The sequence below is a fragment of the Balaenoptera ricei genome, chromosome 5 (genome assembly GCF_028023285.1).
Source record: "Balaenoptera ricei isolate mBalRic1 chromosome 5, mBalRic1.hap2, whole genome shotgun sequence".
NCBI classification, from domain to species: domain Eukaryota; kingdom Metazoa; phylum Chordata; class Mammalia; order Artiodactyla; family Balaenopteridae; genus Balaenoptera; species Balaenoptera ricei.
In genome coordinates, this window is record NC_082643.1 from 129,729,212 (window position 1) to 129,851,107 (window position 121,896).

The 121,896-nt window shown below is 43.2% G+C and overlaps 1 protein-coding gene and 1 pseudogene across 10 annotated transcripts; one reads left to right on the top strand and one right to left on the bottom strand.

Moving 5' to 3' along the window:
* Positions 1-43,407: 43,407 nt before the first annotated feature.
* Positions 43,408-44,485, bottom strand: LOC132366660 (hsc70-interacting protein-like; annotated as a pseudogene).
* Positions 44,486-60,984: 16,499 nt separating this feature from the next.
* Positions 60,985-117,354, top strand: JADE1 (jade family PHD finger 1). Of its 10 annotated transcripts, none has more exons than XM_059923595.1 (11): positions 60,985-61,174; positions 78,506-78,583; positions 88,165-88,250; positions 91,317-91,474; positions 93,393-93,580; positions 96,139-96,350; positions 99,339-99,506; positions 100,718-100,834; positions 104,453-104,974; positions 110,417-110,534; positions 114,196-117,354. In XM_059923595.1, exons 2-11 carry the CDS (start codon positions 78,532-78,534, stop codon positions 115,104-115,106), a joined length of 2,532 nt encoding a protein of 843 aa, XP_059779578.1. In that variant the 5' UTR covers positions 60,985-61,174; positions 78,506-78,531; the 3' UTR covers positions 115,107-117,354. The 10 variants fall into 10 exon arrangements, with proteins under 10 accessions (XP_059779578.1, XP_059779582.1, XP_059779579.1 ...); XM_059923599.1 differs by lacking the exon at positions 60,985-61,174 and adding an exon at positions 61,399-61,418; XM_059923596.1 differs by lacking the exon at positions 60,985-61,174 and adding an exon at positions 61,406-61,491.
* Positions 117,355-121,896: the final 4,542 nt, after the last annotated feature.

The following is a 121,896-nucleotide window of genomic DNA, read 5'->3' on the forward strand; positions in this document are numbered from 1 at the left end:
CAGGATTTTAGATTCTGAAAGAGATCTGTTTTGGGCATAAGAAAGTCACACCCTGCCAACTACTGGCTAGCAGCTTTTGCTTATATGGGCAGAGGCCCTAGATGAAACCAAAATTTGTCATTGAACAAGGTTAAATTCTCATATGGTGTTGGGGAGAGCACCATAATTCATATTTTCCCAGGGCTAGGACCTTGAGTTGACAAGTTTTGTTCACTTTAACTAGTAAAGCTCAGAATTTCCACAGTGCCTTTTCACCTAAGTCCATGAGTGTGTTCTCAGAATGGAATGTACTTTCCTGGGCATTCTGGAGGTATAAGAACTCCTTCCATTTCATCCAAGTGGCCCAGCTTGGGGACTCACACAGTGTTTAATTTAATTTATAAATGGTATTTCATAAACCACAGAATTCAAGAGCTAGAAAATGTTGTGTTACAGAAACAGCGAGTAAGCAGGAAATAATCCTTCAAAAATAGTTGAATTATGACACAAAAACAATGCTGAAATAAGCCTAACCTAAATCATGGCTGCACCTGTCCTTTAAGTGCTACTACACTGTTTGCTTTAAAATAGGATGAAAAATTCTCAGCTGTAAATCCCAAGGAGCAGATAGACTGACAACAACATCATATGCCCCTGCAAGTGCCCCAGAGATCCATTAAAAATATGGTTAATTATGGAAATTTTCAAACATACACAAAAGTAGACAGAAGAGCATAGTGAACCCCCATGTATTAATTACACAGTTTCAACAAAAATTAACAGTTTATCAATCCTGTTTCATCTATCCCCTCCCGACAAACTTTTCTTCTTTCCCTCCTTTCTTTCTTTCCTTCTTTTTGTTGAAAAGTTTTAAATAAAGTCTCAGATATCATGTTATTTCCCTTGTAAATACTTTAATAAACATCTCTAACAAAACGTAAAAAAAAAAAAAAAACTACCATACCATTATCACACCTAACAAAATTATGAATGATTTCTTAATATCTAATGCTCAGGCCATCTTCAGATTTCCCCAGCTGTCTTAAAGATGTATTTTCCAGTTGGTTTGTTTGAATTAGGATCCCAAAATTGTCCCCACAATGCATTTGTTTGTTATGGTTCTTAAGTCTCTTTTATTCTACAAGGCCCTCCCCCCTTCCCATTTCCCTCACCTTTTTCTTCTTATGCATCAATTTTTTATAGAAGCTGGCTCATTTTTTTCTGTAGGATGTCCCCCATTCTGTTTTTGGCTGTTTCCTTGCGGTTGTTTAACTTGTTCTTCTACCCCCTATAATTGGTAGTTAAGCCTAGAGGTTAACCTGATTAGATTCAGGTTCAATTTTTTTCCTTTTTCTCTTTGGCAAGATACCCATTTTAAATCCTAATCTGCTCAATCTGCTATACTTTATTTAATATACTCTTGGACTCTGTATAATTTCCTTCTACATTTTTTTTTTAAATTAATTAATTTATTTATTTTGGACTGTGTTGGGTCTTCGTTTCTGTGCAAGGGCTTTCTCTAGTTGCGGCGAGCGGGGGCCACTCTTCATCGCGGTGCGCGGGCCTCTCACTATCACGGCCTCTCTTGTTGCGGAGCACAGGCTCCAGACGCGCAGGCTCAGTAGTTGTGGCTCACGGGCCCAGTTGCTCCGCGGCATGTGGTATCTTCCCAGACCAGGGCTCGAACCCGTGTCCCCTGCGTTAGCAGGCAGTCTCTCAACCACTGCGCCAGCAGGGAAGCCCCTTTTTTTTGTTTTTAACTCAGATTTTATATGGTACTTTATTCTGTTAGTGGTCACTCAGCCACCTATCGGCAGAGCTGAGGATAGAACCTAAATCTTGGCAGTCTTCATCCTGGGCCCTTTCCATCACAGAATGCCCCTGGAAAGAGAAGAGCTCCCTCTCCCCATTTCTCACATCTGCCATCATCTTTCGAAACTAGAACCCTGCAGCAGTCCTGGAAGAAGTACAGTGCCACTCTTCCCAGTCAGGGTCTCACAGAACCCACAGTAAAAACAATGCTTATGTTATTGTTTCGGCTGAAAATTTTCTTTACCATTCAGCAATTTCTTTTACAGTATTAAATAAAACTGAATGCTGGGCCAGAGGAAAGCAAATTTCTAGTAATTAACTACCATTCTTTTCTTTTTCCTCCTGTAAAATTTTCCAGATCAGCTTGTCTTTTCATTGTGACTGTCTTAATTATTGTAGCTCTCTCCCTAGTATTAAATTTCTTTTTTTTTCAAAGCTGGCAAAATGTTGATAATTGCTGAAGTCAGAAAATAAGTAATGGGGTTCACTATAACAATCTCTCTTTTAAAATAAAATAAAATAAGACTGGAAGGCTTCCCTGGTGGTGTGGTGGTTAAGAATCCGCCTGCCAATGCAGGGGACATGAGTTCGATCCCTGGTCCGGGAAGATCCCACATGCCACGGAGCAACTAAGCCTGTGCACCACAACTGCTGAGCCTGCACTCTAGAGCCCACGAACCACAACTACTGAGCCCATGTGCCACAACTACTGAAGCCCATGTGCCTAGAGCCTGTGCTCTGCAACAAGAGAAGCCACCACAATGAGAAGCCCGCATGCAGCCACGAAGACCCAATGCAGCCAAAAGTAAATAAATACAAAAAAAAAGGAGACTGAAAAATTATTATTTTTTTCTCTTCTCATCATGCCTAAATCAGGTGTCCAGTAGAGAGCAAAACATTAAGCCAGGTTATTTGTCATATTGACTCAAATGTTTTGGAAGTTGTCTTTTGATTTGATCACTAAAACAAGCTTGGGATTTTTCTGGTATAGAAAGGCCACTGCATTTGATGCTATTTATTTCAACTGAAGTCAGTTATTGTGATTTTAGCCTTGCCTCTGTGGAAGCCTATCTGTTATCAAAAGCTGCACTTTATGTTCAAAGACACCCAGTAATGGATATGAAGTCAGTGTTGTTCTAGATCAGGGGATTACTGCGTTGCTGCAGGGCCAATGGAAGGAGATTACAAGACACCTGTCTGGGCCCTGCATGGTTCTCCTGAAGTGAAGCCATAAAACTCATCAGGTGCAGTTTTTCAAGTGAAAAGAAGGATGGCATTTTGCATGCAATTATGAACCTTTAAAGGCAAATAAATGAGCATTAGAGAAACGTTATAACTTCTTTACTGAAACTAAAGATCCTTAAGACCGCTGTAAGAAACTCTCCAACACCAGAGGTTTGGAAGAGGAAAAAAAGCAAGGAAATTTGTATATATTTCAATAAACAACAGATATTTTAAGAATTAACTAAATTTTTCACAATATTTACAATTTCTGCAATATATGTTTTATTATTTCATTTGTTGCATTAAAAAAAAACACTTTAAATGAAAGGACTCTGCAGGAGAGGAATCAAGAGAAATGGAAATATTTATTGTGTCCTGTCCTGCCTCAAAGGAGGAACTATAAGAGGAAAGAAAAGTGGTTACAGCTGCAGAAAGAGGTCCTCTAGCCAAATCCCAAGGTGCTTTGGGAAGAGCAAAAGATATTAGCCTGGGATGAAAAAAGCAATGGAGAAGTGGGTAGGAAGCTTTAACCAGCCTGAGATCTGTTTCCTCAATAGGTGATGGATTTAGGTGGTGGTCCTCAATTCTGGCTACACATTAGAACCACCTGGGGACTTTTTTCCAACATACCCGTGCTATGCGGGTATAACTAGGTTGAACTGGGGCCTGGCATTTTAAATGCTCCCAGGTGTTTCTTGTGTGCTATCAGGGTTTAGAACCACTGAGTTAAGGTCTTTCTCACTTAGTATGTTTATTTTTGCAAGTTCAGCATCTGAAGATGTTTCTTTCTAGTTTATCATGTGCAATTACTATATCCTGCTGTTACATGAGTAATGATCCCTTAGTTCTGTGGGTCATGGTCTAGCTAGGCTTCAAGTATAAGAAACTAAGAAAAAATATTAGCACACTCAAATGTTTAAAAGAAAAGATAAAGTGTACTTTTGAAAAATAGGTAAATACAATTAGAACTACTATAGCCCATTTTTTTTTTTTTTTACTATAGCCCATTTTAAGATAATATCTAAAATAAGCTTTAAAGAAATAAATACCCAGAACTAAACTAATCCCTAATTGTAACCAATTGATGTTTATCCTCAGCTTGGTTATTTATAATCAGGCTTTAAAATGTTTCCTCCATTATCTGAATCCTTATCTTAGAGATAGACCACCTTACATTGAACACTAGTGTAGTCTTGAATGACTGCTTTCATCCAAAGAAGTTTCTACTTTTTGCAAAGAAAACTGAAATACTTGTCCTTTTCCCCATACGTTTTTATTTATTTATTTTTGAATTTATTTATTTATTTAATTTTTGACTGTGTTGGGTCTTTGTTGTTGCACACGGGCTTTCTAGTTGCGGTGAGCAGGGGCTACTCTTCTTCGCGGTGCACGACTTCTCATTGTCGTGGCTTCTCTTGTTGCGGAGCATGGGCTCTAGGCGCACAGCCTTCAGTAGTTGTGGCACACGGGCTCAGTAGTTGTGGCTCGCGGGCTCTAGAGCACAGGCTCAGTAGTTGTGGCGCACGGGCTTAGTTGCTCCGCAGCATGTGGGATCTTCCCAGACCAGGGCTCGAACCCGTGTCCCCTGCACTGGCAGGCGGATTCTTAACCACTGCGCCACCAGGGAAGTCCTCGCATACCTTTCTAATTTCCTTTTTTATGTCTTCTGATAGTTAAAAACGTAATGCATTTTTTCCACCTTAACAGCCATAATACAAATTTATTTCTGATATATCTGCCATATAAAAGATTGCATTTATTTGCTATAAAACATAACATTATAAAACAACGTTTAGTAAAAGAAATGGTGGAGTTTAAAAATTACCATTTTGCAACCATTATAGAAATAATTGATTCGGTCCAGAATCATTAACAGATGCTAAAACCATTGAATTCAACTTTGGCAGGACATTTACTTAGTCTCAAAAGTACTTCCCCACAAATTACAATAACAAAGGGAAAAATGGTAATCTTGTAGTGAAGAAACATGGTGGATACTACCTTAACCAAGAGAATGCAGAAGAATGGACAAACTGATGCCACGTGTCGCCTAATGTGATGTACTGAGAAGGACACAACATCACCGTGTAGTATTCCTGCCAAAAATGTGTTGCCTGAAACTAATCATAAAGACGAATCAGACCAACTCCAATTGAGAGACATACTATAACTGGCCTATACTCTTCAAAATTGTTCATGTCATGAAGGGCTGAACTGTCCCAGATTAAAAGTGACTACAGAACACAATATTTGAACTAAATGCATATCCTAGATTAGATTCTGGATAGAAAAGATAATTATTCTTTTCTATAAATGACAATAAGGAGACAGCTGGAGAAAGTTTTATATGCATTCTATAGAACTGCATCAATGCTAAATTTTCTGAATATGATCATTGTACTGTAGCTATGAAATACAAAGTCATTGTTTTTATGAAATACATGCTAAAAATAGGGGTAGAGAATCATGATGTCTGGAGTATAGTCTCTAATCTTTAATAGCTCATCAAAAGTAACAATAAAATTATAATAATTATATATATATATTTTAAGGGGGAGGGGAGAAAGACAATGTGGCAAACTTAACAGTTGATGAACCCAGATGACAGATATACAGAAGCTCATTGAACCATATCTGTAAGTTTTTCATTTTTTTCAAAACAAAACATTTGGAAAACCCATATAAACAGAATACTCTATAGCCTTGTAAAGAGACAGACACAGGGCTTCCCTGGTGGCACAGTGATTGGGAGTCCACCTGCCAATGCAGGGGACATGGGTTCAAAGGGTTCAAGCCCTGGTCCGGGAAGATCCCACATGCCACGGAGCAGCTAAGCCCGTGCGCCCCAACTGCTGAGCCTGCGCTCTAGAGCCGGTGAGCCACAACTACTGAGCCCGCATGCCACAACTACTGAGGCCCGCGCACCTAGAGCCCATGCTCTGCAATGAGAGAAGCCACTGCAATGAGGGGCCTGCACACCGTGATGAAGAGTGACCCCCACTTGCCACAGCTAGAGTGAGCCCGCATGCAGCAGCAAAGACCCAACGCAGCCAAAAATAAATAAATTAAATTAAAAAAAAAAAAAGAGACCGACACAGTTTTGCAAACGTCTCTAGTATATTTTCTTTTTTTCTTCACCTTTTCCTTTTACCCACTTTTGACTGCTTTAACGAATGCTTAATGGTTTGTGAAAAGACAGTAAAGCTCTAGGTAAGAGTCTTCCTTAAAGGAAATCATTTGAAAATTGACAAATCCTTTTATAGTCCAATAACCATCTCCTAATTTATTGGTTTAATAAATTCAGGTTTTTTGGTAGTTAGGTTATTCTGTGTTTTTTATTGTAATAAAATAGACATAAAATTTATCATTTTACCCATTTTTAAGAATATTCACATTGTTGTACAACCATCATCATTATCCATCTCCAGAACTTTTTCATCATCCCATACTGATACACCCATTAAACAATAACTGCTATTCACACATTTACATACCTTTATATACCTTATATACCTTTATATATTCTGGATATTAATCCCTTATCAGATAGTGATTTGTAAATGTTTTTTTCCCATTCTGTGGGTTCCCCTTTTATGCTCTTTGATGCACAAAAGTTTTTAATTTTGATGAAGTCCAATTTGTCTATCTTCCCTTTTGTTACCTGTGTGTTTGGTATTATATCCAAGAAATCATTTCTATTCTGCTTCTTAGAGTGGTGAATAGCATAGATTTTTTCCTTTGCATTTTAGAACAGGAATGATCATCATAGTCGTTTTAATTTCTGGAATGTGAAACCCATACATTTTTGCCTCGGCAGTGTGTAACTTCAAAATGAAGTTACATTTCCTTTTTGTAACAAAATTATCACTGATCCGTTTGCTGAAATGTAGTCCTTTTAAGTCTTCCCACTGTTCTTTCTGGAAATTTCTCAGGGTATTCCCTCATCTACTCTAGAACAGTTGCTCCATTTTGTTTTGTTTGTTTCTGTTCAAGACACTTCCTTTTGCCTTTGTTGCTAGTGACCCTTGTGAGATGGCCATTCTTCTCGGCACAATTGTCCTCCAAGTGTATCCGCCACTGAGGTCTCCAACTAGCCCTCTGATCCAGAGAAACGAGGAACTTTTGCCTTCCCCTTTCCTTGATCCAGGTACCTTGAGCTTCTTGGCACAGATGCCTGTTTTGACTTCCTTGCCCCCAGGTGGGCACGGCATGTGGTCCTGCAGGTGGCAGAAAGGTAATGTGGTGGCCATGTGCTGAGTCTCAGGGTGGGAACCTGGAGTACCGTTACGGGAAAAATTATTCAGACACCTACGAAAACAATAAGGAAGAGTTTAATCAGGACTGTTGCAATGGGTGTCAAGACTATGGCGAAAGGGGAGAAATATCAGGCTCGACTCTGAATACAGCAAGGACAGATTTATAGCCAAGTAGCAGGATGAGAGGGGTCGATGGATGGAAAATCACTAAAAGATAGGAAAATTACCATCAAAGTTAGGGGGATTTTGTTGAACTGACTTAACAGCCCTCTTACTGAAGGCAGGGCGATCAGGTGTTAAGGGTGGAGGTGGAGGAATCTTATCAGATATCAAGAGTGGGAGATTCTCTCTAAACTGACGTAGCAGGATTTTCCCTACAAATGAGCTATGCAGGCCCAGGAAGGATGAGGGCCAAGGCCAAGGCGTAGTCAGAAACTGGGCTCAGAGGAGCCTATCTAAAGTTTGGTCAAAGAGAGTTTTTGTCAGTTCCTCTTCTCATTCAAGGACAGAAGACACATTCTTTCGTCCCTTAGACAATATAAGTCTATTGCTTATCAGTCACTTTTTGTTCATTAAGGACTCATCTGTGGAGACTTGGTAATAGGGCAGCCAGTTGAGAAGACCTCTAGATGTTGGGCTTGAAACCTCCTAAGATGGTGGAATGAGGACAGAAGTGGTAATGATGCATTTCCTGGTTTGTAGTTTGAATGTCTCTGATAGACGTCAGTGTCACAGTTGTGATTATTTCCTGAAGCAGAGCATGCAAGATGCAGGTTTTCCAGTGAAACTCCTGAGTGGCCCACACAGCAGCAGCTCCAGGCACAAAGGTTGCCCAATGTCCAACTTGAGCTTGCAGGGCTTCTTTAGGTACAAGACAACCTAGAATCCTGATAAGGATTAGGGCAGTCAGGTTCTAGTTCTTGGTGACTCTAAGGCAGGAGAGTGGGAGAAAAGTTGGAAACATTAATTTGGAGAGTTGTAGTCAGATATTTGAGGAAACTAGAAAATTTTGTAAGGACTGACAGAACGTGCTGCAATACAGCGGGACCCAATTTAACTTACAGATAGAGAGCAAAACCTCACACAGTGAATAGGATCAGAATCTGATAACCCACAAGAATCTGATAACCCACACGTGTATAGTTTTCCTACAGTTTATGAAGCATAACTATTTCCTATAGTTTATGAAACGTGAAATTTCTCTATAAAGTCACCCTCCTTTTTGATTCTTGTTTACAAAATAAATCTGGTCTCATTAGATTTAGCCTGGTTATCTACATAAGTTTAGCAACAATGTAATTGACCACATAGGCTTTTTTAAAGTCTATTTTGCTGGAACTTTTAATAAGGAATCTCAGAAGACTTTGAAAAAGCCTCTTGAAACTAGGAAGCCTAGCCAAAAACACACCGCCATATTTTACCTGCAATACCTATAGATTTGGGTGATTTCCTCTCTTCTCGAGGTCCCCAAAATATCCTAGGGTTCCTGGGCCTGCAGGAAGTGACCTTCTTTACTTACCTGTAAGACCAGGAATCCTGTAAATCAGATACCAGGCTGTTGTTTTCAAGAAGGCTTTGTAAGCGTTGGCTCCATAAAGTCAATCTTAGTTTTTTAAAACTATCTGGTTTTATCTGGTCATCTGATTCTAAGCATATCATTCTTAAATATGACATTCTAGTCAAAGCTTGGTTATAGAACCAGTTTTTCCAATTATTTTCTGTTACAAAAAGGACAGATTCTTATTGAATTTATGCAAATAATTATTTTGCCATGGAAATACTCAATAAGAATTTCTTAATTCTGGAGGAATCAGGCAGGGAGAAAAATATAAGTGTTCAATTTCTGTTTATAAACATATAATTATTAAATTGTTGTGGGTTATGCATAGCTTAAGAGAAAAGGGAAGGGGATACATTTTATCAGAGCATAGAACATTAAAGCAGAGTTCCAAAGAAAAAGCCATAATTATCCTTAATCAGATCATTCAATTCCCATGTAATTAATTTTTCTTCTGCTTGATCTTGGGTTAGCAGTTTTATGAACCTGTCAGCTTCTCAACTAGAGTTCTGGAAATTGTTACTCACTTCAGTGGTATGGTCTCAAAGTTATTTAAGCAATGCCACCAAAAGCCTATATCCTAGGGTACGCATCGTATTCTTTTCCATGAGTCTCTGAGTCCATATCTTTTTGTTGAAAATGAAGCACTCTGGCCCGAAGTTGATTGCAAACACTTTCAAGAAAGTGTCAGAGTAAAACAATAACTACTTGTGGATGACAAAAGACTTAAAATGACCATGGTTAAAGATCTGATGTGAGTTCATTTGACTGGGGGAATTTGGTTATTTCTGTGGCATACAAATTTAAAAATAATAACTGAAATTATGACATTATACTGGACATATCATGGACAGCAAGAGTACTGACAAATTTCTATAAACTTCACACAATTTCTAAAATATTTATATTAATGACATTTACCCATACAAATATAATCTAGGGAAGGTTAAGCATCCCTTCTTACTTGACAATGATTTTCATGCCATTCAACGTACAAATAAATCTAATTTTTTTTTTTTTTTTTTTTGGCCACACAGTACAGCATGCAGGATTTTCCCTGACCAGGGATCAAACCTGCGCCCCCTGCAGTGGAAGCGCGGAGTCTTAACCACTGGACCATCAGGGAAGACCTTAATTATTTTTAAAATATCTCTCTTTTTACAAGGTAAAAGAACAAAACCTTTGAGGTTTTCCAGAAGCTCTCTGGGAAATCTCAAAGTCAGTTCCATATCAAGATTTCATCTAGAATTTGATTAGGGGAAGGCAAAATTGTCAAAAATGTCAAAAGGTTTGAATACTTGATTAAATAAGATCATAAGTCACTGTGAAACAATACTGAGCTACCTATTTAACCAAAGTGACAAAAGAATTCAAAAGTAACTATAGGAAGTAACATGATTGTAAAAAAAACTTTACCTCTTTTAAAAAGTGAGAAGACTTGCCCCCTTAAATAACCAGGGATGTGATAAAGGTTAGCATAAAGCACAGGAAATTATTCTGATAAGACACAAAATCTTGTTTTCCTAAGCATATTAAGCAAAAGGTAAAGAAAAACATTTTACAGTCTCTTAGTAAGAGTAGATCAATAATCCAAGAAAATCTTATCATTTTTAACAGAGAGAAAACCAAATTCTAGTTTTGTATCAGTATCCTTTTGATATCAAAGTTCATTAAAAAAAAAACTTATGAATAAACACATCCAATCTGAGCCAGCTTTGACCATACGAGATAAGATTTCTTTTCCAAGTTTCCTTTTCTTTTCTTTTTTTTTTTTTTTTTTGCAGGCAGGAAAACCTTTTATTTTAAACCACAAATAGTCAGCAGGTGGCCACAACTATCTTTTTCTGCAACTTTCTACAGCATTTTATATTCATTCAGTTTTTGTCCTGTACTTTTCCTTTTCTCATATTGGAAAAACCAGTCATTTAATTTAGGACAAAATTACTCTTTTTCTCTTAACAAGACTACATCCTACATTTCTTGTGTTCTTTTCAGGTAAAGTTGTTTCTCTTCACCTTTATTATTTGTAGTAGTTTTATTTACATATACTTATTATAATTCTTAGCCATTAGTAACCTTTTTTTAACAGAGAAAATTAGGAAGTAGACAATTATGATTGTCTGTCACATACCACCATTCTGTAGACTAGCAAATTTTATGCATATGCAATCTGTATTAGGGCTCTCCAGAGAAATAGAACCAATAGGATATATATGGACATATATAAGAGATTTGTTATAGGAATTGGCTCACACAATTATGGAGGCCAAGAAGTCCCACAATCTGCTGTCTGCAAGCTGGAGAACCCAGGAAAGGTACTGGTGAAATTCAGGCCAAGTCTGGAGGCCTGAGAATCGAGGGCCTGATGTTGTAAGTCCCAGTCTGTGTCCCAAAGTACAAGAACCAGGAGCTCTGATGTCCGAGAGCAGGAGAAGATGGATGTTTCAGCTCAAGTAAAGAGAGAGAATTCATTTTTCCTCCACCTTTTCGTTCTCCTCAGGCCCCTGTTGGATTGGAAGATGCCCACCAGCATTAGTTAGGGTCATCTTCTTTGCTCAGTCTACTGATTCAATGGCTAGTCTCTTCCAGAGACACCCTCACAGACACACCAGGATATAATGTTTTACCAGCTATCTGGATAACACTTAGCCCAGTCAAGTTGACACATAAAATTAACCATCACTCCATCTCACAATTTTTATAAGTATGTGCTTCCGCATAGTACAACTTTTTGAGGTGGCAAAAAGAATTGTTTATTAACAAATCCAAATACATTTAGCTTCTCTGTACCATATAAAATAAGAAGCCAAAAGTATGTAAACTTAAACTTATGCTTAGTAATGAATGTTTCGGTAGTTTATCTGACTTAGAAATGACTTAGATATTTAACACACATCTGTTACTTAACTTAGCATAACTCAAAGGTTACAAGTTACCAAAAAGACTTTGGAAACTATTTTCAGGCAGACATATTATTAAACAAAGTTAATCATTATCTCAAGTTATTTCCCCGTTAACTATTTTTATACATATGCATGTTAGGCAAGTATCACAAAAGCAAAACCTGTAAAGGTTAAATACATGGATTTTTTGTTTTACTGCTGTGCTTGATATGTATGAAGTAATGGATAATGGATATCAAAAAAATTTATTTATACTAGATCTTTACTTGTCCATTTGTTCTTATAATTTTTATAGTCTTAAACATCTAGTAGGTATAATATTACCTTATTTGACTAGTAAACCCAAGTAAAATAAAAAATATACTTAATGCTGAAACGGTGAAGACATAGTCATTTTTATTGAACTAATGATACCAGACTAGTCAAAGATTTACTCAAGTCACATGAACTTCAAAAACATTTGGGTTAGTTTCTATATTTCTGAGAGTTTTAACAATATTTTGTTTATATAAGGTCTTATCTCTAAACCAATTTGAGACCTACTTTATGAGATTTTGTAAGTTAATTTGGTAATACATCTGGAGGTAGAAAAATATCACATATACATGACATATATACATACATAAACATACACAAATATACAGACACCTGTGGAGACCAAATAACTTCCATTCTAAAATTTTAACTATGAGTCTGATAAACACAATAATGTAAACTCACTGGTTTACATGAAATAGTTGCTCCACTTTATATTTTTATCTGAATTGTGTTTCTGGCAAATGGGACAAGTTGAGATTACTTACTCGATAGAGAGCTGAAGGATTTTACCAATATTTGTTGAGGAAACATTAAGATTTTCTTTTGCCATGATGTGTAATAGGAGGTAACATGATTGTAAAAAAAACTTAAGGAGGCTGTGGAATGAATTTTAGGTGAGAGACTGAGGGGATATTCAATCAGTTGTCTAAATGTTTCCAAAGCTCATCTGAGTGGATGAAATATCCGGTCTGTTTACAATAATAGGCTTTTTCTTTCCATTTCAGCCGCAGGTAGTTGCTTCCCAGGTTCCTGAGTTCCTTGAGAGCCCCCCATAGGGGCAAGGGGCTTAAAGTTCTAGTGACTGTAGGGAGATGAGGGCCTAGACGGGAAAGAGAAGGTCTAACAAGCATGGACAGAGGGATGGAGGAGGCAGGTACTTTTTTTTTTTTTTTTTGGATTTTTTTTTTTTAACATCTTTATTGGAGTATAATTGCTTTACAATGGTGTGTTACTTTCTGCTTTATAACAAAGTGAATTAGTTATACATATACATATGTTCCCATATCTCTTCCCTCTTGCATCTCCCTCCCTCCCACCCTCCCTATCCCACCCCTCTAGGTGGTCACAAAGCACCGAGCTGATCTCCCTGTGCTATGCAGTTGCTTCCCACTAGCTATCTATTTCACGTTAGGTAGTGTATATATGTCCATGCCACTCTCTCACTTTGTCACAGCTTACCCTTCCCCCTCCCCATATCCTCAAGTCCATTCTCTAGTAGGTCTGTATCTTTATTCCCGTCTTCCCCCAGGTTCTTCATGACCTTTTTTTTTTTTCTTAGATTCCATATATATGTGTTAGCATATGGTATTTGTTTTTCTCTTTCTGACTTATTTCGCTCTGTATGACAGACTCTAGGTCCATCCACCTCACTACAAATAACTCCATTTCGTTTCTTTTTATGGCTGAGTAATATTCCATTGTATATATGTGCCACATCTTCTTTATCCATTCATCTGTTGCTTCCATGTCCTGGCTATTGTAAATAGAGCTGCAATGAACATTTTGGTGCATGACTCTTTTTGAATTATGGTTTTCTCAGGGTATATGCCCAGTAGTGGGATTGTTGGGTCGTATGGTAGTTCTATTTTTAGTTTTTTAAGGAACCTCCATACTGTTCTCCATAGTGGCTGTATCAATTTACATTCCCACCGACAGTGCAAGAGGGTTCCCTTTTCTCCACACCCTCTCCAGCATTTATTGTTTGTAGATTTTTTGATGATGGCCATTCTGACCGGTGTGAGATGATATCTCATTGTAGTTTTGATTTGCATTTCTCTAATGATTAATGATGTTGAGCATTCTTTCATGTGTTTGTTGGCAATCTGTATATCTTCTTTGGAGAAATGTCTATTTAGGTCTTCTGCCCATTTTTGGATTGGGTTGTTTGTTTTTTTTTGATATTGAGCTGCATGAGCTGCTTGTAAATTTTGGAGATTAATCCTTTGTCAGTTGCTTCATGTGCAAATATTTTCTCCCATTCTGAGGGTTGTCTTTTGGTCTTGTTTATGGTTTCCTTTGCTGTGCAAAAGCTTTTAAGTTTCATTAGGTCCCATTTGTTTATTTTTGTTTTTATTTCCATTTCTCTAGGAGGTGGGTCAAAAAGGCTCTTGTGATTTATGTCATGTTCTGCCTATGTTTTCCTCTAAGAGTTTTATAGTGTCCGGTCTTACATTTAGGTCTTTAATCCATTTTGAGTTTATTTTTGTGTATGGTGTTAGGGAGTGTTCTAATTTCATACTTTTACATGTACCTGTCCAGTTTTCCCAACACCACTTATTGAAGAGGCTGTCTTTTCTCCACTGTATATTCTTGGAGGAGGCAGGTACTTGAACGTGGATGCATCAGAAGATTCAAGGAATGAAGGGAAGAGTGAAGATGGTAAAAGGAAGAGAAGTGATGGAAAGGCAGAGGTCTTAGATGAGCCAGTTCACAGAGATCCTTAGTTCCAAATTATCCTTTGTAAAATCATGCCAACAAGAAAAGAAGTGGACTTTTAGTGCAGTAATGGTGGAGCGTGTAGTTAGCAAGAGTTTGAGAAGGGGGTTTCAGTCGACTGAGAAGTTCTTATGGGAGAAGTAGGATCAAATAGAGAGAACAAAGACGCTTCACAAGGAGCCAGGAAAGAAATTTCCAGCCCAGTGGTCTGATGATGAATCTGATCCTATCTAAGTTGTAGCCCCACGATTATTAAAGAAAAAGTTATTCCAACGCTTGTTAAAACAGTAAGGAAGACTTTATTCAGGACTATTTTGATAGGTATCAAGACTATGGCAATAGGGGAGAGAGACTGGGCTCAACTCTAAATGCAGCAAGGATGAGTGGAGATTTGTAGCCAAGGAGCAGTGGGGCAGGGGTAGGGGTCCGTGGGTAGAAAATTACTGAGAGGAGACATCAAGAGTAGGGGGATTCTTGCTGAATTGACTTAACAGGATTCTTGCTGAAGGCAGGCCAAGGTGATCAGTTAGCAAAGGTGGGAGATTCTCTCTAACATGACTTAGCAGAATTCTTGCTACAATTGAGCTGTGCAGCAAGGCTGGGGGCCACAGTTGAGGCCAAGTCCAGAAGAGGTTCAGAGGAGTCTAAAGTTTGGTCAAGGAGAGAGTCTTTGTTAGTCCCTGTGAGAATCTGCTGTTGCCAGTGAGTATCCTGGTGCCAGAGAGAGTGTGACATTAAATAGCAAATAAAAAACACTGTGAGGGACTTCCCTGGTGGCGCAGTGGTTAAGAATTCGCCTGCCAATGCAGGGGACACGGGTTCAATCCCTGTTCCGGGAAGATCCCACATGCTGCGGAGCAACTAAGCCCATGCACCACAGCTACTGAGCCTGTATGCCACAACTACTGAAGCCCATGAGCCCAGAGCCCATACTCTGCAACAAGAGAAGCCACCGCAATGAGAAGCCTGTGCACCACAACAAAGAGTGGCCTCCCCTCGCCACAACTAGAGAAAGCCCGCGTGCAGTAATGAAGACCCAACGCAGCCAAAAAAAAATCAGAGGACTAGTGTGGTCTGTTTGCCTAAAGAATTTTTAAAAAACAAAAACAAAAACAAAAAAACACTGTGAGAGGTAGAGAAAGAGACAATGGAAGAAAGGGAAAAGCTTTATATGTTAGTACCTTTAATGGCATTTTTTTCTTGCTTTTTGAACAAGGGGCTCCACATTTTCATTTTGCACTGGGTGCACAGATTGTGTAGCGAGCCCCGTATACAGCCCAGGTCACATGAATATGTTCCCATCCATTTCCTTGGGATTCTATTTCCTCAGGCACAAACATTATGTCTGCCACAATCTGGTTTCCTGATCTCCTTATGAACAAATGCTTGGACAAGGCCAACCGCATATCTCCCAAGAAAGAACTTATTTTTAGGCATGAGGCAGTTGAAATTCAGATTATGGGGGAAAATACTTTCTATCTCTGAAGAGGCATTATCTATCTCTGATAATGAACTAATTTAAATGGTTAAGAAGAACATTATCGTCAGGTTTTACATTTGTGTAATTTACTGGTTCAGGGTTTCCCTTGAGGGGTGATGCTATGGTCTGAACGTGTTCCCCCCCAAATTCATATGTGAAAATCCTAACCCAGATGCGATGGTATTGGTAGGTGGGGTTTGGAGGAGGTGCTTAAATCATGAGAGTGGAGCCCTTATGAATGGGATTAGTGCCCTTATAAAAGAGGCTCCAGAGAGATCCTTAACCTCGTCCACCACTTGAGGACACCGCAAGAAGGCACCAGCTGCGAACAAGGACATGACCAGGACATGACAAATTGCAGATTTCCAACTTCAAACACTTGAAGATCCAGCCTCCACCAGTTCCCTGATAGCGAAAGCTTTTGCTGCTATAATTATTATATTAAGATTCTTTGATTTTATCTTCACCAGGCTTTATATATGCACCTTATGCCACACTTTTCTGCCTTCTGAACTTGCCCTTCAACAGTTTTCTTCACTTTCTCACTTGTAGAACGGGACAAACTTGACAGGAAAGGTGAGAATGGGGAAATTATTATTGAAAATAAAATTATTTATTGATCTCTTCATTCTGTCTACATTTTAAATATTTATAAAAATACATTATATCTTAGTCTCTGATTAGTAAAACTGGGTGAAAAATGGATTGAAATTCTAATATTTTCATTCTGAAAAACTACTGCTTTATGAAAACTTCATCTGCACCAGAAGACAGCAGAGGGAATGATTATTCATACTGCAGTCTAATCTTCCCCTTTTCGGGATATTTTACAGAGAACTTCTCCTTGCCACCAATTCATATCCCAACCTTTCCTTTCTTTCTTCTCTACCAAACACTTTCCCATTTTTGCAGGTCTTATAATCTCTTAATATAAACATTTGAGATTTAGAGTTTTTATGTTCGAGAATGACATTTTGTCTGACATTTCATTTAGTTTTTAAGACTTCAAAGCCTTAATCTCAGAATGGCAAACAATTTCTTCTAGAGGGCTAACACCAACAGGTGAGAGTGGCTCTCTGAGTGGCACACCTGAGTTTAGCAAAACAAAATCATGGTAGACTAGTGCCGTCTACCCTGAGCGTGAAATGGGGAGTGATGGCATGGGTGCCACATATTTTCTAACCTTCTTTAGCCCAAAGGGAGGGTCATATGACCTTTTTCAAACACCATGGTGGAAACATCCTGTGGTAGGAATCAATAAATGAAGACCATTTGGATTGAGAAGGCCTTTCAGTGCCTCTAAAATCTCACTCTGCCTACTCCTCAGATTCTAACTATGTACCCTCATGGTTTTGCCTCCTTCTGGTTGGTCACCTTTTGATGATTCTCCTGTTGTTATGTATAACCCATGATGGAATGGGTAATAGAACATGTTATATAAAATGTAATACAAATCTGTCAAATGTGACTTTTTTTTTAATTGGAGTATAGTTGCTTTACAATATTGTGTTAGTTTATACTGTACAGAAAAGTGAATCAGATATATATATATATATATATATATATATATATATATATATATCTCCCCTCTTTTTTGGATTTCCTTCTCATTTAGGTAAATGTGACATTTTAATTGAGTCAATTTGATACATTTAATTAACCCAAATGCCTCTTCAGGGTTATGTATTTCTCTAGAATTTTGTAGGGGAGGAGAAAGCATAAACAGAAATCAAGACTGGAGGGTCGACTTAACACATGCGTTTGAATATCCTAGACTACTGATCCTTCTAAAGCTGGTGGTGGGTGACATGGTTAAAGTGGAAGGAAGCAGGGCAAGTCAGAAGACCACGATATCCATAACTTTCATAAAGAAACTGATAGAGGATGGGCTTAACAGTTTGGGCAAATGAAGCTTGTATTTTGTCTTGCTATACCTATCTCTGATTACCAATAATGAGCTTCATTATATATAAAATGAAGTTACATATCAATTTTCTCAAATGTCTTGGCTTATCCTTTAGTTGTTAGTTTAATATGTCATGATAGTGATGTTTATTTGACATGAGTTTTCCTAAAATCTGGCATGAATTCTTTTGATTTGGAGACCACATGAGTGCTTACCAGTCTTTAGATGGCACAGCTGCAATACAGAGACTGAGTTCTTCAGCAGATTTCTGCTGAGTTTAAAGATTTAAGAAGAATGGAGGAAGAAGAGGTCTAGTTTTGCTTAAAGAGACCCCAGGAGTAAAAACCTAGGTTAGATTCTCTGTAAGCTGCTTTTGAATTAAAGTTCAGTTTCAAGAATTAAACTGGGTCAGATTAACTCTAGAGGACCTCAGGGTTTCTGGGATACCTCAGAATCCCAGAAAGCTACTCATCTTCAGAAGACTCAAATCAGGATAAGCCTGGAAGATGACCAACCAAATACTATGGAGAATCCTGACTGTAGAAATCAACCCTAAAATAGCTTTTCACTCTCGAGGCGACCTCAGTCTCCTCCAGGACTAGCACAGGAGCCAAGAAGTTATTAGATATCCAATTTTGTGTTTTGAGCAACAGATGAGAGCGTATGTTAAGTTAATGGGCATAGGAAATCCTTTTGGTCATATTGTGATGGCGCTTCGTTTTATATTCTTTGAGTAGGGAAGACTCCAGAAGGAAACTCCTCGTAACAAATCACAATGGCTTCCATAATGGCAGTGATTCTTGAGAAATGTCATGTTGCTTGACATGCAGGCTTTTTAAACTGTGCATCAGAGTATTTGTGTAAAACAGTGCTGTGAGAATCCTTCCTGCAAAGATGTCTATAAACATTTTCACTTTCTTGTACATAATTACTGTGGTAAAAAAAAAAAAAAAAAAAAAGACCAACTAGAAAGTACAAGTTCAATGTCCTAAGTTCCTGTGCCCCATCCAAATTTGCTTTACAAAGTCTCTTTGGAAATACCAGGGATATGAATTTAATGGCCTGGGTGGGTTCTTGCATTGTAAGTTTACAAAGCAGTATGTTGAGAAAGCTTAGTGCTTGGAATCACCCAATGTACTTTATACATTTATTTAGAGAAGAATAGTTTCGTTTTAATTATTTATGATAATGGCTCTCAGTATACTAGTAAATGTCCTTGGGTGCATATTTTGTAAAAGTAATGAAGTCTTTGTAATGTGAGCTTTCTCTGCAGCTCTAAGCTGCCCTGTCTTTGCTAAAGAACCAGGGCAAAAGAGTGGGTCTGTGTTTTTGTATAAAAGTGTGTATAAATTACCAGGCTTGAGATTTAGCAAGGTGCTATTGAACTTGATCAAGGATTTCTAAGAACTATTCCCGGGTATCCTCACTACCCTCACCCCCATCACCCTCCCTCACAATCATAACATTAGCAACTTAACCAGAAAACATCACCATGAGGGGGATGAGCAGCCCGTCAGAATATTGCTGTTATTGTGTTTCAGTGTTTTTCTTGTTGTTCTTCCTTTGTTGGTACTATCTTATGGTATTGCAATAAAACACATAGCAAGAAAGAATATAAATCTACTATATTTCCCTCTGGCCTAAGTTATATATGCTGTGGTTTATGGATAAGTCTTATTATGTCAAGGAACCTTCTTTCTTCTTTGGCTTCTTTCTTCTGCTCCTCTCACCCCACCTTCTCTGCCTGGGATTAGCTTTTTTTTTTCTTCACCTCTGGGGACTTCTACACACCAAAAGTGTGGGAGTGTCCACAGAGCAATCAGCATGCATATGTCATCCATTTAGCTAACAATTTGAAGGGCTGAGACCACCAAAATTACAGGTTCTGTTTTATACTTTTTTAGTAGCCCCCGTAGTGCCTAGTTAGGGGTTCAACAAACCTTGATGATGATAATGTTCCATGCTCACATTAGAGTCAATGCAGCAAACCCCTGGCACGCTTTGCTTTAACATTTACAGCTTTGCTATATGCAGGTGACCTAAAAGGTGCTGGTGTATTGTTGTCTGCAATCAGAAATCCTATCTCATAGGCGTTTTGTGAGAGTTAGATGAGATGATGCCTTTAAAGTACTTTGCAGGAAAGAATCAGCCAACCTCGAAAGCTGGTGGGTGAGATTCACTTAGCTAGTGAACAAACCTAGATGTGTCTTAATTACTGAATGGTGGAGATCTGGAGACGCAGGAAGTCTGTAGCTATAGCCCTTAAAATTTTACTGTAAAAATATTGTTCCATTTAGCCTCACCATCAGTCCATAGGCTCCCAGGCAGAGACTGATTGTTAAGAAAGCTGTGTGTAAGCGCCTCATACTCAAATGAGATCCCAAGCGAATCATCGTCATTCAGACAGGAAAACAGTTCTGGTAATATCAGAAGTATCCTACAAATTAGACATGGCTTCTGTGTGAGTCAAGGAGACTGATCAATTTTGCTTAAAGTTCTGTCTTCAGAAAAAGAGCCTGCTGGACATTGGATTTGTAATAAATGGGTCACCAGTGAATTAGAAGCAATGGCAGAAATCAGATAACCTGGCCATGGGCAAGGGGTTGACTCTCGAGAGGCAAATGTAGTACATGATCCGCGAGGCAATAAAGCCAAACCAGACATGAGGGGAACACGGACTGATCAGGCAACCTGCTACACATGGATGGGCGCAAAATGGGGAGCAATTTCTAAAACTAATGGCAAAGCCACCTGCCCATCAAGAATGGAATGCTAGCTCATGGATGCAGCAGAAAGGACAATGCAAAATGCTTTAATTAACACCTCTGGGCTTCCCTGGTGGCCCAGTGGTTAAGAATCCCCTTGCCAATGCAGGGGTCACAGGTTCGAGCCCTGGTCCGGGATGATCCCACATGCCGCGGAGCAACTAAGCCCGTGTGCCACAAGTACTGAGCCTGCACTCTAGAACCCACGAGCCACAGCTACTGAGCCCACGTGCTACAAGTACTGAAGCCCGTGTGCCTAGAGCCCGTGCTCCGCCACAAGAGAAGCCACCGCAACAAAGAGTAGCCTCCACTCGCCGCAACTAAAGAAAACCCTCACACAGCAACGAAGACCCAACACAGGCAAAACTAAATAAATTAAATTAATTAATTTTTAAAAAAAAGCCTCTATTCACAAAGTTTTCTCTCTCTCTTTTTTTGTTTTCACAAAGTTTTCTCTTTAAATGAAAGGGGACTGTTGCAGTTATGTACTGCCATGTAACAAACTACTCCAAAATTATTGGCTTAAACCACACCATTTTATTTATTTGCTTACAACTTATGTTTAAATCCATTAGTTCGTGATGAGATTCCCCCCGTTCTTGCCCCAAAATACAGACTCCCAATCTTATTGATCACCTTTGGAAGAAACTGGGAACCAATCAGCTAATTTAAAATCTGATTAATAGAGAGACAGAATTAAGAACTTATCTTGTCCTTCCCATATGATCTGCATTTCAGTATAACGAAATATTTGAAAGAGGAAATGTTTTTTCTACAAAAATTTTCCAGCTAATAAACAGAGAAGCAAAAAGGAAAATACATCATCATTTGTAGCCCCTACTTAACTACTGATTGTGCGCAATGACCATCAGTGTCTGATAATGTCGTAAGAAGAGACAATCGGACATCATGTGTCTCCTGATACATGTGTGCCACACCACCCATGAAGCCACCTTGCCAACAAAACCACACACATAAACAAACAAAGCCCTGAATCTGCTCAAGACTTTAGATCTAACTAAAATTTCACAGGAAACATAAGAGAGAGTGGAACATATTTTCTTAAAATACATTATGAGGATGCAATCAGCAAAATGTAGACTGTGGGAAACTTAGTAGGTAAAACAAGTTTCTTCATTTAAAAAACAAATTACAAGATAAAGCAGAGAGAGAAGCAAGGGAAACAGAGAGAGAGAGAGGGGGGAGAGAGACTTAAAATACTTATCAAAGAATTGCAATGTATGGACCTTATTTGGATACTGACCCAAACAAATAAATTGCAAAAAAAGAAAAAAAATTATAAGACAAGTGAAGACAATCAGGGAAGTGTGAACACCAACTGGATATTTGATAATATTAAGGGATTATTTTTAATGTTTTTAGGTGTGATAATAGTATTGTAATTATATATATATATATATATATATATATATATATATATATATATATATATATATATATATATATTTTAGAAAGAGTCCTTATCTTTTAGAGATACATAGTAACATATGTGCAGGTAAATTGATGTACTGTCTAGGATTTCTTCAAAATAATCAGAGGTGGAACAAAATTGGCAATTTATACCTTATGAAGCTAGGCAATAGATACATTGGGAAATTTATACTATTCACTCTATTTGTATGTGTTTGAGAAATCCCACTGTATTTTTTTAATCAATGGAAACCACTAAAAGAAATGAAACATCATCACCCAAACCAGTATAGGGTGAGGGGAGGACACAGAGGATCAGGGGGAAAAAAAAAAAATCCCACTGTATGTTTTTAATCAATGGAAACCACTAAAAGAAATGAAACATCATCACCCAAACCAGTATAGGGTGAGGAGAGGACACAGAGGATCAGGGGGAAAAAAACAAAAACAAAAACAGAAAATATTATGCATCTAATAGAGGTAGGAAAGAAGCAAGGAACAAAGCAGGTGCTCAAACAGTAGTCTCCCAGTAAATGAAGGCTCTTTACTAAGCCTTACACAGCCATGCTTAGACTCCACAAATCTTGCCTCTGTAGTGAAAGTACATTTTGAGCTAGGACACTGGGTTCTAATCCTGACCCTCCCTGCAGTAAGCCGGGAAGCTCTCCAGGCTAAATTGTGCATGAATGCTCAGGCTATAAGAACCCAGACATCATTTGGCCACTGGCAGCTTTGTGACGGCTGGGGCTAGAGATTCAGTTTGCGCCACAAAGAAAGCAAAGCCACTGGGTCGCCTGAGGAAGTAACCTGAGCCCTTAGCTCTAACCTGGTGAGCTAACTTTCAACCTACCCCCTGCTGCTGTGGCTATTCAGGCAGAGCCTAAAGCTGTGTGACCTAACAGCCAACCCCTCAGACACTATTCCAAGAGCTCATCTCTTACAGACTTTTGAAATATGATTTGGCAAGTTTCTAATAAGAGTGATTTGCAGCCTATTTGAAAGAGAATAAATGTCAAAAGAGGGGGAAATGGGGTTGGAGGCGTGAATACCGCAAAGACTGCTGCTGGTGAATACCACACAGATAGTCTATATATCTTAGAGACTGTATTTTCAGAAGGCATGGGAATCTTGAAAAGGAAGAAAACCTTTCTTCACTCTCTCAAATGTTGTGAATTTAAGCTCTTTTCTTCTTTCCAGGTTCATCCTTTCAGGTGCTTTCTATTTATTTCCCCACATCTTCTCTGATTTTTTTTTTTTTTTCCTCTTGATTTCACTTTAGAGTAGAATGGCGCTTATTGCCATCTCCTAATCACTGCATTTATTCCCAGATTTCTCCCTGGATGTGTGGCTTTCTTATGGCATTTCTCATCTCCATTCCTGTTCCCATTAGCTCTTTGTCAAAACTTGCTCTTAAAAAAAAAAAACCAAAAATTCTCCTTTTCTTTTTCCTCTGAATCTCTGAACCTTATTCTCTCTGAAACTCTATGGCTTATGCTGTTCTTGCTCTCGTCCCCTCTAGTGCGTAAGGCATCCATGAAAGGATTAAGTAGCAAAAAGCTCTCAGCGTAAGGTCAGGATGTGTTGTGATGTGGAAAAGCTTCTGTAGTGACTGTGCTTTATTGGTTGAGGTTGTTGTCCTTTTTATCCTCCTGGGGCACTCACTAGGTATAATGTCTGGATTCTTTGTTCATTTTGCTCATAAACTCTCGTAGGGCTCTAAAAGTCAGATTGCCTTTTCCTTCCTAACTCGCTTCTCAATTTGAATATCACCTTAAGTGGCATCTGGTTGCGGATGAGAAGAAAGGATTCAGAGAAAGAAATAGAATGAGAAGAAAAATGACCTATGTTACCTACCAAAACTGACCTTGAACTTTGATAAAGTCATAGCTAACTTTTTCCGTAGGAGATTAGGTATACCAGCACAGGTACTGAATAATATATTTTGATGATGATGGGGATCTACAGCTGTTCTAAAAAGGGAAAGCCGTATGAAAGAAAGTAAAGAAAAAGAAATTGTAAAAAAAAAAAAAAAAAAAGAAAAAGAAAAGAAAGTAGAACAGTCCCAGATAGTAGACCCACAAGTTACTTATTTGGGCAGAACTAATAAACTTACTACGTCAACACTGTTCTAAGTACTTTATGTATATTTGCTTATACTCTTCTTCACAAACTTATGGGGTAGGTACCATTACTAGCCCAACTCTGCATATGAGAAAACTGAGGCACAGAGAGGTTAAATGTCTTATCTATGGTTATACAACTAGTAAGTGGTAGCTCTGGAATTTGACCCCAAGCAGCCTGGCTGCGTTGTCCATATAAGAAACTGCAGTTGCATTTTGATTTTTTAAATAGAATTTGTACTTGCCTTCATTAATAAAGATTTAAATGAAGTTTATTTCTCCAATATTTCAGTAGAAAATGAGTCTCAAGATACGGGCAACTTGAAAATTTTGTGTGGACCTGATCAGATTCCAAATCTTTGTTCATATCCATGTGTCCAGTTAAGTTATAATAAGAGTGTTTAAAAATAAGGCACAAAATTTTCAACAATAGCATTACGGGACATAAGACAATTGTTAAATGATAGTTTTCAGAGAAAAATTATGTGAAAAATTCTAAGTAGAACCATAACAGAATATGTTAACATAACAGGAGAGAATCTGTTAAGGTTAAACTCTAAAAGATCAGAATGTATATACTGGATGAAAATAAGTGATTTTAAAAATCAATATGCAAAATTTAATTTAGGGGAATTTTAACACAGAAGTATACAGCTGTGACATGGACGTGCTATTTATATATATATCATAGGTAAGTTGTCAAGATGATGTAAATCTACCAATGCTAGTGGTAGCAAGGATAAAACTCAGATATATAAACCAAATTAGGAATTATCTATCACTCAGAGAAAGAATTACCTGCAAAATATAAGATTTTGACTATGAGCTAGAAAAAGCCTTTTGAGTCTTACTGTTAGCTCTTGCCCCTGTGAGGCTACAGAAATCTGTCTCTCTTGTGTTGTTTACAGTGAATTATCTGTAACCTTTTAATGGTTGGCAATGAACTTGCTGGCATAGCTGAGTGATTATCACTTCTTTTTTTCTTTTTAATTTATTTATTTTTGACTGCATTTGGGTCTTCGTTGCTGCGTGCAGGCTTTCTCTAGTTGCAGCGAGCAGGGGCTACTCTCCTTGCGGTGTGCAGGCTTCTCACTGAGGTGGCTTCTCTTGTTGTGGAGCACCGGCTCTAGGTCCATGGGCTAAGTAGTTGTGGCTCGTGGGCTCTAGAGTGCAGGCTCAGTAGTTGTGGCTCTCAGGCTTAGTTGCTCCGCGACATGTGGGATCTTCCTGGACCAGGGCTCGAACCTGTGTCCCCTGCATTGGCAGGCGGTTTCTTAACCACTGCGCCACCAGGGAAGTCCAATTATCAATTCTTATATTACACAGATCAATACTCCATCATTAAACTTAGGACATAAATTTCAGCTGTCTGGGCGGAGGAAGAAACTGACCAAGTTGCTTTCCCAACATCCTGGTGGCAGGTGGCATAGGAGAGTAAACTGAGATTGTAGCTCATAGTTAAATATCATTTAGACTCAAAATTCAGAAGATTGCCAGGACATTGAGGGTGACTTAGACCCACCTCTTCCGTACCTGGTTCCTGGTTCTGCTCTATTCACATCGGTGGGTGTTCTGTGTGGCTTACAGGCCTTGATAACAGACTTGGATCTTCTACTATGGTCTCTTCCTTTCTTTTCTTACTAATATAAGGTTGAATTAGTGGCACCGTGGGACAAAATTCTTTTGATGTATGTGTACAAGCGTGTATGTATGCATGCCTGCTGTTCCTATTCCATATTATAAATATTCAGAAAATTTTCTTTTCTGACCCAACAACTTTTTAAATTTAACTTTAAAAAATTTTAAATAGGTAATTTACATAATTCAATTTTAAATTATATAAAAGTGTATACAGTAAGAAATCTTTCTCCCCTCTCTGTTCTCATTCCAACCAACGCATTCCCATTCCTGCAAACAACCAATGCTATTAGATTTTTTGTACCCTTCCAGAGATAGTTTATGTATATATAAGAAAAATTGTATAGATACACTCTTTTTCTTTCCTTTTTCACACAAATGGCAGTCTATTTTATACACTTTTTAGCTTACTTTTTTCAGGCAACAATAAATCTTGATATCTTCTAACATTTTCTCTGGCCTGGCTATCTCTCCTTTCTTTTCCCACTCTCCCATTTGTCTCCCCTAATATGCATTTACTCTGCACTTTTGTATGCTAGAGACACATTGGTCCGTTCACTAATTAGTTGACTTCTTATTGTGCTAAATCTTGTACTTTTATGCACTTGATGTTGTCCATTTAAATGTAACCCCCCAAATGATATAATATGCACACTTATGTCCTTTTTTGGTACATAGCACCAAGAATAATTATGCGTTTAATGAATATCTTTTCCTGACTTTGACTTCTGATATTTTTGCCACCCACGTAGTGTTTTGAAACCAATTCTACTTTTACTGCTATTCAGTTAAATGCTAGCTTGTTAATAGACAGCATGGATTGGCCAGGTTTTGATAGAAGAGATATAGGACCATTCCTTCATTATGTCAGTATGACAGGAAAATTGATGTGAAATAATTATAAACCTGTCAATTCTTTCAAATTGTATCTATAAACTCAGTACAACCTTAATCAAACTATTAAAATTTTTAAAAGAACTTGATAACCATACCTAAAATTGATATGGAAATGGCATATGAATAGCTAACTTAACTTTTAAAAACAAGAGTTTTTAAGCAAGAGTTTTTTAACTTTTAAAAACAAGAGTTTAATTTAATATTAAATTAAACTAAAAAGCCTTAGTAATAAAAACAGGGTAGTACTGGCAAAAGAACAAATTAATGAATGGAACAGAATAGAATAGACAGAGATACACCAATGTGCATATGATAATTATTGCTAATTTTGAGTTACCATAAAACAGTGAAGAGAAGATAATTTAGTAGATGGTTTTGGGAAAATTTACTCATTATATAAGAAAAAAATATAACTGGATGCCTGCCTAAAGCCACACCTGGATTAAAGACCTAAACATGAAAGTTGAAATTATAAAATTAATAAAAGAAAATATAGAAAACTATTTGTGACTTAGGGGGAGGAAAGAACTTGGTTTTCATTTTTTCATTCTGAAAAATTTCATATATGTCAAAAGTAGAGAGAATAGAACAAAGAGCTTCCATATAGCCATCACCCAGATTTTAAAAGTAGTAAGATTTTGTCATGTTTGCTTCTTCTAGCCATTATTTCATTAATTTTTTTTTACTTTGTCAAAATATCTTAAAGCAAATCCAAGATTTCATATAATTTCATCCTACATAGTATACACAGTATACTCTTAAAAATATGGACACATTTTCTATATGTATCCACAATACCATTGTTGCACCTGTAAAAGATAACTCTATATATATATATATATTTTTTTTTTGGCCATGCCGCGAGGCTTGTCCGATCTTAGTTCCCTGACCAGGGATTGAACCCAGGCCCCGACAGTGAAAGTGCCAAGTTCTAACCGCTGGACCTCCAGGGAATTCCCAAGATAACAATAATTAAGTAAGGGCTTTTTAAACAATCAAAATTCTTCACATTAAGTACATTAGAATAGTTTCCTGGGGTGGGAGAGGAAAGGAAAAATGGGAATGGAGTATGGAGACAAAAGAGAATAAATAAGTAGAATAAGTGCAAAAAGTTGCCTATATTACTGATGATAATATATCATGGGCTGAGGATTATAGCTAACTCTCTTCTATGCCCAGGCAGGGGCAGGGGTGGGAGGTAAAGAGCTGAGACAGTTGATATCCTTGGATGAGCCTAAAATAACAGGCACTTTCATCACAGGATTTGAGAAACTAGACACAAATATCTGAACAGATATCTCTCCCACTGCCTGAATCTCAATATTAGAGACTGACTATAAAATGTTCTTTCTTAGACTGAAAAGGGGTCATGAAGTTCTCAAAAACCAAACCAAGCCAAAACACCATATTGAGGGGGAATGTCAAAGGGTCACAGGAGCCAACTAAAGAGCTCCCAGTAGCCAAAGTTGGAACAATTCAAGTAACTAAATAATAAGGTACAGTACCTTGGATTATAACCCGACATATAAATATCCATGAGTTCATACTAATATAAATAAATTATTGAATAAATTAATAAAAGGGGAAGAAGAGAAAAATGTCTCGTGCTCTCGTGCAGAAGAATTCCCAATAATTTATGTACATGTTCCACCCACAATAAGGGGGAACATAACGCTGCATTCCTTAAGTGTGGGCTTCACATAATGACTTCCTTCCAAAGAGGGCAGTATGGGAAAGGGAGAAAGGAGAAAAGAGTAACTTCACAGTGGAGGAACCTGATAGACGCTATCTCAGCCAGGTAATCAAGGGCAACATCAAGAGTCATAAATCATGTTGATAGAATGTACTCTGGGTATGATGTGATGAAAACATCACTATACCCCAATGAACTTCTCCCCAACACCCCGTAACCCCAGGCTAATCATGAGAAAAACATCACAACAATTCCAGTAGAAGAGCATCCTGCAATATACCTGACCAGTACTCCCTGAAACTGTTAAGATCACCACAAAGAAAGTCTGAGAAACTCTTACGGCCAAGAGGTGGCTAAGGAGACATGACAAATAATATAATGTGGTATCCTGGAACCAAAGAAAGGCCATTAGGTAAAAACTAAGGATATCTAAATAAAATGGGCTTCAGATATTAATAATGTATTAATATCGGTTCATTAATTGTAACATGTACCATACTAACGTAAGATGTCAATAACTGAGGAAACTTGGGGGTTGGGTGGAGTGGGGATGGAATATAGAAACCCTCTGTCTCCATTCTTCTGTAAATCTAAAACTGTTCTTTAAAAAAGGGTCATGAAGTCAGTGGTTAATGGAATACATGGTAAAATTTTCCTTTTCTCCATTCCAGCTGGGAAAGATTTGTCTGTTTGTTTTATTTTTTTTTTTTGTTCGTTTGTTTTTTGCTAAACACAGAAGAGATCTTTGCTCAGAGACACAGGAAGTGTTTTCCTTCTCCCACTTCTGGGGTTATGAGTGAGCTTGCCAAGTTGAAGGCAGATACCTTAGAACCCTTGAGTAGATAATATAACTATATAATTAGTTGGAACTTGGAGAGATTCCCAAGACAGCTGAGAAATGGCCAGTAGTGTACACTGATGGCCAGGAGCTTCTTAACGTTAGAATAAGGGGCTCATTCCCTTGCAATCCTCGAAGTTCAACCACATGCAGTTAGAATGATAGTTTCAACCAATCTGAAGTAACATAAGTGATTCTAGTCGTAGGATCTCTGAGCAAAGTGTTCAGACAGGATTACCTGTTGAGGCTTTCATCTCCTACTCCTAGCATGGTGCCTGGCACTCAGTAGGTACTTAGCAAATGTTCATGAAATAAATGGTAATGTGCTCCTAGAGTTCAGTGCAGTATTACAATATTTTACATTCGGTTCTAATAAAGTAAAGAGCTGTATAGCCTGGCTGGCAAAATGTTATAATTATCACCTGAAAAAACATTTATTAAATATCTTCTAATTCATGGAATTTATCTTTTATTAGTTCATCTACTATCAGTTTCAAATCTCTGAATAGCAGAACTGTGTCTTTTATTATGGGAAATATTGGACCATATGTCACTTGAAAGGTATTTTTCCCTAAATATTTATTAATGTGCTAGCTTGAACTCAGAACTGGCCTATCAGGAATGGTTAATGTTTGCCTCATGAGGAATCTTGACGCAGTTGAACGTTATAATTTTTGTGTGTATTTTTATTAGCTCAGAACCTTGCCAGTTCACTCATGCTAATCTGCAATTCCTGTAATTATCACACAAAAAAAAAGTTAATGGGGCAAATTAACCCCATTTCTCAATGCAGGCTTAATAGGAAAAAGTTATTTTGAAAGCTCAGTGGCTTATAAGCGCTGCTTTACAAAACACACTGTAACACGCTTCTACTTCGAGATACAGCCTTAAGTAGTTAAACAAGTTCACTGGTATTAAGTGGGTATATCTCCATCCTTTATTTTTCCCTATTGACTTCATTACTTAAGATATATCTGACTAGATGCTGGCAAAGGACCTTCTGGAAGCATGCAGCCATGGTGGAGGGGAGTGGAGGGAGCGCCCTATTTGGGGAGGAGAGTGGACATCATTGGAGATAAGTGCGATTGAACAACTAGCTCTCATGGAATATCGTTGAGAGAGTAATAATTGGTTTTAATCAGGGATTATGCAGTGAATCTGTGTATTGAAAGAGACTAATAACTGCTTAATATAATCTAAGACTCAGAAAGATCCACGATAAAATAACTACAAAGAAGTAGAATCAAAACACATTCCTGGATGTTTTAATCATTGAAGTTGGAACAAAAGGGATAACCATGAAACCTTATTTCTAAAATAAATCCTTCCAGGAGTCAGTGAGTGGAGACCAAAGCAGACTTTAGAAGAACTAACTTCAAAAGAGATTCTCTATATTATAAGGGTGCAATTGTTAAACTAAAATGATCAAGACCTCCCGGAGATTCTAGGTCATGACTAAACCATCACCATCGACTCGGACATTTCTAGAGACCTAGCACACTCACCCGTCCACCCTCGGCTCCACTCACGGCCAAGGCTGGGCACTGAAGTTCCCCATCATTCGATTGGACAGTGCTACAGGACAGACCTCCAAACACAGAGCTTCCTGGGCACTGAAGTACACTGGAAAAGCTCTAGTGAGAGCGGGTAAGTGCAGCCTGAGTGTCTGGTGAGATCAAACCTGAAGAGAGAGTGAGATAAGGAGAGAGTTGAGTCATTAGTCAATTCTTTTAACTAACTCTGAAGTTGGCTGGCTTCACACTAGACCTGGTGATTAATGGTAGAGAGATAGCTCTTACAATTCAACTTCTGTAAGTAGAAAGAAATTTAAAGCTTCCCCTGAGCATTTGCTTCCTCTTTAACTGCTTCAAAACAAATCTCAGGGGCTTCCCTGGTGGCGCAGTGGTTGAGAATCTGCCTGCCAATGCAGGGTACACGGGTTCGAGCCCTGGTCTGGGAAGATCCCACATGCCGCGGAGCAACTGGGCCCGTGTACACAACTACTGAGCCTGCGCGTCTGGAGCCTGTGCTCCGCAACAAGAGAGGCCACAATAGTGAGAGGCCCGTGCACCGCGATGAAGAATGGCCCCCGCTTGCCGCAACTAGAGAAAGCCCTAGGACAGAAACGAAGACCTAACATAGCAATCAATCAATGAATGAATCAATAAATAAATCTTTAAAAAAACAAAAAAAACAACAACAACAAAAAACAAATCTCAGTGTCTCTAGGCTGATGCCAGTTCTCATCTTGCACACAGCCCTTGATGGGAAAGAGGGAGCAGGCCAGCCGTCCCCTATCGGACAGTGACCCAGGGTTCTGTGCCTTTTCACAGCAATCTCCCAAAGGGAGAAACAGAGTCAAGACATCAAGGGACAAAATGGCAACCCTGAGAGGTCATTCCACGGTCAGAAAGCACACACAAGCTATTATTCTGAAGAGGGGAAAACTACTTGCAGTTTTCCAAGTGGATAGTCTGGAGTTTGCTATAGCAGTGCTTTTTAGTTCAATTATCCCTTGCAGAAAAGTATGTATATAAAAGTTAAGAAGATTCAATATGGAGAATAATTTTTTTCTGGCTTTGAAAATTTTTCAAATACGTAAGCACAATTCTTAGTTGCAGAGACTCAATTACTCAGTTATTGAAGATGATATGGATAAGGTGACCAGACCTACCATCTACCCGGCTGCACAGAAATCTAGGATTCATGCTGTTTCCTCTCTTCTCATACCAAATCTGTTAGTTTCATTAATTCTCCTTTCAAAATATTTTAATTCATCCAATTTTCTCCATTCTCATGACACCATTTTAGTTTAAATCACAGTCATGTCTCACCTGAACTATTACAATAACCTCTTTAATAGAACTCACTCTTGCTTCTCTATAATCTACCTCATGGCAGCCAGAGAGATCTTTTTTCAACATTTGTGAGATCACACCATTCATGAAATCATGTCATCTTCAATGGCTTCCTTCCAGGGCTATAGATGATCTAGCCCTTCCCTACTGTCCAACTTCATTTCCTATTACGTTCTGCCCTAATACCACTGGCCTGTTTGGGGTTCCTTGACTAAGCCAACCTCTTATCTGCCTCAGAGACTTTGCCTTCATTTCCTCTGGCTGTAATGCTGACCTCCTCATGACTGGTTCTTTCCTGTCTTCTAGGTCTTAGCATAAATGTCACCTCCACAGATAGGATCCCCCCAACCTGTCCCCTTCCCTTGTTATTCTCCCTTTATTAATATCCTTTGCTTATTTTGTTCACAGCACTTATAATCTGAAATTGTCCTATTTATTTATTAATGTATATACTTACTCTTTTTAACTTAAAAAAAATAAATTTATTTATTTATTTTTGGCTGCGTTGGGTCTTCGTTGCTGTGTGCGGGCTTTCTCTAGTTGCAGTGAGCGGGGGCTGCTCTTCATTGCGGTGCACGGGCTTCTCATTGCGGTGGCTTCTCTTGTTGCAGAGCACGGGCTCTAGGCATGAGGGCTTCAGTAGTTGTGGCACGCAGGCTCAGTAGTTGTGGCTCATGGGCTCTAGAGCGCAGGCTCAGTAGTTGTGGCGCATGGGCTTAGTTGCTCCGCGGCACGTGGGATATTCCCAGACCAGGGCGCAAACCCGTGTCCCCTGCATTGGCAGGCGGATTCTTAACCACTGCGCCACCAGGGAAGTCCATCTGTAACTTTTAATTCATGGAAAATTTCAAGCATTGTATATACTTACTCTTGATCTCTTCTCTCCCACAATAGAATCTAAGCTTTTCCAGGGTAGGAACCATGCTTGTCTTCGTGACATCATTGTATCTACAATACTTAGAACAGTGCCTAGAACATAGTAAATATTCAGTGGATATTTGTGAAATGAAAGAAGAAAGAAAGGTCATCTAGAGCAGGGGTTGGCAAAATTTTTCTGTAAAGGGCCAGAGAGTAAATATTTTAGCATTTGTCATTTACAGTCTCTGTTGCCTATTCTTCTTCATGTAAAGACCATTCTTCACTCTTACAAAAGCAGACCACAAGCTGGATGTGGCCCAAGGGCTATGGTTGCCAAACCCTGATCTAGATCAAAAGAGAAGTTCATCCATGACCTTAGTTACCTCTAATATCTAACTTTTGTTTACTTGTCTGAGTTCTAGGGTGTAGTAGATAAACTGGAGTAGTATGTCAGCTGTTACCTCCTTGTCCATGACCCCTTCTTAGTGAACCTGTTCCACCCACAGTTCCTGGAGAGGAATAGCTTTATATGCTACCTGATTTCCTCTATACCTCCTACTTCCTACTCATGGCTGATTGTACTAGAGCTGAACTCTACCCTAATCAGATGATGAGGTCTCTATGGAATTTGGAATTGGGCCACTAAAATTGAACCACTTAGATGCCAGTGGGCTCTTGACATAAAATAGTAGGGTAGATCCATGACAAACCAAAGCCAAATGTAAGCTCATATGTTCAGGGAATAGAGATACCGCAATAAAAAGGAGGTCAGACTACTAAAGACACTGAAGGAGATATACAGGTAGAAGCACAGACCTGAAACCCCAGGGTCCTGAGAAGAAAGGAGTAGCCTTGGGTCCTGAATATCCAGTTCCGTGTCCCATGTGGTCTAGGCGTGCTTTGCTTATGTCCTTGGATATCTGTGAAGTGGTCTGTTGTTATCTCTCCTTAACTGACCTAATTTAAGAGAGCTTCTATTCCTGACAATGGGGCTGGGTGTTTCAAGTTACTATCAAAGCTATCGATCAATACACACATATTTAACAGATGTCTGCTATGTTTAGGATATCTGATAGACATCATGAGAGCAAACACATATGTACAAGAAATTGTTATTGCCTTCAGGGAGGGTAAATCTAGTTGAGGGATGAGACAGAGACATATGAAATCATAATTAACAGCGTAAGGCCATGTGCAGTTAAACACCTCATGACAGGATTCTATCTACGTGTCTAAGACTTTTTAAAAATCAATTTTAATGGTATTTAAAGCAAAATGAAAATGGATGCTGAGGAAATAATACTGCTTCAAAAGAATTACACAACAGTGCATACTGACAAATAAAATTGCTTTTTATCAAGAACTGTACTTTTGTCTAAGTATCTAAGGCACATTTTAACAGAATTTTGAAACTGCTAACGCTGAGTCAAATCTATCCAGATTAACTGAGAATAAGCCACTCCTGTGCTCTTTCTGAAAGAGATAACGACTCTCCCCAGACTATCTAAAAAGTGTTTGGTCTTAACAACAAAGGTTAGATAAAGTCCTGGGTGTGTTCAAAGCGAACTCTTGGGTATTTTATCAATACAGGTATCAGGTTACCAATTGCTTTAAAAATGCACTCCCTGATATTGTCTCTATGCTGACAAAATATTCACTCAGAAAAACAAGCTCTAGAGACCTGTGTCTGATATAAGTGCATATAGGAATTATTTTTTCCTGAACCAAGATTTGTAGAAGTACCACCTTCTAGGGATGCTACCTACAAGATCTACTCAGTCTGAAGTGGAAATAAACTCTATAAAGGCAACAAGTTTATCAGGATTTTTTTTTAAACATCTTTATTGGAGTATAATTGCTTTACAATGGTGTGTTTCTGCTGTATAACAAAGTGAATCAGCTATACGTACACATATATCCTCATATCCCCTCCCTCTTGCGTCTCCCTCCCACCCTCCCTATCCCACCCCTCTACGTGGTCACAGAGCACCGAGCTGATCTCCCTGTGTTATGTGGCTGCTTCCCACCAGCTATCTATTTTACAGTTGGTAGTGTATATATGTCCATGCCACTCTCTCATTTTGTCCCAGCTTACCCTTCCCCCTCCCCGTGTCCACACGTCCATTCTCTAGTAGGTCTATCAGGATTTTTTTAAAGTAAGTTTTTATCAAAGCATTGTTTTAAAAGGAAATAAAGATGGGAAATGGGGAGTAATAAAATAAGTTTTCTGTCATATCAATGCATAGAAATTCAGCATAGGTACCATAATCTACTACTTAGACCCCAATGGTTTTTCTTCATCCATGGAGTATATACACTGGATACAAAACAGGGTATGAGTCAGTAATTGATTTGTGTTCGTGCGCCAGTGCTGATAGTACTATACCAGTAACTAACCAGTGGTTGTCCAACTCGAGTGTGGATCAGAATCACTTGGGGGCTTGTTGAAACAGATTTCCTGGGCCCCACTCTCAGAGTTTCTGATTTAGTCGGTGGGCCTGAGAATCTGCATTTCTAACAAGTTCCTAGGTGATACTGATGCTGCTGGTCTGGGGGACCACACTGAGAACCAATGAACTGACAGCATTCACATAGGCTTTGGCCCTATCACTAGCCTGGACTTCCCTGCTGGACACACCTACAGAGTCCACTAGGACTGTATGAAGAAACAGTCCGAGGTGGTTTCCATATGAATTCTATTGCCCAAAAGTCATACAGTGCTTTGGCGGATTCTGTCTGTAATTCTGATTAATTTTTTTTTTTTTTAATTTAGTGGGAGATTTTTGAATGAAATTGATATGGGCTAAAGTCTTTTTTTTTTTTAATTATTAGCACCTTTAATTATTATTTATTTATTTATTTTTGGGGGCTGTGTTGGGTCTTCGTTTCTGTGCGAGGGCTTCCTGTAGTTGCAGCAAGCGGGGGCCACTCTTCATCGCGGTGCGCGGGCCTCTCACTATCGTGGCCTCTCTTGTTGCGGAGCACAGGCTCCAGACGTGCAGGCTCAGTAGTTGTGGCTCATGGGCCCAGTTGCTCTGCGGCATGTTGGATCCTCCCAGACCAGGGCTCGAACCCATGTCCCCTGCATTAGCAGGCAGATTCTCAACCACTGCACCACCAGGGAAGCCCTCTGATTAACTTTTAATTCCCTCATTTTCATATAAGGCCCAATGCCAGCTGCTAGTGGTGGCTTAGGTAAAGAGGCACACGTAGCAGGCTCCAATGAGATTCACCAGCAAGGAACCACAGCAGAAAATCTTCTCACCAAAGAAGTTCACACTGATGGCTCCAGTGACAGTGCTGGGCCAGGCCAGTTTTGGTGTTTAGAAAGGACTGTCCAGAGAAATGGAGTACTGACACATGCTGCAACATGGATGAACCTTGAAAACATTATGCTAAGAGAAAGAGACCAGTCCTCAAAGACCACGAACTGTATCATTCTATTCACATGAAAGTTCAGAACAGGGAAGTCTACAGAGACAGAAAGTAGATTAGTAGTTTTAGGGCTGATGGGGAAAGGGACAAGTGTGGGTGTTGGGGAGGAGATTAGCTCAAGGGTACAAGGTGTCTTTTTGAGGTGATGCAAATGTTCTAAAATTGTGGTGATGGCTGTACACGTCTGTGCATATACTAAAAACCATTGAATTGTACACTTTAAATGGGTGAATTGTGTGGTATGTGATTATATCTCAATGAATCTGTTAAGGGAAAAAAAAGGACTGTCTGCTGGCAGTTTGTTCATCCTCATACCATGCTCACTGTCTTCCTACTATCCAAAAAGCTTTCCTTGGTACTTGTGCATGCACAGACTGTCTCAAAAAAATGGCAAGATGCTAATATTAGTGGCCATTTCTAAAAGGAAAGAAGGGATTCCCAAAATATAATTAAGTCTTTGTTACCTATTATTTTTATCCAAAGTGGAAGAAAAAAGGTTATGAAAAAGAACAAAAGGGGACTTGCCTGACGGTCCAGTGGTTAAGACACCACTCTTCCATTGCAGGGGGCACGGGTTCGATCCCTGGTCAGAGAACTAAGATCCCGCATGCCGGATGGCGCAGCCAAAAAAAAAAAGAAAAAAGAGAAAGTGCAAAATGTATAAGACTGACAGAACAGTTTTCTGGTTTCTTTGGAAGGTGGTTTGTAAAATTAAAATTAAGTGTTCCAAGTGTGAGAATTAGGAAGAAACCACTGAGGCCTCCAGTCCAGGAAACACAGTTTGAAGGGGACCGTGAGACTTGGGCTCCAGAAAGCATCTTTATACATCCCACAGTATAGAGACGGTATTAAGAAATGAAATAACATTTCCTCTCAAGGGCTATATGAAGAAGCTTGTGTGTGAAGGAAAATGCCCTGAATAGTCCAGGCTTTGGACACACACACACACACACACACACACACACACAAAGCAAATGGTTCAGAAAATGAAACTCATCCCAGAAGCAAATTACCTACAGTTAATTCATTAATATGTTTGCAAAACATTTTCTGAGCACATATAATAGCCCCCAACACTGTAGTCAGATATTGCCCTGCGCTCAAATGATACAAAGAAAAGAGAGGCTGCCCCAGTCCTCAAGGAGCTTATTGTCTAGGGGGAAACTCAACAAACCAGTGGTCCCAGTACTTTCTGGTGACCACTTTGATAAATGGTGCTTTGGAAGCACAGAGAGGGACAGGTAAATTACACTGTGGGCTTAGAGACAGCTTCCTGTAGAAAATGACCCTTGATCTGAGTTTTAAAGGAAAAGTAGAAGTTAGCTAGCTAGAGAATGAAGGGATAGATTGTGACAGTGTGGACTTAAGAGAAGATTAGGAAGCTCAGCTTTGGAAGGCACTGTTGGCAGTGGCTTGGCTCCTTCATGGTCCCAGAACATGCAGAACAGGTCTACCGTGGTTCTAGCTTTCCCTGCGTAACCTTGACCCTTGGGGGTCTGGTGACATCACTTCCTCCTTTTATTCCTCCACGCCCAGAACTTGCCATTGGTGGTGGCTTGCCCTTGTTGCGCACTTCTGCTTGCCTCACCATCCTGATTGACTTAGCTCTTCCATTACCCGTGTAACCAATTCACTGTAATAAATGTCTTCTGCTCCAAAGACCAAAAAAAAAAAAGGTGGGAGGGAATGGAAACAACAGACAGTATCATTTCTGATAGGAAACTGCAATTACCTGTGAATGGCTGGGGTGAACGGATGCGTGAGAGGAGAGGGACAAATAAAACAAGAGAAGTAGGGTGTTAGGTGCTAAACTGAAAGCAACAGGGAGCCATTGATGGATTAAGTAGGAGTCTGATTAGCATTTAGTAAGATCACCTTGGTAGCAATGCAGAGAATGGGTTTATTGGGGTTGGCCATGCTCAGCTTAGCGGTAGAAAAACTATTTAGGAAACCGTTTCAATAACCTAGTGAAAGATAATACTGGCACAGACTAGGCAGCAGTTCTCAAACATTTTGTTCTCAGGAGCCCTTTATACTCTTGAAAATTATTAAAGGCTCCACGATTGCTGACTTAGTTCTCCACAGCACATGCAGATACAACAAGGTGATAGAAAAGAGATTACCTGCTGATGAATATTTCTGTTTAAGAGCCAGGATAACTTCTCAAAAATCTCTCAGCTGACTCTCTTCCAGTACTTAAACTAGTCACTGAAAAGAGGGGGCAGGGGACGCATCATGCCTGGTTTAAACTAATCATGATTCTGTCTCTGGGGCCAGGGTTGGGGCTGGATCCAGCCTCCTCTGAAGCTTATAGAGGCACCTACTAGCAAGGAAGGCAGTGGAAAGGGTAAGTGCCATTAGGGTGGCAACTATTGGTGGCAGTCATAGGATTCACCAATGTAGAAGTTGTCAGTTAAAAGTCCCATGTCTAGTGATGATTAACCAGAGAGATAATGAAGTAAGATGAGCTGAGACCTGAGGACTGGACTCTAAGGAACACTGACACTTAAGGGACGAGCAAAGGAAAGGGAAGCTCTGAAAGAAACCCTGGGGCAGAAGGGACAGCGGTTCGAAGCGTGTGGCTCTAAGTCAGACTGCTGGAGTTGAGCGCTACGAACGCTATTAGCTGTCTGATCTTGAGAAAATCACTTAGATGTTCTAAACCTAAGTTTTCTCATCTATGAGATGATGGAAATAATTATGCTATTTCATTAGTGCTATTAAGAGGGAGGATTAAATACAGTAATTGTGTAGTTGGCACAGAACCTTAATAAATGAGGGCTATTGTCTTATTAGTATTAGTATTAATGAGGATCTGCTTCAGAAATGGAAAGATAATCAGGTGTAACAGAAGCCAGGAGAGAAGAGAATTTTTAAAATATCTCCAGTGGTAAATACTGAAAAGAAGTCGCTTAAGGTAAGGACTGTCAAGAGATACTTAGGGGGTGTCCTATTCACATTTTTAGCATCTACTATTGGCTTATATTAAACTAGCAGTCAACTAAATAAGATCTTTTTAGACAAACTCCAGGCAAACTAGGGCTCCTTCTTTCTGTACCTGTGTAGCTGACCGCAAGATTTAGTTTATCCACTACATTGTATCTAACCCTTGGTTTTAATCCAGTGTTCTAGCCTGACAAGACGAATTTGAATCTTTGATCTATTTGCTTACGTCAGATGGCATTTCCAATGTTAATGTCATCTGCATATTTGCTGTGTACATCTTGTATATTTTTATCTATTTTAACAGTTAAGTGGTAAGAATATTTAAAAGGGAAGTTACTTTTCTCTAAGCTTCATTCAGTTTCCTCATCAGTAAAATGAGTATAATTATATTTATTTCACATAGGGTTGCGATAAATAAGTAAATGCCTGAACGTGCCTAGTACTGTGTATAGCACAAAGAAGATGTTCCTACGTTCTTCCTGGTTCCCTCCTCTCTTCCTCCCTGTATCACTTTTTTCCTTTTTCTCTCCTTTCTTTTAAAATTTCTTTAAAACTTTGTTTTAACATACTGCCTTGCTTACAAAGAGAAACTACGTGTAGAATAGGACAGTGTTTTGAAATCCAATTGGCTAGAATAGATTAAACTGAATTTCATGCCTTGAATTGGTGACAGCTCCCTTAAGTAAATATAAAGGCATAAATATACTTCTGTCTCCTTTTCTCATGATCTCCTAATCCCTGCTTACACACTCTACCTCCCATCACCTCCTCCCACATCCCCTCTAGCCCCTCCAAGCAGACCATAGTCACTTCACTGCTAATAGAAATATATTCACTGAGTATCTACAACGTGAATAGCCTCAGGTTAGGACTGAAGTTAAGATACTAGAAGCCGAAAACAATCTTGCTGACTTTTAGGACCTAATGAACTCTGAGTATCTGGGTTTAATCCCCTTAGAGTCTCTCCATTCTCCTGTAAATCAACTACCTCATGGTAACACCTGGGGGAAAGAAAGAAAGAAGACCCGTTATGGACTTTTGCCCTCTCTCCCAGGTAATATGTACATTTTATAAGTGTATTCTTTCATGCTTCCAACAAATATTTTTGAAACTTCTATTATGTGCCAGGCATGATTATAAATACTAAGGATATGTGGAGAACAAGGCAGGCAATGTCCCTGTTCTAATGGGATTTACAGTCTAGAGGGGGGAGATAGACAATAAACACAAAGAAAAATGCTTGAACAGGACAGTATTGGACATAAATGTGATATAGAACATTTGAACAAGTGACATGCTCCAGAGTGGCTCGTTTAGGTTGGGTGGGCAGGAAAAGTCCCTCTGAGCAGGTGACATTTCAGCTGAGACCTGAATCACAAGAACCAGTTACACTAAGATCTAAAGAACATTCCAGACAGAAGAAACACTAGTACAAAGCCCCTGAGGTAGGGATAAAATCGCTGTGTTCACAGGGCTGAAAGGAGGCCAGTGTGGCTGGATTACAGCACCCGACGGGGAGAGTGGCATGAGATAAAGTGGGAGCGCCACAGGCGAGGTCACCGGGCAAGGCCTTGCAAACCTGGAGGTCTGTTAGAATGTCCTGGGGAGCTTTAAAAACTATGTGGACCCTCTTCCAGAGATTCTGATTCACTTGATCTGAAGTGGAGCCCAAGCAACAAAAGTTCCCAGGGGATTCCTCTGTGCAGCCAGGGTTGAGAATCAGTGATGTCTGTGCTTCACAAGCTGTGGTAGGGAGTTTGTATTTTCTCCTAAGGGGAATGGGAAGTCACTGAAGGGTATTCAGTGGAGGAGAGATGGGATTTGAGTAATTTATTTAAAAGATCCCTCTAGCTTCTATATGGAGAATGGATTTAGTGGATCAAGAGAGGAAGCAGGTGATTGTTGTCTCTTTGTGCACATATGCTTTCATTTCTCCCGGGTAAATACCTAGGAATGGAATTGCTGGAAATAACCCAAATGTCAATCAAAAGTTGAATGGATAAACAAACTGTGATATGTTCATACAAATAAAATACTGCTCAGCAATAAAAACAACTACGGATACATGCAATAACATAGGTGAATATCAAAACCATTATGTTGAGCAAAATCAGGCAGACACAAAAGCATATATACTGTACTAATCCTCTTACGAGGAATAACAGTCAGAAATGGTTGCCTCTAGGGGGTAGAGACTGACTGGAAGGGGGTTAGTAGGGAATTTATTAGGGTAATGGAAATGTGCTACATCTCGATTACATGAGTATACACGTTTATCAAAACTCATTTGAACTGTACACTTAGAATCTGTACATTTCATCGTATGTGGATTTTACCTCAATTCAAAAAATGAAAAAGGACTACTACACACCTACTAGAATGATTTGAAAAAAATTCCAAGTGCTGGAGAGGATGCGGAACAACTGGAACTCTTAGATGTTCCTGGCGGGAGTGCAAGATGGAAAATAGTTCGGCAGTTTCTGATAAAATTAAACAGGCACCAACCATATGATTCAACAATCTCACATCTAGTTATTTACCCAAGAGAAATAAAATATGTCACACAAAGACCTGTATGTGAATGTGTATATAGAAAAGCAACAGGGGTTACAGTTAGGAGGATCTTTGCAGTGTCCTGGTGAAAGATGATGGCATAGTCTAGGCTAAGGAGATGGAGATGAAAAGATTGGAGATGGTGTGGAGATAGGATATGGAGATGAAGAGAAGTCAACAAATTCAGGATATATTCTGGAGGTAGAAGCTGAGGGAACCCCAATGTTGATTGTATGAGAAGAAGAGAGGAATCAAGAATGACTTTTAGGGGCTTCCCTGGTGGCGCAGTGGTTGAGAATCTGCCTGCCAATGCAGGGCACACGGGTTCGAGCCCCGGTCTGGGAAGATCCCACATGCCGTGGAGCGACTAGGCCTGTGAGCCACAATTACTGAGCATGCGCGTCTGGAGCCTGTGCTCCGCAACAAGGGAGGCCGCGATAGTGAGAGGCCCGCGTACTGCAATGAAGAGTGGCCCCTACTGCAATGAAGAGTGGCCCCCACTTGCCGCCAACTAGAGAAAGCCGTCGCACAGAAACGAAGACCCAACAGAGCCATAAATAAATAAATAAATAAATAAATAAATAAATAAAAGAATGACTTTTAGGTTTTTCGTGTAAGCATCTGGATGGGTGATGCTGTCATTTACGGAGCTGTGGAAGACTGGGATGAGTAGGCTAGGGGAGAGGAAAATCAAGAGCTCTTTTTTACCATGTTAAGTCTGAGATGTTTATTAGACTTCTTGGGTATTTTAGCAGCGGATTTCTGGAAAAGGTGCTTCCATCTTTTATTGTTAAAATATAAACGTTCAATCTGGTCCAGTGGACGATGCTGTGATGATCGGTGGCAGTAGAATGTAGTTCCTTGAATTTGTGGTAGAGTCAGGAACAGGCTTATAAGAAGCAGAATTAGATATACTTTAATGCTTCTGTATGATTGTGAACCCAACAGATAGAGAGAATAAAAAAAAATGTTGAGAAGGAGATGAAACAATAAGTAGTTTAATCCAAGCAATGGTGCAGTCACCTGACTGGAGGTTTCTAAGAACTAATCAGGCTTGAAAATTAGATAATGATATGATTTGGATTTAGGGATGTTAGTTATCTGCTGCTACATAACAAATTACCCCCAAATTTATATTAATAACAATATAAATGTTTATTATCTTACACAGTTTCTGTGGATCGGGAATTTGGGAACAGCTTAGTGAGTTTTGTTTTTTAGCAGGAAGGGCTTAATTGTTGTTGTTGTTGTTTTAATATTTTTCAGGTTTAAAAAGTATTTATAAAGCTTTTAATTCCCAGTAGGAAAATGTTATCTGAATGATTGTTCTAATAGCAAACCACTGTAAATTGTTTCAACTGCATTTGGGACAGAGGGAGAGAGATTATTTTCAAAGCACCATAGCTTTCTTCATGAGAAGGTCAGAGGTACACTGCTTTGTATTATTGCGACATCCATTAGGTGATCTTTCCTTCAGCATGGGCTTCATTTGTCAGAAGGGCCTTAGGCTTGACCTCCCAATTTGGCTGAAGATTTACTGATGAGATTCACAACCTTTGGGTTGCTCTGATATTTCAACATATTTGCCAAGTTGTGGGGCACATCCTGGAAGGCCGTCATAACTTCTGGATCCTGCATGGCCGCAAGAACCTCTGGATCACTGTTATTGAGCCCAGGCATACCCCCTGCCATTCCAGGCATTCCTCCAGGAAAATTACCAGGTGTTGGCCCAGGAAAGCCACCAGAAAAATAGCCATATTGAGTTCCTGATCATCTTCTGACTTATTCCTCCCTCTGGGCTCTCTTTTGTTCTTCCCGAGCCTTCTTAACCCTTTCTATTTTTTCTTTGATCTCTCTCTCTTCATGTTTTCACTCATACTTTCTCTGATGTTCAGCAATTTTCTGGGCCCTTGGTTGAACTTCTTTCAGCTTTGCACTAGCCTCTTCGTCATAATCCAGTTTAAAGGCGAGGGCAAGATCATGGACTGCTTCTACACAATGGCCCAGAGGTATGTGCGCTTTCCCTGCCCACTTGTAAGGCTGAGCTGAATCAGGCTTTATTTCAATATCTCTGTCACAGTCTTGGATGACAGCATTTGGCTTCTGTAATTTGATGAAGACACTGGCTCTCTTGGCATATGGAATGGCCAAGCAAGGATTCAGCCTGATGGTATCTGTGAACAAGTCAATGGCTTTCTGTAGTTCACCATCATTCAGGGCCTCAATGGCAGCCACACTTTTATCCTTTGCCTCATCCGTCATCCCCTCAGTTATCTCACCATTTTCATCTCCCATTTCTTGAGGGGGCGTCCGTGTCTGGTTCAATCGCACCTTCAATTTCTAGATCACTTTCCTCACTTGACGTTTCATCTGTCTTTATGTTTTCCTCTGCTTTCTCACTTTCTGGTTTTTCTTCCTTGGTATGTGCTGATTTAGTTTTATGAGTAGCAGGTGGTATTTTACCTCCAGTGACCTCCACCCACTCCCTCAGGAAGTGCATTTCTTCAGTGTTCAGGACACTGGCATCCTGCTTACACATTTTCATGAAGGTTCAAAGCTCGTTCACTTTGGGAAGGTCCATGGTCCGGCAAGGCTGAGGCTGAGGTCGGATTCCAGCCCAGGGCGCTAGCTCAGCGTGACTACGTAGAAGGGTGAGGCCGCTTAGTCTTGAGTCCAGGTCCCTCTTAAAGTCACAGTCAGTATGTTGACCAGGGCTACAGTTTTTGAAGGCTTGACTGGGGCTAGAGAATCTGTTTCCCAGATGGGTGATTCATACACATGGCAAGTTAATGCTGGCTGTTGGTAGGAGGACTCAGTTCCTTACCACGTAGACGGCTCCCTGGGCTGCATGAGTAGCTGGCTTCCTCCACAACAAAAAAAATCCAAGAGTGTGCAAGGTAGAAGAAGCAATGTCTTTTATGTCCTAGCTTCAGAAGTCACTCTCCATCATTTCCACAACATCCTATTGATTACAGGTCAGCCTCATTCAGAGTAGAAGTGTCTACACAGGGAAGTGACTAACAGGAGGAGAGCATCGTTGGAGGCCATTTTGGAGGCTGGTGTCAGCCCCCTCTTTAAGTTTTGTAGTTTATGATATATTAGTAGTATAAAGGGACTCATCTTCGTAGTGTTGTATGAGAAAAATTCCCCTAGATACTCGTGGCTCCAGACCTCATATGCAATTCAACCAGCTTTAGAAGATACCATCAAAAGAATTTGAGAAGATAAACGTTTTTTAAAGCAATAAGCATTTTTTAAAACATTGAGAAGGCTTACAATTAAATACAGTAGTGTTCTAAAAATCAAACACATGGTATTAGTATTTTTGTGTAAAGGAATCTGTATATTTAGTGTGTCAAGTTTTTATAATGTTTAGGAGAATATGACCTATTGGAATGACACATTGTATGTGTAATGCTTATTTAAAATGTGTAACTAAGTAATTGATTTACATTTGTGATTTTAAGTGGAAATTTTTCAAATGTAAATACACTATTAGACATTTAAAAAACTTAAAATTAACATATTTATAAGATTAATTTATTAGATATATGTGAATTACTTAAGTCCTTGGGAAGTGTTTTTTGGTTTTGGTTTTGGTTTGTTTTTTGGTCAGACAACTGAAGAACTTAAAAAAAATAAATTGAATATATTAAATTTATAAATGTAGTTAAAATATTTAAAGTAGGTTAATTAACTGAGACCAAACATTCATCAAAAGTCCCCTTAGAGGGACTTCCCTGCTGGTCCAGTGCTTAAGACTCTGCGCTCTCAATGCAGGGGGCCCTGGTTCAATCCCTGGCCAGGGAACTAGATTCCGCATGCCACAACTAAAAGAGCACGCATGCTGCAACTAAAGATCCCGCACGTCTCAACGAAGATCCTGCATGCGGCAATTAAGACCCGGCGCAGCCAAGTCAAATACAAAAATAAATATATATATTTTTAAAAAGCCCCTTTAGAAGGGGTTGTTTAAATTTAGCTATATCTATAAAATTTTATAAATTTATAAGCTTACAGGAAAATCTCCTTGGGTTTTGATTTTGTAAAGTCGAGCATTAATTTTTCAAAACCAAAGTAACTTTTGAATACTTTTCCTTGAATGCACGAAAGTTAACCTTAAGTAAATAGATCCACTTGGATGGCAGTGGGGGAAGGGGGAGAAGAGAGATTTTGGCTGATGGGCCAAGTGTTGCCTGACTAAACTTGGGCCTGACTCTTACTCCTGCCTGATGGCTGAGCTGGTCCACCAATATGAGCTCTTCCCTGCTAGGGCCAGTGGGGGAGGGGAGGAGGGCAGGGAACCAGGACTCCACCTGGATTGTCTGTTCCCCCCTCCCACCTCCTTGATCTCACTGTGCTCTGTGCATGTGATAAGTGCTGCACTAGCCTTAATACCGATTCACAGCATGATTCTCGCTCTCTCCAAAGAAGCTGAGCACATGGTATAATGGTCTTTATTAACTTGCTCTCTGATTGTCCAAGGGACTTCTAATGGACCTGCAGGACGAATTGTGGCTGTATTAAGCAGAGAGTACAATAAAAAACATCAGAGGGTCCTGGCCGTAAAAGCTGCGAATTCACCACATTGTAGTGATATGACTTATTGATATAAAACAAAAAAATAGCCAAACATTGATTAGTATGGGGTAGCACAGTCTCACATTTAGCTTTGGGTTGTAATATTGAAGTTTTTAATTTACTATAACTGAACTATGCCTGAACACCCTACCCAGCTGGGTTGTGGGCAGGAATGCTCTTAAATTTCCTATTAACTGTATTTTTGTGTCTTCCATGAAAGTTCACCTCCCAGTTCATGCTTTTTGCCGGGGATGGCATCTAGGTGCCTGAGGAGAGCCTCAGCAGTCCTGAGCGCCAGAACAGGGGCTGCTTTTTGTCACAGGATGCCCTGTTCTTCAAAATGGCACCTGTCTAGTGCCTGACCCTGCTGCCCTTCCCATGGGTTTTAGCATAGTTTCCTATTGCTGCTGTAACAAGTTATCACAGACTTGGTGGCTTAACACAACGCTTTATTCTCTCATAGTTCTGGAAGGTGTAAGTCCACTATCAAGGTATCATAACCTCCTGCTGAAGTTCCCAGGAAATACTTCCTTGACTCTTCCTAGCTTCTGGTGGCTCCTGGCAGTCCTTGGCATTCCCTGGATTGTAGCTGCATCATTCTCATTTCTACCTCCATCTTCACATGGCCATCTTCCCTCTGTATGTCCCTCTGTGTCTTCCTGTGGCCTTCTCATTAGGATGAGAAGTCAGTCATTGGGTTTAGGGCCCACACTAATCCAGCAAGATCTCATCTAAACTAATGACATCTGCAAAGACCCCATTTCCTAATAAGAAAGGTCACATTCTGAGGGTCCAGGTGGACATGGATTTGGGGAGATACTATTCAACACAGTATACCATTCAACACACAAAGGTACTGGGGCTGCAAGTTCAGGCCATGTTTAGAGCCAGGTGCTTGAGGACATGGAGCGTTGTGATGTGGAGGATGCTGGGGTTTGCTCTCCACCCAAAGGGGAGGCATCAAGTGCTCTGTGCAGGGGAGTATCATGGTCAGAGGGGCATGAAGGATTGCTTTGGTCACAGTGTGTAAAATAAATTGGAGCAGGGAGGGCTAAGGAGGAAAGAAAACCAGTTTTACCATTGGATAATCAAGTGATAGGTAATACAGCCTTGAGTCAGGATAGATGGTATAGGAAGAAGAGGAAAGGGACAAGTGGGAGACGTATCGTAAATTCAGAGTTAACCAGACTTGGCAATTAACATGTGGTGGGTGGGAGGAAGCGAGTGAAGAAAGGGAAGCGTGTAGGGGGCTGAACAATATGGGTGGTCCCTGAACATCGTTGACTGGTTGCCAAATGAGAGATAGTATTACCCAGAGGGCTGGGATTAAAGAGAAAGGCAAGGCTTGAGGATCCCACAGTGGTGGACCCCAGAGACATTATGAGTGGTTAGGGAGTTGGAAGTAGGCTCTTTCAGTTGGATTACTTCCATGAAAGGTATTCTATGTTTGTATAAGAGGATTCCATGGCATAGTCCTTACCTGCTTTTGCTTTTGGTTTTTTTTTAAATTTTTTTTAAACAAACCCAATTTTTATTTTATTTATTTAGTTATTTACTTTTGGCTGCATTGGGTCTTTGTTGCTGTGCATGGGCTTTCTCTAGTTGTGGCGAGTGGGGGCTACTCTTCGTTGCGGTGTGCGGGCTTCTCATTGCGGTGGCTTGTCTTGTTGTGGAGCACAGGCTCTAGGCATGCGGGCTTCAGTAGTTGTGGCTCTAGAGCACAGGCTCAGTAGTTGTGGCGCACGAGCTTAGTTGCTCTGCGGCATGTGGGATCTTCCCAGACCAGGGCTCGAACCCGTGTCCCCTGCATTGGCAGGTGGATTCTTAACCACTGCACCACCAGGGAAGTCCTGCTTTTGTTTTTTTTAATACTCTTTACCTACATCAGGTTCTTTGTCTGGATAATGTATCTTTAATTTTAATAGATATTGCCAGGTTACTTTCCTAAAAGGCTGTAACAATTCACTTTTTTATTGGCATTGTATGAGAGTTCCCTTTCCTCCTTATTCCCACGATTAGTAGGTATTTCACTCTTTAATTTTTTCTATTTGAAAGTATGACTTCTTTAAATGGCTGCAAAACATTCCACCATATCCATATCAACATACCGTAAAATACTTAAACATTAAAATACTTAAACATTAAAATACTTAAACATTTTCCTATTTTTGGACATTAGATTGTTTCCCATTTTTTGCTGTAATAAAATTAATAACCCAGAAATGGGCATTTTTATACATAAATCTTTGTCCATCCAATGATACTTACAATGAAACTTATAATTTGAAAGAGGATGACATAGGTATAGTTTCCTCAGGCTCTTGCTTTGTTGTTTTTCTTCCTGTGTGCCTTTCTTTTCACTGATAATATTTTAGGTGGACTGAGAGAGTTAAAAGAAAGGGAAAGGGTTAAAACAAATAGATTTTTATTCCTTATTCACTACCAAAGTGATCTGGAATTGTATTAAGCTACTATCAATTCCCTAATTTTCCTATATGCATAAATGAAGTTTCTCATTTTATGGAGGGAAGAACAAATGCATCTTAGTATCCTAGCACTGTCTATAACCTACAAAAGCAGCTTAACTTTTTATTTTCTTAGACATCGAACTTCTGAAAAGCATCAAACTTTTGTTGCCATGATGATGAAAAAAAAAGATGAGATTTAAATCTTGATACCATGAATGGTATATATTATAATATATGACTGGAAAAATAAAACAGCCTTTCTATATTCTTCTCCCTTAAATTTTAGCTATTAGAGTCAGAAGGCTTCGATTGCAGAATTCTCACTTGAGCAAGGTTTTGATATAACATTATTCATATTCTTGGCCTTGGATGCCAATTAAGTCTCTCAAGTCTAAAATTGCTTGTTTGCTTTTTAAAGAAATCTGCCCACCTTACAGACCTACAAGTTAACTAACCAGCCTGCTTTCTTTTCCCCCCAGAGGACTTTGCTCTGTTGGTTTTCTGCCAGCTCTTCCTTTCAAACTGAAATAGTTCAGTTTCTCTGTTTCTAGAACATAGAATTCATTACTCCTGGATTTTTGCCAACAATGTCCCTCTCATGTTTTTAAAACTAAGATGAATGTTACAGAGTGACCTAGTGGGCTCGACCCATGATTAGAAGTCAGTCAGTGATATATTAGATGTCTCCATGGATGCTCTGTTCTGGGTAGTGGGGCTGCTAGGGGAATGGGCCTCTGGGAGGGCGGGGAGGGCGTCCAGGGCGAAGCCTCGGGACTGGAGGGGAGAAATATGTGTGAGAGATTAGGTAAGATTTGGCTGATGTGAGGCAAGACTCAGATTCTTCCCCTGCCCTCAGGGCCCTGGTGAGTCTCTACCATAGAAAGGGCATAGTCATTAATTCCTTCTGGCCATTTAGATGGAAAACAGAAAACCAGGTGACAGAGAATATTTATAAAGGGCTCTAGGAAGAACCACTCCATTTTTTTTTTTTTTTTTTTAATCTTTCAGTTCTCCTTTTCTCTTCCTACCTCTGCAACCCTCCTTAGCCTCTTGTTTCTACTAGTATTGAAAAGGTGGGCCTTCCTGCAACAGAGCGGAAGTCTTAGGAATGTATACATCTGCACCACCTTAGGCCAGGTGAATTTTTCATTCATGTGGCTCTGCTGAATAACATAGGGAGATTTCTTTACTTTTTAGGTTACTTTCTAAGAATATGTTAGTGTTTAAATTCTTTTCCAGTTGGCTATGTATTTTAAAATTAAGCTTTTCATGTTGGGATAATTGTAGATTCACATACAGTTATAAGAAATAATGCTGGGACATCCTGTGTGCCCTTTATCCAGTATCCCACAATAGTAACATTTTGTAAAACTATAGTTCAATATTATTGTAGGATACATTCATGTATAATATCATTGGCATTGATACAATCGAGATATATAAAATTTCCATCACCAAGGATCCCTCATGTTGCCCTTTTACAGTCACATACACTTCCATGCTTCCCTAACCCCCTCATTATCCCTTGGTAATCACTAATCTATTCTCCATTTCTATAATTTTGTCATTTTAAGAATGTTATGTAAATTGAATCATACAGTATACAACCTTTCAGTATCAGCTTTTTAAACTCAGCATAAATTCTTGGAGATTTGTATATGTATCAATGGTTTTTTTTAACTGCTGAGTAATATTTCAAGGTATGGATATAGTGCAGTTTGTTTACTATTCACTCATTGAAAGACATCTGGGTTGTTTCCAGTTCTTGGCTACTATGAGTAAAGCCGCTATGAACATTTGTGTACAGGCTTTCATGTGAACATAAGTTTTCATTTCTCTAGGCTAAATGCCCAAGAGTGCAATTGCTGGGCCTTGTGGTAGTTGCATGTTTAGTCTTATAAGAAACTGCCAAACAGTTTTCAAGAGTGGCTGGACCATTTTACATTCCCACAAGCAATGTATGAGCAATCCAGTTTCTCCACATCCTTGCCAGCATTTGGTGTTGCCACTGTTTTTTTTTTTTTTTTTTTTTTTTTTTTTTTTAGCTATTCTGATAGTAGTGTAGTGATATCTCATTGTGGTTTAAATCTGCATTATTTTCCTGATGGCTAATGATGTTGAACATTTTTTCATGTGCTTATTTGCCATCTGTATTTCCTCTTTGGGAAATGTGTTCACGGTTTTTGCCCATTTTCTAATTGAATTGTTTGATTTTTAAAAATTGTTGAGTTTTGAGTGTTCTCCATATAGTCTAGATACTAGTTCTTCGTTGAATATGTGGTTTGCAAATATTTTCTCACAGTCTGTAGATTGATTTTTCATCCTCTTAACAGAGTATTTTGGAGAAAAAAATTTTTATTTTGAGAGACCCAATCTACCAATTTTTCCTTTTATGGATTCTGCTGTTGGTGCCAAGTGTAAGAACTCTTTGTCTACACCTAGATCCTGAAGATTTCTCCTATATATTTTTCTCTAGGCTTTATAATTTTACATTTTACATTTAAGTCCATGCCACATATTTTAAAGTAAGTTTTTAGTTCTCTGCTGTCTGAAATAAGCCTGAGCATGTGGAATCCGTTTTGCCCTCATTTTCTTTCTCAAGCATCTACTGAGTGCCAACTGACTCAAGTCACTGATACAATTCCTGACTGGGTACATGATCCTGACTTTGTAATGAGTTAGCTGAGTGATATGCTTAAAAGCATGAACTATGCAGGTAGACTGTTTGGGTTCAAATCCTGGTGCCACCTCTCAAAAGCTTTATGATCTTTGGCAAGTTACTTAATCCCTCTGAACATCAGTTTTTCACGTCATTCAGATCTGGGTAAAAATAATAATACCTACTTCTCAGATTTGCTGCGAGAAGAAAATGAGATATTAGGTATAAAATGCTTAGTGCAGTGCCTGGCACGTGCACAGAAAACATTCAATAATTGTTAGCTGCTCTCCTTCCTGCTCCCTGTGCAGATTCTCTAGGCACCTTCCCCAACTCAGTCTTCCCCACAGTCTCCATTTCTTTCTTTCTACCTCTCCTGGTCTTAATCATTATACTTCTTTTATGAAACCTGTTTAACCTATTTTAGCATTTAGTAGAATTTCCTATCTCCAAATTATTGTGGTATTTATATATATGGTCAGGTTACCTTTATTGTTTCATGTATGTATTATGTATCTTTCCAAATATGTATCTCTTTGAGGGCATGTTCCCAGCCCTCCATAGAGTCTAGCTCTGTGCTGGGTAACTGTCAAACACTCAGCAAGTCCCCAGTACAATGGTAGCGGTGAATCTAAATCACAACATGTTTGGGACTTCCCTGGTGGTCCAGTGGTTAAGACTCCATGCTCCCAATGCAGGGGGCACGGGTTTGATCCCTGGTCTTGGGGACCAAGATCCCGCATGCCAGTGAAATGCGGCCAAAAAAATAAATAAATTACAACGTGTTTCATTGAAAGCAATTTGGCAAAATTAATCCAAAGCCTTAAAATCTTTGACCTAGTAATTTACCTTTTCAGAATCTATCCTAAGAATGGTCAAATAGTTAAACAAAAATTTATGCATAGGAATATTTCTTACAGCCTTATTTGTAAAAGTATGGGTTAGAGAAAAACATAAATGTGTAACAATAAAGAATCAGGAATCATGCAAATTCCATTTATATGGTAGATTATTACACTGTCAATAAAATTCCATTTTCCTAATCATGGATTATAGAACTATAAGGATATAAGGATATTCACTAAAGCAGTCTATATTAGTAAAAGCATAGAAATAACCTAAACCCCCAACTATATGGATAAGTTAAATAAAATATTGTCAGAAAACAGAAATACAGTATGATCCCTTTTGTCTAAAAAATGTATGTCTATTTAGAGACACATAAATATACAAAAGACAGGAAAAATATACTCCAAAATTTTAGTGGTAATTGTCTTTGAGTAATAGCCTTTTGGTGATTTTTTGGCTTCTCTAAAATATAGTATTTAATACTTTTAGCATAAGAAAATAAGAATGAAAGTTATCTGTTTTTTAAATGGTGTTTTGGAGACTATTTAATTACACAAATATATTGATCATTCATCCATTGCATTAAAAACATTTATTAACTGCCTACCAACAGTTAGACCTAGTACTAGAAACATAACAGAGAGAACAATTGACAAAGTCCTTGAGTCACAGTCTAGTGAGGGGTACAAAAAATTACAACAGTGAGGGAGTATAGTGATAATACTGAGTGTCATAGAAGCCTAGAAAAAGGTGGGGTTAGGGAGGTAGGATAAGCCTATTTGGTAGAACTTGAGTGAATTAGAGCCAAAAGCAGGGGTGTAGATAGGGAAGAATGATCCAAGTTTAGGGTTACGCATTTTCAAAGGTTCTGAATGGAAACCGCTGAAGAAATGTGAAAAGCCATGGAGCAGGGGGAGGGTTTGGAAGGGGAACTAGCACAAGTTAAGTAACTATGTTGATCACACATTCTATCCTTAAGAGTAAACACAGAAGAAAGGGCAATTAATGGTGTTAAATGAGAATGCTAAGATCATATTTTTGCTTTAAAAGATCACACTGACTATTGAGTAGGGAATGAATTAGAGGGGGACAGGAATGGAGGCAGGGAGACAAGTTAGATGGTGGTTTAAGTCACTGAGAAGATGGTAGTGGCTGTAGGGATGGAGAGATGAAGCCTGATGTAGCTGTGACCTGGTGATAGATTGGATTGGTGGTGGTGGTGATGATGGTGGAGGAGATGTCAAAGGAAAAGCAAGAGTCAAGGATGATGTTTACTCTTGGGTTTGCAAATTGTGGATGGTGGTACCACTAATTGAGATATGGAACAGATGCGGAAGCACCAATTGGGAGGGAAAATGAGTTCACTTTGGCTACACCGAGTTTGGACTGCCTGTGGGAAGTCCAATGGGGTGTTCAGAAAGTTATTGGAGATACAAGTATAAATGTATGTTTTGGGGGGCAGTCATGAGAGTAGATGAGAACACCAAGAGATACATGTAGAATGAGAAGAGAATAGGGCTTAGGACAGAACCCTAAGGAAAACCAACATTTAAGAGACTGAAAGTGAGAAAGCAAATTGACTCAAAGCTCGTCTGGGACAGAAATTTTTTGTGTGATGTAATTTACAACTCCTTCTGGGAAGCAATTAGCATTCCTGATAAAGTGCGTGAACAGTTTTCTGACAGACTTTAATAAGACTGAGAACTCCTTCTGGGAAGCTAGGGTTACCCATCCAGCTGATTGACTAGCCTAATAATCTTTAACCAGATGTTCTTTTTTTTTGTATCCATTTCTAAACATGGCTGGTGAACCATTCCTTTTTTCTTATAAAATGTCTCAACCAAAATTACTCCTACAGTTGAATTTTCTAAAAAGCTTCTCATTTACTCAAAAACAATTTGTCTGAGGCATTGCTGTAACAAAAGAGAAAGAGGAGCCTGCAAGAGAATCAGAAGAGGCCAGAGAGAGAGAGAAACTAGAAGGGTGTTGATGTTATGTGAAAGAAGACTTTCACCAGGTGAAAGTATTTCAAGAAACAGGGCATGAACAGACAACAGTGTTAAATGTGAGTGAAAGGTCAAGTAAAACAAGGATGAGAAATTGCCCCTGATTTTAGCAGTAAGAATGTCAATGGTGATCTTGGCAAGGGCAGTTTCTCTGGGGTGATTGGGGGGCATAAGTCAGATTTCAGTAGGCTTGAGTGAGTACAGACCATTCTTTCAAAAAGTGTGACTATAAAGGGGAAGGCAGGGGAAGGGAGATTTGAGGCTGTTTCATTTTAGAGGGAGGCAGAAGTATATGAAATATGTTTAGGAAGGAGTTAGTAGCCAGAGAAGTAGAAGGTACCTGAAAGAGAAGGGCTAATCTTGAGTCAGAGACCAGAAAAAGGTGAAGCCAGTCTCAGGAGACTGAGCCCAGGTGAAGGAAGGTCACATGCCTCCCATTGTGATAGAAAAGGGGGAAGGTGAGCCTGCAGGGAAGGCAAGTTTGGTGGTAGAAGGTCAGAGGCATTCCTCTCCAGTGGCTTCTGTTACATCTGTGATGTAGAAGGCTAGGAGCTCTGCTGAAAATGCCTAGGTAAGTGGCAGGATGGCAGACTGAGGACAGGGAGAAAGTTCTGAGTAAGATCCCAGTAAGAATGGGAGATTGAGCTGTCTGGGGAAATAGTGAGTGATTTCAGGACATGGTGGAGGTGAGGATAATGAATACTTCTTGGAAACAACTGGCACAGGTCTGTGATTTTTTTCCTATGGTGCTTTGAAGTCCTGATTTAGGCATGAGGACAAGTAAACTGGACTGTTCTCAATGAAACCTCTGAAACTTTGCAGCTCCCTCTGGCCATCCTTTGAATATGACTCCTTAGTTTGGAGCCTAGGCTCTGTTTTCTTCTTACTTTATAGACACTTCCAGTTGATCTCATCCACTCCCATGGCCTCAGTTAACCTCTCTATGCTGAAGAATCCTTAACCAATATTTGCAACCCAGCCTTCCTCTAGAGCAGCAGAATCTCAACCCCATCTGCCTTGCGGGCATCTTCAGTTGGTTGTCTCCTCAAGCTGAACTCATCATATTTCCACTCTCGCATTTCCTTTCCTCAGCAATTTCCTTCCTTTCCTTTGCTCCGGGAGCCAGGGGTTTGTCGTTTTCACCACGCAAGCCTCTCAGCGCTTAGTGAATGTCTGGTGGAATTTCAAATGAATCCACTCAGTTCTCTAAGCCAGAGGCCTGGGAGTCATCTTTTAATCCCACTTCTTCACCTCTGACATCCAATCCATCACACACAAGTCGTGTCCACTACTAAATGTGCCTCATGGCAGGAAAAAGAAAAAAGTGAATTATCAAACAATTTTAACAAAGAAACTTAAGTGTTGGCTTTAACTCCTTTTCTTTGCTTCCTTAAAATTGGAACTAAACCAGTGTGTGGGGGGTGCCTCCCTCCTTGCTTTCTCTCCCCCTCTGCACCCTGCAGCCCTAGAGAAAGTGGGAGCGAGTTTTTCATTTGCTAATGATTTGGGCTCAGGTTATAATGGACCATTAAGGTGTTTTGTGGAAGAAAAGAGGAAAATGGAGCTTTCCGGTGAGGGATAAAGAGACTGTGGAGGGGCACCCCGAGACTCGAGGGAGGAGGGGCCTGGGATCTGACCCAGACTTTTCCGAGAAGGGGGTCCGAGAAGGACCCTGCGAGGGGCCCGAGTTCTCCTGACCGTGGCCGGCTCTTTGTCCGCCCCGGCTTTGCGTGCAGGGACAGGGCTTGGGCAGCTCAACCCGTTCACTGCCCAACAGGACCTTCCTTTGGTTGCCTAGACGTTGCTCCCTCCCGGGACGCCACAGGGACCCCGTAAGCCCCAGAGACACCCCTTGGGCACCTAGATGGCTGGGGGAAGCTCTCACACCCCTGCCCGGAGCAGGCGCTGAACTGGGCGTGCTAGAGACCTCCGGAGGACCGGGACAGCCTTCAGCATGCCTCCATCACAGGCTGCTTTGCTTGCTTGTCTCCCCTCCGTGATCAGGGGCTGTCCTCCACGCCTCCGTCTCTCGTCGGGTAACTGCAGAAAGCCTCCTGCCTCGTGTCTCACCTTCACCATCTGTTCCTCACACAGAAGCCAGAGGTTTTGTTTAAAAACAAAACTCCAAACAACAACACCCCACTAGACCCCCATCCTCACCCCAACCTGGCTAACACCTGTAATCTTTCAGGTGTATGCTTCCCCCGCACCCTGTAGTTAACTGTCATCACCTGTTTATGTTTTTAACTACCCTAGGAATAGACCTATTTGCCTCTTTACTTGCAACCTTGTCTCCGGTGCTTCGAATGTGGTGGATGGAAGCAAGATCTACTCAGGTGGTTCTCAAACTTGAGCGTGAATCCGAATTACCTGGAAGGCTAGTTAAAACACACATTGCTGGATCCCCCTTTCCAGTTCAGTAGGTCTGGGGCGGGGATGGAAATAATGGATTTCTGACAGGTTCTCAGGACCAGTTGCTGCTGCTGGTTGGAGATTACATTTTGAGTTACCACCGCTCTGCATCTAGTTAGAGAAGACTGGAGGGGTAGATTGGAGCGACTTTTCAGAGAAGAAGAAAGGTGGGTGGGAAACAAGCTTTGGAAGTCTTGGAGGTAGTGGCTAAAATAGAGCTATTTGAATTTGATATTAAATTTGGCAAAACTTCCCAATAGTTGACAGGTTTGAGGGAGTAACTATGAGAATACATGGTTGAAGTGGCCTGTAAATGAAGTTATGATATGCAGGCTGGCAAAGACCTGGAAAAAAATTACTTTAAAAAGTAAAATACTGAAATGATAAAGATGAAAGAAGTGAAAAGGAAGATTGTAAAATGAAATATGTACCATCATTCCAATTTTATTAAAAATGCCTAGGAAAAAACCTGAAAAGATATGGCAATGTTTATAATAGTTATCCCTATGGGTGAGTTTTATCACCTTTCTTCGCCTTTCTAAATTTCGAAAATTCTCTCCATCATCTTGTTTTCCCTTCATGACTGAGAAAAGCTTCTCCTGTTTTGAACCTCCACAGTCTTGGGCATTTCCATCTGGCTGAATTAAATTATTTCCTCTTCTGTCCCTCTGTCAGACTTATTTCTCTTTGACATCTTAAATTTTGGCAGAAGTATGAAAATCAACAAAATTAAAATAATCAAATCAAAGACAAGCAAAAGAAAACAAAGAAAAGGAAGAAAGAACCTCAAGAAGAGAAATAATTTAGTAAGTCCTGACACCAGCAAGAAACTATCTTGGTCATTGGCCTTCCAATCATTCTATATATTAGACGGTTGTAACCACCTGCCTGCCAGGCTGTTCATGACTGGTGACCTCATCGACTGGTCAGTCAGGGAGCTCTATTCCTAATCTCTTACCCATCACCTCCTGTTTCTTCTCATGGGGTCAGGCATGTGCTGAGGATGGTTCCCAACTTTACTCTTCCTGTACAGAGTTCTACCTACTTATCCCTCTTTGAATTAGATCCTCTCCCAGCCAAATAATATCACTCAAAAAAGTTATTCTTTTCTGTAATTTATTTATTAAAATTACTTTTAAAAAAAACTGCTTGACTTAAGCTCTCTTAATAAAAAGGTTTATTTGGGGCATAAATTCAAAGTTCCAAACAGTTAAAGTACATATAAACTTTTAGAACACAATCCGTTTTATCCATGAGAGCACTTGTGCACTAAAAATTGTGTATACATTATTTGTTGTTAACATATACCAGTTGGCAATGGTATTTGCCAGGAAGAATTTCTTGCTCATTTCTTTAAAGGAATGAGATATATAGGACTTTGGCATATGTATCTACTTCATTTCAAAGATGAACAATTCTGAATTTTGTGTCTATGCCTTATAATTCTTTACGTACAGAGTAGAAACAAATGAAATAACTAAACATTTACAGGTTTAATCATGTATGGTTTCAAAATCAGGAATATGAATATATATTCAAATTTTTTCTATAAAAATCTATTATTATGGAAGAAAATAATTAAACTGTATGCCTACAGCAAAATGAAAGGGATATATAAAATTTTAATTATCACCATGCACACTGATCCAACCAGGAAAGACTAGAATCTTGATATTTCAACTACAGTGACTACTCTGTACCTATTTTCTTGAATGTCCTTTTATCTCTGATAATAAAGTGTGAATTAACAGGACCATTCTAGAGACCAGGAAATGGTGATCATGAATGATTTGGTAAGTTAAGACAGTAAGTGACAGAGTAGAACCAGAAACTCATTTTTCTAATTGCCAGCTTAGTACTTCTTATTCTAGACTGTATTAAATGTGCTGCCACAAGGCAAACCATGTCATTGCTGGTCCCATTTTAGAAATAGGTTGTATAAAAGTTTCCTTTGTGGTCAGGCAAAAGACACCTATTATTTAAAAAATGTCAATGGCTGATCATTAATGACGAAATGTTTTTACACCTTGTTTATTGATTCAAGTTGTCCTCCATTTCTACAAATAATCATTACCTTCTAAGTTTGGTAAGAACAATCAGAAATTACTGAGAAAAGGGATGTTGGATATCATCTTGTCTATCATCTCAGTGGGGAAACTAAGATCCAAATAAATTTTCCAGAGTTATAGTGTGAGTTGATGGGAGTCTCCAGACTTTTAGTCCAGGGCTATTTATGGCACACGGCACTACCTCAGCAGATCAGTATTCTGAAACTGTGGCGTAACTGAGGGGATGTTCCTGGGACCATCAGTCTTGATCAACGTTATCAGTGTTGGGAGTTTGTGTGCCATTTTACCTCTTTATTTTTCTCATCCATTTATTCAATACACTTTCATTTTGTTGCCTGATGTTTCGGGAGTGGGGATAGTGAGAAAAAAACAAGTTAAAAGCTAAGTGGCAAACGTGATTTAATTTAATTTATTTTTGATTTTTATTTATTTTTTTTGCAGGGGAATGAGTGAAGTAAGGTTGGCTGGAATGTAGAAAAGTTGCAATTTTCAATGGAGAGAAGGCCAAGAAAGAGAGATGGGAGGGATGGCCTTCCTACTGCCAGGGCCTCTGCTGGGCACTTTTATGGAGTTATCTCATTCCCCTTAACACCCCTTTAGGTATAGGGCCTGTTAACCTCATTTTATTACTCATGAAGAAATTGAGGATCAGAGCAGTTTTGTAATTTACCCCACAGTCACACAGCTGATGTCAGATTCAACGCAGGGTCTGTATGGCCGCGAAGCCTGTGTCCTTTTACTTTTGCTGTAGAGTAAGTGAAAGGTGAACCAATGAAAATAACAGTAACTGCAGTGCAATATCAATAACAGTAATAATGATAGCGTAGTGCTTTACATATGTGCTCTCTTTGAATGGGATTAAGTGAGCACATGAACAGGACTGATAGGGTGTCTTCATTAGTGAAGCAGGCAAGGGAGAAAGAGGACATATACTTAAGATTTCCTTTGGTTTACTTTGCTTTCTGAAAAATAATTGGAAGGCTCAATTAGTTTTGTTTTGCCACGTTTATCAGATTATTATGTTCTTGATGTGGGTGGATGGGTTGGTGTGTGATTGTGTGAAATCAAACCTGATATATTCAGAAGAATTCTCCCAGTGGATAAATATGCCTTTGGGTTTGATATTGAATTTTGTAATTAGTGATCTCTGTTCCTGTTTACTGAATGGGATTTTTAATCTGTACCCAGGTCTTTTCCCTTCTGAAGCTGAATGTCATGTATACTCATTTCTTTTGGGGACCCACAAAAGACGTATGTTAAACTCCAATGAAAAAGTAAGTTATACTCCTAAATTAATCTCTGGTAACTAATTTTATATTAGTCTGCAGCTCCAGTTTTAGAATTAAGCCCAATTCTCATATTTGGAAGGCCATGTCCAGTTCTGTAACACTGTGTAACATAAAGGTGGTGTCAATTTATAAATAATTACTGTCTTCTAATGAATTAGTGCTCACTTACAACTATCATTTCGATACAAACTTCGGTAAAGATGGGTTCCGGCTCCAAAACTGGATTTTCTGTATTTAAAAATGTCATTCTAATTCGCAACTCCCCAAAACTGTTACTACGAAAGAACTATGCCATTCAGCCTAAAAATAAAACCTCTCACCCAAACTACACTCCTTAATAGCCACATTTTAATCTACATAATTTTAAGCTAAGTTGAAAGAATCCATTTCTAGCGCAGTGATGTCAGACAGGAGTTGGAACTGGGACAGTGTGAAGGGGATAATTTAAAAGCCCCCCCCCCCCTGCTTGGAGACACCTCAAGAATTTCTAGGCTCACAAGGGAGACGAAGGAAGAGATTTTAAAAGCTCAAGAGTGCTGCTCTCGGCAAGCCCCTGCGGACACAGGCCGAGCCGGCTGCGGCGAGGGCCGCGAAGAGTTAACAAGGGACCGAGCCCCCCTCTCCTCGGGCTCTCCGCGCGCTCCCCCCGCCCTCCTGTCCCCACCCTCTCGTTTTGGCAAGGGATTAAAGTGCTCCCCCCTGTGGCAGCAGTGACCCAGAAATGAGTTTGATTCACACAGTCCTTCCTCCATAACCAGCCAAACGCCCGTCCGAGAGTGCCTCCCTGCGCGAGCGCCGGGTGTGTGCGCGCGGGCGAGAGCAGGGGCCCGCCCGGCTCCCCGCCCGCCAGTCAGTCCGCCCGCCCGCCGCGGCCCGAACTCATGCGGCGCGGAGCGAGCGGCGAGGAGCCCAGCGCCGCGGCCGAAGCCCTCCGCAGCAGGTACGCGCGCGGGCCGCGGGGGGCGCGCGGGGAGGGCGCGCCGGGCGAGAGTCCGCGCGTGTCCGCGTGTGGGTCTGTGTGCGCGTCCCGATCCCGCGGCGGCGGCGGCGGCGGCGGCGGCGGCGGCGGCGGCGGCGGCGGCGGCGGCGGCGGCGGCGGCGGCGGCGGCGGCGGCGGCGGCGGCGGCGGCGGCGGCGGCGGCGGCGGCGGCAGGACGAGCAGAGAGGCTCAGCCATATTTGATGGTTTTGTTGCTTTGCTCGGGAGTTCTCGGGAGTAATTTAATGCCGAAGGTCGCTGCCTAGTGGAAATAATATAGTACGTCATTAATATGGCGCCAAAAGATTGGGTTCTCGATATGTAGCGAGGAGGGAGGGCACGCAGCCGCCGAGTGCAGCGTTACTATCCCACCAGTAACTTGGGCATTGCCGGGGCGGGGGCCAGAGGAGGAGGAGGAGGAGGAGAGGATGATTTTTGGATCCTGAGAATTGATCTATGTTGGATTAGTAAGTTTTATTATGATTATTTTTCAATTTTGGGGAACTGAAGACTTAGAGCTTTTTCTTCTTTTGGGTTTGTGAAGAACATGCGGTTTTCAGGCGAATCATCAATTAAAACGCGTTCAGGAGCAGAAGCCCAGTTTAGTTGGCTTTAGTTTATTAGAATTTTTTAAAAAGCCGAAGTGCATTAGGTTGCATGAAAAGTGGAAAGCATAGTAGCAAGTTGGTAGACAGATGGCAATGGCAGAACACAGGTCCATGTACATATATGAATCCAGAGTGTGTGTGACCGTGGTGGTGATGGTGGTGGTGCGGGGGGAAGGGACGACGACTGTATTTGTCCAAACATAGGTGTGTGTGTATAGGTACATCTATGTAGGGTGGCCGCAGCCTTAGCTCTTGTCACCGCGTCACCACATGTCCAAAATATTCATTGCATCAATTCAAGGGCAGTGAGGGAGGGGTGGGGGGGGGTGGAGGAACAGTTTAGCAATTAGATTCTTCCAAATTGGGTTTCCAGTGATCAGACCTTTTACTTATAACGAGACTGCCTGTGAAGTGTAAAACCCTTTATCGGTGAAATTAGGAAGGAGTTGCACTGGTAGAGCAAACTACCGATTAACCATGAACTTAAAACGGATTGCAACTTGCAACCTTTGGCACCATCTGCAAATTGTGGAGGTGGTATCGCTGGGTCTTCGCTGCCTGAAATGAACGTGCAGTGTGCACCCCGGGACTGCAAGTTGCAAAGCCCTTCAGTACACGTGTCTTGTGCCTGCGAGTGTGTATTTGTGAGTTGGGGGCTGTTGTTCTATAGCTAGCAGGCTTTCCGGGTTGTTGGCGCTGGCTTGCAAATGCGGGAGAGGGATGGAATGTGGAATGTTGACCGGGGAACCGAATCCTGTCGGAACGGTCCCATTTGCTGGAGAAATTCGATCCCTTCCACCTCCTTCCCGCTCCCCCCGCCCGCCTGCGGGCTGGAGGCGGGGCCGAGGACGCGGCTGCTGCTCAAAGTGGTGGAGCGCGGCGGCGGGAGGCAGGTGCACGGCACCCGCCAGTGGGGGTGCCTCAACTTCCGCGGGCGTTTAAATAGCAGCCTCTCTCCCCTCCCACCGGTAATAGGTGACCTGGCGGCCGAGGGCGGCGGGGGGAAGGGGACGGGGGATACCCGGGAGCGAGCCTCCGCGGCACGTGGGCAGGTGCTGGGTGGCCCTGGGGCCAACTTTTGTGGCCCGCCTTTGGCGTTGGAGGAGAGGTGGCTCCATGTGGAAATGGGGGCGGGCGGCGGCTGAGGCGCTGCTTTCTCGGCCGCGGCTGGAGCGTCACCTAACGGTCCCAGCAGAGCTGCCGGGCCCGGGGTGGGGGGCTTCGGGGGCGGGGACGCCCGGCCCACCGCGCCCGCGCCGCGGGAACCCCGCACAAAGCCCGAGGCGCGGGGGCGGCCACCGCGCTCCCGCCTGGGGAACTGCCCAAAGCCCGTCGCCGTCCCCGCGCTGATTCCGGCGGGCGGCCGCAGGCGTTTGTTTGTTGGTTCCGCGCCGCCTTCCTCGTCGGATGGCTTCCTGTGACAGAGGTGATACACAGTTTCCAGAACTGTCTGGGGGCGGGAGCGGGAGCCGAACCCTCTCCGAGCTGCTCGCGGTCGCCGCTGCTCCCGCTCCCATCTCACAACCGTTTCTCGCCGGCGCGCCCGCCCCAGCCCGAAGGTGCCGCCCGGGAGGGACTCGGGGAGGGGGACGGCGCAGCCGTTTCCAGCGGCGCAAGTGGCTTCTACACGCGAGGGAGCGTTTGATTTGCAACTGGGGCCGAGCGGATTGGTGCAGCTGGCGGCGGCGGGGCGGGAGGAGCGGCGGCGGCGGCGGCGGGGGGTGGCCACTTTCAAATGGAGAGGGCGGCGGCGGGGACGCCGCTGCGGAGGGAGCGGGGCTTGGTTGCGCCACGAGAAGGTGTCATCACTGCACCGGGGCTAATTCCGGCGGAGGTGCCGGGAGTTACTTTCCCCTCCTCCCGCGCTGTTGTTTCTGTCGCCTTGGGAGGAGGAGGAGAGAGAGGGAGGGGGCAGCGTCGCCGCGCAAACCGCGGCCTTGCGCACACCCCGGCGGGCCGCGGGAGCCGCGCGGTGCGTTCTCCGGTGCGGGGCGGCGGCCCAGTTCTCCCCTCCTCAGGATCCCCCCCCCTTCCTGGGGTCCTCAGTTTTCTCTCAACCCACCCGCACCCTACCCCCTCCCACACGGGTTCCGCATCCACGGGTCCTTCGCCCCGGGTGCTCCCTCCCCTGTCGTACACCCCCGCCCCGGCTTCCCCACCCTGGGCTCCCCCTCCCCGGCGCGCGGGGGCGGCCGTAGTCCCGGCACCCCGTGAATGCAGCGTGCAAACAAAAAAGCGGGCGATTTAAACGTGCCTTCGAAACCCGTTAGGAATGCGTCGTCACCCGGAGACCGTTTAAAAGCAGCTTGGGCTGGTTTTCTAGTAACGAGGAGGGAGGCGCCCACCTCGCTTCGGCGGCGGCGAGGGGCTGCCGCCCTCTGTTTACCACAGCCTAGGGGGAATTTAAATGTTCTTTTTGTAAAGTGATAGCTGCAGTTGAATGACTTCAGACGGCTACATTTTTAGGAAATTGCGAGAGAATCTGAAGTTTCCATTAATGGGAATGCTTAGGGGCTTCTTTCCCAAAGGTTTTTATTAGGGAACTATTTTTCCTTTTTAGAAAACCCGCTGTGAAAGGCTAGCTCTCTAGTTACCTGTAGCTCGAGGCTAATATCTTTCGAAGTTAATGAACTAGTTTTAAGATCCAGAGAAATTATTTCCCTGAAAGCTGATTTAGGTAGTGATCCACCAGTGGTTGGAGATTACTTTAGTAAGTGGTATTTGACCAAATCACAGCTAATCAAGATTTAATCGCTTTTAGGTGGAGGAAGGAAGCGTTCGGTGTAACTAGACCGTACTTCCACAGACAACACTCTTGATACAATAATGTGTGGTAGTAGAGTGGGCAACACACACTGGAGAGCTAACAGGATGTTCCGTGTGTGACACTCTAGCAGATATCTGGAACTGAGAATTCTTAGTGTTCTTTTGTCCCAAAGGTTTCAGTCTCATCTAATGTCACTTTTAAATCAGATGACTTTCGGATTGTTTGGTTATTTTGCTTTCTTAAGTTTGTGTATTTTTTATGTGTATTTGATGACCTGGCATTTTCAGCTACTTGTGTTACGCATCTCCTTTCCTCCTTACACCAGCCAGAGATAAAGGCAGTAGAACTTGAACTTGATTCCATCTTAAGGTCATAGGCTGCTTTCCAAGAAGAAAAGTTGAGTGGGTTGTCACAGAGATTTTTAACTTTTGACAAAGGTTAGATATATGTTCATTTAGAAAGAAAAAGATCACCCCCCCCCCCCCGCCCAAGTTCCTCCTCCATCACTTGACAGGTTTTCAGCCTATAAATTAGTATTTTAGTTTTATATTCGTTACGGAGGTTGAAAGAGTAGCTATAAAGGGAAAATAGTGAGAAATGATGAGTGTGCTGGAGAGACCAGGGAGAGAAACCTTTTTGGAATTTAAGAAAATGTTGTATTTTAGAAATGAACAATTGCTTAGCCCAGACACTTTGGGCAGAAGGATTAACTAAAAACAGAAACAGAACTTGGAGGACTTGGTGAGAATACAAGTAGATCTCCATGTGTTTCACCTTCATAAATACTCATTTTTGACTTCAAGGAGCCCTTAGTGGCTTAAAGTATTATTACAGAAGTGGTGTTACGTGTACATTGTTGAAAATTAGAGAAGCAAATATAAAAACACATTCCTACCACCTAGAAGTCAGCATTGTATCGTTTTCCAGATAATTGTGTACACGTATGTATGTATGTTTTAATCAGAATGAGTCATACTGTCTATACAGTTGTGTAAGGAGTTTTTGCTTTTTGGTTTTTTTTTTTTTTTCCCCTGTTAGCTAGCTTGTCTCTTATTGGGAGATATTCAGATTTCCTCACTCGGCCCCAAAATATAACAGAGCAGCTTTGTCTAAAACACTGTCCAGTCAGAGATCATTTATTGCATCTGGTTATTTCCCGTAAGTAGGTTTTAGTCTGTGTAGTAACTTTTTGACAGAACCTCTGACATTGAGGAGGCATGCCTTTGGAATTAATCATGACTGGATTTGAAAGAGTTGGAATTAAACTAGCATTTTATTGTGATTTGGAAGTCTTCAATTTGGAGATTATTTGTTTGAAAACTACTTTAAAGACATTTGCGTGATGTTTTTATCCACAGACTTGCTGGAAAAAGAATTATCAACTGTTTGTGTTCCAGTACTGAGGTGGTTAGAACAGCAAACATCAAGACATCAGGCATTGACCAAACGCTTTATCTTTAGGGTTTGTCAGGAGTGAGGAGGAGGCATATGAATGTCACAGTTCGGTTTGCTGCCTTACCTTCTGTTGGGGAAGCTCTTTCCTCATTTAGTAATACAGGGCATCTGTTACACTATTAATGGTCAGTCAGAATTTGCATTCTAAACCCAGTTTTCCCACATGGTTAATAACAGTAAGACTTATCCTCTGGAGGAAAATATGACATCTTAGCCAATATCTTGCTTTTTATTTGGATTGGCATTAAAAATTGTTCAAACAGTGGGAGTTACACCAGTTAAAGTTTTTCCTCCCCTCTTTGTCCAAGCCTGTGCTAGCTAGAACTGTCACCATGTTTAACAATACCTTAAAAAAAATTTTTTTTTTTTTTCAAATAAAGGCTGGCTTTGTTTGGAATTTGTTAGTTTCTTAGGCGGTGTCAGAAGCCTGGTAGGAACCTTAGTTGGGAAAGTTTTAGTTCCTGAGACAGTAAGTTGTTTCCTTGAACGTTTTAGTGTTCAGTCTATTTTGTCTCTTTTCAAGACCTGGCAGCACTTTATTTGGTTATGAATTAAAATTTGGACAATTAATATGTTTATTTTTGTAGTATATAATACTTCAAAAAGTTGAGACTTAATTGAAAGAGTCTTGCCATTTGCCTGGTGTACTTATACGAAAATATTGTTCTGTGATTGTGAGGGGTATATATTCTGATGTTTTCACAGTTGGTGGGCTCTGATGGAATAAGTTTACTCTGCATTCCTAATAAATGGAAGAGTGTCCCTGGAGGGCCTTTTTACCTTTGAGTGGAAGTGACATCTTGTCTTTAAGTTTAGCTAGGGTTGACTGTCATGGAACAGAGAAAATCTAGTCTAAGGATATTATTGATCGTGACTCTGGCCATGTTATTGTGGCCTGGCCTTTATCTAGCCTAGACCTTGAATGATTATTAAGGATGTCTTCCTCACCTGAAAGCAACAAAAATAGATTGCCAGAAATGGAATAGAAAGCCTAGTCTCTGGGGAAGAGACTGGGTATTTCCATTTTTGAGTCCTTTATTAACTCTAGAGCAGTGGTATATTATGTGCGCCTAACACATGTTCAAGGACCAAGCTTTTGATGAATATTCTAAAACAAGTCAGATATTAACTTTTTGCTTTTGGTTCTTCAGGTAGAGTTAAGACATAATAAGGTGACTGAGGACAGTTGAAGTAAGTTCATTTTTAAAACTTCAGGTTCTTTTGGGCTTATTTGCTGAAGGAATTAATCCACAGTTTTCTCTTGGTTGCTCTTCCAATTGGCAATAATATATACTTTTTAATATTGAGCATTTAATGTTTGCACAGGAGATTTTAATTTGAGAATTCGTGACAGCTGCTAAGAGTTTCTAAGCAGTTAAGTGAAGGTTTCATGGTTGAGGGTCCAAACTGAAGAATAAAAGAGCATTTTTTTTTTTTTCTTTTACTCCTTACTCCAGGGTAAGCAGCAAGAATTGGCAAGGTTAACAAGTTGCTGGAGTTTGAGCTACCTGGTTTGCATTTGTTTAGCACAAAGTACACTTAACATGATTTAAGGTTTTTCTTAATGACTCATGGTCATTTTTATGAGCATCAGTTATTTCAGTGTTGAAATAAAATGATGCACTTAAAGATGTGTAGGCTGAGTTCTGGTGGCTTGTAACTTTTTTAAGGTCAAGGATACTTGAGATCCAAAACCTGTGGAATCTCTCCCACAGAAACAGCGAGTTGCACCGAAATTTGCATGTCATTTCAGTGTTTGGATGAATACCTTTAAGTGCATCCTGGGATTTCAGTTTAGCATTTAAATTCTGGTGACTTCTTTTTATGATTTCTCTCTGATCCTTTTACATCGCTGTTAACCATGTATTGTGGTTAAAATGCCTGTCTAGAACAGTCATTTTTCTGCTTATTGGTCACTGACTTGAAAATCAGATAAGCGTGTTAGAAGTTTTTATAACTTAGTGTACACTGGCCCCAAGTAGGAGCCTCAGGGGTTTCCTTTGAGAAAAATTCATGGGTTTCTTGGCCTTTATTTAAGTTGCTTAGAGCACCAACGCCCCCCCCCCCCGCCCCTCCCTCTCACCCCCTTACTGCCAGTCTGTTGATTTATAGCAGGGATCAGTAAACTTTTTTAGTAAAGGGCCAGATAGCAAATATTTTAGGCTCTGTGGGCCTGAGGGTCTCTATTACAGCTGTTCAATTCTGCCATTGTTGCGAAAGCAATCAGTAGACAAGAGGTAAATGAATGAATGTGGCTGTCTCCCAATAAAACTTTATTTACAGACAGTGAAGTTTGAATTTGGTGTAATTTTCAGGTGTTCTGAAATGTTCTTTTGATGCCCTCTCCCCACACCATTTAAATATGTAAAAACCATTCTTAGCTCAGGGGCTGGACAAAAACAGGCTATGGACCCCTGATTTATAGTGATGCAGCCTTACTATACTATATGTACTTATAGTATATACCTGTAGTATAGTATAGTGATAACAGCATCACCTAGTCACCAGATTGTTTCTGCTGGGGCTGAATTCCCTTTCTGATAGGAATCTGAAATAGCAAGTTGAAATCAGAAGTTTGTTTGATAAATATGGAGGGAGTTGGCTAGTCTGAGGGCTGTGGCTCTTAACTCTTTGATTCCTGGATCCCCTTTGAAGATAGGATGTGTAATACAGGACCCTGTGTACCTAGGAAAGCACAGCTAGAGAGTCACACCCTCCAAGGGGACCAGGCCAAGAAGGGGGTATACATTATAACCTGGGGATATACATTATAACCTGGGAATATATCCAGAGGGAGATAGATCCAGAGGAAGATAACCTCTCTCCAAGTAGGGTGTATGTGTCACCAATCAGAAGTTAATGCCAGCTGCTCAGAGGACTCATACCCCTGTGATAGTGTCCAGGGAACTACTAGCACACTCGCCTTCCAGCTCTACCTTCTGTATGCTCTGCTCCACCAGGCAAAATGGCATTTGCGACCATATTCACATCAGCTTCCAGGAAACTGTGTTTTCAAGTTCCAAGTTAACAGACTGTTACTTACTGAGTACATTTTAGTTGTCGGCTCCCTGGTAACATATAGTCCATGGCCTTAATCTTTGAGAGATGACCTCTTTGTAAATCACAGGAGGTGTCCAGGAGCAGGAAGCCTGTGGTACAGGCACTTGGGAGGAGGGTGGATGGCACAGGAGGGCCACCCATCTTGGGAACTGGTCTTTGGTTCAGCCACTGGCTTTGCCCTAGACCTACCTGTCTGTGTGTCCTTGCTCATGCTGCTTAACCTCGCCGGAATTTATTGTATGTACTTGTCTTTTTAAAGTCGGGAAAGGTAAATTATCTCTAAAATGTGCTCTAGTTCCGTAATTATGATTTTATGGGTTTCTTTGCGGAGGATTTCCTGTAGACACAATCCATGAAAAGGGTGAGACTCTTCAGCTTTAGCCTCAGAGAATACTTTCCAGACCTTGTTGCTTGGCTTTGAGACTGTCTTATGTTTCCATGGCCATAATAACAAAACTTGTACAATTGTGATGAAATGTTTGTTTTCATATGTAATTCGGATGATGTGTAAATGCAGTTTTTGTTAAGTGTGCCATCTAGGTCTTCTAATGTACAACACTGGGAATCTGAATTTTTTTTTTAAACAGTACTTTAAAAAGTTTTGGTGACTTAACATTGTTAGTGGTAACTGATAGTTTCTGATGACCGGCTATAATCAGGGAACAAAGTTCCTCAAAACAGCTGCATTTCAGTCTGTGCACAGTGTAATTGTCATTAGCTGGTTGAGTCTGCTTTCTGCAGAAGCTGCTTTGTATATCCTGTATAAGAACATCTGGTTTGAGCATTTAAAAATCTTTTAAAATAACCTGTATCACTTGGCATTTATTGGCTTATTCTTCCAAGGGTAGAATAAGGGGTTGTAGACTTCTTTCCATCCTATCCTTACCTTGGTTCATTCAGAACTGTCTCCTGCTAGCTAAGTTACACTTAGTTTCTTCTCAAGTGTTATTCTTCAATGAAGTTTTAGAGTTTGATCTGAAGATGTGCTTGTGTATGTGTTATAAATTAGAATTTGGTTCAGAGATCCCAAGAATATATTCTAAAGAGATTGGTCTTCCCTTAGTTTTCCCTGGTAAATTGTCAAAAGAAAAGTGTGAAAAGAGGACCTATAGGGCAAATAGGCTTTGTTTTTCCTATGAATTCTGACTAATAGCAATGTGTTAAGGAGGATTCTGAAGTCACGCCTGGGCTTGCGGGGCGGGGTGGGGGGGGCGGAGAATGACCTAATTTATTAACCATGCCTGCAATGGGTAGAGGAAATGGTGTGTTTGCTAACCATCTCTGGAATGTAGCTTTTTTTTTTTTTAACTTTTTTTTCCGAAATAGTACTGCTCTTAAAGTGAATAGGAAGTTGAACATTTATTCTTTAAAGGTAGTTTAAACCCTAGTTTTCCTGTCTGCCTTAGTTTTTCTAATTGCATATGTTTTTAGTGACCTGCTACTGGCACTGGGTATTCTTATGTTTTGAAACCTTTACTTTTGAAGTAAATAATGAATGAGTGATGGTAGCATTTTACAGCATTATCCTGTTACCTTTTCTATTTTTTCCTCTTGTGCTATTTTATCAGGTATTTTGAAACAAGACAAGCCTTTGATACCCCATCTGAGGAAGGAGGTGGAATATATATATAGTTTATTGATGGCTGCTCATTTTAGGCTGGTGCCTGCCAGGGGCCAAGAAGGTGTGTTCCCAGGGTCTTCTATAATGTGAGGAGCAGGGAGGAAAGGTTTTGGATTTTAAATCTTTACTGTTATAAATAGCATAGTACAGGATCATGGTAAAAAATTAACAACATGTAAAAGGTCATAAAGGGAGGTAAAAGTTCCCAACCTATTCTATCTGGAACACTTCAGTCACATTTCTCAGAGATAAACACTATTAACCTTAATGTTCTTCCAGAAATTTTCCATGAGTATGCAAGCATTTGGTGTATATATTCTCTTCTCTCCTCTTTTATATGTAAATGGGCTGATATTTCATTCCTCCCCCCCCCCCCTGCAGTTTGCTGGTGTTTCTTTCTTGATATGTCTTTGGTATCTTCCGTATCTGAGCATATAGATCTAACAGAAAGGATTTGGGGTAGATGGAAATAGGGATAGAAGCTCAGAATTGGAGGCCAAGGTGCTTGATCGCTTTTATTGTTTGGGGTGAATTCATTTACTCTCATGTAAAGGGAAGCTAACAAAGATACATTACAAATACAAGTGATTGGAATGTTTTGTCATAACTGCTCTTTAGGTGTTGACTCTAATTGAGTCATCAATTACGGAGACCTGGGAAGGGTTTAATAGATTGTTTTAGGGCTCATAGGCAGAGATTGGATTATTTATAAATTGCCAAATGGAAGCTGCCTGATTCATTCAGAACCACTCTTACTTATGAATTCCTTAAAATCTTGAAAAATTGTTTTACTAACTTTTAAAGTCTGAGTTTAAAAATAATTTATAAAGAATTTCTGGTGAGCTAATGTGTTGTAGCACTTGGACTTTATTAGTAACATTCATAGGAGTAAATATTGCAGTTACGATTATCTGGTCAGTTCTTACAATCTTTTGGGAGAGGTGGTTGTTTATTGCTAATATAAACTCTTTTCAGCTGAATATTTTCAAGTATGATGTCTTTGCAAAGGCTCTGTAGTAGCTTGGGCAGCATTTCTTTCTCTTTTTCTTTTTTATAAATTTGTTTATTTTTTGGCTGTGTTGGGTCTTCGTTGCTGCGCGCGGGCTTTCTCTAGTTGCGGCGAGCGGGGGCTACTCTTCATTGCGGTGCGCGGGCTTCTCATGGCGGTGGCTTCTCTTGTTGCGGAGCACGGGCTCTAGGCGCACAGGCTTCAGTAGTTGTGGCTCGAGAGCTCAGTAGTTGTGGCTCGTGGGCTCTAGAGCGCAGGCTCAGTAGTTGTGGCGCACGGGCTTAGTTGCTCTGCGGCATGTGGGATCTTCCCGGACCAGGGCTCGAACCCGTGTCCCCGGCATTGGCAGGCGGCTTCTTCACCACTGTGCCACCAGAGAAGCCCCTTTAAACACGTTTTGATGTACGACATTATAAAGGACACATTTTTAAAAGTTCCATTTTTCTGGGTTGAAATATTTAGACAAGGTTAAAACTTTAACATTTAATATCTAAGCAGTTTGTCAGTTAAATCAAATCTGTGACTATCTTTTTGACCAGATATAACCCTTTGGTTAAAGTGAGAAATCTGGGTTTGAGTTACAGTCACACTAGTATTTTTACGCTCTGAGCATATGAATTAGATAGTGTTGTCAATTTGAAAACTTACTATCTAGGCGATTAATGTTTGCTTTAAAAACTGAGGTAAGAAACCAGCTGGATTTCCTTCACATTCACTTAGGGATAGGAGATTACTGTGAAGTATAGGTCATTATTATATTTGGGTATTTTGTTACCTTGGGTACTGTATACTTCATAGAAGACAGAAAGAAGACATATTAAGGAAATGTAAATCATTTTTTATAGGGGAGGTAATAGTCTATGACCAATAACTTAGCAATAAAATTATCAGCTGCATAGTATTTAGAAATAATATTTGAATTGTGTGAACTTAGCAAACAGAACTAGCTCATTATAAAATACCTTTTTCTTTATGTAAGACTACTTGGTGTCTGAAAATACATTCTTTAACGTACATTTTTATATTATACATTTTCTAAATACATTTTAAAATATAGTACATTTAAGTGTTAGATCATTAACTTTGACAGAGAATGGAAGGGCACCTATAAATTTGAAAATAAAGTAGTGGAAGTTACTCCAGTTAAAGGTCATTTAGATATTAAAGTGAATCATTTTAAATTCCATAAAGCTGAGTGAGCATAGGCTACAGTTTATGTACAGGAACTCAGTCATTCATCCTATAGGTTATTTTAACACATAGCTAATCCACTACATTGCATTAGGTAATACATAGAGAAGTAGTATGTAGAGGTCTTTAACTGAACTTTAATTGAAGTTCTAGAACTTCTCGAGAGTGAAATAAATAAGAATGAAAACAGAGTGGACAAAATTGATACTTTGAAGGAAAAAAACAGCCTTTCTGCATATAAACCATAAGATAATTAAAACCACTAGGGTGTAGTCCTTATTGTAGCTGTAGAGTTTATGGCCTGATAAATGGTCCCTGTTCCACCACAGAGAGTAATTCTAGTGACTGGACAGTTTGTTTTCCTCACATCTGTCTTCTTCCCAGGAGTAGCATTGAGCAAACATCCTCAGATTCTTCATCATCTTATTCTTTTGTAAAAGCTCTTCTCTCTTTGTCCTCCAGGTCATTTCCCATTCTTTCTTAGCTGGAGTCGCGTGCCAGTCATGCCTCCCTGGCACCACACCCAGGTCACTGAACTTGCTCCCTTACAAATTCCTGAACCACTTGGGGATGGGTTCCTTCAGCTAATGGCTGCTCTTAACTTAGTGCCTGCTGACTTTCCCCCCGAATTTCAGTCTGAGGAAACTTAAATTTGAAAGTTTTGAGGTACCTTGCCATCTCACATACATATCCCATGTCCCACTATAATCCATGAATCCTGTAACCTTTATAGTAGTTATCACACTGAGGCTACTTACCTAGTTATTTGCTTACTGTATCTCCCTGTGGGCCATTCCGTACCTTGTTCACCGTATTTTTGGCATCTAACTTGATACAATTTTAATTGAATTAATATATTAGCTAATCCACTGCATTTTAACCTGTGTGACAGAAGAGGCTGCAGGAGAGTGATCTGCATGTAGGATGTTACCTGTGCTTCCTGAGGAGATGGTGCCCTTAGCAGCTACCACTCGTGCCTGGTTGTCTTGGCATGTCCCTGCGTGCTGCCAAAGGATTGTTACTTGACTGATCCAGCCAGGGTCTTTGGCCAGTGACTTCCTCTTACTTGGCCTTTCCAGGCAGTGTTCTGATTATAATCAGGCTTCCTAGGTAATCTTTCGCTTTTTGGGCAAAGTCCCAAATGCCCAATAATTAGTGTTTTGTCTGCCTAGCTGTTATGCTTCTCATGGCAAATGGACACTCCAGGCTCCTGTAAATTGCATCACTTTGAGCCAGTTTTGATGAAATCAGACAGGATGTCAGGACATGCCCTATTGAGGACTGGACCCAGAGTTCTGGGGGTATCTGTTGTAGCTGCCCTTTGAAGTCTTGTTTTGCTCAAGACCCCTCTCTGTGATGTCTTCATTTCACATTGAATTCGAGAGAATCTCTTTTCTGGAACTTACTTTAACCTTTTAGAGAGACACATATATAAAACATTTAAGTGATAATGCAAGGCAGGAGTTGATTGGCTGTTAAAGAAAATAGTACATTAAAAAGTAGGGTGAAAAAGTTCTAAAAGAAGGAAAAATGTGAAATGAGTGGTATAGAATGTAAATGCTTTTAATTGGAATGGTTGACAGGGTACTTAGTGACTTTGAGCTGAGCCCTGGAGAAGAGGTGGGGTTGGGATGGATGGGTGGGGAGGAAAGGGCCAAAGGACCACCATCAGCAGAGACTGAGGATGGAAAGAAGAGGTGTTTTCAAGGATAGAAGCCAGGCAGACTGGTTACAGGGGCTTGTTAGGAGAGATGTTTGGGTAGAGCAGGGAGGGGCCAGGTGGTGGAAAACCTGAGTTTTCTGGCTGGACCCATGTGCAGTGTGGAACAGAGGGAGAGATTGGCATAGGGAACAGCTTGATGAGGTCACCTCGTAGGATGGTTTAATTTGTTGTAACAATTGGAAGGGGTAAAAAATTGTGGGCGTGGAGGACGGAAGGGTGGTGCCTAAAGTAATGTTCCATACAGGTGGCTGAAGACCTGGTGGGGCAGTAGGGGGACTGGAAAGGGTCATACGTTATGAAATGACAAGCCTTGGCAATTGAATAGAGAGGTAAGAAGGGACGTATATTAGTAAATAAATGGGCAAATAGCAAGATTCTGAATGGGAAGGTGCTGCACAGAGGAATATGCTAGGTTATGTGTACGTTAAGTATTACAGTGTTTTGCCCAAAATGTGCTGCTGCTTTTTGTTACCTCCCCTTTGTTCTTCAGGACTCGGCTCAGAATCTTACCGACTCAGTCAAGCTGTGTTTCTGTAGAGTCTTGTGTTTACCACTGTCGAGCACTAACCATACTGAATTCCTGTTGACTTGTCTGTCTTCTCTACTAGACCAGGAACTGTGTAAGATCAGGGGTAGTCATTTTGCTCCAGCACCTCCTGATATATTAGGTATTCAGATGTTTGTGGGATGTATCATATGCTATTATGTTTTCTTGCTGCTTTCTCTGGAGTGTTGCAAGTAGCCCTTTTAATTGATTATTACTTATCCTACTACCATCTAGATAATAATCAGTGATTGCCCTAAATGATGCTAAGGGCCCTCTGCTTTCTCTCACTGGCTTTCATTGGACAGATGTTTGCAGCATGCAACCACTGTAGTGTCTGTCTTAAAGATAGTAACATGTGTGTACTTGGCTTTCTTTTTTTTTTATAGTTTTTTTTTTTTTTTTAAACTTTGGGGTTTTTTTCTTTTTATTTATTTATTTATTTTTATTTATTTTATGACTGTGTTGGGTCTTCGTTTTTTCTGTGCGAGGGCTTTCTCTAGTTGTGGCAAGTGGGGGCCACTCTTCATCGCGGTGCGCGGGCCTCTCACTATCGCGGCCTCTCTTGTTGCGGAGCACAGGCTCCAGACGCGCAGGCTCAGTAGTTGTGGTTCATGGGCCCAGTTGCTCCGCGGCATGTGGGATCTTCCCAGACCAGGGCTCGAACCCGTGTCCCTTGCATTGGCAGGCAGATTCTCAACCACTGCGCCACCAGGGAAGCCCGTACTTGGATTTCTTGATGGAGTAAGTAACCCCAGGTGAGATATATCAGGCTGATGTCAAGGATTAAGTACGTTAGAGCCGCAGAGGAGGCGATTCTGGCGTGCACTCACCCCGTTACTGTACCAGGTTCCGTGGAGAAGTACAGCACAGCATTCTCAACTTTCTTTACCCAAGATCTTTTAGGGCTGGTGAAAACGGAATTTATTAAAACAAAAGTACTATTTTTACTCTTCTTTTACTTGCGTAATTTTGCATGAGAGTATTTATGTGTGTGTAGGGGCATCGTTCCATTTTGGTCAGTGCTGGCATTCTGCACGTAGTGACTGAAGTGCGTGCTTTCTCTGGGAAACTGTGTATGAGAGCTAGCAGGAAAACATTTTGATTTTAAAAGATTCTCAGTTTTCCAAACGCTTCTCTTCAGGTAAATGTTAGTTGTCCAGATCCACGAAGCTGTGGCCAGCGTTTGTGCGCTCCTTTCTAGCTGGGGAGTGTGTGTGCGTGCGCTTCCTCAGCCTCTGCCTCTTCCTCGCGGTTCTTACACCCGCTCCTGAGGTGGGAACTGCATTCTTCTTGCCCTGATGCTTCACGCTGTTACTTTTAAGGAATTCCTCTTTCGGTAGCACTTTCCTTTTCTTTTTTTCTTGTGTTAAAGCTCTCTTGTAACGTAGGCCCCAGGGAGCTGGGGCTGAAGCTGTTGTTGGGAAGGAGTGGTCTTCGCCGCCTTTCCGTCCCCTCCTTGTACGTCCTGACAGGTCAGGTCCGGAGCGGGGAGCAGGGGTGCCTTCTAGGAGGCTGGAGGAGAGTTCAGCTGTCAGCAGTTGGTGTTTTGGCACATGGTGACAGGGCGGGGAAGATAATCGTTTCAAGAGGGGAGGGGGCCACAGGAGTGTGTTGTCTGCGGAAGTCCTTCTGGGGTGGGCCTGCCCCAGGCCGAGTTGTAGGTTGCTGGGTGTCAGAGTTATGGGTGAACGGGGCTCTGCAGAAAAGCCGGGGAGGGGCAGTGAGGGTGGACTTTAGGACTGTGACCCCGCCCATGACCCGGGTCAGGACTCACAACGTCCCGGCTTCCTCGTGGAAGTTCTTTTAATGGTTTTGGAAGAATCATTTGGTAAAAACACACCAACTTTACCTGGTGAGTGTCTCAGAAAGAAAATATAAACTAGAGATTAGGGGCCTGAATATTTGAAAGAATCATACAGGTCTGTTTTGTAGGTGTGAGCGGACTGCAAAATGGTGTGCTTTCTGCTTCTTTTGACTTCAGTTTTACAGTTCTGCTTAGAGTGGACCTTTGGGCTTTTCATTTCCGACTTGTTGTAGAACAGTGTCTGTCTCCTTGGAGCACAGTGGCTCTCCACCTTGTTTTCCCACACCGGTCCTGTGTGCCACACTCTTAGAAGCTCATCACGTTGTAATGCTGTGATGCCCAATGCGGGGGAGGCTGGGATATACTTTTCTGAGGGGCTGGATGGGTAGGGGATGGATGGCCAGCCGTACTCTGACTTGGCAAGCCCTCCTCCCTCATCGGGAACCACTGATCCGGCACTAAGATCAGGGCCCTGAAGATGTCCAGGTGATCAGTGATTTTAGTTTGGAAAAGCGTTTTGGATTTGTTTAGAAAGCTGCCCTGTGTGAATATAACCTCGAGTTCATCTGTGTAAGTTCAGTGACTGGCCATTCAATCTTGGTGCACCGCCCTCTTTCCTAAATGCAGTCTTTCTCGATTCCGTGGTGCTGGAGGCCTGTTACCACCTGGCAGGAGTTGGCAAGGTGGGCTGGGTGTCTGCACAAACTGCTTTCTTAGTTTGGCTGAGTTAGGTTGGACAAGGCCTGTAAGGGGTTGGGGTGAAGAGTAGTGAAACTGGATTTGGGATTAGAAGTTCCCTACTCACAATGTGACCTTGGTAAGTCACTGCTTAAACATTTTTTTGGCCTGAGTTTCCTAATGAGTAAAGGGGAGGGGTCTGGATCGGAATGAATCGCTGAGGGGTTGGAGATGACTAGAGGGTACATTTGCATTCCCAGTTGTCCCACTGGTTTTGTTCCTAGGACTCCAGGTATTCAGCTTTTAGGGTTCTTTTAGCAAAATTTGCCCGACAAGCATAATCATGCCCAGCGCGGTGTAAATATTCACACGTCCCGGCACATCCCCATCCCCACGCGCGCGCGCGCGCGCGCGCACACACACACACACACACACACACACATGCGCGTAAAATACGCATCTGTCTGTGGTGAGGAAGCGCTGTGCTCATTGCCATGGGTTTTTTCCTGCAGAGCTTGCTGCCAGTCAGCTAAAGAGACTCCTGGAGTAGTTGTAGTGATAATGTCACAGGAATGAGAGAGAAGGCCTGGCACCTTTGGGAGACCTGCTGATCTGTGATTTCTCCACCCCTCCCCCTCCTTTTTGAACCCGTTCTGTTAATAATTGCACCTAATTAGGTATCTTTGGTCTTTTTACTGCTTGTAATTCAAATGCTACTTAAAGCCGATTGTTTGCTTTTGTGTGCTGTAAATCCTGGGCTGCCATCTGAAGCACAACTTGATGATTGTGTATTATCATCTTGGGTTAAGTGCTGTCTCATTGCCTTGCAGGCTGCCTGCTGTTTCCCGGGGAGATCATGAAACGAGGTCGCCTTCCCAGCAGCAGTGAGGATTCTGACGACAATGGCAGTAAGTCCTGCTTTGTTGTTCTTGGAACCTACCAGGGTTTGGGTCAGTGTAAAAACATGGTTCTTTAATGTAATGCTTTAAATAGCTGAGGCCCTTCGAATATCGGGGAGGTCAGCGAAGAGCCAAGGCCTGAGAAACACATCTGAGTGTGATACTGCAGATCTGTAACCAGATCTTTCTGGGTAAGGTTGACTGCAGGCAGGCATTCCTCAGGCTTCCTGTTTGTTTTCCAGAGATGAATAATCCAGTTTCAAGAGTCACTGGTGTGTCTGTTTTTCCTAAACATCATTTACAGCACTTCACAGTTGCTCTTTATGAAAAGGGAACTTAATCGAAGCCAGTTAATTATTAACTAGTCCAACCCCGATACAAAGGGAGACTGAGGACTGCCTAGTGTGATGTGAAAATATTAAGCACACGAGTCAGCGCTCTTCAGTTGACTTGAGCATGACTGTATTTAATAATACTACTGTATGCATCTCAGCTCTCTGGCATCCTCATATTTTCACAGTGCAGCTGAGAACCAGAAGTTAGTTGGCTTCCAGGCAGTCAAAATAAATGTCACACAGCGTCTGTGTATTGGGAAGCTAACAGACGATCCGGGGAAGAGCTCCCTTCAGATAACAAGGAAATTTTGTACCTAGCACAGTGCCTGAGCTCCGGCCCGTTATCTTATGTTTTATATTACAGATCAAATTTGGGAAACCTTGAAAGAATGCTTGCTCTGCTGAGTGATGGGAAAAGTATTGGGCCTGCTTTCAAGGAACTCTGTCTTTGGCATATATAAAATTGAGCTCCGATGGAAAGTCATCAGGACAGTCGGAGATGCCTTTTTGATGCACTGTGGAAAAGTATATATGTAGACACAAACTCAGGAGGGGAGGGCAAGGGAAACCTACAGAGGAGATAAAAGTTGGGCAGGTCCTGACGGATGAAATCGTTTTAGGCAAACAGGGTTGTTTTTCCGCGCTCCAGGTTTTCGGCAGATTAAAAGCGGCAAATTAGAAAGCAAAGCGTTGCTGTAGGTGGCCACACTCACAGCCACCGGAAACATTAAAAACAGAAGAACTCAAACACAGCAGTTTGACTGGCGCGTTGGGTGCAGGCATGGAGCAGTGGGAAGGAGAACTGGTGGTGATGGGAGGGTGTTGTGGGTGCTGGGGGTACCTGCGAAGTAAGCTGAGACCGGATGGTGAAGGGCTGGGAGCTCTTGGGACAGATGGTGGGAGCTGATGTTTGGCATGAGGGAGGAGTGAGCTGGGTACGCACTCCAGAGAGAGGGGTGTTCCTTCTGTTTCAGGGAGCGGTATTAAGGGGCTGTACCCCGCCTGTGGGAGCCTTCGGGAACCTTGAACTTCTTAGCGCTTATCTATTCACGGCCCTCACTACCTGTTTTCTCTATTTACTTAGGCTTTTTACTCCTTGAGACAAAAACATGCTTAGGTATTTCTTTTCTGCCCCCTGTGGTGCCTATCAAAGTGTCCTCTGGAGTTATAAGCACTCAATAAACACTTGCTGTTAGCTCGTGTACACAATTTGTCCTGCAGCAATTAAAAAAAAAAAACTTGCTTTTTAAGTTCAGAATTAATCAGAAGAAGGGTTCATGAATTATGTTCGTGTACTAATAGTGCCTGGTAAAAGGCTGAGAGTCCTGTTTTCCTCTGATTTGGGTTGAGGAGAAGGTCCGGGCTCACTTTGCTGACTCTCAGCATTGCCTCACATCCACTGTGGGAGAGCTGGGTTAGAAAAGGTTCTCCTGGAATGTTCTCTCAGACTCAGACGCTTCCCCCTTCTGGACTAGAGGGTGTGCATTCTTGATGTCTCTGTGTGTCTAAACGTCCTCCTGTAATCCAGTGACATCGGATTAGGGCCATTTTAATTTAAACGCCAATTTAAAGGCTTTATGTCCAAATACAGTCACATTCTGAGGTATTGGGGGGTTAGGCTTCAACATATGAAATTTTGGGGGATGCGGTTTAGCCCATAACAGCCCTAGAAGACCAAATGCTTCATCTAAACCTATATTTCCACGCAGAACTCTAGGGGAAGAGAGTACCCGAAGTCCCCACCAAAAGTCTTCCCATCAGGTCACCTTACCGGTAATGGGCCTTTTTCGTCCTCCAGCTAATATGCTTATGTCTGTGCTGGCCTCCCTGAAGAAGGCAGGGATGGAGGACTAAGGTCAATATTTATAGGGTACAACCTGGGTTTTGTTCCACCCTAGGCTACACGTGGAAATAGAGTGGTGGTGGTAGAGGATGACGATGATAGCTGCTAGTGGAAAGGAGGCGGGCTGGCCTTGGGTCGTATCGTTGATTCCGTGTAAAGCGAGTGGTGACACACTATGGCCGTGCTGTCTGTCCCGGCCGAATGATTTGGTCATCATGGCGGATGATGGTCGTGGTAAACAGCTCTCAGTAAGACCCCTAGAATGCCAAGCCGTGGGAACACGTGTACATATCTGCACCGCGGAACACGCTTTCTCCCCGTTCTGAGGGCAGCCGCTCCCCAGCGTGGGCTTCTGCCACCGGCCTGCCTGTCTGCGCTGGAGCCCATCCTCTTGTGTAGGCACGTGGTGGGCGTGAGTAGGCGCCTTCCGCCCCTGCAGTCAGGTGCACAGAACCGAGCCTGCCCTTAGCTGAGTCTGAGTACTTGGCAGCCCTGCTCGTGAGGTGGGCGGTCCGTGCAGTGGCCTCTCCCCAGCCTTTCCAGCCTGCAGTCCCGACGGAAGTTTGGCAGCAGCTCCCGGCCCAATGCAGAGCATGTCCAAGTGGAGAAGAGGCAGCTGCGGGCGTCAGCTTGCGGCCCCAGCACCAGCCACAGTCACGGCTAGGCCCCGCTGGCCTCCTGGGCTGGAGCCCTTTGCTTTGATTTCTGGCCTGGCCCAGGGGAATACCGGTGTGGTATTTACAGTTGGGGGTGGACGGGCATTTTCTGTGCCAGTGCAAGCCCTCATCCAGCTGCGGTCATAGTTGTTGAAGCCTTTCTCCAGGTGCCCTGGACTGCCAGCCTTGGCAGTTGGATGCAGTAGCACTGGGGTGTTTGCAAGCTGTGTCTGTAATTGCTGGGCTCCTGGGGCTGGGTGGCTGGCCCAGCCGCTCTCTGAAGTTATGCATTGTGCCAGGGTGTGGCTCGGGGAAACAAGCACTTTCTTTCCTGCTTCCCAGTCCATGGTCCTCTGTGTTAGGGGTTTTGGCAAATGTGGCAGTGGGTCCACCAGCTATTTTTGGTGTTTCCATCCAGCCTGCAGGGAGGAGGGAGGAGCTGGAGGTTGAATCGGTCATCATTGGCCAATAATTTTATCAATCACGCCTAGGTAATGAAGCCTCCATAAAAACCCAAAAGGACAGAGCTCGGAGAGCTTCCAGATGGCGAGCGCGTGGTGACTGGGAGAGAGAATGGTGCGCTCTGAGAGGGCACGGAAGCTCTGTGCCCTTTCCCCGTGCCTTGTCCTCCGTACCTCTTCATTTGGCTGTTGACTCATGTCCTTCAATATCCTTTTAGAATAAATTGGTGATCTAGTAAGTCACATGTTTCTCTCAGTTCTGTGAGCCGCTCTAACAAAGTAGTTGAACCCGAGGAGAGGGGCTCATGGGAACCTCTGCCAGTCAGAAGCACAGGTAATAACCTGGGCTTGGCAACTGGCATCTGAAGTGGAAGTTGGTCTCACGGGACTGAGTCTGGAATCTAATTCTATCTCCGAGTCAGAATGGAGTTGAATTCTTGGACACGGTGCTGGCGTCTGACAGTTGCTCGTTGGTGTGGGGAAGCTTCCACAAGCACGTGTTGGAGTTGGGTCTGGGAACCATTTTCACCTGCCTAATGCCCTAAATTTCAGGGCTGTGTTGACCTCCCTGTGGGAAGGCCTGGGGTGCGGCGAGGGGTCCGGGGCCCGGCACCTTGTGGGGACCCTGCCTGGTCTCCCGGCTTCCACACCTGCGCTGACCCTGAAACACTTCTGTCTTCTCCAGTTACCCGGCCAGCCTCTGCTCCATCACTGGTGATAACGAAGGCACAGAGAGTAGCTGAGTAAAATTCAAACCTACTAATTCTGCACTTAGTAATGCAGGTCGATGAGGGGCAAACATGAAGTTTTGTGAGGACTTTTGTTTTTCTGGGCTCTCTCCAGCTTACAGATAAAAAATGAAGAAAGACCAGAATTTTTAGTGGATGAAACATACTTTCTGCTTTGGACCCTTTATGTTACATTTTTAAATAACTTGCTGTCATTTTTTTGGTTTGGCTGTGCTTGGTTTCCTTCATGGCAAGTCTTTGGAGGTTTCTTGGTGGTTTCTCTTTTGCATAAAAGTTAACTCTGCTTCCACTTCTCTTCCTGTTTGACTATACCTTTAATTTGCTCCTTTCTCCCCCATCAGTTGCATCTTGTGACACCGCAGAGTTGTGTAGGAATTCTTGAAATGTGGAATTTTTGGCTCAAGTACTGCAGAATGTGGGCTGTACCCATGTCTCCTCCAGGCACACGGAGATGGCTTTACCACTCTTCAAACCCGACTTGTGGCTTGTCCTTGACATTGATGGGCAGAGCATCATCTTGGGCTTGAGGAGTAACTAGCACATCGTGATCTGGTTTGTGGACTTGGACTTAACAGAAGGGCTGGGTGACCATGAAACATTGTGTCAGTTGGTCAACGGCCCAAGTATGTTGAAACATTCCTGGGCCAGTTCTCTTAATGTACCCATTAAGCTTTGTTTTTTGGAAGGTGGAAGTGAGTTGGACCGTAGAGCTAAGCCACGCTGGGATGGAAGGGCTGGGCTGTGGGAGACGTGGGGTCAGACCCTGATAGGAACAGCAGTGGTGTGAGAGGCTTGTCTTCTATCATGCAGTTCAGGCAAACAGAGCTACATGACGTCTGTTTTCTTCTTTCAGATAGGACTTTGCACAGCACGGCATTACTGGCACGGGGCTGGCCTCGCCTTGCTCTTTGCAGTCTGCTCTGTGCTGGCGGCACCGGCTGGCCCGCCCGGCTGCCCGCTTGCTGGTCCTGAGCACCTTCCCTTGTTAAGCCGGTTTAGCACTCCTGAAGACAGGGGAGTAGCGTTGAGCAACTAGAAGCGGGTCTGAGACACAGGAGACTCGCCATGTGGTCAGTGGTGAGGTTCTTCTGTAGTTTGCATCTGTGGTGATGCGAGCCGCCACCCAGGCCGCCATTCCTTCTCGTTTCTGAACCTTTCATGCGCTGCACCACCTGGGAGGCTTGACACACACGAACTACCAAACGTCGGAGGTGTGTGCAATATGTATTCGATTTACTCTTGAGGTTTTTTCCTTATTTTAGATCTAGGGCAAGACAGCGTGACTATTTTTAATATTTCAAAGGAGAGTGTTCGAGATAAATGCATAATAGCACCAGAAAGCAGGGTTCGTAACGCAGTGCCCGCACAGGATCCACGCTCACGATGCTGCGACCTGTGCGCCTTTTATGACTTGGATTATTCCTGCCACGTTTCTGTTTTAAGGGAAGTTGGGGATAGTAAAACAAAGCAAGGGTTTATTTTCTGTTAATTCTTCTCAGTGTTTCATGGAGATTAATTGTTGATACTCAAACAGCGTGTATGTCAAGAATTTAAAAGTCACGTACCCTTGTCACTAGAGCGGACTTAACTTTAGGTAGTAATATCTTGTGTGTGGGCAATAAAATAATTTTAGATATTATTGCCAAATTTTTAGAGTTCCTAACTTCTCCTGAAAGCAACAAGAAAATAAAACAAAATTTTACTTGCCATATTCTTAATTTAGCTTGTCATTAAATGTTAGCATTCTGAAAACAACAAAATGCAGCACCAACCCAGCATCATCTGAGCACGTGGTTTTTAAGAACTAACAGGTGGCCAGTGTTTTACTATAGTGTAAATCAGAATCTCCCAGTCCTTTTGGTGTTTGAAATACTCTTAATTTCTGGTTTAAAATTTTTTTTTCTCCAACATACTTTCAAAAAAAAAGTTCTATGACATAACTTTTTAAAATTAAAATGGGTGCGAATTAGTTTTGCTTGGATCATATTCTGGGATGTATCCAGAGGGAACATGGATGAGGGAGGAGAACTGGCGTAGGAACGTCAAGGCACTTGCTTGGAGTCTCCTGTGGACTTGCCGTGGATGTCTCTGTACATGGAGGTGTGTTCCAGTCAGGAAGCAGTGCCCCCGCCATGCTGTCTCGAAAGGCGTTAGTGCTTTGTTTTCCATGGCCGCATCTTCCTCGGGCTCAAAAGCACGTCTTCTAATAGGTGAAACGGGGGTACGTTCTTGGTACCCGCCACCTTCAGCCCTTGAGCTACAGTCCCGAACAACGGCGCTGTGTTTTTGTTCACTTAGAGACATTTTTTAAAAAATTGAGGATCTGCTGTGTGCGCAGCGCTGACTTCGGTATACTGTATGTTGTAAATAGTTATTACACAGTTTTAAAGTGAGTTAGAAGGAGGAAATCACCATCGACAACTGTCTGCTGCTGGACATGGGAGGGTCCAGCTTCTCACTGTTCAGCAGCAAAGTCTAGGTTTTACACAAACCACCTGTGTAGGGTAAAACGGAGCATTTTCTTTTCCTCTACTGTTAATGGATGGTAGAAAACCATCAATGATTTTCTGCACACATTTAAAATGTACACTTTGATACATTTTGACACGTTTACACCCATGAAATCATAAAACTCATGATAATCCTTCTCTCCCCACTTTCCCCAGTCAACCTCTGATCTACTTTCTGTCACTACAGATTAGTTTATATTTTCCAGAGTTTTTATGTAAATGGAATAATACAATACATATTCTTTTTATCTTTTCACTCCACATAATTATTCCTACATTCATCTGTGTTGTGTGTGTCAACAGCTCGTTCTTCTTTATTGCTGGGTAGTATTCCGTGGTATGGATATGCCACTGTTTGTTTATTTATTCACTCTGTCAGTGGATGCTTGGGTGGTTCTATAAATAAGCTAAGAACATTCCTTATGTCAGTGATAATTTAAACTTAGGTTTTCCCCCAGTCTTTCCCTTTCTGCAAAGTGAGTTTAATAAGATTAATTTTTCTCTTCCTCTTTTTGCATTAGACAAATTAAAAGGAAGAGGAACAGACTGCTTCTGGGTGGACCAGAATTTCTCTTGGGTAATACAATCAGATACCAAATTTGTAGCATTTTTGAATACCTGTTTTTAAAAGCAGGCAACATTTTTCAAGAATATAAAAGCAGCCCTAGAAAAAGTTTCTAAATGATTGCTATTACTTGGTGGATGTGTCCTATGCCAGCAAAGCTGCAAGTTTCCTGGCAACCTTGGAAACTACCCTGGAGGGATCCTGACAGATCCCCAAAAGGAGGCAAAAGAGGGTCATAAAACTTAAGAGTGCATGAATTTGTTGTTGCTGCTTTAACTCTGAAAGTGTTTGACGTAAGCGCTTGTGTCCCCCGACCCCATGTTAGTTACTGAAGTACAGCAATGGAATGGTTTAAAATTCCTGATCATTTATAACCCTTTACCTAGTGATTCACAGTAGAGGGCACATCCCTTTCTGCCCTGCATCTCTTCCCCTCCCTGCGCCCCTGGGCCGTCCCATCTAGAGCTGTCTCGTGCTCTTCCCCGTCTCTTCTTTCCGCCTGTGGGCTGGCCGGAGGATGGCCTGCAGGACCGGAGGTGGAAGAGAGGCCTGTCCGGAGACGTGAGCTGCCTTCCTCACCAGGTTCCTAATTTGGCTTCTGTCTTCCTTTTTCCAGTGATGACCAGATTCAGAACTTCCTACAAGTCAGGCTCACGCCAGTGTGCCCAGAATATTTCTTTCAGCGTGGGAGTGAACTTTATTCTTGTTCATTTAGGAGTCTAAAGAGATATACTTAGGATTGTTTTTTAAAGAAGAATTTTCTAAACTGTTACTGAACAGTGCAGTAGGGTCACCAGTAGGAAATCTAATTCCGCTGGCCCAGCAGCAGACAGTCAGTTGACCCAGTAAACAAGCCTCAGAACTGGCCAATCAAGGGTGGTGCTCTTCCCTGTCAGAGGGAAGCCTGGCAATCCTCTTTAGTCTCTGTCATTGCAAATCTGATGATAGGCTTATGGGCAGAACCTACTTCTTAATGTCCCCAAGGTTTTAAGGATGCTTTGATTCTGTGTCCCTTGTCTCTGGAATCTGTAGAGATGAGGGTTTCCTGTTTTGAGTGGCAAGTGATTTTACCGGTAGAATGGCAGTTCCCTCAGTTTTTAGCTTTTATTTGGGGGCGGGGAGTTGTTAATTTCTGGGAAATGGTACAGTTTGTTCACCATGGAGGCAAGTTACTGGGAAGGTAGACAGGTCGTCAGGAGGGCTGTTTCAGATCTCTGGTGTCAGTACGGCACCCACAGACAGGAGGCGGTGGCAGAGGCGGAGAAGAGGAGCTGGATTCTGAGCTATTGGGCAGTTGAACTGATAGGACTCGGCCGTTGAGTGGGTGTGTCCCGAGTGAAGAGAGTCTAGCACGACTCTTTGATTTCTGACTTCAGGTAGAGATGGTGGTGATATGCGTCAAAGTAGGAATAGAAGAGCAGGTTTCAGTAAAATGTCTAGCCCAGTTGCTGTTGTGCTGGGTTGACTGATCTCAGGAACGCCGTGGGCTTGACTGATGTCTGATCTGAAGGTGAACACGGACCCGGTGCTTGGGAGGGAGGTTAGTGTGGGAACGCAGGTCTGACAGTCTCCTGGGCCCGCCAGGTAAGACTGTGGGCGTGGATGGGCGCTCCCCGGGGAGGGCACTGGAGCAAGGAGGTGAGAGAGCTCACGCGTGGAAGACGGGGACCCACAGAGTGGGGACACCAGGAGGGAGAATTGCCGCTACGGCCGAGGGAGCACCTCAAGCAGGGTGGAGCCGGTGCTGCAGAGCGGCCTCAGGCGCGAGAGGAGCTCAGACGTGGTGGCAGTTAAGAGACGTAGGTGGCCTGGTAGGGCTTCCAGTTCCCATGGCTTGGCGGGGGAAAGGTCCCGCGACAGGGGATAAGAACATCTTGTCCTCAGAGCTCAGAAGAGAGCTGACAGGCATTCTCTGGGAAAGGGGAGTAGGCGATTTTAAAGGTGATTTGGCCGGAGCACCTAGTCTACGGCGGGTCTGAGTTTCCCTTTTTCAGGGATTGCTAAGTTCTGTTGTGGAGTCAGACCTTTTGGGGGATGGCTTTAGGATTTAGCACAATGATGTTAGTGTTTAAAAAGTTACTGAAAGTTAAAAAAGAAGTTTCTGAATTTATATTTACCAATGCGAGGCTTTGAGCCTCTTAAGAAGTGCAGGCTTATGGATGAAGGCCCTACCTGCATGGTGTTCTTGAAAGGCCTCTCGCCTCCTGTGAGCTGTACCTGTGACACCGCAGCCCTGAACACACTGTGTACGGAGTGGTCTTGTCGGCCTGCTGTGGGCAGTGAGTGTTTAAATGAGTAATGGGAGTGGAGGAGCTCCAGGGGAGAGAGGAGAGCTCTGGCAGAGCATCGGGCCGTCTCCTGGGGTGGTGCGGAAGGGAGCCTTGCTGAGTTTGGTTAAAAAGAAGAACCCTGTGAACACTCAGTGATTTGTGTACTTTTAATTATTCCTATTCGGATATTTGTTTCTTTAGGCCTGTCAACTACTTGGTCACAGAATTCCAGATCCCAGCACAGGAGAAGTTCATGCTCCAGACATGAAGATCGAAAGCCTTCGGAGGTATTTCTTGAATGCTGGCGTGACTGTGCATGTCGTACGTGTGTGCATGAGTACATGTGGTTGACACACACACCTGGTTGGTTGATATTGGTGTCAGTCTGTGCATTCTTGGGTAAGTTACTTAACCTCTCTGTGCCTCAGTTTCCAAATCTGTAAGATGGGGATAATGCAGGTGTTCACCTCATAGGATTTTTGTGAGAATTAAGTGGGTTAATACCCAGAGGTTAACATGTAGAAGGTAAATCCTGCTCAGTAAATGTTAGCTATTATTATTAATTCTTTTTATTTATTTTTTTCCTTCTCTGTTTCACCTTTGCTGGCTCCCAACAACTTTTCCTATGGCCTGGAGATCAGCATGTTCAGCTGCTGCCGGTCACTGCCAGCCTCAAGTTAGTTTTAGTCATGAATTTGTGGCTTGTTTGGCAAAACCCAATGTAATTCTGGGATTTTGTTTAGGGGATCATGCTTAAGGCTTTTTCCCCTTCTTTTGAAATTTGTTTCTCATCTTACATTTCCCTGCTCCCTCACATTTTGTTACTATCCACCTATCTGTCATCTGTCTGTCCAGAATTGTTTTGGGGTGAGTTGCTTTGTGGCCTTTGTTGGTTAGGGGCCCCTCCCGCTCCTGAGATCTGCGCTCTGAAAGCCTTGGGCTGGGCTCTGAGGATCTGAGGGATTGAAGAACAGGCATTTTAGCTTGTCACAGTGTGTAGGTGAGCAGGTTATGGGGAAGAGAGTTTTTGGTCCAGCCCCTTGGTTTTGCACTGCCTCTTAGTGGGGTGACTTCAAAGACAGCTTCATCCTGTAGCGACTGAGCAAAGGCCGCCATCCATGAGGAACTTCTTCGCCGGTAGCGGGGAAGCCGGGGCGCTGTGTTGAGGAGCGTAGGATTATTTAGTTGTGGAATAACTTCCTCCACGAGGAAGTAGTATATAATATACTTTAGAATTGTGGAAAACCATCCCAGGGGACACTTAAACATTAGATCAGATGTTCACGAGAAGGTGGCCGTTTTATCACCTTGATTTATTCCAGGCCTTTGTCCTTCTGAATCTGCGGTGCTGCCTTCCTTTCCTCTGGTATCGGGAGTGACTCTGCTGCTCTTTTTTATCTCTCTAATTCCCTCCACAGCCCCCTCAATACCTTTCTGATGTCCACACTGCACTCCTGTTAGTTCAGGGCAGGAATACAGGGCGCTCCCACAGGGAGCTGATGCCTGTGTGAGAGCACCAGTGCCCCTGGTGCAGCTAGAACCCCTCCCAGAGTCGGCACTGGGAAGTGTGGATGGCGCTGGTCTTGTCCCTGACCTGTGTTTTGTTCCAGGGTTTGTTTTTTTTTTTTTAATTTCTGAGTTGAAATTACTTTATACTTGAAGTGCTAAGGTTGAGCCCTGCTGGGGACTCAGGAGCTCACGTCCATTTGAGGGCATCTGTTTCTGTCCTTGACCATCCTCATCCAAGTCTCTGAGTGCAGGAACGTTGGGCTGCCTTTTCTCATCTTGTTGCTTCAGTTTGATTTTCCTTCTTCTTGGGTAAAATCCCTTACTTATTACTTATCAGACTTAGTTGGAATGTGGTTTTAACTGATGTGCTTCCTGAAGATGTAGATCTGTGACTTTGTTTGAAAGGACTTTTTCGGGGTCTGGAGGGCGTGGCTGACAAAGTTAATGCTCCCTGGGGCGCGGGCATCTGCTGCAGGGCTCAGTGCTACAGGGGGACCTGACCTTGTGCTTTTGTGGGAGGTGCCCAGCCAGGGTCTTGCTTGTTACTGGGACTTTAGAGATGAGGAGCGGCAAACTGGGGGTAAGTCGGGCCCAAAATGGCAGGCTGGAGACATGGCCCTCTTAGTCAGACACTGCCTCAGACTTCCTTACGGCGGTGAAGTTCATTAAAGTGATCACCAGCCTGAAAAGCCACCAGGAAAAACAAATACGGACCTATTAGCAGGCATATAATGTGAACTGAGCTTAGCAGCACAAGAAAGAACTCCCTGTCCCGAGAAGAGAGAGTTCAGCATTGTGACTTGTGTAAACAGAGAGTGTAGCTTACAGATGCAGGCACACTTGGTGCCAAATACAACTTAGGGCCGGCGCTAGTGCCAGGGTCAGAGCTTCCTCGTGTGGCCCTGAGACAGGAGTGGCCTGGGCTCCGGCCGCGTCCCGCCCCGTCAGGAGGAGCGGGCCCGCGGGGCCGCCTCTGTGGCGCTCCCCTCCTGGCCCGAGTTGAGGCACTGAGGGGCCCTCTTGGCCGAGGGGTACTTTTGAGTCTTGTGCGTCTGTTTGTGGCAGGGTGAAGAGAGGGTGGTAGCTTGCTTGCTTTCTTCTTTCTTCCTCTCTGTCTCCTCCCCTCCTTCCCTCCTCTCCTTTCCCCACAAATGCTGCTTTCCTAGTAGAAGTTATGCCAGGTGAAGGTGTGCAAACAAACACATTCTTTACCAGCCCATTTTCTACCTTGCCTCCATTGGTGTGTCGTTGCTTCTCTCCCAGATGTTTCCATCCTGTACTCTGCCTGGCTCTAGCCAACCAGGACCCGCCCTCCCCGGACACCTTGCTGTAAGCCCGGGTGCCTGGGCAGGCGGAGGTTGGGGAGAGGCAGTCTGAATAGAGAAGAGGGATCCCTGGTGGCTCTGGGTTTTGGCTTGGAGTTGTTACGTGGTTAGTGGAGTTGTATTTCTTAAACATTTACGAGAAAGGCACCCTTGAGTGAAATAGCTCCCTCCAGGGCTTTTTTAGGCGCGTGTTTTCAGCAGCCCGCTTGGTGAGTTGGGAGATCTTAGAAGATTTTTCCGGGGACGACAGCGAGGCTCCTGTGTTGCGGTAGCTGGTGCAGACGCTGCCATCTCTCGGAGCTGGCGAGGGAGGGAGGGCGTGCGAGCTGCTGCCACCTCCGGCCCTGAGCGAGGCCCAGGGCGTGGCGGGCCGAGGGGTTTCCTGTAAGAGGTCAGACTGGGTCTCTGTTGAAACAGTGACCTTGTTACGTGGCAGCCCCATGGTTACCCTGCAGCGGTCAGCGCTCTGAATAAGAATGCAAATATCCAATGGCAGTGACCCTTTCTTTCCCTTTCCAGGTGTTTAGGACAGACCTGATCACCGCCATGAAGTTGCATGACTCCTACCAGCTGAACCCGGATGAGTACTATGTGCTGGCAGATCCCTGGAGACAGGAGTGGGAGAAAGGGGTCCAGGTGCCGGTGAGCCCTGGGACCCTCCCTCAGCCCGTGGCCAGGTAGACGTGCCCCAGGGGAGGGGTGCCGCCTCTCTGCCCGGGCAGCCGGGCGCCTGAGAGGAGCAGCAGTGTTGGGGTTAGCGGTGCGGCTTCTGGGGAGGGAGAAATGCGGTAGAAACACACCTCAGGTCCGAAGGGAGCGCTCCTAAGGGCCACGGGCCTCCGAACTTAACACTGCAGCCCCCTTGGGAAGGTGCCTCTCTCTTAGAGAGGAAGGTAAATGCCAAGGCTTCCTGGGGAGCGGCTGGCTGGGGGAGGGACATTGGGCTGTTGGCACAGCTGCTGGAGAGAGGCGTCTGTCTGTTGGGTCCTGCCGGGGCCCCTCCGCCTCTGGGGAGGACGGGTGTGGGCAGCCCTGCGGGCGGGGAGCTTCCGGAGGTGTGTGTTGATGAGTGCCCCTCGGGGGCACTCCGTCCGGGCGCGCTGGGGCTGTCTCTGGATTTACTTCAAACCACGTTTCTCCTTAAGGGTCTTGAGGGTCGGCGCTTCGCCGACCGGCTTCAGCATGAGGCAGGGCCGGTTTGCCCGTTTCCTCGCCGGCCGGCTGCACTGGCCTTGAGGCTCCTCGCAGGGAGAGGGAGCTGAGTGCCCTCTGTGCTCGGCCGGCAGCCGGCTTTGCCGCCGCTGCGTTGTCAGTCACCTGCCTGCTTTGCGAAATGACCTCTTTCGCCATTGCCGAGTGTGGACTGAATTTACCCCTTGGCCCTCACCCACGTCCTGTCCCCCCGGCACCGGCGGTGGTCGAGTCTGGTTACGGTGTTTGGGGTCTCTGTGACAAATGTGCCCATAAAGATGCAGGCTGAAATGACCGCTCCGATGCCTCCACAGGTCAGGCTGCAGGTGTGGAGTGGACGGAGTGTTTCCCTGGGCTCTGTAGGGGAAGCACGGTCTGGTTGCCTCAGGGCTGCATCTGGGGCACAGCAGCGACTAGCTGTGCAGCACTGGCGATCCCAGTCCAGGGGTTACGAGCCCAGCACAAGACGAGTAAACGCTAACCCAGCTCGTGGAAGTGTCGGCTGAGACCCCGCCCGCCCTTAGTTGAGTCGGAGGAATAACTCCCTTAAACGTGCCTGTCTCCGTGTCCTGTAGGTAGAGCCACCCTGGTAATCATAGGGTGACGGACACACCTTGACAGCCTCTCTGGACAGCTGGGTGTTAACGCGAGCTGCCGACACACTGAGACGTGCGGGTGGAGGGCCGTGGGGCCGTGGGGCCGTGGGGCGCTCCTGAGGCCCCTCGCTCCCCGTCGGCAGTGACTCGCCCTCTTCCTGCGCGGACTCTCTTTTGCGGGGGACGGCACTTCTCCAGGCGTTCCCGGGGGGGGGGGCGAGGGTGGGAGTGCGGAGCAGAGGGCACTTGCGCTCCTGCCCTGGGTCGCCAGCTGTGCTGGCCGCATCCCGCCCGTGGCTGGGACTCTGGCTCTCAGACTGCTCAGCGATGGCAAGGCCTGAGCTCTAGAGCCGGAGGTGACGGTTTCTCCCCTCGGCTCCCCAGCCTTCTGCTGTGTGAGCCCTGCCCGTGTGGCGTCTCCTGCCTCCTCCGTGTCCCTGGGCGCCCGGGCTTGGTGGCCTCCAGCAGGGGCGGGCAGGCCTGGTTAGAGGACACTGCTGTGATCTTTAACCCTTGACACTGCTGTCACAGCTGCTGGCTGGGCACGGCAGCGTCCTGGGAGGCCGCGTGGGGGAGGCTGATTTTGAAGATTTGTGCAGCGTTTTCACTTGCATCTATTTCTATTGTAGGGGTTTTAACGACTCCTACTTTGCTTTATCAGCAGTGGCGTTAGGGTTTTAACTCTCTGAACCCGGCAGTGGCCTAGGGTTTGGGGGCTGGAGGTGGAAGCTCGCTTGGGGCCTTCTGGCAGACTTCCTTCCTTGTGGCAGGAAGGGTAAACCGGCCGCCTTGTCTTCTCGTTAACCAGGGTCGTGTCTGAAGAGAAGTCCCTCATGTTCATCAGACCCAAGAAATACATCGTCTCGTCGGGCTCCGAGCCTCCAGAGCTGGGCTACGTTGACCTCCGGACGCTGGCCGACAGCGTGTGTCGTTACGACCTCAACGACATGGACGCTGCGTGGCTGGAGCTGACCAACGAGGAGCTGAAGGAGATGGGTGAGAGGCGGGGACCCTGCCGCTCGCTTGCGGACGGTGGGCAGCGAGCGCGCGAGGCCTGCGGCGAGGGGAGAGGCTCCTCGCCGCTGGCCACGCCAGCTCCGTCTCGGCCTCGGTCCGGTCTCAGGATCACGGGCTCTTTGTTGGAGACGCGCGTGTCCAGCTGCGGCAGGTGTGCCGAGAGGGACTCAGTCTGTGTGCGGCTCGCGGACAGAGCGGTGGGATTGAGGAGGGGTGTTTTCCACGGGCAGGAAAGCGGGGCTCCCAGTTCCTGCCCTGACCTACACCCCGCAGCCCCGCCAGTTACCTCAAGGGAACTGAGGCCCAGAGAAATGCAGTGCTTCCCCAAGATCGCACAAGGGTCTGGTCCACACAGTTCCCTGCCCCGGTGTTGTGTTTCTTCCCCCTCCGGCGGTGCTATTCGGATGCCGCCTTCTTCAGCCGTGGCCTGCAGTTTCTCACAGGAAACTCCACTCCAGCCAAGCTCACCGTTTTCCAAACACATCCCTCGTGTTTTCACCTCGGTGATTCCCCTTAAGTCCTTTTCCAAACCTGAGTGCTTTCTCCTCTCACCCGTTGATCTGTCCTGGCTTTCCTTTGGTGGAGCCCTACCTTAGCTGGGTGCCCTGCCCATTGCGATCTTTTCTGCAAGTCAACCGTTCTTGTGCACGTACAGCTCAGAGTACCGCGTTTGCTTGCATCTCCTTGTGTCACGACCAGGATGACGCTTGGATCTCGGCCCACACACCACTTCTGATTGCTAAGGGTTGCCTGAAGTGTGGTGATGGCAAGTCAGGGAGACCAAGTCTGGGCTTCCTGTGAGAGGCTGTGAGGATTAATTAGCATTGTGCTGTATTGTAGGTCAGGGTCGGGAAGTGGTGGCACAGGCTGTTTGTCTGCAGTCTAGCACGTGGTAAATAGTTACAGAGTGTTTCATGGAGGATGTCAGAGCCGTGCAGGACTAAGGCTTTGTTTCGTGTGGGTGCCTGAGCCCAGCACCGGGCCTGGCATGTGACAGGCCGCCGTGCACGCCGCTCCCCAGCCTTTGAATGGGAACGTGGTGCGGACGGGGCTGGGGAAGCTGGTACTCCGATATTTTGATAAAGAAGGTCTCCTTCCTTATGGTCCTTGGTTTTAGGTGTTAGTGGCCGGGATGTTGGCAGGCGAGGAGGTGGGAATCTGTGCAGAAGTTTTCAGTGCTCTCTTGGAACTGAATGCTATGTTTTAGCTTCAGAGACTATAAGATCCTACTTTGTAAAGACAACTGTGACGCACTGGACCGACTGGGTGTCCGGTGTTAAGGCAGAGGGACAGACGGCCAGGGACCGGGGCTTCAGTGGCCGGTCTAGGTGGTGAGTGCTGGGCTGACTGATCAGAGTGCAAGGCGGTGCCGGCTACTTCGGCAGGATAAGCGAGGCAGTTGTAGAACATGTATTGAACGCGTGCTTAAAGACGTTTGTCTTAGCTTTTATTGGTCTTTTTAATGGTAAAAATTAATTATAGGGCATAGGACTGTAGTTTCAAAGCCAGTGGTGTTTTCAGAACTGGTAGGAGGAATTGAGATGAAGCCTCCTGGCCACGCGGAAACGATCTCGTCATGAAATAAGGTTTGAGATGATAGGTGGCTTTTTTGCATACGTGTTCAGGGCTTATCACAGTGTCAGCGCTAATGTGTTCTCCAAGTTTTCAAAAACTTGAAGTGTTAATTGAATTTATGATAATGCATATAAGTTGTTGTTGGCCCTAATGACACTTCTGTTGTTTCTTGCCAGTTACATGTGTTTGAATCTTTTTTACAAGCTGTTTTTTCTTTCTGCATGAGTATTTTCATTGTAGGAAGTTTGGAATACGTCCACAAATGGAAGAAAATAAAAGTCTTATCCCCACCACTAGCTATAACCATACCATGATAACCGCTTGAAGTTTGTTTTTGGCCATTCTTGCATAAGAATGCATTTTCTTTGATTCACCAGGAGCTGTCTGTCTCCTTTGCTTGAGACGTCCCTTGTGTTTCCGTCTTTCATGTGTCTGACTAACTATGCATCTCAACTTAGTAAATTCAGAGGGTGAGGAGGGATAAACCAGGTAAAAAACATTTGAGTGTTCACAGTGAAATCTGTTCTTAGAGCACCATTTTAAGTAGCAAGAATGGAAATGTTTTTTGGAAAAAAATACCCAAACCATAATAGGTGGTCATGGTTTTGAAGTCACTTACATGCTAGTTGTTATATATAATATTGTAATGAAATGACAGTCTAACAATATATGTATTTAATATCCTGGAACCCTTTTGGGATTGATCTTTTTACAGCAAGCACTCCATCTTCAGTGCCTGACCGTAAGGAACAAACTGTTGGGTGGAAGTCTCTTTCTGCCTTTGAATTTAAAGACCCTTCCTTGGAAGGGTCTGAGGGACATCCAATAGAAAATATTTGGGGGCACTCAGGATAGATTTGTTTATAATGTTATTTATTCACTGTGCATTTTTATTAGTATAAATAGTATTATATTTATTAGTATGGGTTTATTAAAATGGTTTTGTGGCATTTTCCCTCCAGGAATGCCTGAGTTAGATGAATACACCATGGAAAGGGTCCTGGAGGAATTTGAACAGCGATGCTACGATAATATGAATCATGCTATAGAGACTGAAGAAGGCCTGGGGATTGAATATGACGAAGACGTTGTCTGTGACGTCTGCCAGTCGCCTGACGGTGAGGACGGCAATGAGATGGTGTTCTGTGACAAATGCAACATCTGTGTGCACCAGGTATGTGGGCAGCGGGGCCCGGAAGGAAGCCCCCTGGGGTGGTTCCTCCAGACAGGGTCCATGAGTTAAAGACGTGTGCCCATCTTTTTGTTCCTGACGGGTTCTTAGTGTTTGAAGGATTTCTTGTTACTTTTACAACCAGGAGAATAGGATCCTCTGTGGACCTCATTCTTTCTTCGCATAGTATCTTTATTCCTATCCACGCAAGTCAGGTTTACTTAGACTGTATGAGCCCCTCTGCCCTGCTCCAACACCTGGCTTTAGCTATTGAGAACCCTGGCGGGGGGACTCTTGAAAAGGCGGTTAGTTTGCTGTGTTAGTTGCCGTTGCACAAGCTGGATGGCTTAAAATCACAGAAGTTTATTGTCTTGCTATCTGGAAACTAGAAGTCTGAAGTCAGGGTGTCCGCAGGGCCATGCTCCCTCTGAAACCCGAAGGAGAATCCTTCCTCGCCTCTCCTGGCTCCTGGTGGTTTGCTGGCAGTTGTTGGCGTTGCTTGGCTCGCAGCTGCACAACGCTGGTCTCTGGCTTTGCCGTCACTTTGTGCCCTCCCCATGCATCTGTGTCTTCACATGTTGCCATCTTCTTGTAAGGACACCAGTCACGTTGGATGAAGGGCCCACCCTACTCCAGTGTGACCTCATCTTAACTGACTACATCTACTGTGACCCTATTTCCAAATAAGGTCACATTCTGAGGTACTGCGGTTAGGACTTACTTTAACATATACTTTTCGGACACTGTTCAACACACAACATTTGCTAACATGTTAGTATATAAACTGAGCCCTTGAACAAGCGGAAAGGGTCCCCTTTTCTTGAAAGTTATTTCCTGTCCTCCGTGATGTCAATAGGATTTGGCGGTTGCTTCAGTAAGGTTGGGTACTGGGTAATTTAAAAAGCTTGGGGGAGAATCTTAGTCTTGACCCTTATTACCTCTTTCATTTATTTTTTAATGCAATAATGAAGTAATTGGTATTTCTGTGGGGACATGTGTTCACATACACTCTTTAGTTAATAGGCTCTCCAGAGGTACTTTCTTTGAATTCACCTGTTGATGCTGAGATTTAAAACAAACTTAAAGGCTTGTGTGGGACAGTGGCTTGGGTGACCTCTTGGGAAGAAGAATCAAGTTTGCTTTGTGAAGTTCCTGACTGTTGTTTTCTTTATAATGTGTCTGCTTCCTGGGTTTCCCTTCTGCCTGAGGACTTTACCAGTGGTGACCTTGTCCCATCTCATCCTGACGGGGAGACCACAAGTCTCTTGCTTATGAAGTCATGTTATAGCCCATCTTGTAGCTCTGGATTTTCAAATTATCTAGGCGCTTTCCTTGGGATAATGGAGAATTCTTATAGAGATTTTGTTGTTTCAAGGTCATGAGCAGTGTGACTGCCATTGTTGCTTTTATGTTGTTGGTGCCATTTACTTGGATGACGTTTCAGTTTTTTTCCTGCCATTTTACTTTTTTCCCCCCCACGAGACAAATCTTGTTTGAAAAAAAGGGTTCTGCTTGAAAAGTGCTCAAACCCTCTGTTTATAAATGAGTTAACTCAAGTCAGGTTCGGCTGTTCAGCGTCCCACTGCGGGTTAGTGGCAGAGTTGGAACTGGAACTCGGGGAGCTCTGGACGACACCCCCCCGCACACCCCCCGCCCCTGCCCCCACGCCCCGTGCCTGGTCTCCTGTTCTTTCAGCCATGCCACATTGCCTGTTAGCATTTCCTGTGGTTCCTTTTTCTTTTGAGATGTTCTTCATGACTTGTCTTTCAGGCATCCTTTATTTAATCTTCTATTTTACTTAGACTTGCTTTTCCAGTAAAAAAAAAAAAAAAAAAAAAAAAAAAAAAAAAAAAAACCTCTTCAAATGAGACTTTGTCTAGAGTGCCTGATACAGACCTTTCTGATATTTGAAACCTTAATAGTGTCAGTTAGTTCTATTAAAAAAAAAATTTTTTTTTTTTTCTTTTTTTGGTAAGTCTGTGTTGACAGTGGCTCATTCATGGCACCGACACAGCACTCCTAAGCTCCAATCTTAGTGTCACTTAACTTCCCTGAACTATCATCCTGTGGTTTTCTTTTTGCGTCCTGGATATTCAGATTGCATAGCGGCTGTGTTTTTCCTGTCTGGAGAATTGGAACTATGTTACTCTGTCTCTCCACTTCCTGACTTGTAGTTCATTCAAGGATAAAGTTCTGAACAGTTTGGTGTTTTTAAAAGGCTCTTGAATGTGCTCCTGGTACCATCATGGTTTTGTTTCTTCACTTCTTTAACGTTTGCCTTTTCTTTCTTTGAACCCTCTTAATGACTTTAAGTTGCCTTGATTCCTGCAGTTTTTGCTGTCTTGTGTAATTTACCATCTTATGCAAAGCAGGCTTTGTTTTAAGTATCCGCCAAAGAGACCACATTCTCTTTGTCTAGAATGTCTCATTTTTCTGCGCCTGTTGTGCTCACTTGTGTGTGGGAGGCAGGCGGGGTGTCGGCACCTGGTTAGTAGAGCTTGCTTAGCCCAGGGAGCGAGGCTGCTCCTTAGTTGCTTCTCGTTTTCACTGGTGTCTCGTGTAATAGCTTTGGGAGGCTCTCAGCCGCTTTGTGTTTTTTCCCTCACTTTATAGCCCACCTATATCAGTAAATCAGAGAGGGATGCTTTCCGCCATCTAGCCCTGGAGAGAGTTTTGAGGATTTGCCGCCCAGTATTTAGAAACTTGGTATAGATGGGTGTGTGTAGCAACACGGCAGATCTTTTACAAACCTTTCTGTCCTCAGGTAGTTTTCAGGACCACCCTCTGGTAGGTAAGTACGTTGTGCCTTGTACCCGCCTCCTGACTGCTGCTGTGAGGCTGCCCGGCGCTCTTCCTGAAAGGAGTGCCTCTATTTTGGGGGTGCTTCTGTTAAAATCTTTCTAGGCGTTTTAAAATTCGTAGACACACAGGGTAAAAATAACTCTCTCTCTCTTTCTCTCTTTTCCTTGGGGACGTGCTGTGGCTTTACAGGCCTGTTACGGAATTCTCAAGGTCCCAGAGGGCAGTTGGCTGTGCCGGACGTGTGCCCTGGGGGTTCAGCCCAAGTGTTTGTTGTGTCCCAAGAAAGGCGGAGCGATGAAGCCCACCCGCAGTGGGACCAAGTGGGTCCACGTCAGCTGTGCGCTGTGGATCCCCGAGGTGGGTGCCCTTCTTGGTGGTTCACCTTGGGAGCCATTCATCACTGGGCCACATTGTAGCTGAGGAGTAAAAAGACACCTTTGAATTGCTACCCTGTTTGCCACCTTAAATTGAATCTCGAGCATGCTGTCATGTGGTCAGTGGTGTGTAAATTTGTGGAAATGTTAACTGGAGGCAGCAGTGAGTTGGACTCTGGGTGGAGGTGTTCAGACTTCCCTTCTGATGCCACTGCAGCTGACCCTCCGCTGCTGTCACGCTCCCAGAAGCGGACCCGCGGCGGGCGTGCACGCTGCGGCCTGGGTGTGGCTCTGTCCTTGCCCTGGGGTGGGCCGTAAACTCCTGGGCCTGGTGAGCCATGCGAACAGCACAGTCATGGTTAAAGAACCACTGCTCTAGGTCACATTTTTGTGATTTTTTATTAAAATTCTTACTTAGCCTCAACCTTTTTAATTTCAGGTCTGGTCTAATTTATTTCAAGTCCCAGACCTTGACTAATTTAATTTGCTTGGCTCACTCTGAGACTATCATTTGTGATTCAGATTTCAGCATTTTTTGGCATATGATTTTGGTGCATTTTCCTCCTGAGGAAAAAGTATCTGGGAGTGATTTGGATTGAGGCTTCACGACTTGGGTCTTGGTAGCATGGGATCTCACGGTTTGGTATTAACAGGGATGCAGTTCAGTGATCCAGGCTGAATACGGAGAGGGAGGGGACCTTATTTATCTTGGTAGTTTTCCGCTTTGTATGTAGTGGTAGTTTCTGACTGAAGAGAATGGTTTTCTTTAGTGAGAGCGAGATTAAAAGTGGTCAATATTTACTTCTGCTCCATCGTCACAACTGACTGTGGTATGTTCAAGATGGATTTCCAGTCTTGACCACTTCGGAGTGGACCGGAGGTGTAGTAGATCACCTTGTCTTTGCTGTCACTCAGGTGAGCAGTGAACACTGGGGTGTCTGAGCGTTTTTACAAGCAGGACGTCTGTGTCGGATGGCCCCCCGAGGAGGGCGTGGAGTCGGCCCAGAGCCGGCCCCCGTGCCGTCCTGGTGCTTTAAGGTGGGGTTTCACCTGCGCTCGGAGGGTGAGTGCCCCTTGGCACCCTCTGCTAGGAGGGCCATGGGGAAGGAATGGAGCTCTAAGTTTCTGCTGTCTGTGTTCAGCCCCTGTCTGACGACCTCTGCCACCCTGTCTCGTCATGTCTTGGGCCTCTAGGTGAGCATCGGCAGCCCCGAGAAGATGGAGCCCATCACGAAGGTGTCTCACATCCCCAGCAGTCGGTGGGCGCTGGTGTGCAGCCTCTGCAACGAGAAGTTTGGGGCCTCCATACAGGTAATCAGCTCAGTCAGGATGGCATTATTACCCTTCCTCGTGTTCCAGGGAGCGGGACGGGGGAGGGCTCTGCGAACTAACCGTCACAGGGCTTGGAGATGGGGCTAGAATCCAGGAAGCAGGACGAGCTTCTCACGGCCCTTCTGAGGTCGCTGAGGGGCGTCTCCAGCCCCGTATACACACCTTTATTGGTGGATAGTGTCCAGTGTGGCCGGAACCCCAGCTGTAACCATCACAGGGCAACGCGGAAGTCCGCCTGAGCTGCAAGGCAGTTCCAGTTTGTGTCTGGTTTCTCCCTCCCTGCCCCAGGCCTGGCATTGCAGCTCTTTCCACAGGCCGACAGCTCTGGGGAAGAACTGGAGTCTCGGCACTGGAGGCTCAGTCACCCTCTCGCCTGCCGAGCGGCAGCCCTGCCTCTGTGGCCGCCCCCGACGCCGCTGGTTTCAGAGGTGTGCACGTGGGGTGTCTTGTCTTGGCGCCAGTGTTGGAAATCAGCTTGGCACGCCAGCAGCCCTTTTGCATTTGGTAAAACGGGGACTCCTTGGAGCACCGACCGGCTGGGTAGAGGGACACCCATGAGGTGCTGCACCAGGGGTTCTGCCCAGTCTGAATATCTGATTTTCTTACGGCACCGTGTGGCTGGGGGAGGGTGGGGCTGGGGGAGGGGAGCTTGTACGTAAGAAGTCGGCCTGCGTTTTCTGTGTCCACGTACAGGCAGGTGTAGACAGCCATGAGGCAGATGACAGAATCACGGAGAGACTGTCGACGGCGTGCTGTTTCTTGGTGTTATCTAAAGCGCTGCCTGAGCAGTTCCTCTCCGGGCCTCACGTTTTTGGCATCTAGACAGTCGTGACCTCGGAGGCCTGAGGTGCTGTCCCACCACCGTCTCCAGACGCTGTCTGTGGCTGCCGTTGGCCCTTTGCGTCTGTGGGGGGCGCCAGCGCAGGGACACCGGCTTCTCCTCGGTCCCTACGTCACAGCCCGTGGGCAGAGGTGCCGCTTTGGGGTGGCTTCTCTCTTGCTGCAGGACGCGCAGCGGCAGCTCGGCGCACACACACACACGCACGTGCGCACACACACGCGCGCGCGCGCGAGCACACCCCCCCCCCCCCCCCCCCACACACACACACAGGCTTGGTCACACTGCCGGTCGTGGGTTTTAAAGAAATGACCTCATTTGGCAAACTCAGTTTGTATTTTGGCTGATAAATATTCCTCTCTGTAAGGTATCCACTGACTGGTGTTTCTTTTTAAAAGTTTTCATTTTACACGCCAAGCTGTTGTGCTTTTCTTCGTTATCACTTCCACTGGTGTTCAAGAATCCAAAATGTAACAAAATATTCAGAGGGTGAGGCATGAGACAGCTGGTGGGATTTGGCTGTGGACCTTGAAAATAGTGCAGATTTTTGTATGTGAATGGAATCTGCTTAAAATTAAAACATGACAAAAGCCTCTGGCCTGAGAGTTGTGTTAGGAGGGAGTGGAGGAGAAATTTTTTAAAAGCCACAAAATAAAAAAAGACACAGAGCTGGGTGTGTGTGTGTGTGTGTGTGTGTAGACGACCCATGTGAACACTTGCAGGGAACAAGCTGGGGCAAACCAAGGAAAATGGAAATCGTTTTCTTCCAAGTTACCCGATGTTCTTCTGAGGGTAGAAATTACGCCCTTTACTGAGTAGGTCCTTCACTGATGTTTCCAGGAGGCAGTCGATTGGGATCTCTGTGTCTCTTTTGAAGAGAGACGATAAAATGACTTTTTTGTTGCCGTTGACCTCTTTTTCCCAGAACATGAATTTGAAGGAGGAGAGGCCAAGGAAGTGTTTGATGATTTTTCATATCTTCACAGAATAGACCGATTTTATTAAAGAATTCCTGTCTGAAATGTCTGCAGCTGGAAAGGCTCTGGCTTACGTTTCTGTAACATCTGTTTGCTGAGTCAACCTGAATAGGAAAACCCAGAGGAAGGCCATTTGGCGTCTTTACAAAGCCCCGTATAAATGTTCTGCTGTGGCGAGTTCCTCTTTTCAGGTCGGGGCGCCGAGTTAAAGTGTCGTTTAAGCCAAACACTGGTAGTGTCTCCGTCATCTGTTCCCACTTTACTTTCCACTTGGCTGCCTGCTAGGAGGGAGGAGCACTTTGTCTTGTACTGATAGTGACCAGGTGTGTGTATGTGTGTGTGTGTGTGTGTGTGTGTGTGTGTGTGTGTGTGTGTTCTGCCACTAAAGCTGATTTCACACATTTCTTGGAATTGAGGTTATTATTATAGATAAAATTACAGATTTATGTTAGTTCATGCGCTTTAAGTGTTTTCAGTGGGGGAATTGATTTTCTGTGAAGGGAGCTAGATTTTCTGTACTTCTGGGTAAAAGCGACTTTTTAATAATGGAAGAAATCATGACTGGCAATGAGTCACCTCTTAATACTGAAATGATTAGGGGACGAAGCCCCAGCCCACGCCTCTGCGATGTGTGGCGGTGCCGTGCAGGGGTCTTGCTGAGTGAGTTTAATTAATGAAGCTTGTCAGCTGGCCTGGGGCCGCCCGGCTCGGCTCCTCTCTGCAGCGCTGGCGCGCCCGGGATCCCTCGGCCTCACACGATACAGTGTTGCTTTTGAAGGGACTGGCTTCAGTCACCACAAGGAGCCTCCTTCCAGGAATTCGCCTAGCAAGATCAGATGGGGAGAAATCACTTTTCTCCTGCTAGGCCTCTGGCTTGCCGTCTGGATCAGAGGCACCACGGGGTTCCCTGGGGGTGGGTGGTGAGAGTGGGGGGAGGCGTCTGGTAAGGACGGGGCAGAGCTGGGTGAGGCCTGGCCTCTAGATTGACCTCCCTTCGACCCACAGGCAGCAGGTCGCTCACGGTTGCGCTGCCAGGCGAAGCGCACACAGATCTCAGAGCTTGGTGCCCCCTGGCCTGGAAGCCCCCGCGTCTGGCAAAGCTTCCTCGGGTGCGGAGACCAGGCCCGTCCTTCGTGCCCTGGATTGTCCTGGCCTCCTCTTCCTTTCCAGTCTTCGGGAGTTTTTAATTCACCCTCCTCCGTCTTGAGCAGCCCTCCCTGCTGGAGGAGGGGTGTGCCATTTCTTTTCCCACTGGTGCTGGGACTCGTCCTGGCTGTGGGCTAGAAAGGAGGGTCCACGTTCCTTTAAAAACTCTGGCGAGTGGTCATTCTTCCTGAGGAGATTCTCACCACTCAGGCCTTTTATATAAACACTACAAAAGCCCAGACCTATAAGAAAAGACAAACGAATGCCTCAGAATATACTCTGCATATTGAGCACACGTTCTTTTGAGTATAATCGGAGTGCCAGGGCCCCCTTTGTCTACATGTGCCATCTGTATGATTGTGTCTGCTTTAGGAGGCAATTTTGGGTGCAGTTGCTTTTCTAGGAGAGTTATGGTTCGGTTTATGAAAAAGAGTTCCCTTAAGTCCCAAGCTGTAGCTTATTTAAAACACGACTGGATCTGCCAGGGTTAATCCTCGTGAAGCTTCTCTGTCCTGGCACGCGCCCCAAGTGCAGCTCTTCCTGTGCGTGTGTCGGGAGGGGGTGCCTGGCACCCGGGGCCTCAGTCACTGTCACTCCCTAATCTCTCTCCTCTTGCTGTCTGCGTGTTCTTGCCAGTGCTCTGTGAAGAACTGCCGCACGGCCTTCCACGTGACCTGTGCTTTCGACCGGGGCCTGGAGATGAAGACCATCTTGGCTGAGAACGACGAAGTCAAGTTCAAGTCCTACTGCCCTAAGCACAGCTCACATGGCAAGCCCGAGGAGAGCCTCGGTGAGGGGGCCGCTCAGGAGAATGGGGCCCCTGAGTGCTCCCCCCGGGACCCGCTGGAGCCCTTTGGCAGCCTCGGGCAGAATCCAGAGGAGGCCCGCCGGGTGAGCGTCCGGAAGCAAAAGCTGCAGCAGCTGGAGGATGAGTTCTACACCTTCGTCGACCTGCTGGATGTTGCCAGGGCCCTGCGGCTGCCCGAGGAGCTGGTGGACTTCCTGTACCAGTACTGGAAGTTGAAGAGGAAGGGCAACTTCAACAAGCCCCTGATCACCCCAAAGAAAGACGAAGAGGACAATCTCGCGAAGCGGGAGCAGGATGTCTTGTTTAGGAGGCTGCAGCTGTTCACTCACCTGCGGCAGGACCTGGAGAGGGTAATGATTGACACTGACACCTTGTAGTGACTTAGAGAAGAAGATGGCAAAGAGGCGACCGCTTGCCCAGAGCAAGGAGTGGTAGCCAGTTCATTTACTCTCAGACCCTTGTACATACTTCAGCATGAGGTTGTGTCGGCCACATCTGTTTATGGGCTGGTAAACTTACCGTACACACACGGCCACAGAGTGGGGAGCTTCTCTGATTTAATTTTAAACACTTTCTCGTTAGTTCTTACTGTTCTTCTGGAAGATCAAATGGGGTGTGTCTTCCCCTCCCCTCTTCATTCTAGAGCTAGAGGGAACTGAGCCCCAGGAAAACGGCCAAGGGGTGGGCTCAGAATTGTTTACAAACTGAGTTAGCAAACCAGAGTGGACTTAATTGCCGGTGAGGGGGTGGGGCGGGCGGAGGTAGGGCAGTCTCTTGCTGAACCCGGGGAAACACTTACTAGGTGCTGGTCATGGGCTCATTAAGGAGAGGGAAGCACTGCCTCTCTGACCCAGCTCTGCCTCCTGTCTAACTCGCGGGGGCCTTCCCGGTACAGTCACTGAGCAGAGCAGGCCGCGGGTGCTGTTGTGTGTGCACGAACTTCCCTACACATGCGTCTCTGTTCCCCAGGGTACTCCGGCAGTGAGGTGCTAAGTCATCACTCAGGCTGTGTATATGTCGTGTGTGCATGTGTGTCTGTGTCCGTATGTGTCTGTGTGCTGTGTCTGGAGTGGGCGTGGGGCGGGACTCCTGGTGCGCAGGGGCCTCCGGTCTGACTGGGGAGCCCCCGGTCCCGCGCCACGAGCGCCCCCACCACTGGATTGGCCCACGTGCTGGCTCTTGGCTGCCTGGAGCCGCGGCGGGTGGCACTTTCCTTCAGCTGTTTGCTGGTTTGCGTCTCTCCCACTCTCCAGTGCCTCTGGAGTCCCAGTCTGGACCTCCCTTCGTGCTACAGGAATAATTCTAGGAGCGGGCTGTCTCTTCCCCGGGGCCCCCTGCTCCCTGCAGGTAGTTTCTGACTGAAGCTTGCTAGTCGGGGATGTGTCTTAGAGCGCTTTCTCGCGTCAGCTCCCCTGACCGCCCCGACTGCCGACCGTGATTAAATTCATTAGTGCACAGATGGAACTAAGGCTTCGGGCCCAAAGCAGCCCGTGCTGAAAGGCACCTAAGTGGCCTGAAACGGTTAACGCGTCTCCGCCAAGCGCCTGACTTATTAAATGGGGGCGGTGATGCACCTGCCTGGGAGAGAATCTGACTCAGAGGTGATTTGCAGCGAGAGTGCAGGCAGAGAATAGGGACACATGGGAGAAGTACGGAACCAAAAGAGACCTGCACTGCCCTGGTAGAGAAGGCGTGGCAGTGAGAGTGTGTTCCTTAGAAGAGACCCTTTCCGTACCTGACAGTGCGGGCTGCTTGTGACGCCCCTTCCGGCACCAGGTTAAGATTCCGGATTCAGGCGGATTCAGGCGGAGGCCAGGCGGGAAGAGGGTGTGTGAAGCTCTTGTGCTCCCGTGCCCCCCCTGGTGGTGAGTGTAAAGAAGACCTCGCCTCTCAACCACATGTATGTGTGGCCTTTTTGTTAGAGATGAGAAAGGGATTCAGAAGGGAGGAACTCGCATCCTGGTGAGAAGCCTTATCCCAACCTGACAACTGCTGTACTTGGGGTGCATGAGCTTTGGAGTCAGATAGTCCTCAGGAGGGAGGACGAAAAGTCTCATGTTTGGACTGTGTTTGTCTCACAATCACCACAAAATAAAAGTGTAGAAAATGCTTGTGGTGTACTAACTCTTTTCTGTACTTAAGTTACTCAGATTAACACGCACTTATGATTAAATTCTAAACATTTTTTTTTTTTTTTTGGAGTCATCACTGTTGCGTTTTAAGTAGAATGATGCCAATGATGTATGAGAAACAGGGAATAAATCAGGATTTTTGTGTGTGTGGTATTACTTATATTTACTGTATTAAAGAGTCTAAGAGATTTGAGGGCATTTAGCGTCAGTTTAAAACGGGCTTATTAAAATGAAAAATGTGTTTTCCAGAATTTTCCACGAGGCCTGCGATGGTGGAGGCTTTAAAAAGTGGAGATCTTGGCCGCCATGCCCCAGAATGCACAGTTATTTGTAACTATAAACAAGAGGTGTATTAGGCCAAAGACTCATCAGGGCAGGGGTGACAATAAGAATAAATCATAAGTCTGTTTTTCAAGTAACTTAAAGTCCTGCCCAGTTCACACAACAGCATTTCGTAGCAGGTTAACATGTGGGACTGTGGTCAAGGCATGTGGTCACTTCAGAACTGACAAGTGAGCAGCCTTCATTAGAGAGGCAGACAACTCTTGGAGTGATAACGGTAGCTGCTCTTTCCCGCAGGTATACACCGTGGGGCATTTTGCACACCCGGGTTCCAGTTCTGGATCAGAAAGTTAGATGACAGAAATGGACTCAGCAGGGTTTGGGAACCTGAAGACACGATTGCCGATATATGGCGGGTGCCATGCCAAGTTCCCAGGGCTGCCACTTCACTCTGGTGGGATTCCTTTCCCCCAAACATTGTCTTCTAAAGGATGCAATAAACACGAGTTCAGCAAATGAGTGCTTGCTCAGATAAAAAACATGCTACCTCTGCACTCCCGGCTGGGGCATCGAAAGGGGCCAGGTCCCGGGGGACCATTTTACTCAACATTTGGTGGAATGGTCACCTCTTGACAGTCTGACAGAGGCTACAGTTGTCCCTGAACAAGAGGCATGTTAAGCTTTAGTGTTGCAAGCAATGTTTGGGATTCAGGAAAACTTGAGATCATGATTGAGTTCCTGAGGGCAGTGGTTCTTAGCATGTGGTCCTCAACCAGCAGCAACATGACCTGCAGAGTTTTGGATCCCACCTCTGACTCCAGAAACGGTGGGGTTGGAGGCCAGCATTCTGTGTTTTAGGGCCCCTACGTGTTTGTTTGGGAACCACTGCTTTTGGGGAAAGCCTGACTCTTGGGTTTAACATGGTATGAGGGTGCAGCCGAGAGCTGGTTGTTTTGCGTACCACCTCACTGGCAATTGGGAGAAGATGAAGCGGGGTTGGGGGGGAGGTTAGGTCTAGCCGTCTAGCAGTGTACAGGAAGGGCCAAGCAGGGTGTGTGTTGAGGACAGAGCCTCAGTTCAGCTCTACATACAGGGGCTGCTTATGGAAGTTGCCCTTTGGGGTGTTCTGTGCATGAGAGAGGTAAGGTTTGGGGCAGTCACTATACTAATGTGGTCAGCCGGCCTGGTTTATTCAGGGGCTGATTTGCTCCAATTGAAAACCCCGACCTTTGCTTCTTGGGGTCACAGTTAGATGTCTCTTATCAGAAATCATGGGGAATGGAAGTGGGATTTTCCCACCTAACAGCCAGGGTGGAAATCTTTCCTGGGGGAAGTGGTTGAAGACACCAAAATTAAATGTGAGTAATATACAAAGTTCAGGTTCTCTGGCTCTGCTCTTTCCATTGACAATTTTAAGTAAAAAAGATGTATCTCTGTTGTACATCTGACTTGAACAGGAGAGTAACCTTGTCCACTCCTACGGTGTCAGACAGTTGGTTTCCATTTCCTATTTCCACAAGTTGGATTCCCTGTCGTAATGTAAAAACCGTTCTGTATGTTTTCCAGTTGTTTTGAGCCTGTGATAAGGATCTAGTTTCGGCCCCTTCCTCTTTTTGACCTTCTACTCTTAATCTCCCCTGGGTGGAACAATATTTATCAAAGAGAGTCGCCTATTAGCTACCTCCATCCCCAAACTGGTCAGAATTCTTATAAAGGACACCTACTTCCTGGCCTGGGGGGAGGTGTGGCTGTCAGAGAAAGAATGTGCTTTAACCAGGGTGAATGACACTGAAATAAGATTTACTTTGAGACAGGAAGAGTGATTTTATTCTCAATTCTTTAAGATAATTTTTATTTTTATCAAGAAGTGTTAGGAAGATCTTAAACAAATAGTGAATCGGTTAGGATCAAGAGAAGCCTGACTTGGTGGTCCTGCTTTAGGCCAGGAAATTACACCACTTACAACGCGAACAATGCAAATGTGAAAGCCAGCTGACCTGTTCCTCTTAATGCCTCGTGTCCTCTTGGAAAGGAGGCTGCCTTGAACACAACTGGGGAAGAACAGCTGGAATTGTTAGGGTTCTTTAGGGGTGGTGTATCTGTACATAAGCCAAAATGCAGGGCTGTGTGTGTCGCTTGTTGCCACGCTCGCTGCCAAAAGGTTAGTGACCTTCGGGGAAGGTGGCAGGAGAAGGGATTGCCCAAGCGTTAGGAGAGTGCAGTCATGCCTTTGGTGTAGGAGCTGATGGGGATACGCAGTCACTGTTTTCAGTCTTCCCACTGAGCTTACTGGGGTGGTCTTGTCCACATCTTCCTGAAGAAAGGTTTAATTGTGTTATCTGGTGTGTTGCATTTGACGTTTGTGTTGTCAGGCCCATGCAATCTAATCAGGTTTTACCAGTAGGTTTTAGGACTGAGAGATTTAAGGGGGTTTATTGATTAAGTCATTAAAATTTGATTCTGTATTGACTGATCACAGGTGGCTTTGAAAATGGGGAACAAATTTAAGTGTTGATTAGTTACTACTGGTTAATGAGCATATGCATGCAGTTCCCCAGTGGTTGCACATCAGACGCAAAGTGGAGCTCCTAGGGCTGGGGTCTTCTCAGTTACTGACCAATGAATCGGGAAGAGGGCAGTATCAATTTTTCAAGTGGTGATACAGAAAGCTGGCCTTGAGAGGCTGACCTAGCAAGTCAATGGCAAAGCAAGAAGGATGTTCCCTAGGTGTTCACATGCTGTAGGAACACATTAGCGACCTTTAAGTTCCAAGGTAATTCAGAGAGTTCAGTGTCCAGTTAACAAAAGAAGTTTACTTGGATTCCTGGTGACTACTTGGCCTTCTAGTGAGAGCCCTGTGTAGGGACATTTTTTGTGAGGGGCTCCTCCCTCTGATGGCCCTTGACCCTAATGCTTATCTAGTTCCATCTTCAGAAGATGCTTGATAAAGTGCAGCAGAGGTGGCTTCTGAACTGCTCTGAAGCCTCTGACGATAGAATTCATGGGAAGAAGATACTGAGGGGTGATAAGCAGAGTCCTTTGGCAAGAGCTGGCACGTTTGGACTTGGACACCGATGGGCGTCTGTCTGTCTCTTCACCAGGAGGAGCCTACGGCCAGGTGTGGTGCAGGGGCAGGACCTCCTCTTACAGCCTCTTTTGTGCTGCTACCCACCTTGAGGGGTATACGCAGAATACTTGTTAGCACCCCAGAGGGAGGCTTAGAGATTAGATAAAATGTTTAAAGTACATTTGGATATCAAAAGTCACTCAAGGACCTAGTAGGACAAATTTTTCTCAGGTAAAGAGAAAACAAAACAAAACACCAAAGTCCTGTTATAATGTATTGCTTACTTAGAATCTTTATTCTCTACGTTCTAGGTTCGGAACCTCACTTACATGGTGACCCGCAGGGAAAAGATTAAACGATCTGTGTGCAAAGTCCAGGAACAGATATTCAATCTTTACACTAAGCTTTTGGAGCAAGAAAGAGTTTCAGGTATGCATTAAGCCCCGGTAGGTCAAACAGTAGGGCAGGGGTTTGTAAGCCCTCTGTTAAGGGAAAAAAAATGCTAGTTTCTTTAATTTTCTTTTATACTGTAGAAGAATCAAAGAAGCAAAGCCTTTCGTTGTTGAAGAAAATCTTTAGGCTTTCGAGGCACCATAGTCTAGAGGAGAGGGCTATGAATTGGGCCTCATGTATGGGTCAAATCCTATATTGTCTACTTAAAGGCTCAACACAAGCGAGTCTTATGTTTTCTAAGTCTCCCCCGTTTCCTCACAGGGCCTCATGTATGGGTCAAATCCTATATTGTCTACTTAAAGGCTCAACACAAGCGAGTCTTATGTTTTCTAAGTCTCCCCCGTTTCCTCACAGGGCCTCATGTATGGGTCAAATCCTATATTGTCTACTTAAAGGCTCAACACAAGCAAGTCTTAAGTTTTCTAAGTCTCCCCCGTTTCCTCACAAGTAATGTGAGGATGAGATCTCCAGCTACCTCCTGGGAACTACTGTGAGACTCGAAAGAGTAACTTACATATTGCAAAGCACTTGATAAATGTAAAGTATCATGGGGATACCTAAAAAGATTTATAATTATCTAGCCTTTGGATCTACCTGTAACATATGGTAAATGTATCTTAAGACTGTGTACTAAAGGCACACATCCATGTTTAGACAACATTCACAGTGGATTATTTTGGTGTAGTTGGAATTTTGAATACTTTTGAGATTCAGCACAACGTATTTGTTTAGTGCTGCCTATTTTGCTTTGCTCTGGAAAAGAGAAAAAGAAAACTAAGACAGGGACTTCCCCCCTCCCGCTCCAGAGAACACTTCAGTGACTTTGAGATCAAGTGCATAGGAGGGCAAGTTGTTTAACCTCTCTGGGACTCTTTTGGTCTGTAAGAGGTTCGGTCCAGAATCCTGCCCTCTGAAGTGCTTTTCAGCACTAACATTCTGTGGTCAGAAGCCCCAGAAAGCAGGCGTTATAAGGATTTCAGAGGAGGAGGAGGGAGTCTGTTGAGTGTGGATCAGGCAGGACCATGACCCACGAGCAGGCAGGTCTTAGGGGACCTCGTGTCTGCTGCCCTTTGAAGTTACAGCAGCAATGTCTGCACTGCTTGCCTTTTGTACAGTCAACCGGCTTACTCTTCCCTTCTGCTTTTGTGGCTTTTCGTCTCTGTAGATTAGGAAACACGGATACAACAAAGAAGTTGTTATAACCTATGATGTTGAAATGCAAATTCTGGGTTTACCTAAAACTAACTGGATATGTGCGACTAGAGGCAAACTGGTCAGCCGAACAAAGAGAAAAAAAGCTTGGGGAGTTTTAAATGATATTCTTCAAGTGTGTTACATTGTTTTGATAGCATTAATGTATTAATAATATTATCCTAGGTAATTTCCTTCCCAAGAGTAAATATTTCCCAGATATATCGTGTATATCGTCAGCTAGACTTTAGAGTTTAGTTGTCAGACTTTTAAAATAAATTTTTCTGAGTTAGGGTATCACAAGTACAAGCAGCTTGACTCGGATTCTTTAAGGTGAACTTCTGTCTCTTCATTATTCCTACTTGAATGCAAATAAAATAGGGGACCTGTTTTCTCCCTTGCCCGTGTGTCCTTGTGTAAACAGCAGCCCCCCGCCCAAGGCTGTCTGGTGCGGATCACCCAGCCTCCAGCTGCAGAGGCCGAGCTGCTGTTGCCCAGGATCATTCGTGCAGGTTGTGTCTGTGGACCTTTGCCAGTGGAGGGCTTTCTGTGACTCTTGTTAAAAGTCCTTATGTAATGAGTGATTACCTATGAAGATAAGCTGTAAAGAACGTTTTCATCTGATTTCACTTGAGTCGTTTTTCATGGTTATTGCAGGCAGTTGTTTTTTTTTTTCCCTTGTATTTCATGGCTGAGGTTTTTTGGTAAGCGGTTGAGCTTCTTAACAAGGTTAGGAAGTGTTTTGTGTAACAGCTGTAATGCAGATCTACGTTCAGAAGTCCTACTGCTGTTTCAGAACAGGAAAAGGGGTCCTCCCCACCCTCTGAGGAATGACCCATACTAGGTATGACGGGTTGGAAGCAATGGTAATCTTCCTGTGAACTGCCCCAGGGAACGAAGTGGAAACCCCTTAGGCTGCCGTTTTTCTTCTTCCAGTTTCAGACTTTCAGTTGTGTCATTCGTGCCTCACACTGATCTACCTTGTAAGAGAGATGATTCCGAGTGAGGCAGAGATGGCCCTGACTTACACGTGTCACTAGGGTCCATGGTTTAAACTGTCCCGTGGTCCCGAGAATGGGCAGGGCCCTTCTGCTGGGTGAGTGTACTCAGTGGAGACAATACTTAGGGGAGTCAGAGGCTCTTCAGAGACATGGATCCCAAGTCAAGAGAGAAATCAGAGCTCGGAAGATGTCAGCCCCTCTTACCTTCCTATTTTCCCACAGTAGGTGACCGAATAAAAGAAATAGACGTGTGGCGTGAAGGTTGACCCTGAGTTTGATTATTGAGAAAGCAGGCATTTCTAAACCAGCAGATTGTAAAACGCCCTCCCCTACGGTCATGATAATTTTACGTTTAGAGGAGTTGCTAGCTCTGTTCTGTTTACGTGCAGTGTCCGTTTCCGCTCGGCAGTTAAGCTCTCACACGGGCTCCTGCCTGCTACTCTGGGGTGGAACCTTGTTTTCCGGGTGGTTCATAACAACTCAGAAAACATGAGAACTGCTCTTTGTAGATGCCCTGGAGGCTCTTGCAGGAACGTGGTCCTTCTGATGAACTCTAGTATGTTATGAGTTCACCCTGTATTTTTCAAACTGAGGGTTACAATTTATTACTGGGTTGTGAGATGAATTTAGCAGGTCATCACTAGCATTAACACAAGTGAAATAGAATAGAAACTGTCAGAGTGCCTATCAGGCGATGAAGGCTAATATGATTGCATGAAAAGTGAGCTTTTACTGGGTTACATTGTGAAACTTAGTTCTTAACTGTGATTTGCCTCAGAAATGTTTGAAAAACACCAGTTTAACTTATCCTTGTGTTGGATGGCAATTCAGTTTAATTCCACAAATGGGTTTTACATATGAGAGTAAACAGATGTACTCTGTGTCAAGAATGATTTCAAACACCTTCCTTTATTCATTTCACAATTGACGTGTATTTATCCTCATCATAGCCATGTAGCCCTGTGAGGGTGCAGATAATTTGGAGAAAGAACCTTAAGAGCCCCAGTCCCCGCCCCGTGGCTGTGGTGCCCACCCCCCGCCCCCGTCTGTAGGTGTGGCAGGTGGCAGCTCTTGGCAGGCGCTGCTCTGAGACCGGGTGGAAGCAGTGCTTGCTTCACCGCAGACGGATTCCGCAGTGAATCCCATTTGAAAATCAGATCAGTTATTTTGTTTGACGGAAAATGTATTCCTTGAAAAGACATTGTTTCATGAAAAAGTACATGAACTTAAGCTGTTTTAGAAAATAGAGCATATTGAGTATTCAGATTCTCACGGCAGGTAATACCTTTACTATAAAAACCAAACTTTTACAAACTGGGTGGCTGTATGTTTTACTGTCGGGTGGGAAGTCTGCATTAGTAGGCCCTGCTAGGGGTCTAGAATTTTATTATTCCGGATTTGCTTCTGCTGTAATTTTTTCTTTATCTGTGGTTTTATGTTCATAGGTGTGCCTTCTTCTTCCTGCTCCTCCTCCTCACTGGAAAACATGCTTCTGTTTAACAGTCCTTCTGTGGGCCCCGACGCCCCCCAGATAGAGGACCTGAGGTGGCACTCTGCATTCTTCAGGAAGCAAATGGGCACTTCCTTGGTTCACGCGATGAAAAAGCCCCACAAGCGAGATCCATTGCAGAGTAGTGCTGGGAGTGAAGGCAAAACCCTGCTAAAGCAGCCAGACCTGTGCAGTAGAAGGGAGGGGATGGTGGTCCCAGAGAGCTTTTTGAGTTTTGAAAAGACCTTTGCAGAAGCACGTCTCATATCAGCACAACAGAAAAACGGTGTGGTGATGCCAGACCACGGGAACAGAAGAGACCACCGTTTTCATTGTGATCTTGGTAAGGGAGACTTGAAGGACAGACCTTTCAAACAGAGTCACAAGCCTCTCAGGTCCACAGACGTGTCCCAGAGGCATGTGGACAACACAAGAGCTGCCACCTCCCCTGGAGTGGGGCAGTCAGCACCCGGCATGAGGAAGGAGATGGTGCCCAAGTGCAACGGCTCCCTAATCAAAGTAAACTGTAACCAGACTGCAGTCAAAGTGCCTACAACACCTGCTAGCCCAGTGAAAAACTGGGGAGGATTCCGGATTCCAAAGAAGGGGGAACGGCAGCAGCAGGGAGAGGCCCGCGAGGGGCCCTGCCGCCAGCACTCAGACTACCCCTGTTTGGGCTTAGGCCGAGTTCCAGCCAAGGAGAGGGCAAAGAGCAAGCTGCAATCTGACCATGAGAATGACGGGTACGTCCCTGATGTAGAAATGAGTGACTCTGAGAGCGAGGCATCGGAAAAGAAATGTATGCATGCCAGCAGCACTATCAACAGGAGGACAGACATTATCAGGAGAAGCATTTTGGCCTCTTGATGAAACAGAGACGGCTTGGGAGCACCACGGGCTTGTCATCGAGCAGGCGAGAGTTCGGACACGGGGGACGAGCAGAAACCCATCACTCCTGAGCTACACAAACAAACACATTTACTTGCAATTCAGATTGAATTTTTTTTTTTCAGAGTCATTTATAAATCATTGTTGTGAGAAGTGTGTTATTTGCAACTTGTGGAGGAAACACAAAGAGTTAGATTGTAACCGTAAGACACTGCTAAGACTAGAGGCTGAATGAAACACTAAAATAAGGATGGATGAAACAAGTTTCTAAAGAGGGCAAGGCTTTTAAATAAGCCTCATGAGGTTTTATTGCCCTCTGTATTCTTCCCAAAGCACAAACTCTTGGTTACCTGAATATACAGAATCAGATATGGTTCTTGAGAAACGCTCACGTACCATTTAATAGCCCATAAAACTTATTTTCTAGGACTGTGGTGGATCTTGAAATCGTATTTATACTTTGGCCCACAAGGCTGTTTTTGTTGCATTATAGTATACGGGCAGTAGCTCTGAAGCTTCAGTAACTCTAGGGAATTCATGTGTAAATATAGCAGATGAGGGAAGAGAAAGTTTAAAAGTCATTACTGGAAGATCTGAAGGGACAGGGTGGAGCTGCTGGAGCTTGGAGATTTAGGGTAAATGTAAGCAAGGTCCTGCTGCCGGAAGCCCTTGAATGTGTTGTGGACATAGGGCTGGTGGAGAGTGAAGCCATTACAAAGTTCCATCTATGAGAAAGGGCAGTTGAGGTCCCGTCTTTACCAGTCCTCTTGACCTTTCTCTTCCCTAACCACTGCCTTTTGGGCCAGCTTGGAATTTCGCTGGCCATTGGCAAAAACTGGCCATCATCTGGCTTCCAAGAATACAATGGCTATTCAAGTTCAAGTGATGAACTTCCAGACTCTGGTGACTCATATTTCCCAGAGCCGACCACTAGTGCATATGTTGGGGAATCCGGCCTTCCAACATGAACGGATTCCTTTAAAAAAAAAAAAAAAAAAAAAAGGAAAAAAAAAGCAGAATAGGTTATATTTAAAAAAAAAAATAGAAAGGCAATAAGTTGCGATAACCTCTTACCACATTGATTGACCAAGGTTATACAGGAAAGAGATTGAAGTGTAATAGGTTTTCTGGAGTCAGAGTTCTAAGCTCTAGTTCGTAACTTGGACTTTCTAATTGCAAACGGCAATAACTAGGAAGTTATCAGCAATAACAAAGTTAGCATTAAATTTCAGTACAATGTTCTGTTCTTGCACTCACTGCAGTGCATTATGTATTAAGACAGTGGGTAGTGTTAAGGTCCTGTTAATTTTTTTTGGAATTCAATGTAGTTGTGAATCAAACTTAAGGAAAGTTTAAGTAGCAATGAGATTTAGAATTATGGGCACTTGGAACAAGCCCAACGTCCCCTAAATTATCCTTTAGTTTGTTAATATCAGTATCCAGATTCCTGATTCATTTATACATTTGTTTCCATGTGGCAGGGACATTCTGATACTTAATGAGTAATGCTTTGAGTTCTGTAGTTACCTTTCAAGTCTTCCAGATGATTGTCAACAAGGAAAAAGGCTTATTGAATTCCATCTTGCTATGCAAGTTTTATCAGATGATCAAATAGTAGATCTGATACATACCCATTGTATGTATGACATTTTCAAACCAAGTCTTAACTTTTCGAATACATTTTAGTAGCTAATTCAGGGGAGGGGAAAGAATGACCCAGGTTTTTAGATTGACTATTTTTGAGCTATGGGGCTCATTTTTCAAAGACTGTTGTCCAGATAAACTGTTGCTACAGATACTAGAAGTTTCTTATGAATCCAAGTTGTACATTAACTTGGCATAATTTAAAAAAATTTTTTTTTTTTTCTGCATATGAGCAAAATACCTTTTGCTGGATACAGGAGAAGGTGGACTCGATTTACAGTTATCTTTTGACTACAGCAACAGCTCTGGGTGAGAGTAGAATATATAGAGGGATAATTTGTCAAGCCATAGAAAGAAAATCTAAATTCTAGTAAGTGTATGACCTCTCACCATTATAAGAGGTACCAGATTCATTTGCACTATTAGGAATGCTAGTTTTGTGCAAAAATAATGCCTTACCTGTTTTTTCCCCACATTTAGGTTGAAAAGCTTTCAAACGTTCCAAGTTATGCTGAACCAAAAACAAAACAAAACAAAACAAACAAAAAAACCCCACACAAGAACAAAACACCCAAAAACAAAAAGCCCACACTGTTAATTCCTGCTCTGAAATGCAAATGGTACAGAGCTCGGTTTCTCTGACAGTGTAATGGCAGCTCTGTGAGTGAGTGAGTTTCATGTCCTGCTGGGAACTCTGTACGAGGCGGCATGAGCTGCAGCCAGCAAAACCTGCCCACTTGCCCTCTGAGTATGGAACCATTTGCTCTTCTCTCCTTCTCCTTCTTTTTTTTTTTTTTTTTTTTAAAGCTTTATCTTTCCTTGTGCATCCTGACCAAGAAATATCTTTGATTATGATCAATGATGTATTATGTCAAAATGTAGGCTAGTTAAACTTTTGTAAAGTTGCCTGGAATGTCATTTGTTAGGTTATAAACACAAAATCTAAATTGAAGGGTTATATGTGTTGTGTACAGATCTTAATTATTTTGAAATGGACAAACTTGTCATTACATTTGTAACCTTGTACAGAGGATTTTTCACTATGTGCCTAGCTTGGTGTCCATTCAGCTAAAGTTGAAAAAAAAAAAAGGTGCATGAAGAGTTAAAAATCAGAATTAAACAAAGTATATGTAGAGATGACTATTTTATATGACATGGCCCAATCCTGTATTTATTTCTACCCCCTTTTTGAAAGTATTTATAAAACTAGTTGAGGACAGCTGTATTTTTTTGTTGAACTATTTAGTAGAATTTGTGCCTTTTTGTCTGTATGTGAATAAATGCTGTACATTTTGCAATACATTTGAGAGTGTCTTGAAATCTGGTTTTGCTAAACATTTAGATGTATATGACTTAGCTGCATACGTGTGTGACGTCTCACATGACGGTACACGTCGACAGTCTCACAGCTTAGATCAGGAACGCGCACTGCAGGGAACGGGACAAGACTGTGTAAGAGCACAGGTTCACTAGGCTGCTTTCTGGCTCAGCTTTGATGGTGAGACACTGACATATGATAATGGTTTGATTTTAGGGTTCCCCACCTGGAGTTCTTTCCAGAATACAGTTTTAGATCTGAAAACAACCACTTGAAGCAACTTACACATTAGGGTTGGAGACACCTGGGTTTAAAGGCTGAAGTACAGTTCACCAGCTGTGTGACCTTTGCCAAGTCACCTAACCTTTATAAGCCTCAATTTTCCCTTCTGTGAAAAGACAGTGACATCCTACTATCTTCCTGGGGTTGCTGTAATATTTAAAGCAAGCTCATAGAGCATCTCATATAAAGCATGTAGTAGGCATTTGGTAAATGTTTGGCTATTATTTTTATGATTAGGAACAAGACACTGACTTCTTCAACATAATGTTGACTGATAAGCCTTCTGAGGCAAAAAAATGTTATTTCTGAATGACAGGGAGACTGTGTTTATAAGGCTTTTAAAAAATAATTTTCAAAGGGCAGTTTCATTAAATGCATTCTTTTGATCACAGAATTCTGGAACATTAGAGCAAAGAAGAGGTATCTCTATTCTACAAAGAAGACATGTCCCACATCATAGCATTAGGCATTGGCGGGACTGGGCCAAGGCCCTAGTTCTAATTTCTAGTTTGGTGTTCTCCCTGCCTGAAAGAGGCTTTACTCAACCACTACATGCAGGCATTAGCATATAATGAAATGCACCTTTGTGTTGGGAACAGCAAAAGCCGGGAGGGTTACATATTCTCATGTAGATTACAATGTACAGGAGTCACAACAGGGTAGCGGTACAGTCCCTAATTTACAATTTTTGTAAATATTTGGCCAGTTTTTTTAAACATGAATTGTTCATACATTTGGCTAAAAGCTTGTTTATTTCTCCTTGTTCCTCCTTAGTGACTATTTACTTCCATGTAGCTTGCTCTGAGTAAGACCCCAGAGAGAAATAACTGTGATTCTTCCTACAAGGTCTAAAGTTGAATAACCAAGATAGTTCTCTAGGGAAATTAAGTCCCCAGGAGCCAGAGGTAGGGCCTATTGCTGGCAATTCTGCAACATGTGATGGGAAACGTGGCACCAGGGACTCGTGTATGTGTTTTTAGCCAGATCACTTAGAAAACGGTTTCTACCTTTGAAACATTCGCCATCTGCAGCAAACTTCGCAGTTAACTTCAAGGTTGAAATCTTCAATATGATTTCCCTTCAGTGCTCAGAACTGCATTAGATGATGTGCTCCAGACTTTGACTGAAAAAGAGGGTAAAAGCAAATCTGTTATCTCCTTCCTTGACTTTGACCATTCCCTATGCTGCTAAGTTTGATGTTGCTGCAATCCAGCTTTTCCTGAGTGCTGGTGGACTGCTCGTTGGGCATTTCCTCTTTGATGTATGCAGGTACTTGAGATTTTTGGAACTCATCCTTTTCTATATCCTGCCTTAAGAGAATGCCATCCAAGCCTGGAACCTGTTCTTATTTCTTCAACTCCTGTAGCCAAATGGTGATCTAGGTCTATGTATTATACGTAATACCTCTTCAGCATCTTTTGCTTCTCTTAATCCCACTACCGCTTGCCATATAGTGTTCAAGCCTCATCATTTCTTGCCTGGATTACTGCAGCAGCCTCTTACCTGGTTTCCTTGATTCAAGTCTTGCTGAAATTAATCACTCCTCCCAGTTTGCTGCAGTCTTGCCAGCGCTATCTCCATAGTGATAACTTCCACAATAAAAACTGACTTTGTTATTCCACATGCTCGTCAGAGAACCTCCAGGCTTCTGTAGATGATTACAAAAGGCTTATCAAATGGCAAAAGCACTGCTTGGTATTTTATGCATATTAATTTGTTTAAACCTCACAGCATGTGAGGAAGGCACTATTATCTATCTGCAGATGAGGAAACGGAGGCACAGAAATTAAGTAATTTGCTCAAGGTCAGTAGGTGGTAGAGCTGGGCGTCAATCCTAGCCAGGCTGCAGCTAAGCCCCCTGGGCTCTACTGCCTCTCAGAATATAAAAAGAGTTCACATAAAGTAGTTCAAGTGTTTTTGAGTATATGGAGGAGTATATGTGTGAACTTTTAGTTCAATGAATTTCTGTAAAGTAAAGCTAATTATCTTGGTTTAAAATATTATGTTAATGTACTGCTTGAATGACTATGAACATAACCTAATGGGTAATGAGCAATATTGTTGGCTTGTAGTCAGTTAGTCCCTGCCTTCTTCTAGGGAGAATGGAATTAGTTAATTTAGTGTCCTATACATTTATGTAACACACACATGCACACACGTATTTACAGATATAAAATATATGCCTATGATAAAAAAATAGCACTGCTATCAAGAACTCAAAGAATAATTTTCTCTATATCCTGACACGTTACTTGGAAAGTTAAAGAGAATTATTTAAAATCACATTGCTTCTTGACGATGAATCTGCAGTTAGGACTAATGTCTTAAAACTTTGATGCTATGCAAAACCTTCAATTCAGTATTTTTGTGATATAAAGTATAATAAATCTGGTTAGCTTTTATAAATAAGTCAAGCAGATTAAATAGCAAAGATAAAAGAAAAAAAATGCATACCATCATTCCTAATGTATCACTAAAGTATCCTGATATTCTCACTACTACTTGGCTTATATATGGCAGAGTTCTAAATAGTACATTTATTATTATGGGTTAATTATGGTTAGTTTACCTATTAATCTGGCTGATGGCTTAATTTCCGGATTCTCATCAGTGTGAGACCATTTCTTCATGAAGCAAATCTTTTTCTCTGGTGTTTCCCTCCTCCATGTAGCAGCCTCAAAGGTGCCTTCCTTCTTTGCTTGCTCATTTTGGCTCTGCTCCAGCTTTACAGTTTGAATCATTTGAGCTTCTCTTTTTCATATCAAATGCTTGTGGTCATATCTTTGCCTCAAAGAGTCCCAAATACTCAAAGTAAGTAAATACTTTTCAAATACCTTGCTTTAAAATACCATGCTTATTTCGACACAGGAAAATCATATAATATAGTATCAACCACTTTATAATTGCTAAACACAATTTAACATATTTATTATTTTTTGGTAGATATTTGGTAAATTTTTTTTTGGTGAAATTGTCACCACCTATTAAAGAAATCTGTCAGTATTTTTTTTTGGATCTGTCTCCTAAAGCAAAGGAAATAAAACCAAAAATAAACAAATAGGACCTAATTAAACTTAAAAGCTTTTGCATAGCAAAGGAAACCATAAACAAAATGAAAAGACAACCTACTGAATGGGAGAAAATATTTGCAAATGATATGGCTGATAAGGGGTTAATATCCAAAATATATAAACAGTTCATATAACTCAACATCAAAAAAAAAAAAAACCTGATTAAAAAATGGGCAGAAGACCTGAATAGACATTTTTCCAAAGAGGAAATGCAGACGGCCAACAGGCACAGGAAAAGATGTTCAACACTGCTAATCATCAGGGAAGTGCAAATCAAAACCACAATGATGTATCACCTCACACCTGTCAGAATGGCCATCATCAAAAAGAACACAAATAACAAATGTTGGCAAGGATGTGGTTGGTGGGAATGTAAATTCCATACTGTGGAAAACAGTTTGGATGGTCCTTAAAAAACTAAAAATAGAGCTACCATATGATGCTGCAATTCCAC

Bases quoted from the DNA above. Each gene is read 5' to 3' on its own strand.
- JADE1 (XM_059923594.1), top strand. The intron at 93,581-96,138 runs GTGAGAGGCGGG...TTTTCCCTCCAG, and splicing joins CGAGGAGCTGAAGGAGATGG to GAATGCCTGAGTTAGATGAA. The intron at 110,535-114,195 runs GTATGCATTAAG...TTATGTTCATAG, and splicing joins GGAGCAAGAAAGAGTTTCAG to GTGTGCCTTCTTCTTCCTGC.